Source organism: Ochotona curzoniae, unplaced genomic scaffold (genome assembly GCF_017591425.1).
Source record: "Ochotona curzoniae isolate NIBS_2020 unplaced genomic scaffold, NIBS_Ocur_1.0 contig_64, whole genome shotgun sequence".
In the NCBI taxonomy this organism is placed as follows: Eukaryota; Metazoa; Chordata; class Mammalia; order Lagomorpha; family Ochotonidae; genus Ochotona; species Ochotona curzoniae.
The window spans coordinates 29,294,263-29,438,441 of record NW_024466502.1 but is presented as its reverse complement, the minus strand read 5'-3'; positions in this window follow the sequence as shown (position 1 = coordinate 29,438,441).

The following is a 144,179-nucleotide window of genomic DNA, read 5'->3' as shown; positions in this document are numbered from 1 at the left end:
ATGCTAGAAACAAATTGTTCACATTTACCCAAAGCAATCTCATGAACAAAAAATCATGCAAAAGTGGACATGGGCTATAATAGTGTACAAAGCATCATGGACAAGGGCCCAACACAATAATGTAGTTTAAAAAAAAACATGAACAACCCACATATGATCTTCTATGAAGCCAAGCATGCCAAAGTGAGTAGATTCTACATGTAAGAAACCCAACGAAAAGAGATGTAACACCGAATACCATGAAACATGCTGTAAATATAAATTCAGATCATCAATGGTAACCCCTCCCCAATGCCACTCAGCAATTTGTACACAGTCCTTCCCAGAATTTAGCAAAGGCTTATAGCTTAGAGGAAACACTGCACCGATTTAGTTGAAATAATTAGATATGATCATTGCTCCAATTTTAGTATATGCGCTGCCGAAGTGAGCACTAGATATGATCATCAAAATATATACTTGGCTAAAAATAAGCTGAGCAATTTGACTATTAAAATTAACATATCAGATATATCCCAAGTCCAAAGTTGGAGAGTCACATCTTTGCTATTTTAAAATATATATAGGAAACTGCTTTAGAACACAAGTGAGGATAGAATATTTCATTGAGTTAAAATATTTCAAAGACTCTTTTATACCTTGGATGGCATATAATTTACCAACTTTATTAATTATATTCACAGCCCAGAACTATCTATTAAAATCTTATTTTTCACAAAAATTTGTCAAACAAAAAGATATAATTTTAAAATTTAAAATTTTTATTCTCTTTACTTAGGATTTGAAGATACACCAAATGGCAAGTTAGAAGAACAAGATTCTAATACATATTCTAATACTGAGTTTGAAAAAATAATTTGACATCTGATGTATGGGCCAATGCATTCTTGTTTTTATAAATGATATATAAAAGAAGGTGATGTATAAACTTCTTCCAGTAATGAGATTTTATTGCAATTATATAGACTATATTCTGCTTCAAACACTCTTATGAGTCAAGTTTAATATTTAATTAAATAGTCAATTAATGAAACCAGTCAATATTGTCAGAGATAATTGAACTGACACTGATATATATCTGTTTTAACTAAAATGAATTGCCACTGATATATATCTGTTTTAACTAAAATGAATTGCTCTTTATGTTGAATTTATTAAAAGCATTATATTAAACCTTTTAAAAGACAAGAGTATTTTGTGACATGATTGGTAATAGTCAGAAAATTAAATTTGAAATACAGAACAAGCACCAATTTCCTGGAATGAATAGCTCATGGAAATCTTCACGGACGTAATCTTGTTACTAGCACATCTTTAAAAATAATCTTGTCATAAGCATAGCCCTAAAAACATTTCCTTTTTTCATAAGCAGTTAAAATTTATGTCCATTAAGAATTATAACACAGAAATAATTAATTTCTGAAAATGTAAAGCATCTTTTTCTATGCAAGTCCAAAGAATTGTATTCAAGAATTGCTAATGAACAAGCAAAATTGCTGAGAGGGGCTGCCATATGGGCAGAAGTTGTTGAATGATTACTCTGCTCCAAATAATGGAACATAAATGAAGGAAGTCTAGTAACAAGACAATAGCATTCCAGAGAGGAAGCTTCTGAGAATGTACTAAGTCACATGAAAAAAGAGAGGTACTACTGTTGTACTTACTAATACATGAAAAGGAAATTATACAGACACTTAAAAGCTGAGCTGCTAAGAATATATTTCTAATCCTTCTTAATACTCCTTCCTTTCAAGTACAAGTTTTTTAGTATTTTCTTCATTTAAAATGTATTCAAAGATATCACAGCCAACTATCCTGTAGCACTTGGGGAATTTATCACTTTCTCTAATGTGACATCAAAGTTAATACTCATCTCCTTGCCTTAAGAAGTTTAAATGATTTGCAATAGTTATCTAAAATTGTTCCACTTTGGAAACTATGTTTTTATGTTTTTATATTCTTCCTTGTATAATTATAGGATTTTATAAATCTGGACAACAGGGGCCAACGTAGTTCCATACCTGGTCATTCATCCCCCTGCATTATCAGCATCCCATATGGATGCTAATTTTAATTAATTTATTTGAAATGCAGAGTCTTGGAGTGAGAAAAAGACAAATGAATTCCACCCACTGTTTCATAACACAAATGGGTGCGTTGGGTAGAGTTGTTCCAGGCTTAAGACAGCTTTACCCAGGTGTCAGACCTGAGTTGAAAAGACACAGTCTCATGAGTAACCCTGCACTGCCTTTCCAGGTAAAATAGTGTAGAGCTATCAGAAGCAATGCAGGTACAACTGGAACTCTTACACAGGATGCCGGCATTGCAATGTGCCCCAGGATTCTTCACTCTCATATTTCTACTAAAATCTATGTTTATATTGTCTTTCTTTACTTTGTCTTGCCTCACACTTTCAAAATCTTCACTGCCTACATGTGTTTTCATTCCTTTCCCTTTCAGTTAGGGCAGTTTCCCCATTTATCCTAAACAGCTAACTTACCCGTATTCCACAATAATTCACTACATATGTCACTCTTCCTATTTTATGCACGGTGACTTTGCTCATCTGTTTCTTCATCACATTATTTTATTTCTGTCTATTCAATTTTTTTCAGAATCGGCAATCAATATTAATATACACTGGCTTTGTCAATTAGATATAATCTAATTAAGTGGAGATATTGTCTATTGAGCTTAATGTTTTTTTATCTGTGTCATCAACAAAAGTACAGATTACATGCCTAAAGCTCAAGGAAGATTTGTTGAACGGAGATAAACGATTGGTGCATTCCTGTTAAGACAGTGTCCCTTCTCTCTCTAATGAATCGAATTCTAGTTTAGAATGAGGTTATAGTCATGTCAGAAAAGTGTCATTTTTAAAAAGATTTGTATATGTAATTTTAATATTATAATTTTATCAAATTCCATGTATGAATTCCTGATATACAGATTCAAATAGTGATTGTGTTTATGGAGTAAAAACTTAAAATTGCCCATATTTTCTTGCGATGTATCTTTATCCATGTCTCTTTCTTTGGAAGGGGGATTTACAGAGAAGGAGAGACACAGAGAAAGATCTTCCATCTGCTGGTTCACTCCCTCAGTGGTCACACTGGCTTGAGCTGAGCCAGTCCAAAGCTAGGAGCTAGACCCAAATACCTGGGCAACTTCCACTGTTTATGCCAGGACATTGGCAGGGACCTGAATGGGAACTGGAGTAACTGGGACATGAATTGAACCAATAACATGTGAGGATTGCAGGCAGTGGCTTTGTCAGTAATGCTACAACACCATCCGGAGACCTGTAGCTTTGTAAGGTATGTGATGTTATTAAGCAAACTTTGTTGAAGTTCCGAGCCTTATATATGAAGTACATGTCTTTTTTTATTTTCTTTATTGATTGGAGTCCCACCTGCATTAGATGATTCAGTACTTGAAATGTTACTTCAAGGCTAACATGCTGAGTCTCCCTGATTATGGACGAGAACCTATCACTTCTCTTGTGCTCCCTAGGTGATTTAACATAAACATACACATTTTTTTTTCTGGCTTTTTGAGAGTTCCATGCCCTTTCTAGTTTCCAGGACTCAGATGTACATTCTTGTTTTGGTTATTCTGTTTAAAATGTCAAAAGGACAGTTTTTCCCTCATGAAAAAATAAATAATATGTTTAAAGGAATTTCTCTATTTGATACCAAAATTTAAACATCTTGTACATTGTAGGATTATAAACATCTCAAACATTTTCTTTAAAATCCAAAGCATCTAGGATGGAGAAAACTTGTTTTGAACAAATAACTGCAGTTATGATTGGTTTTTATACCTTTATATTTAATAAATATAATAACCATTGTAGAAAAACAATGAACCACAAAGAAGGAATGCAAACAGGCTATTGCAACCAAACAGAAGGGATCACCAATGAAATGAGGCAACATTGATTTGAGTTCAGCTTAGCCAAATAGTTATGTTTAAAATATTGATTGATTGATTAGAAAGGCAGATATGCAAAGAGAAGGAGAGACAGAGAGAAAGGTCTTCCATCTGCTGGTTCACTCCTCAGGTGGTTGTAATGGACAAAACTGAGCTAAGCCAAAGCTAAGAGCCAGGAACTTCCTCCAGGTCTTCCACATGGGTTCAGGATAAGGATTTGGGCCATCCTCTACTGCTTTCCTAGGCTACAAGCAGCGAGATGGATTGGAAGTGGAGCATCCAGGACACAAACTATCACCCATGTGGGAATCTACATCATGCAAGGCAAAGATTTAACCACTGAGACTTTATGATGGACTCCAGCAAAATATTCTTTATATTAAATATTAGACAAACTTAAATGCATATTGATTTAAGTGATTAACATTCAGGGAAAAGTACATTGATTTTAATAAATACATTTGTTTTCTTCATTAACATTCACTGTGCAATATTTGACAAAAATAGATGTGTCCCAAGATGACCTTTCCTTTGGCAATTCATGAAATGATCATGAGCCGCTGAAACAAAATCCTAGCATGTGAGTATCTCTACATCTATGCTATCTTTGGTTTCTGCTGTGGTAAATTCTGACCAATGGATCAAGGGTTTTAGGATGAGGAAATTTAGTAAATTATAATTGTTGAATGTTCTTGATGTTGTATATTTAGTCTTAAGCATAATTTTGGGGCATCCAAAAAAGATAATTTCCTACAATTGATCTTTGACCAGACAGCTGGAGAGTAATAATATTTATCTGTGCTCCAGCTCTAGGCTTTATTTAGAAATAGGGATTTTTTAATAGCAAAAAGAAATAAAATATTATTTTAATTTTATTTACATAAAATGCACAAATTTTACATATTTCATCTTATAGATTTAGGAGCATAGGTCTTAGTTATTGGTATATTTAGGTTTTCTATGGTCTCATGATTCAGTTTTGGTAAATTCTGTGTATCCAGAAGTCTATCCACTTCTTCTAGATTTTCCAATTTGTTGACGTAGAATCCTTTATAGTAATTCTTGGTGATTCAATTTCTGTGGTGTTCATTGTTCCTGTTCCCATTTCATCTCTGATTTTATTGATTTGGGTGTTCTCCCTTTTCTTAGGTCATTGGGCTAAATGGTCATTTTGGCTCCTACTGTGAGCCAATCTTCATTCAACAGCATGTTTTTTTTTTTCAGATTTATTTATTTTTATTGCAAAGGCAGATATACAGAGAGGAGGATAGACAGAGAGGAAGATCTTCTGTGTGAAGATTCACTCTCTAAGTGGCCCCAAAGGCTGGAGCTGAGCCAGTCCAAAGCCAGGAGCCAGGAGCTTCTTCTGGGTCTCCCACGTGGGTGCAGGATCCCAAAGCTTTGGGCTGTCCTCGACTGCTTTCCCAGGCCACAATGCAAGGAGCTGGATGGGAAGTGGGGCCACCAGGATTAGAACCTGCTCTCATATGGGATCCTGGCACTTTCAAAGCGAGGACTTTAACCACTATGTTATCGCACTGGGCCTTCAACAGCATGTTATTTGGTCCATTTTATGCGTATTTCCCACAGTTCTTTCAGTTGTTGACTTCCAGGTTTGTTCTTAACAGTCTGAAAAGACACATGGCGTGGTTTATTCCTTCCATCCTTTCTTTTCCCTTTCCTTTCTTCCTTTCTCTCTCTCTCCCTTTTTTCCTTCCTTATATCTTTCCTTGGTACTTCCATTCTTCCTTCCTTCCTTGCCTCCTCTCTTTATTTCATTGTTTTTAATTTGTTGACGCATGCTTTATAGTCTAGGAAAATCCTAGATCTATCCTATAGTAGGCTCCATGAACTGATGAAAAAATCATGATTTTTGATTTTTGGAGAAAATGTTCTGTAGATATCAATTAGGTCTATTTTGTCCATAGTGTATATTAACTTTTGGTTCTTTGTTAATGTTTCTGTTTAATTAATCTGTCCAAGGCCAGGGCATATGTGGTTATGCCTTATTCAGTAATATGTTCCTACTAAAGTTCTATTTCTCTAATTAATCTATCTCTTAAGGGGAAAAATATTTCACAAGGAAAAAAAATACGTAAAGATCCAAGGCAACAGTTTCAAATATTAAATCCCCTTACAGCTACAAGATCCACCACCCCATAAACAGTCAAAAATAATTAAAAGCATATTTCTATAATATTAATAAAAGCATCTTTTAATTTCCCTAGCCAAAAATTGTAAAGGGTACAAAAACAGATGTAATTTCTATGCTCCAAGAAATTGCAAAAATAGCCTAGCCTTTAAGGTTACAGTAACCATATTTATTGCCATAGCAATTTCAGCTCATAGTCCCATCACTGTAACTAACTTTCAGTATATTTATCAAACCCTTTCCCAGACTGTGATCTTCATGTCTTGACCAGGTTCCCGGCAATAGTTAGGCACACAATAAGGTGTCTAAATAAACATGAGTTTTACTGTACTCCTGTATATATTATTCCCTAAGTCGTGATCAGTAATATTAACTCCCAAGCTCACATCAGTTACAAAAACAATCTCACAAAGGCAAAAGAAAAAAAAATGCTTCAATGGATTGCAGAATTCTTTTTTTAAAAGATTTATTTATTTTTATTGGAAAGGCAGATATACAGAGAGGAGGAGAGACAGAGTGACCACAACAGCCAGTGCTATCCCGATCCGAAGCCAGGATCCAGGAACCTCCTCTGGGTATCCCACATGGGTGCAGGGTCCCAAAGCTTTGGGCCATCCTCAACTGATTTCCCAGGCCACAAGCAGGTTGCTCGAATGGGAAATGGAGCTGCCAGGATTAGAACCGGCACCCATATGGGATCCCAGTGCGTTCAAGGCAGGAGATACTTACAACATAAACATGAATCAGATGAAATCTGAAGGTGTTCTTTGCGGATCATAGCAAATGCTTTTCAGTGAAGCATCTTTGGAGTGCCACGACGATTATTGAAAAATACCACAAACAACTATTATAGAAATCTCCCCAAATTAATGCAAAAAATCCCTACAAGCAAAAAAAAAAAAAAAAAAAAAAAACCAATTCAAAAGTCTGCAGAGATCAATAAGAGCAATAGAGTAGAATTCTGTAGGCTTCCAGCACAGCATGTCCACCTCCCTCCCGTGGCTCCAATACCAGACCTTCATGATTTGAAATATTTCATCAGAGTAGTCATTGTCAAGAAGACTGGCAATTCCTATTATACATTTTCTTCCACTTCTGAGATAGAGAATCTACCCTGGGTGAGAAGGACAGGTAGTGATTTAAGGGTGCTAAGCCCGTGACTCATGTCCCCTCACCATCTTGCACAGCTTTGACTTGTATGGTAAAGATTTCATTCCCATTTACTCCCAGGAATATTTTAGCTTAGGACATACACTATTTATTTTTCCAAATTAAATTTTTTTTTCTTGAATAAACCATTACAAAGTAGGAAACAAAATGTTTTAAATGTTCTTCAATTTGTTTCACCAAAGGTTATGACTCATGGTGTTACAAGCACTTTATTACAAATAGTTTTATTTTTTCATAGCATTTGATATTCTTTCTTTTATTTATTATTATGTATTTCAAGCTAAATGCTACCTTAAGTGCACTCTTAACATGTTATTTTACATTTCTTAGATGCCCAAGACTAAAGAGCAAGAAGAATATGAGGTAAAGAAACAGAACAAATGACATATGGAATGCATGATGTAGGAGGATTAAAGTTGTGTGATTAATGTCTAAGTAAAAATAAAATATTCTGTAGCCTTATATTCATAATGTAGCATTTATGATGTAAATAGTTTACCATAATAAATGTCAGATAACATCAGGTCTGTGTGGGATGGAGTTACACTTGGGTCTAAAATGAGGTATATCTCTTATAATGAGGGACAGTGAGAGATTCCGTATGTTCTTTGCTTTCAAATTAGTAGTTCCATCTGTTTAACTAGTTGTCAATTTCATCCAAAGATGCTTGTTGATCTGTGACAATTATGCAATGTGACAAACACCTTTCTTCTAGTATGATTGCTCCAAAATTCTGAATTTACAAAGTAGTTAACACAAAGTAATTATAAGGACAGAAATATAATATAGTAAAAAATTGCAAAGTTCAAGCCCAACTTCAGTTACTAATTCACACATAGATATTTATGCTAAATATTTCCTGAAGTCAGTTCTGGATACCTAAGCTGTTATGTTTTGTACAGAATAAAAAAAATGCTCAAAATTCTTTACAGTGTTAACTCTGTGACATCAGAATATTAAACCAAGAGTGAAGCCCTCATCTTCATAATGCTCATGTGACTTCTTAGTGAAGGATGCCCCCCAAATAGGCCTCATTTCTGTTTTGTCCTTCAGATATGTTATTCAAGCTAAGCTATGTCATTAAATTAAGGTTGGTCATTGAAGGTTACATACACCTTTACAGGAAAAATGCAATAAATTTTAAGTCTTCAATGTTAATTATAGTGCTTAAATATACAAAGTTTCTGAGTCATGCAAATATTAAATTGAACTGCACAAACTGAATTAACTGAACATATTGTTTAACATAATTAGGTCTATGAAATGCACATATTAAACCTATTAGTAGCAGGTAGTAGCTTCTGTTCTTTCTTCTTTGTGTTGCTTTCTTTCTAATTTTTATGTTTTTTTGTTTTGTAGACTTGTAAAAGATTCTGCATAGCTTTATAGAATTTCATATCCGCATATATCTTTAAGTGTTGTAAAAGTCATTGGTACAAGGTCTCAAAATCTTGTATGATAGGCCACTAAGTTCCCTTAACATTTGGAACATGCTAATAGTACAAAGATTTCACATCTTTGGTATATCTATCCTAGTCCAGCAAATGAGAGGCAACCTGGAAAGATAGTTTTGATGGATTCAATCCCTAACAGAGCAAATACTATGTGTTTCCAAATGTTAACTTTTAAAATGAGTGCTGCTTATTTATAGCATTATTGAGGTCAATAAAAATTCTATTGCATTAGCCACAGTTATGAACATTAATTGAAATCACCGAGTTGTCATCATAACTGTAATGCAAAATATATTCAACAAACTTTACTGTTGTTGAATTTTTGTTTCAGTATTTTTGTGTATATTAGTTATCACACATCTTGGTTAAAAAAAATGTTATTTTCATTTTGGAGACTTGTTTAGTTCACTAAATATAATGGCCTCCAATTGTATGTGTCTTGTAAAATGCACAATTTCCTGCATTTGGGGGGTTATGGTTGAGTAAGATTTGTTTGTGTGTATGTATTGATTCATCTAATGATCAGTTTGTCGATTTTGGGGCTAATTTCAAATCTTATCTCTTGTGACAATAGACGTGGGGCTACAAATAAATATGGGATAAGAATAACTCCTTTACATGTGGTTTGTTTCTTTTGGGCAAATTCCCAGGGGTGGGATGTCTAGTTCACAAGAGTGATGTATTTTTCTGATTTTGGAGGAAACTCCTCAATGTTTGTCATAAAGCTTGCACTAGTTGACTAACTCCCCCATCCTGCGCATCATCAAGAGCATCATGTCTTTAATTCTAGAGGATCTGCATTCTGACTGGGTGAAGTGAGACCTCGCTGTGGTTTGTGTGTTCGTCTCCCTGCTGCTTGTGAACCTGAATCTGAACATAATTTTGTGTACATGTGGGCCATTCGCATTTCATCCTTTGAAAACGTATTGCTCATGTTTTTTCCCCATTTTATATCATGACTGCTTGACTTCTTATTCTGTTTTGTCATTGTTGAAGGTCCTTTATATTCTGGATAGTAATCATTTAACAGATGTGCATTTTGTAAATACTACTGGCCATATCTTTATTTTGCTGAGCATTCCCTTTTCTGTGCAGACGAACCTTAGTGTCATGTAATCCCATGTGCCTGCTCTTGCCTTTGTTGCCTGAGCTACCAGGGCTTCATAAAAAAAAGTCTGTCTTTGTGTCTGTTACACAGTACTTACTTTATGCTGTGTAATGAAGTAATTTGCCGGCTTTAGGTCTGAGATTTTGAAAGGAAAAAGAATGCATCATATTTTGCTTTCTTTTTAGGTTTTAGTTTCGTTTAGTTGTTTGTTTCATTTTATTTTATTAGGAAGTCAGATATACAGAGAGGAGGAGAGACAGGGGATGATCTTCCACTGATTCACTCCCCAAGTGGCCAAAACTGCAGGAGCTGCATTGATCAGGAGCCAGGAGCTACTTCCTGGTCTTCCCTACCGGTGTGGCATCCCAAGGCTTTGGGCCATCCTCAAATGCTTTCCCAGGCCAAAAGCAGGGAGCTGGATGGGAAATGGGGCAACCAGGACATGAACCGGTGCCCATATGGGATTCTGGTGCATTTAAGGCAAAGACTTCAGCTAAAGCTACTCAGCCAGGGCCAAAGGTGCCATATTCTTATATGTGGGTTTAACAGCAACTTTTTCTTCTTCCTCTCTGTGTTCGCTCTTCACTCTAAACATGCATTGTGTTTCTTTAATTAAGCAATAATTTGTTTCTAGTAATTGATAATTAAAATTGGTTCCTACTATCCAGATGTTTTAATATTTCATATTTTCAACTATTTGTGATTCCCAGTTATAAATGTTTCATAAGTATATTTTAATATAAAATAATAATCATACTATTTTGGAAATGTACAATATTTAAGTAGAGGATGCTCTATTTAATTATCAAATAAGACTGTTTTCTCTATAATTTTTTTGTGATTTTTAAATACAGCCATTATTGGCAGAAAGACTTAGAAAACTTCTTCAGCATTTTGCTTGTAAGTTCCTACAATATTTCCATAAATTTCAATACCTCAGACAGAATAAAGCTTACTGAAATATAATGAAGATCTCATCATTTCCTTTCCTTTTTATAGAGACTTATTATTAGTGTACTTGGGATTTGGAAACATGAAACTTTCAGAAAGGAGTAGGAAGTGCAAGCATCACCTCATTGATCACAAATACATCCACATCTGGTGGCACCATGAGGATTCTGTGAGAATCACATCATGATTGCAAGTCACCTTGAAAATACAAAGAGATGTTAAATGGGAAAAGAAGGCTAATAGCATATTTTGTCAGTACTAAACCGCTTGCTTCTATGACAGCATTTATCAGTATTTCCTGTTAGCTCATCCGGAATTTCTTGTTTTGTTCCATCAGTTTTGTTCCTTTGAATTCTGGCTATATATATAACTCAAACTGTTTCCTGACCCATCAGCAAAGCAATTCAAACAGCAGCAGTAGAAATATTCATGTGAGTGATAAAGAAACTTTGATTGTTTTCTTAAAATTCTACAATTCAGTATGAAGTTTACAATATGTTGTGTAATTCTTTCTCCCAAATAAGTTTTCTAAAGTCAAAAAAAGCATATTTTCCTTTGATCTGCAAATGGAGAAATGGGAAAGGTTTTATCTTCTTCAACAGACCTCCCTCCCCCTCTCCCCTTGGAGAAATTAACATAGCAGTGGATTCGCTTCAGTTGGTTAACCTGCCTTTAATGCACAGAATCAGACATGGGAGCTTTTTGGTACTCATACTGAGTAGGGAGAAATGTTTTAGATATGTTAGATTCTCCTCAAGGGAAACCTTAAAGCATATGTCTAATTGCTGAAAATGAATTTAAAAAAGTAAATTGGCAAACACATTTCCACAGTTCAGTATCATGTATGTGCAATGCTTGTCTTCAAATTTGAAAGTGAACTAATAAAAATTGAATATCCTCTAAATCTTATTTCAGAAGTAAAATATTAAATGGAAAAATTACAATTGTTTATATGACACAATATTACAAGAGAAATTATTTTTAAATTGTATAAGTAAGTACTCATTTTTAATCAAAGTGTTTTATTTATTAAAAATCTAGTACATATAGAGCATATATCTGAAGAGATAGAATTCAAAGACAGAATTATATATGATCACTCTATTCACAGCTTGGGACTCTTGAATCCTACTCTGTGGTATAGCAAAACATTAAAATTCAGGATATGAATCCTGATCATATATCTGATTAGCAAACAGTAATTTTGTTGAAGATTCAACTCTAAATTTTTAAACAAACAGATTAGCATATCTTAATCAAGGTTATTTAGGGATAGCTAGGTGGATTAGTGATTGAGACACCTACGCCCTAACAGGCCGCCTGGGTTCCAGTCACAACTTATTCAGCTTTGTACTAACATGAATGTTGGTGGGCAGTGTGGTGTTTCAAGCAACTGAGTACACAGAGCTTGCCTTGGGTTGTCAGATCTTGGTTTCATGCCATTGCAACCAGGACCGTTGCACACAATCGCAGATGTACCAGTAGCTTGAAGATCTGGTTTTTTTCTCCCCTGTTCTCATTTTCATATAATATTAACAATAACAAGATAAGAAATAGACAGTTATATACAAAAACTTAGATCTTGAGGATATCCAAAACTTGCTTCCCAGAACATAGTTTTTGTTAGCGTGTCACTTGTGTGAAATTGTCATCATTTTTTACGCACTTACGTAGGACTAACGCTGCATCTAAGCTTGAGGTGCGGTTACTCACACATATGCCACATGTCGATTTATTGAGCAAGAGGAAAAACTAGTAATCGCATTCATCTTTCTTAAGGACCACAATAATAAGAGACTGAAAGGGGATAAACATTTCAATTAAATTTAAGGCGCACAGAGTGAGCAAATAAAATCAAAGACCTCAGAGGGAAATTAGATTTGATTTCACATATATCATATTACTCATATTACTTCAACTAAGCATGTCGTAGTATTTACAAACTACTTAACACTAAAAATGACTCATAATCTGATATTAGTAGGTCGCGGTACATCTCTATATTTTTACCTAAAACTATAATGAAAGTGTGAAAGCATACCCATATATGTGTACAGCTTAATATAAGTAAATGTAAGCATTTTGTGTAATTTTATAACAAAGAAGGCATATAATGATATTTTTAATATAGAGTTATACATACAGAACTGCCAGTATTATTTCTTTTTTTTTTTATCCAGGAGAAATATCTGTGGACATTTTTGAGAAGCATTATGTGAAACAGGCCTGCTAATTCCTTGCACTTATATGAAAATGATTGAAATTCATTTACCAGGCAGGCCAGGCACCATTGCCTAGTTTTGAAAGTCTTTGCCTTGTACAATGCCAGGATCCTGTATGGGCACTGGTTCTTATCCCGGTGGCCCCAGGTCCTATCCAGCTCCCTGGTGTGGCCTGGGAAAGCAGTCGAGAAGGGGCACAGTTCCAGCTGTTGTGGCTGCTTGGGAAGTGAATCATAGGATGGAAAATCTCTGCCTCTCCTCTCTGTATATCTGGCTTTGCAACAAAAATAAATAAATCTTCAAATAAATTAGCTTACCTTGAAACTGGGAAATTTGGTACTTACGGAGGAAACAAATGAATTAGAAGTAAAGATAATCATGTGTGATAATTTTGGCTCCTTCCTTGGTTTCAAAAGTACATTTTGGGAACAAACATTTGTTAATACTATTAAGATGCATACTCGTTAGGACCCCCGTATTTTGTATCTCTGTGTGTGGATTGGAGAGCCAACTTTACACTGTCACCCAGTTCCGGATTCTTTGTAATATACATCCTAAAAAGCACCAGATGGGGCCTTGTGACTGACATAGATTTTCTTTTTTGTTTTCTTAAAAACATTTATTTATTTTTGTTGCAAAGGTATATTTACAAAGAGCAGAAAATGCAGAGAGAAAGATCTTCCTTCACCAAGAAGTCCCAATGACCAGAGTTAAACTGATCCAAACTCAGAGCCTGAAGGTTCTACTGGGTTGCCTACGGAAGTGCAGGGTCCCAAGGCTTTCAGCCCATCCTCAACTGTTCTCCCAGGAAACAAACAGGGAACAGGAGGAGAAGTGGAGCAACTGGGACACAAACCAGTACTATTATGGAATCCCAGCATGTGTGAGGTGAGGATTTAGCCACTGAACCGTGGTGCCAGGCCCAGAGATTAAAATCTTGCCTCGTGTCTGCTAAGATATAGGGAGAGACTCAACCAAGGTATGAGAAATTGCTCTTTTTCGAATTCACATCAAATCCCCATATCGTGTCACATCTGTTAGACTGAAGCTCTCAAAAAGAAAAAAAAAAAACAAGAATAATATATATATATATATGTGTGTGTGTGTGTGTATGTATATTAAACACATGCTTTGTTTAGACATGGTTACATCCTACACGTACTGATATTAGGTAAATATATCAGTTCAAGCACCATTCTTCTTTACCAGCCAAGGATTTTAAAAATCAGATATTGTAGATTCTTATGTCTTCATCGATTATTATTCCAGTGCTTCAATTATTCCTTAAAAGATTTTATTTTTAAGAAAAAATGATTTAGGGGCCTGGCACAATGGCTCTGTGGCTGAATTCTCAGCTTGCATTTGCCAGGATCGCATATGGCTACCAGTTCTTGTTCTGGATGCTTTGCATTCATTCACATTCTTGCATGTGGCCTGGGAGGGCAATGCAGGATGGCCCAAAGCCTTGGATCCCTGAACCTGGGTGGGTGACCAAGAAAGGCTCCTGGGTCTTGATTTCAGATAGGCTCAGCTCTGCCCATTACAACCAGTTGTGGGGCAAACCAGCAGCACTGATTATATTTCTCTTGGTCTCCCCGTCTCTCTTAAATTTGATTTCCTTTTAAATAAAAAATAGGTGATTCTTTAAGAAAAAGAAACGAGGAGAAGAGAAAGAGGGGGAAAAATAAAGAAATAAAATGATTTAGATAAATAACAATTTAATTGGCTTTAGTTGTATCAGTATGGATTTTTTATATTACCATATCTTTTTTTGACTGAATATGATCATGCAGGAAGCTACTTCTCCAGTCTATTCTTTCTGTATTTGAATTTAAATGTTAACCCTGCAGTCTAAAGTCTCTATCATTATTGAATCATTATAAATAATCAACTTCTTCCTAACACCTGTGGCTACAGTCCCTATTAATCAACCTCAGTGCAAAGTACATGAATCTTAAAAAGTAATTGCTTAATGTTGTTCTTACATATTCTTATAATGAATATCCAACGCCTTAAAATACATATTTTAGCACAGTATTTAGTTTAACAACATTTTCTGTAATTTTAGATATTTTTCTTAAAAACTGTCTTCCAGGAGTACTTGAATAACACTGCAATTAAAGAAATCTAAAAATGAAGTATCAGAAGGGAATATATACTTGTGTCTCAAAGAGATAATCTAGTTTTGTGTGTGCATAAAAGAAATAATCTTCTGAAATACTGTTCTCAGAAATATTTCACCATTTTTATTTGAAAATCCATCTTGTCTGTAGTTCTCAGCGCAAATAGGACTTTTCATGCTTATTCCTTATTGTTTTAAAATTAATGACAGAGCAGGGAGGTTCATGTAAATTCATAACTGATATCTATAGTCACATCTGGGCTTTAAAACTTTTTACATTTTAAAGACAGTATTTTAGAATGTCAACACACCAACAGAAGTGTGGGAGTGATACTTAAAATTAATTTGTTTATTTATGCTTGGTTGCACTTAGACAGCAAAGAGGTGGCTATCAAAAAATAAAGATTCTTTATTTTGAGACAGTGAAGTTGATTTTTCCTTTAGTTTCCCTACTATAAATCCCATTAGTGTTAATTGAAGATTTGCATGTGCATTGAGGGAATAATATACCTCATTATTCTTGAGTAACAGCTACTGACTTTTAAAGGCCATTTAGAATGTGTGACATGAAACAAATAAATGCATACCACTTAGCTTTTTGAAAGCTGTTTTCATAAACTAGAATGCAAGACAAAGGTTTCACAGATGATTTGGGCTCTGAGGCACTTAGGGTTCTTTATTTTCTTGTTTTACACCTAGCAATTTGCATGAAAGCCACGGATATGGGGCCCGCTGGGGAAACTGGGTAGGGCTAGGCTGCTGTAGCATCCCCCAGTGAGAGTGGGGACTGGGAGCTGGCCAGGCCAGAACAAGCCATGCTGCAGCACACAATGGCAAAGGACAGGACAGGGGATGGGCTATGCCAGGCATGGTTAGAGGAAACATAGCATATGCAAGGCTAGATGGAGGCCTAATTAGAGAGCTAAGGGGTAAGGGGACGTCCAAGTTAGTTTCTGGTTTCCCCTGGCAAGTGTGAGAACTCTGATTCTTATGAAGGTCAGGGTTGCTGTAGAACAGGCTGCTCTGGATCTCAACACCTGCAGAACCATGCAAGAGGAGTATACCACATATAGCTGGGCTGTAGCACCTAATAGTAAGCTCTAATATGGGTGTGAGCTGCTCAGTCAAGGCCACTAATCCTGCCATGACAGGAGGTGGGCCAAGTCAGAAGAGGCCAAGCCCCCACTAGTGTGCCTGATCTGCCACTGAGTAGTGATCTGATAGAGGAGCTTAGAGAACTGTCTGTCAGGATGCAGTCCCTATAGTAAATGCAAGATTCCAAAACAGGGAGCAGCCCAGACCAGGGTAAGTTACATACAGTACCAACTGGCATGTGTGTGGGTCAGGTTTGGGAGTGGTCCAGGCTGGGCCAGTTCGTAGCACTCACTGGAGGATCTGAGAACCAGGAGAAGGTACAGGGCAGGCCAGACTGTGGTTCAGCACGAGCCAGTTCACATTAGAGCAGGGCTACAGGCTGTCTGGTCTTTTCTAGGCTGCAGCACCCACCAGCATGGACTGGTACTTGTCAATGAATGATGCGTTTAGGAAATCCATGCCAGACTGGGCTACAGCACCCACCAGCACATGTAAAACTCAAGGAGGTGGTGAAATTGGTAGAGGGGGCCAGCTGGGGCTCTCCTTCTGCTCCCATTGGAGAGCATGGGAGCTTGGACCAGAGGCAGACCAGGACGGGCAATGCTACAACACTCATGAACCTGCATATGAGTTGAGTTAGGGGGAGTGCCAGACTGGGCTAAGAGACTGTATCCACTGGTGATTGCATGAGCTAGTGTGAGTGTGTGCTGGTCAGCTTTGCTACAATACCAGTTGGCAAGTACTGGGATTAGGGGCAAGTCCAGTAATATAGACCACTAAACCACCTGGAAAGTGCAAGATCCAAGCGTGGGAGTGGGTCTACTAGGAAAACTGTGAGCACTCTTCTAATGGACTCCAACTGGTGAGCATGAGAAACAGGGCTGGTGGTGGTGAGTATGGCAGTGCATTAAGGACTGCAGAGAACAGCTGGTACAAAACAGAGGTTGAAGGGCAGAACAAATAGGAAAACTGTCTCAGCCAAACCTTGATAGACAATATCTGGGTGAATGGAGATTCTAAAGTGGACTGTGTCAGTCAGTGGGCCTCGGAAGGACTTCCTCATGTTCAGAGCATTGAAATCAACAACATCTCAGAACCATCCAAACCACTTGAGCAATACCTTTGGAGTATGCTCCATATCAGGGACCGTGGGATGACATTAGGTGCCTGTACGTCATCCCTCTTACTGAAGTGGTTAAGATGCAGGGTGCTGCTTCTACTCTTCTCCCTGTTTTCTCCCACATACAGGAAGAAGAAAGAGAAAGTTGGAAACAATGGTCTCATCCACCTACCCCTATTCCTCGGCCCTTTTACCCCTACTCAGTGGTCCACGTGGGCATGCATGCTTCTCAACTATGTAATTATCATCATAAATACAATTTTTAAAATTGGCTACAGTAAATAAATAAATAAAATTATTTAAAAATTATTGAAATCATCTGTCTCATCAACAATCCTGCCACACACAATAATTTTCCTGAGAAGGATCAGTAGTAGCAGTTGCAGTTGCATAAAAAAGGCTAGCCTATTCTCAATACTTCTACATCACAGACCCCATCTTTATTACATGTTAGGTCATTTATATTTAACCAACATGTTTGCTATCAAGACTGTTGCTATTTTCTCTTACTGGCTACTGAAGCAAAAATAGAAAAAAGGAAATTAAGCTTCAGATTTATAAAGAACATGAACATGAGCAGCTTACTCCAGAGATATAGAATTTCAGATTTGAAGAAAAAATGGTGCTGGACACAGTGGCCCTGGAGGTCAATCTCACATCAATCACGGATTTAGAAAAGTCCTACAGAAAACATAATTTCAGCCGAATTTACAGAGATGATCTGCTCGTTATTCTCATTCTATGCAGGGTGTCTTGAGAAATACCAGGGAGCAGACTCCTCCCCAACGCAGTGGATCTCTCTCACATATCTGATCCTCTTCTTTGTACATGCTGTTGAAAGGTCCAACTCATCTCTGGTGCTTCAAGATACAAATAACCTGGGAAAGATGTGTTGGAAAGCAGTCATCCGCAGGTTTATTCTAAATGAGAATGCATAAGCAAACTACATGCTTATAATAAAGTCATTGCTGCATAAGAAAAGTCACTTGGGGCATTAATGACATTCCCATGTGGTCCTAACAAGGTTCCAGTAGTGAGTATAAGATATCCTTCCACACTGGAGTCACTGACAAAGCGTGATAGTGGTGACAAAGGTACAGATTCTCATCCTGAATCGACATCCAGGCAACTTTATTCAATGTGACTTGTAACTCTCCAAATCCAAAATTCTGATTGCAGAACACTCATAATGTGCTTCCTTTCAGACACAGTATAATCGATTAATTCTTGTTTTTTAGAGGATTACAATGATATGCGAAGACACTATCAGGGCTTTAGCAGCACATAATATAGTATCTCTCCCAGAATCTCTATCCATTTATTACATTAAAAAGTATCAAATAACATGTTCTAGACACTGTATTGGGTTCTGGGGGCATTATTTACAAATGCATAATTTATATACACATTTATTTGCTCTAAACTATTTCAACCAACCTATTTGAAAGAGTTACACAGAGAGGAAGAGAGAGAGAGAGGGAGAATTTTACATTTGCTGATTCACGCCCTATGACAGCAATAACTTGGGCTGGACCAGGTTTGTGTACAAAGCTAGAATGTTAGTTATAGTCCCCCAGCTCAGCGACAATGTCTAGAACCGTTGGGACATGTTTTGATCCTTTCCTAGACACATTAGCAGGGAGCTCAATAGAAGTGAGGGAGCAAAGACTTGAACTAGACCCATGTAGGGTGATGCCCCAGGCAACAGCTTAAACCATTATACCATAAAGACAGGCTGCCTTCCTCTGTTTTCAATATTGGATTCATTCTCAATGGTCAGCAATGGTCATTCTAGTCTTTCTCATTTGAATTATTTTAACACAATTTCTTCAATCTCCTTTCCTTTATAGGGAGATTTGTGATTGTGTACTTCCACCACAATCAAAATTCAAGAAAATATCCTTAAGATCAAATGATTAGAAATTATAATTCCCTCTAACACTATAGTTATCTTCTGTATTTGAACACAGAAAAATGACAGTCTCCATGGATTAGAATACAGGATATTTGGGGTTCATCACACTGTGTAACAAACTCTCTTATTCATATATTCTTCAAAGATTATGGAAAAGAGATACATGAGCAAGTTAACAAAAATTTAGAAACTGTAAGACTCATTCTCAATTCCATATAGTGATACTAAGGTTGAAATTGAATGTTCTTCCTATATCTGACACTTGTCTTGGCAAATGAAGAAAGAATATAGTTCAAATGTTGAAAAAAAATCTTTCTGCCATTGTCTTAGATTGTGAAACCTGCTATAAACAATTGTACATATGGAATGGATTATAAAGAGCATAAACCAATTTCCATAGCTTTGAAAGCTGGAAGTCTAGTCTATTTAAATTCTGATGAGAGCTGTCTTCTAGATTTCAGATTTTTCTTGTGTATTATAGCTCAAGAGGAAAAAAAGAGAGAGAGAGAGAGAGAGAGAGAGAGCTGTCTGGATTTTCACATACAAGGGTCCCAACTTCACTGAATGAAGGATCTACTTCTGAATGTCACTATATATTGGTGGCTCTCTGGGGATTTTCCTGCCAGCAGTTCTTGAGACCACCAAGGGGGTGAGGTGACAGTGTTTTTGCCTGCAAGAAACAAAGGGGACAGTCTGGTAGGGCATGCCCGTTTATTGTAAAATGAGCACAACTTATGTAGAAGAGGAAAGGGACAGGCAGTCCCCCCACCCAACGATGGCACTGTAACTAGCTAGCAGGCATGTCTGTCTCTCCGCACACTCCAACCAAGGCACAAGTCATGTTCCTTATGCATGCCTGGAAACTGTGCCTCAGTCAGGGGCAGGTGGGCAGAGTCATGTATAGCACATAAGCACAATACATAAGCTGGAAGCTATACCTCAGGTCATATTCACCGTGTGGTTGGGAAATACGACGTGGGTCACATTTGACTTGAATTTGCTTATCAAGAATGTTCCAGAACAGCTCGTACAAGGACAGAGATGAAAGACTGAGGTTCAGTGCACAGTTCTTGCTGCATGCCCAGTGAACAGGCCTGGTTGAGGTCTCCATCAGCTGGAACTACTCTCAGGATGTTTCCCCAGGACACAGAGTGCTGTGTGACTTCCTACACGGGCTAAACAAGTAGGGATTCAGGGGTGATCCACCAGAGGTGGTTAAAGCTTCAATGCATGAATTTTGTGGAGATGAAAGTGAGGAGTTCAAGCAACCCCTACTGATCTGTAAATCCCTACTAACTGTAATACAAACAATAAGCAGGGGAAAAACATTCTGATTTCCTTTTTTTTTTTTTCATTTCTAACACTTGAAATGGCTTATGCATTACTTAAATTATGTTTTTTGCTCTATTTTATAAAACAACCAGGTTAAAAACACACACATATATTAATAAACTTCTAATTAAGAATTTTGATCTGTAAAGAATTATTCTGCAAAGCATTATTCCCCTCTCTCCATCCTTACAAGACACTCTTAAGATCCCAGTTGTGTCCATTCAGCCAATACTGTATTCATTGAGTTTATTTTTTAAACAAGATGCTACATTATATAAAAGATAAATAATAGTGTCCACAACAATCTGTTTGGCATCATTGTGGAAATCAGAACTGTAGCAAAGACAGCAAACAAGTGTGTATACCTTTATCATTTATGAAATAAAAAAGCAAGAAAGATAAATATGGAGTCTAAATTGTATTTTCATTTCTATTTAATTTTTTGTCCTTGGATCTCTCATCACAAAGACTATGTACACATCGAGTATCTTAAATTAAATTACACAGACATCAAATATTTGGAGAAATTAAAAATAATATATACAATGATTTATGGTAGCTTTATGCTATTTTGCTTCCTCAACATTTAGCATTTTCAGAAATGGTACATCCTTTGATTAACAATAGTACATATTATCTTAGAGATTAAAATGTGGGCTTTGGTAATAAGTAAAACTAGCCTAAATATAATTCCACCCAGTTTTAATAACATAATCTGATGTACTAAAGTTTGGAATAAAATCATTTTATAATAATTAGTAAAACCTCTTTGCTTGAAGGCACAATCTACTCATCATATTTCTAGTTCTCTAAATTCATCATATTCTAGTTATGAACCTATAGTTTGATGGGCTAATATGTTCTGTCACACTATTTTTGAAAGTACCATTATTTCGAAGCTGATAATGCAACTACCACTTAAGGTTACTTTTAGAAATATGGATATTGGGCCCAGCGAGCTAGGCTAGCAGGTAAAGTCCTTGCCTTGCATGCACAGGGATCCTATATGGGTGCCGGTTCTGATCTTGGTGGCCCCACTTCCCATCTAGCTCCCTGTGAGTTGTTTGGGAAAGCAGTCGAAGACAGTCCGAAGTCTTGGGACCCTTCCCCCTCGTGAAAGACCCGGAAGAAGCTCCTGGTTCCTGGCTTCAGTTTGGCTCAGCCGCCTCTCCTCCTCTCTGTATTTCTGCCTTTCCACTAAACATAAAAGAAATCTTTAAAAAAAAACGAAATATGGATATTTCATTCTGGCAAATTTAGAAAACATATTTGATATATCCAGAGAACAGTTTTCTACATGAGTATCTATGTTGTATAATGACTTCATGTATATTTAGTCTTTCAATAAGTCATAATAAATTTAATATATTTTTTGTCTTGAAATTTGTCATATAAAACACAAGAAAATTAAAAATAATACATTAAACTCAGTAGCATCCAAAAGTTCAGGGAATTATAAAAAGACACTAGCCACACATGATTAGAAGAAATTGGTATCAGGTTATTAGATACTAAACCTGACTTCCTGGCTCAATAATATATGTAAATTTGCACTTTTTTCCCTCACATTTTATATCAACAAAATTGCATAATAATACTACAGATTGTGATGAGTGACATTACTCCTATGAGTGATCTATAAAGTACATAACACAGAGAAAGAATGAATGGGTATTTTTATGTTATTAATTGTAATTTAACACCTACTGCTAGTATGCTGTGATTGAGCACTCTTATATAACCATATAGTATATTATAACATTTGCATTATTGTACTGTTTATCTCCTTCACAGAGAATGTTAAGAAAGCCAGACAGATGATGAGGAATGGAGGAATGATGCAAAATTGCTTTCCTCACCTTGGTAACTTTGAAGGTTCGATGATGACATGTATTGACCTCAGGGTATATGTTCAGAGTCTCCCGAGGGTTGATGTTCTTGGCCTTCCCTGGCATTCTTCTGACCCACCCAGCAGTCTCTCTAGCTCCGTGCAAAGTTTCCTCACCTTCCTGGCTGTGTTCCAAATACAACTGGAGAATTTCCCAGACAATTCACAGAAAAACATGCCGAACCTCAAGGTCAGAGATGCTGAAGAGCACGTTCTGAAGGGCAACGTGAGACAATGAAGTACAGAAATTTTTCATGTCTTAACCGAGAAGTTTAGCTGCAGGGGAACACCGCAGTAAATACAATAAAAAGGAAATTTTGCCCAGAGAAATGAATCGTACATAGATAACAAAATTAAATATCACAGGAATTATTTTTGTAGTTTATTTTTTAAACTTTCTTAATGATCTCTGTGGTTGCATAAATCAACCAAGGTCTGTCCTATACACATTTACAATGAGTGATTGACATATACAAACAAGTAAAACATCTTACTAATGTTCTTTTGATGACCAGTGAAATAGCTAGAACAGAGATCAATGCTTACAAAAAATTACAATTGAAAATTTAAGCCTTATGTAAAACTATCTACATACACATTCACATATATTCATGTAAATATGTGGAATTGTTCCTAGCTTCGTTCTGAGAAGATATCATTATGATCCTAATTGTGCCCATTCGACAATTATTGCATTTATTGATGTTATCTTCTAAGAGAGGTGAGATACATACAATAAAGTTCAGAACAACCTGTTTCATGTTATCATGCAAATCAAAATTATAAGGAAGATAGAAGATATGTATGTAAATATTTCTCACTTATAAAACAAGAATTATGTAGTTTCTATTAAAACAAAGCATTTGGACTGCCTACACACTGCACAAGCTAGAAACCTAAACTACTTTGTACTCAAAGATTAATGCCCTGAACCAAACAAAAAATAATCCCGTAATGACAAGGGCTCTCAGTGATAAATTAGACATTTTTTCTACTGTTCAGGAACAAATGGTATCAGGCACTGAAACTATAAGCCATCTTTATGGAGAATGCGAGATTTGGAGTGTTACCTTAGGATAAAGGGCACGTGGACTATGGTAAAGTAGCTGGACATTCAAGCACAGTAGATTCTACAATTACCCTTTATTTCCTGCTCAGATTACAGAACTGATTTTATTTGTTCTTATTTCCCCTGTCTCAAATGCTTTGTGATACACTGCTCTATGAAAACTGTATGTGGACTGGGAGAGTAAAAGTAAAAAAAAAACTCCACCACTTGCTTCATCATGGAACTAAACTGACTGACTCTAAATAAGCCTTTAGCGATGCAGCAGTATTTTTACAGGCAGCTTCTGCCGGTGAAACTTAAAAGAATATGTCATACCTTATCCACATTTGACGAACTCAGTTAACCTGATGTGAGTTTGCCTATCTCAGCTTCACTTTTTGACCGCCCTGCTATTTAACTCTCCTGTTAATCTGTTAGAGAAATTTTATTGAGAGCTGTCATTTTCTCACTTTATCTTCTATTGTTTGGGTTGTAATTATTCAGCTGATCTTAGCCACCTAACAGTTTTTTCTATTATTATTATTAATAAAACTTTCTTACATATTATGAATGCTTTATATGTCTCCTACTTATCTAAAAGCACTGTAAATTATTGATTTATATATAATAAAAGTAGGTAAATTTCTTGTAATATATATATATATACATTAAAATTTGGAGGAAGAAAAAGATTGTGAAATGACTTATGCAGAAAAGCTTGAGCTCTAATACATCACAATGTATTTCTACCAGCAACACACTTTTGCATCTCAGGAATGTTGCTATACAAACAGAATACTTAGAAACTGAAACTTTTCATCATCAAATTAGAAAGACCTTATTCAACCATGCTGTCATGAATTAATATCTATTCCCAGATGTTATTTTAATTATAAAATGTCCATATAGAAATATTGTATTAATAATAAGCAGCTAATGTATGTAAAAGCTCACGGATTCTAGAGTGTATTTCTGTATATGTTTCTGTTTTTTCTCTGATAGTAAAACTTGCCTCATCATAAAACAAAAATATATACACTGTACTACAGTAACCGATAATTTAAGTACAAAAAACTTGAAAGGTGGTGTTGTGCCGGATTTTGCGATCCCCAAACCCCATCAGGAGCCTGAAATTGGTGCTAATTCATAAAGGGCAGTTTATTCAGGTTAACCTAGGTCTCCCAGCCTAGGTTCCTGCAGCAGGAACAGCAGGGCAGAAAAAAAAAAATGAGTGAGGTTGAGCAGCACAGAGTTCTTACACATTTCAAGCCAATTCCATATAATGATACAGTCTTGATTGGCCAGTTTAACCGTTAAGTTTCAAAAAGAGCAAGTTGGCAGGCTTCTATTGGTGGATTTGAAGCAAGCAACTTCCAAAAGGTACAAGCTGGTGGGCTATAGGGCAGTGAACAACTTATCTAACAAGCACACCAGAGGTCTCCTTCCTGAGGAGTGCTCCGCCTGTGTGACCTGCCAGATGTCACGTAGACTGTCAGGCCTGGAGTTCACACAGCTCCCAGCCAAGCAAGCAAAGCAGAAATCACATAAGCAGGGAACACTTAGGTTCTTCAGGGTCATAATGGAACACACTTTTCTTGTATAGATATATATATATATATATACATATTTTCAATTTCTGAAGACAATCTATGACACTTTTGTTTTAAAGTTCATTCATAAAGTAAATGAATAATGCATTTTCTCATGATGGACGCCGGGACCACTGATGCTATGTCATTTGTAATGGGGCTGTCAGAACTGTGAAAAGAGAATTTATAAACAGAGAAATTGTCTTCTAAACCACAAATTTCATGGGAAAAAATTCTTGGTGCTGAATAAACATTATTTTCTCTCAATATTCTAGTGATCCAGTTTCTATATAAAAAACTCACTTCTTATGAGTTATTCACAGAAAAATAAATTTTCAAATTTGCCAATAATGTGCATGTACTTCAAGGGAATAAATCCCTTATGTAAAAAATCTAAAAATACTTGTCTCCCTACCTTCTCTCCCTCACTTACACCCTCGTACTTCCTTTCTTATTTTCCCTTTAATTGTTGCAGTAATATACTTTCAATTACTTTTCATCAATAGCTTACTTCTACATTAAATAAAAATGCAACAAGTTGCAAGTAGAAAAAAAATTCTCAAAAGCATATATGCATTTATAAACAATAAAATTTAAAGTTTCATTTTCACTTATATGCATTACATTTTTGTTCCCTATATATTAGTTATCACAAATCTGAGAAAATAAATATTTGCCTTTCTTTTGAATCAAATAGGTAGTAGAAACAAAAAAGCATTCATATATTCTGATTCAGCAAATTCTGGAGCTGCCTAGCAGCATTATTATCTATCCCTCTGTTCCAATTTGCTGAAGAAATACTCTTTGAAAACTCAAGGCAATGCTTTATAAGACACCATGTATCTGCACAATAAGAATCTATTGGAAAAAAAAATGTTCATGGACATATGTACATATGTACTCATGCCTACTTCAGTCTAACTATACTAGCTGTTTTCCCCTCAGCTACTTAAAAGGATGTCTTTTTTTTTTTAATTATCTCACTTCAGCAAAATTCTGCATGTTATCCAGTTTAACAAAGTTTTTAATCTGACTAGACTACAGTGCTAAGCATATCCTTAGTTACACAATAGTGAAATTAAAATTCCAGGAAAAGGCAAAGTACAGCATGGTGTCCCAGGGTTGAGGTTATTGCCCCGTGATATTTGAAGCTTGAGCAGTTAGTTTCCCAGTTAGGAGGAGTGTGTCTCAAATGTGGTAGAACCCTAAGATGTACCCAGGCCAACAGGGTGTGTATAGAGGGTAAGTCTTGCAGAAATCATTTCATCATTCATGTATATTTAGAAACAAATTATTTTGTTTCCTAAATTCTAGCACAAATGTACCTTACAGATGGACTGGATTTTCATAATAAGAAGTCTTGAAGATCGGTTGAAACCAAAGACGTTATAAGCTTAGTTATCACTTGAAGCAGAAAAAAAAATGAATTCTTACTCATTCTGCCAATGCAACCCACTTCCATCATGGACTGTAGATATGTTTATATTTTTTCCATTTATGTTACTGACTTCTGTCTTAGTAGCCATATATAATCAGATACACACATTCAAAGAAAGAAATGAAAAGGCTATGAAAAACACACATCCACACACACACACACACACACACCACATTCTTTGAAACTGAAAGCAATATGTCCTACTGTGCTCATCAACTTTTTAAAGGTCTTTGTATATATCCCATAATTAAATCCCCACAATATACAATAATGTAGGAATTATAACATTAATCACTGGTGACGTTTTTTTAAATGTTTTTTAAAGGCCATTTTTGTATTGTAACCATTTGTTTGGTAGCTATGATCATGAAATCCTTAAAAATGCATGTAGACATTTATGAAGCGGGAAGTGTGGGGGTTGGGATCACAACTCTTCTGCACACGAATCATCAGGCATGTTAACATGTTGCTGTCTCAGTTTTTTATGTGTTGGAAATGAAAAAGATATAAGATGTATACATATATATATACACACGTACATATATGTATATATATAATCAATAGAAACTGCATTGATTAATAAAAATAATTTAGGTAATCAACTAACTACAACTCAGTAGCTTAAAATACTAACAGTTTTTCATTGCTCCTGAGCCATTTGCTAATCTGGGAGGCACTGCAGTGTTGTGCTGAGTGTGGCTCACAGCGTCTGGTTTTATTTATATGTCCTCAAACAGCTCGGAAGTCAGCTGAGGGTGGCACGGTTTACACTGTCCTCAACTGGGACTTCTCACTTTGTTTCACATAATTTCTCATCATACGATCAATCTCTCTCTTTCCTTTGGGGTATTTTTGAGAAAATGTAGTGCATGAAGTGAATTGAGGCCTAGGATTAAATCTGGGACACTACCCCATACCCTGCATTCTGTTGTCAAAGAAAGCTGTTTTTGACAGCAAGGGTACAGAATAAATTTATTCTTTCAAGGAATAGAAAATCTTAATGCAGAGTGGCAGTGAAGAACGGAGGCAATTTTTGCAAAAACTCAACACTCCACAGCTTTATACACTTTAAGTAAAATAAATGATGATATGCGTAGAGTTCTTTTCAATCTTACAATCTCCCAGTACTCATATTTAACTTTTATGAAGAAGAGAAAGATGTATATAAGCAGAGACAGTAATGTGCTCATTGAAAGTTCTGTTAATTATGATTAGTTTTGAGGGTGGACATCCATCGCAGAAGTCACCATGCCACTTGAGAATCCCACATTCTTTATTTGAGTTTGTAGGTTTGACTCCTGCTTTGCTTCAAGGTCGCTTTCTGTGAATGCGCATACTGAGGCACTGCAAATATTGGCTACGGGCCTGGGTCTTTAGGATCTCTAAGCCTATGGCGTCAGCCTGGTTCCAACTGTATTTGTGGACTGCTGGTGAATAAACCAGAACATACATCTGCCTCTTCTCTTTTCTACTCTCTTATTCCATGTTTTTATTTGCATTTGTCAACTTAACAATAGATAACTGAAAGAATTTTTATAAAAATTACTCTGCTTCTAGAAAAGAAGCATCATGCCTCCGAGGCATTTGTTTACTAAAAATACAAATTGATTGCTGTAATTAATATGTTGAAATAAAGCACATGGTTCTTAATTTATTCCATTGTTTATATACTTGTTTCCTACAGTGTTGATACATAGAGGTCTTCAAAAGTATGAACTATAAATAAAATATGCATTGATTTAAAAATCACGTTGAGCCAAAACAAGCTTATCTTTTGACTCTGCTGTGTCACTAATTGAGGTTCTATAATTTGTGCGTGTACTCATGCTATTATGCTAATATCGTATGTTTTTTCCAGAGTAATGGCGGGGTTACATTATTTTTATTTATAGTTTGTTACTAATTTAGTACCATCCTGTTTTTATCAGCAGTGTTGTATTTAATTTGAAATAATTCAAGGGGAAGCCTCTGAATTTTCCCGTGTCACTGACCAAAAATGGTATTAGGCACGTTTTAAAATGAACCTACATAGATTCTGATAGAAGTACATGCGATCATATTTTCACATTTTTTTAACAGCATGTACTATTTTTTCATTTTACTTTTATTTCTGGTGTAATTTTAATGGCATAGGAAGAAAATTCAAATGAACAAATGACAAATCTCTAATTGTCATTACATGAAGTATATTCTGGTCAATATTGTCTTAGATTCTTCATTTAACCTTGGTAAATCTTCTGTTTGCCAGAGGCAGTGAGCGGCCACCATGCCCCCACACCAGCACACACCAGTCTGAGGAGGAGAGGCGGTTGGTGCCCATGGGGGCAGGGCCTGAAGATGCAGGCTTAAGTAGGAGAAAGGCTAGGGGCATAGCACTGGTGGGCACGTGGGGACCTGGGAGCTCACCTCCAGGCATGTGGAGCAAATCTGGGAATTTCCTTATGTGATTGGCCCTGGATGAGGTGAGGCGTTTCATGGAGAGCCCCAGGTCAGCACACTGCTCTGGTGTGCTGGTGGACCAGGCCTAAAGACTTCAACAGGTCTGAAACTTGGATGTCTGAAGGAGTAAGGCACCAGGCCAGCACATGTACCAGGAGCTTTGGACCCCAGTGGGCGGCAGAACACCAGACCAGCACACCACCCGCTGGACTTCTGAAGGCTGGGCTGGAGAACCCATGCACTCCTGGGCACAAGGATTGTAGATTGATTATGGAAAGGAGCAAGGGGATATGGGGAATGGAGGACCATTCTGGGAGTAACTTGCAGGTAAGGAATGACTCCTAAGGAACTCCTAATTATGAGGTCACTGTACTTGCAGGTAAGCGAGGGGACTAAGATCTGGTGTTTGGAGGGAAAAGATCGAAAGGCTTTTATTGTTTAGACCAATGCTCCAGCCCACATGGGAGAACTGAACTGGGCTTGTTAGCATGGAACACTGATGACCACCACACACCAGGCCACACTTTAGCTAGGGCTGGGATCCTGTCTGGCAGGGCAAGATCCCAGTACCTGACAGTGAGTGCTGGATTAGGAGATGGGTCGCATTTGGCTAAGCCATGATGCCAACCATTGTGCAACAGAACCAGGTCCCAGGGTGGATTTTGTGGGGGATATGTGGGCCCAACCCAGAATGACAAGTCCCGCTGGTTGTTATTAGTCAAGATTGTAAAAGGTTAAGATAGGTGTGATCATGAAACTTACCAACATTCACGGAACTAAGGCTGAAAACAGGTGTGGTGGTTCCAGGCTTGCATGAGCATCCTAACACAGGATGCAGGGTGGATTGGGTCACAACATTTACCAGCTCATACAAAGGCTGGGAGGAATGGGGAAGGCCATGCCAGGTCTAGCATCTGTTGGCATGCATGAGATCTGGGTCTGGGAGTGGACCAATTGGGGGAACTTGGGAAACTCTCCTAGTAGGTCATAGCACGTGGTCCAGCCCTGGGTGTTGGGCAGACTGGGCAAAGAAGCTCCTGCTGTGTGAGAGTTGGTATTGGAGAGGGAGGTTCAGGCAGGGCCAAGCAAAACTTAGCCCATTGGCAAGTGCAGAAACCAGAATGCAGTATAGGTCATGCAGTCTAGGTTGTCACACCTACTGATTTCATGAGCTATGGATAGAAGCAGATAGAGCAGGGCCAGATTCTTGCACCTGCCAAGGAGAAGACTTGGGGCCTGTCAGACCAGACCAGGATGCAGCATCTGAAGACACAGGCCGAGACAGGTGAGGGGCTATGCCAAGTCGGGTCAGAGCAACCACTGGCAAATGAGAGTTCAGTGGATGTGAAGAAGCCTAGTTGGGGAAATAAGGGGACACACTAGCTGCATTTTGGTTCCCACTAGTGAGAGCGGGAACCAGACTGGAGGTTGTGATCTGATATAGTCATGGCTGCAGTGTCTCTCAGCACAGGTGTGAGCTGCATCTGGGGTGTGCCAGACTGGGCTAGACTCTAGCACCCATTGGTGCTCATGAGAATCAGGGTGGATGTAGGACAAGCTGAGCTACATCTCTGCCCCTGCTGAGCCATGTGTGAGCTGTGTCTGGGTGAGGACTAGGCTTAGCTAGGCTATAGCACCCAACAGTAAGAACTGAAATGGGTGAGGGCTAGTCAGGAAAAACTACTGTTCTTGCTAGGTTAGAAGGTAGATTAAGTAGGTGTGAGCCATGGACCCACCAATGTGCGCAAAATCTGGCATTGGGAAAAGTGTTGTTGGAGGAGCTTGGGGAACTCTTCTGTGCGGACACAGTCCCTGCAGGTAAGCATAAGAACCAAGAAAAAGGACCAGTCCAGACCAGGTCAGGTTACAGTGCCCACCTGCTTACTTTTGGATTGGGTCTGGGGTGAGACATGCTGGGCCAGTTCATATTACCAACTGGCAAATCCTAGAACCAGAATGGTGTATCAGTCATGCCAGACAAGGCCACAAAACCAGCCATTTCACATTAGAACTGGAACTGGGGTCTTGCTGGGCTGGCTAGGCTGTAGCCCCCACCAGCTTGAACTGGAACTGGGGGATGGGCTTGGCTGGACCAGGCTATGGAACGCAGTGGCAAATGCTGAGGTGAGGTGGGCTGTGCGATACTGGGCTGCAGTGACCAACCAAAATAAGTGAAATCCAGGGAGTGGGGACAAATTAGGTAGCGGGGGCTCCCCCACTGGGCCACTATTCTCACTGGTGAATGTGATAGCTGGAATGGGGGCAGACCAGACTGGTTAGGGTTACAATACCTGTTGGCCTGCATGTAAGCTGAGTTGGGGAAAAGCCAGGCTGCGCAGACTGTACCTTCTGGTACATGCATAAGCTAGAGTGGATGAGGGTTTTTTTGGCTTTGCCACAGCATCAGCTAGCAGACGCTAACACTGGGGCAGGAGGAGGGGCAAACTCTTTCACGCTAAACTGCAGAATCACCTGCAGAGTACAAGCAATGGGATTGAGCCCATTAGGGAAATGTGGGCACATCTCTTACGGACTGCAACTCCCACTGGTGAGCATGGAAATCAGAACTAGGGACTGGCATGGGCTAGACAGAAAGTGGTATCTGCTGGCATCAGTGTGGTCTGGACAGTGGGGCTGGTTGTGTTCAACCAGGTGTCATTGCCCATTGGTGTGTAGGAGAGTGGAATGAGATGTGGGGCAGTCTGGGCCAGTCTGCTCTTTATGTTGGCAAGCACAGAAACCAGGGAAGTGAGCAGGTCTTGGTGGGGGTTATTGCAGTTCTCCCCAACTAAGATGCACTATTAACTGGTTTGCATGAGGGCCCAGTGTGTAGTGGGTGAAATCAGGCTGGAATTCAGCACCCATTAGTTTGTGTAGATGACAGGGCTGGAGACAGAACTGAGCTGGTGATTGAAACTAGCAGTGTGTACATAGGCCGATTTGGGTGACGGATTGTGCTGGGCTCTGTATTGGCATGCACACACAAGACTCAGTTATGGGCTCATCTCAGATGAGATTTCTTTGGGAATCCCCCCAATTAAACTTCTGAATTGAAAAGTCCAACCATGGAGAAAATTACAGGTGCCAGGCCTGAATGTGGAGTGCATATTTCAGATTGGCTTCCTAAGTGACCTAGACGGAGGAGTGGATAGCATATCCAGATGCACACAGAGGATGTGGCAGTGCATTGGAGATTACCAGGAGATTACCTGGCAGCATAACAGAAGACAGAATAAATTGATCAACTGCCCCGGCCAAGTGTTGGCAGTGAATACCTAGGCAAACAGACTCTGCGGAGCATACCTCATATCGGGGACCCTGGGATGGTTGAGAGGCTGGGTGTTCTTTTGTCCTTATCTCCCCTTTCCCCCGGATACAGGAAGGAAAAAAGAGAATGTGAAAACAATGGTCTCACCCACTTTCCTTCAGCACTCGACCCTTCACACCCTAATCAACTATGTAAAAATTATCAAAAATAAAATTTAATAAATCTTTCATTTGCAACACATGAGAATGAAGCTGTTAACACCAGATCATGAGTCATGTATTGCACAATAACCAAGGGATGTTGGTAAATACAATCGGTTTTTGATGTGGATTACAATGTAGCTTTATGTGTACCTGTACAGTTACAGATGTTATAGCATCACGTTTGTTTTAAAAAATAATACTGATTCTTTAACTCCAATGACATATTTTGCAGTAATTGTAATTATTCAAATGTGTCTTGTAAAATACATTTACTGCATTTGTCATTCAGAAGACATATCTTATTTATCAAACTCTAAAATTACTCTACATTTTACTTAAAATCTGATTTTGCTTCCAATGAGGATACATGCAATTTTATTATGTCTTTTAGCCTTGAAGAAAATAAAAGTGAGGATACTTCTCAATGCTCTGCTTTCTGGATTGGTTGTGTTGTTGTTGTTGTTTGAAAATTGAATTTTTCTTAGATGTAGGGATGAGAACATCTGTGTTTCCATTCTCTGCTTTCCTCAACACTCCTCCCCCCCTTAATTCTGTTTCATGATCTGAGTCTTCTCACTGGAAATCCCAGGGTCTTCGAATTGTTGGTTTATGTTTATGTGAACATCAATAGAATATTCTTCAGTGTTTTTTTTTTTTTTGCTAATTTTATAAGGCACTGAGGGACAATGCATCAGTGTTTGTTTCAGCCTTATGAATCAGCATCTCAAGGGCAGTATTTTAGTCAGCTACTTATGAAAATAGGTTACATCGGTTTTGTTGTTTTTCTTAGACTCAGTGACTGAGATTGTGCGGCCACATTTGTTAAGCTGTGAGATGAAACTTCAGTATGACTGTGGTGGAGCCTGTGCAGAAGAACAGGCGTTAAGTGAGCCCAGGACGCTGGCTAGGTGCTTAGACATGTACAGCAACTCCATGTACATGTTATCCTAATGAGAATTACCCCCCCAAGACACACTTCGAAACATCCAGTGACCATCCATTACTTCTATCTCCAGAATTTCACAATTCGATTGAGTTCCTCACATCGTAGGGCAACTAATTTATAACATACCAGTTTGGGGATATTTGGACCTCATCCTATAAAAATCACAGCAGGAAGGAACTTCAAATCATTTTTTTTCCCTAATACATGCTCCGAAGAATAGTCTGATCATGAAATATTGCTACAGGATAATAGAAACTATGGTGAGTTGGATCTTATTGAATATTAGGATCTAAACTTAGCTAAATTGACTTAGAAGTTTGTCAATAAGTTAATAACATGAGACCTCCAATCTTTATGCTTTAAACCTTGGATACCAAAATATTACTGAATATTCTTTTATATCATTAGCACATTTTGAAATGCAAAGTGAGTAACCGGAAACTCTTTGAAAATATTCTGATAAACAAAAATACCACTGTTCGTGAGATTGGGATTGTTCTTAATAAGTATTCTTTTTGATATGTTTGATAAAGGCATTTACTATTCTCAACCTTTATCAAATTTGTTTAATGAGTTAAACTTTCTATGATTCCATGTTGAAATTCAAGTGTATAATTGAATAATTAAAATAAAAATTTCTTAGAACAAAAAGACAGATACATAAATAAAAACATTTCATTCTCTTCTTAAAAAGTAATTTTTGACCTACATATAATGAGGTTATAGGTGATTTTTAAAATTTATGTTATGCAGCAACATCAATATAAATATGTATTTTTCATTGATAGAAGGTAACTTATAGCACAATTCCTATTTCTGCTAAAATATCTCCAATTAAATAAAACATGAGCTCTAAAGCTTTTCCTTTCATTTCTCCATGTGGATTTCAGAATGCTGGTCAATCTCTTAGAGCATACTACGAATTGATTGCTAGCTGATATTTTTTATGTACGCTGGTACTTTGAATTCTAAAAAAAAAAAATCTGAATTCCTGAATAAGTCAGAATATTAGAGAGCTCAGTATTTGAAATTAGAACCATTGAGCAAAATTTTTAATCCTTGTCAGGAAAGCAACATGGAGGTGTATCGATGCTCTACTGATGAATGATATGAAAAGAATAAGAAAAATACATAATTTAATTTCAGCATAAAATAAAAGACTAAATTGAGCATTTAAATTTGAATTGGCCAGACTACAGTGGAACTATTATTATTGTGTCCTAGTTGATAAGTATATGTTTTTTTCTGCCCAACAGCTATCTCATTTAGTATGCAAGAGACTGATCCGTTTTGTTTCTGTGACTCTGAATTATTATTATAGGTAATGGAAGTCTACGTGTCAAAATGTTTTTGTGTGTTTTTGATCCTTCTTGTTCATCCTCCCCTAACAAACGTGCAGAAGGAAGAAGCTTGGCTCTGAGGTGTATGCTCCTAGCAGGTAAGTGGGGGCAAGGAAGGTCCTCTGGGCGCTCTCCTGGGGTCACTAGGAGGCGGTAAGTGCTCCCACAGACCACAAGGTGATAATTGCATTGCCAGTTTGGAAGTCGTTGTGGCAGCAAAGAGAACAAATTGAAAAACAAATGTCATCTCTGAAACAAAGATGGAAATGTCAGGAGGAAAACCACATGTTCCACAGGATTGAATCCAAAGTCACTACTTGGCACTAGTGATTCATAAAAGAAACTGATTCGTGTGTGGACTCTTCCAATTTCTTATACTCTCAGAAACTATTCATGTAGGAGATCTCTTTGCCAGAAAAATATGGGGCTTAAATGATTCAAATATTTGAACTTCTTTAGTAAAAAAATTGTTAATACAGAAATGTAAGCTTGTCATAACAGATTTGTGAAATTATGTGTACTTTCATTTTTTGTTTTGTTTTGTTTTTACAAGGTCTAGGAATTAGAGTTTGTGCTAAAATATTCTGATTTCAGTTAGAACCTGTATTTGTTTCTGTGGACTTGGCAGATTCAACTCTTTAAAAAAAAGTTTCCCATGACAAATCAATGCAGAGCACCTGACATCTCTATGAATATAGTTATTCAACAACAACAAAAACAACAACAACAACAAAAAGCCAGCACACAAGCAAGCCAATGTCAATGTTGCACGTTGCAGACAAGTAGATACGCCCACTGCTTTTGATGTAGCACCCATATCAGAGTGCCTGTTCAGGCTTTGTCTATTCTATTTCTGATCCAATATCCTGTTAAAATGCTTGGAAGGTGAGTCTGGCACGACTGCATAGTGGTTAAAGTCCTCACTTTGAATGCAACAGGCTCTCATACGGACACTGGTTCCAATCTCTGTGGCCCCACTTCTCATCCAGCTACCTGCTTGTGGCCTGGGAAAGCAGTCGATGGCAGCCCAAAGCCTTGGGACCCTGCACCTGCATGGGAGACCCAGAAGAAGCCCCTGGCTCCTGGCTTCGGATTGGCTCAGCTCCAACCATTGCAGCCACTTGGGGAGTGAACCAGGGGATGAAAGATCTTCCTCTCTTTCTTCCTCTCTGTGAATCTGCCTTTCCAATAAAAATAAATACATCCAAAAACAAGTAAAATAAAATGCATGGGAGGCAACAAGAGTCGGTTAAGTATTGGGTCCCTGGGAGCCAGGAGAAGAAGGCTGGGCTTCTGTTTCGGCTTGGAGCAGCCTCAGCTGCTGTGTCATTTTGGTAGTGGCCCTCCTGCCCGTCACATGAACATGGAGTTGTGCAGAGGACAGGATGTACATACTTGTGTGTGTATGTCTGGAGTACATGTGTGATTATGTTTGCATGTGGTGTGCCTGAAGACACAGAAAAGTGGGTAAGCAAAATAAAACCATCTTTACATGGTAAGCACTTGCATTCCCACAAAAGTAGAAAACACACTTTTCATAGCGCTGCTTGCTTTTATCATTGTTGACTTTGAAATTATGTGTGGGGATGGGAAGGAATTGTGAAAAAAGCTCATCCATCAACAGTGTTTTCAGTTTCATAAGCTTTGAACATTTAATGTGAGTACTTTGTTGTTGTCACTTTTATTTCCTCACATCATTGGACAATTAGATCATTCGATGTTTTCTTAAAGTAATTATGAGCGCAAAAGTGTCTACCGTTGATTATGACAAATACGTGTCAAGCTGTGCACTGTCTAAAAGAGTGTTCAAATCTATCAATAGATCTTTTCATAATTTATTTTATCCTAACCACAGCCTGTTGTGGCAGAATTAAATTTGAGGTTGTTCAGTGCCAGAAAATTATCCAGGAGCTATCACAGATGAAGGTCAAAAGAAATTGTTTTTAAAAATAAGCTTGAAAAGAATCTTCTACTTCTGGTTTCTAAGTAGGTAAACATGGGAAAAGGTATTAAGCCTTTCACTGTAGTGTAAATCTAAAATATACTATATTGAAAGTTAACAAACCGTGAGAGGAGGAAAGGAGGGAGAATGGAAAGGGAGAAGAAAATGAGGGAGGAGAGAATATTACTGCGTTACCAGAATTTTATTTTAAAAAATCACATTGGATCTGATAAATACCAATTGAAATGAAATTAAAACATAGGTAAATACAGGTAAAATTTATGTATTGATACATTTATTCATTTAATATCTGACTCAATGGTTACTCGACATGAGTGCTTACTCAGGTGATGAGACCTCAAAGGTTTTAGAGTTTGATTCTGAAAAATAAAGTTTTCAGAAGCAAATATAATACAAAAATCTGCTTAAGGGTGGCATTGTGATGTAGCAAGTTGGGCCATTCCTTGGAACACCCAGTGTATCTCCTATCAGCCTTGGATCCAGCTCCATTCCAATGTTCACTATAGGAAGCGTCAATACATTGGTAAACAAAATTTGGGTCTGGGTCACCTACATGTGAATCCAGTTATGTTTCCATTTGTGTGTGTGCTTGTATGTTTATGTGTGTGGATATATGTGTATATATATACTCTGTGCATATAACATATGTAAACATATGTAGAATCGAATTGTCTGACAAAGTGAATAAACCCAAGACTATTCAGCATGCTACAACATGAGAGACTAAGATGAATGTGTGAAAATCCGGGATGTGAGAATTAGGCAGGAACTCGGGAGATGCAATTATGAGTTAACGCCAGAAGGGAGCAAGTGACCATTTACAGATATTTTAAATTGGAACTGTTATGATCAGATGTGGGTGTAGAAAAAAGGAATTAACATAAAAAATTCCATTGCAGTCATGGGGAGAACTGAAATAAATAAAACTGGCTAAACTGCCACGGAATTTAGCAGAGAGGCCATGAGGCCAAGTTCAGTCAGAGTTTATTGCTCCAGATCACCATGATCAGCAAAGCACATGTTCATTTGTTCTAGCAAAGCACACATTTATTATATGGGGAGTTGGAGCTCAGTTTCAATCATTATAGATTTGAGGATTCTTATGGGAAAAGCACATAGAAGGAGATTGAAAGGCACTAATGCTAACATAATGAGATTCAGAGACGTGAACCCAGGGCCCGTCGCGTTGGCCTAGCAGCTAATGCGGCTAGTGTCCTCATCCTGAGCATGCCGGGATCCCAGATGGGTACCGGCTTGAGTCACGGCAGCCCCGTTTCTCATTCAGCTCCCTGCTTGTGACCTGGGAAAGTAGTCAAGGACAGCCCAAAGGCTTGGGAACCTGAACCAGAGTGAGAGACATGAAAGAGCTCCTGGCTCCAAGCTTCTGATGGGTGCAGCTCTGGCTGGTTTGGTCATTTTGGAGTAAATCAACGGATGGAAGATCTTGCTGTTTGTCTCTCCTCCTGTTTCTCTCTCTCTCTCTCTCTCTCTCTCTCTATATATATATATATATATATATATACACATATATATATGACTTTGCAATACAAATAAATAAATATTTTACAAATTAAAAAAATATTTTTAAAAAAAGGAGATGTGAACCCTTACTAGTCAAACTCTGGATTGGCTCTTGTAGTTCCGTGGCTGCTGGGAGAAATGGAAGTCAGCAACAATGAGCCAGTTCCAGCTCCCAGCTGTGTGCAGACTTGCCCAGGTGGAAGCTTCGGGCTTTTTCAGATGCTTCAGTGTATTGATTTTCTAATGTAAGGTACCAAAATTATCCAGTGCTTTCATTTGATTTGGACATAGAAAACTAGTCCTTTATTTCCCTCCTAACTAAAAAGATGCAGATTTCTTACTGCTTAGTGTAAAATGATACCAGGCATCTCATCATTCTCTTTATGATTAATATCTGTTTAAGTTTGCTTTTTCCATCAGCTAGCATTTGCGACTTCTTGTACTGGTCTGAGAAGACAAGAAAACTAGACGCATCAGAAAATTTGCATGCTCTTTGGGCAACCGTTGATGAAGCATTGACAGATGCTGAAAGAAAGGAAGCCTCAGATTTCTTCTTGGCACACGTGAGCACGGTACTAGTTATCTCAAGATGATGTCTAAGCTTGCCTAGTTGTGAGAATCGATCCCTACCTAGTATTTTGCATTTTAATAACATGTTGATTTTTTTCCCATAAAATAATGTCCTTAGTAAATCATTTGCCTATAAACCCACATCTTAGGTTTTACTTCCTGGTATCCATCCGAAGATGCTCTGATATCAGGAGTTTCTTAGCAATTTCTGTCTGCCTCTATAGGGAGCTGACAGAAAATACATACTGTTTCACAAGATGATTCAATTTTTTATCTTTGTGTAACTGAAACAAATATATATATTATATTATATTATATATTATATATATTATATAAGTATATATATATAAGTAAGTATATATATATATAAGTACTTATATAATATATATAAGTATATATATATAATATATATAATAAAAAGCACATGTTTTATATATACATATATGATAGATGTATGTTTTGTATATATATGCATATATACAAACATGCTTGCATGTGGAGGTTAATAATGATTAATCTAGTTCTACTGGTCACTACCTACTTAATTCCTTACCATAGGAGAAATCTAAATAAAACCAGGTTAAAAGCAAGCCAACATAACTAGTTATCATATATCTGACATGTCAACAAAATGAACGTGGCCTTAAGCATCGCTGAATTTGAGCATCAGTGATGCCTTCAGACATCTAGCTGTTCTTTCAAGCCTGATACAGTTTTGCTTCGGTTTTTGCTTAGACAGGCTCCCTAATAAGGGGGCAGGATGGATGCTGGAAGCCGTAAGCCTACAGTGTCCTCATAAATCTAGACTCTATGCTTGCTATTTTACAAAACGCAATTCCTTTTATGCTCTTTTTGTTGATGACCTGTTTTTTTTTTTTTTTATTGTCTCCAGAAGCTTTTAGGATTTTCTCTCTATCCCTGCTGCTCTGTCATCTCACAATGATTTGTCTTGTTACAAGTTCTTTTACAATTTATTGTGCCTGACTCTTGGTGGGCTTTTTTGTTGTTTTTTTTTTTTTTGGTCTGGAAACTCATATTATATAAGCCAGGTAACATTTTCAATTATTGGGCTGATGATAATCTGATTTCCATTTTTCATTCCTTATTTCTAAAATTCAAGCCACATTAGTCAAGTGCTCTTGAAATTTATTTTTCCAATTTCAATCTCAATTTGTGTTCTGTTTTCTGATTCATAGTTTGAAATTTAAATTGCACTGAAGTCCATCACACTTCATTTTCCAAATTTTGAAAAATGATTATTTATTTATATGAAATACAATGTGACAATGAAAGGGGGTCACAGCGAGATCTTCTTGTGATTTAAACTTCAAACGCCCACAAAGACAGCTGCAGTTGGGCCAGGCTGAATTCTAATGACATTTTTCTTATGATCCAATATCTTTTCCAGAAGAAATTAGTGCTTTTGCCACAATAATTCATTATCCAATCTCTTTTGAGGGATATTTTCTTTTAAACTGTCTTAGATTTGAATTTTTTTCTCTTTTAACTTTTCTTTCCATGATTCCATTTTATCTGCCTTATATATTTTATGTTAAAAACCACAACAGGTGATCCTTGGGTGTTCAGACTTATTTACATTTCAGGCTCAATGAGGCATCCCAGATCCTGCAACATAAACAGAACGTGGAGGTGATCACGACATGAATTTGGAAGCCAGCTATTTGAGTGTGAAAAGGTGACAGGCCAGTATCTGCCAATCTTTTCTTTTCTAATCAGTATGTTTCCCAATTTGTAACTCATTATTTTCTTCTCTAGGTTTATGCCTATGAGCTTCTGCTTGAAAATCAATGTGGAAAAGAAGCAAGTGGGTTTCAGCACAAAAATATTAGGTAATTTTACCTCAATGCTCGCTTTAGGTTTTCCAGAATTAGGAGTCTCACTTTTCACAATGTCCACATAACCACCCTTCCATAAAGAGTGAATCATGTTTGAATTATCTGCCATATGGAGTTACCCCCAAACTTAATAACTTAAGAAAAATAATAATGATCATTTATTCTCTTCCATACTTTTTCTGTAACCAAATTTCATATATTTTAAAACAAATAAATACATTTCATTATTTATAATCTGAAATTCAGGAAGAATTTGGGTGTGCAGTTTTGATTCCTGGTCTTTCCCTGTGGTTGTAATCTGAGTCCTGGCAGCCTGCAGCCATTTGAAGGCTAAATAGTAATGGAATACCTGATATCCAAAATTGCTAGTTCAGGTAGTTGACAGATTGAAACTGATTACTGATAAAAGTTTTTAGGCACGCTGGAGTACCCTCACAACAGTGTTTAAAGTATCCCAGATCAATTGTTCTAAGAGGTCAAGAGCAGACTAGAATGTCTGGTAACATCTAGCCTCACGATGCTCATACTGTTACTTCATAGTTGCCTATGGACCACATGTGTGAAGTTCAAGTCAGGATGGGAAGCCACTGCACAAATCAGTAAACAGCAGAAGCAATCACTGCCAAGGTTGTTCACTGTAGCTTTTTGCATTACAGGTTGCTTGTATTCTTACCTCATATCCCCCATCATCAGCACACACACAGAGCCAGTGTGTATGTTTTTATCTGCTTGCTTATACAGTGCAGTAAGACTAGTATGTAAGTAAACACACGCATAGACATAAATACTCATTATGAGACATATAATGGACTCTGGCTTAAAATTTGGTAGAATCAATGTTAAAATAACATTTCTCTGCCTCTTATATGCTTTAACGAGTGAATATTATAGCCATGCTGACATCTTTCACATTTAGTAAATTTCTTTTTACCCATCATCAGTGTAAAATAACCTACTGAGTGAAATATACATACAAAGATGTTTTCCCGATTTTCTGATTTTGTGCCTGTAAATGCAAAATATGTCTATGTATGCATACAGTTTCCTTGTGAAATTTATGTCAGTATATGCAAAGCATCTTATCTAGTTTCCTTGTGAAAATTGTTTATTGCTGCTAAAAAAGTCCTCCAAAAAAGAAATATTACAGCATCCATGTGCATGTCATATTTTGTGTTATATGTACATTTATATGAATATGTAATATATATGTGTGTATGCACACATATATTTATATATACATACATACATACATACATACATTCTTTCCTAATATCCTACTCAGATGAATCTGCAATGTTCCATTTTATGTCTTATTATTCTCTCCAGTTAATGGCAGTTTCTCAGACATCCCTTGGTTTCAATTGAATTGACAGTTTTAAGCAGCACTGCTGAGGAAGTCCTTAGACTGAATAGCTCTCAATTTTGTAGCAATTTTTTCAGGGTTTTTGTGTGTGTGTTCATCAGGTGTTTAGGAGGTGAATCATTGGATAAACTGCTGTTCCTCTCACAAGACATGAGGGTGTAAATTATCCCAGGGACTCCTTCCAAGAGACATTTCCCCAATCATCTGACCAAGATAGAACTCCCCACTCCTGACCACTGCAAAGGTGACTACAATATCATTATGCAACACTCTTTGGAAACAAGTCCCTAAGCAAAACCCATGCTCAAGGTGTGGAGATGCCACTGCAATCTGTACATCTTTGATCAGGAGCTCTCGGAGTTGACTCCTTTGTCCTTTTGGCTTGTCACCTTTTGATTTGCTTTCACAATTTTTCCATACTGTCTGGCAATTGAATGTCTCCAGGGAGGCTAATGTTTCCTATCCCTAACTTAGAATCTTCCATTTTTAACAGGTTCTGATTCTTTCTATCGGAAACCATGCTCTGTACTCAATGTGTTCAGGTGACTATTGTGGCCCAGCTACCTCTGTGATCTCTCAACAGAGGAGATGAGGGATGTCAGGAAGGTATACGTACCCACACACGCATACATCCTTGTCATTACAGTTGCTTCCATCCATCTGTGTTTAAGTTGCTCTGTACTCTTTCTTGGGGTGTTCGGTCGTAAGGAATCAGAACACAGACCTTGAACACAGACTGCCCTTCGCTACGTTAATGGATATAACTCAGACAACATTGTGTGATGAATTCACAAATTGAACTCCAGGAGATGGTGGCTTTTTGCTTGCTTTCTTGATGTTATTTTTATATCAAGTTACTTTTATTCCTGATTTTCCTGTATTTTGTTACTCTTTGTTTCTCTATTCATTGTTATGGACATATTTGGTAATGATACAAATTAATTACTTTTAGCATTTTCAATGTAAAAAAAATGAAGTCATTAAATCGTATGTCCGCAAATTTAAGTTTAATGTCAATTGTACTGTCAGTTATGGTAATAACCTGAGTTGTTATCCTGACTGAGTTGTTTAAAAAGTAGTATCTTTCCCCTTGGTGAGCAGTTTTCAAATCCAACTAAGTAAAATATTTTAGAAGAGACTTTCACAATTTTCTAGTTTTGTTTGTTCTATTAGAAAAAATGACCTAAACATAACCTTGTTTCTAGAAAGTAAAAGAAGCAGTTGCTTTAATTACATTACTCTCAATGGAGAAAAAGAGTGAAATAGCATTATTATTCGTTTGCCTACATTCTATTCATTTTATCTGAAACGTGCAAAATATTTTGTCCTAAGACTTAAACAATGTCAAAATGTTTCAGCAGCACACACGAGATGTGTGTGTGTGTGCTTGTCAATTAGCTCTGAAATCAATACTGCTGATTATTTACTATTCACAGATTAAAACTATAAACCAAAGTATTATAGATATTTGAGATTAAAATGAGATTTTATTAATATTTGAAATAGCAACCTCGTTTAAATATGTTTGAAATTATTTGCATTAAAATTTGCATAATGGGGTTGTTCAAATGTAACAACATATGCGGGATAATTAACTTGTTTTATTGATTTTTTTGGAAGACAAGGCATAATGTTATGCTCCAAATATTTGCAGGTGCAAATATTTTAAAAACCGTAAGTACAAGAATTCGATCATATCAATCACTCTCAGCTGCAAGCAATTATTTGGTTAGTCCCTCATTTATAGAAGCTTCTAAAGAACTATAAGAATAGAAGCAGAAGAATGCAATGATAATGATGCGATGATAGAAAACATTCATCCAGGCTTTGTTTTGTAATGTCTTTACATGTGTAATTTTCTGTTAAAGATTTATTTATTTTAATTGGAAAGTCACATAAACAGAGAGGAGGAGAGACAGGAAGATCTTCCGACTGATGATTCACTCCCCAAGTGGCAGCAATGTCCAGAGCTGAGCTGAGCCGAACCCAGGATCCAGGAGCCTCTTCCGGGTCTCCCACACGGGTGCAGGGTCCCAAAGCTTTGGGCTGTCCTCGATTGCTTTCCCAGGCCACAGGCAGGGAGCTGGAAGGGAAGCGGGGCTACCAGGATTAGAACCATAAATCATATGGGATCCTGGTGTGTTCAAGGCGAAGGCTTTAGCTGTTAGGCTACTGCACAGGGCCCTATGTGAGTAGTTTTATTTGCTTTAAACAAACTATGTGCCTTTGTTAATGCTATAACTGTCACAACTGTCCTTTGCTCTGTTTCTAACTTTGCTATTTTCAATTGTTATTTAACATCCATTCTTAATCTCTTAGTAACATTATTGTTCAGAGCTATCAAATATAGCAAGAATTTCCTCTTTGAGGCATCACTAAAACAATTTCTTCTTTTAAAAAGAACTTATTCCGTATGTCTCAAACACCTTGTTAAGGTTTGTGTCCAAAATCCCCATGTAAAGGAAATTCCTTTGTGTATGTGGATGAATACGTGAAGGGTAAATGCTACTTGCCATGCCATCTTCATTCCAAATTGACATTCCTCGGCAATTCTCTTCAAATGTGCTGCCCAGATTCTCTTAATCACCTTTTCTTACACACACACAAAACCTTACATTATTTCTAGATGATAAATTGTTTGTGCTTATATGTTTGTGCCTATAGTTGCTTAAATTTCTCCCATAGATTTGCTATCTTATTTTTAGTGAATTATATGTGTGTATATAGATATATATATAGATATCTATATCTATATACACATATAGATATCTATATCTATATACACACATATAGTCACACATGAAGTCTTAGTGAAGTGTAATAAAACTTTAAACATTGATTTACGCTTAAGAACATGAAATGATGAAATGCAATAAGGAGCCTCCTTGTTGATGTAATTAATTATCTTTGCACACATAACAAGGTGCTGATAGCATAAGGGGGCTTTTTTGGGGGGGGGGGCAGCCTAATTCTTAAAATGTGGTATTTACTGAAATGTAAATGTTTGCAACTCAGATCCCTATGAAATATGTAAAACAATTCCAATCCTTTCCAGAAACAAAATTGGATAGTGAGGTTTTCAAACTAGCTGTGTTCTTACATGACTACTTGTTTTAATTTTCTTCTTCATGGAAGACAAACGACAACATGAGAAAATCTTTTGCCATCACAGCATGTTTAAAAACAGAAGATAACTTACACCATGTTCAACATTTATTCCTATAGCATGGACTTATCATTAATCTGAGGAAAACACTGTAGACTGATGCAGTATCATGCATTTACTTGTTAGGAATTATTACATGGAAAAAAGATCATGTGATAATGAGCTCAGTAATCCTTATCCTAATAATATAATAATTGATAATAATCCTTGTCCTAGTAATTAAATAATAAAAAAGTAGGATGTTACATTCAAAGAGTACAAAAACATATGTTTGTAAGTGTACATATGTATGTGAGTATCTATATTCATAGTGAAACCAAGTTTAAAAAAATCTAACAGTAATAGAAATATTACAATTTCCATGTTAATTCACATTTGAAAATAAATGGCAACTCACATCTATCACAGGTTTAGTGAAATACTAATCTTTATAAAGATCCACCTTATTTTCACATCAGAAGGCAGGCAGATGAACTGGATGCGATTTTAAAATTCAGAAATTAGCATTTCATAAAGACACTTCAAACTCCAGTAATCAGTTATGGAGCTATTCTGTGATCTTGTGAATTGTAGAGATAAAGCAAAGGTTGAGAGGTATCTGGTATTTTTGAGTTAGAGAATGGAAAAAGGAAAAGGTAGATATAGATATAGATATACATATACATATAGATGTGTGTGTGTGTGTGTGTGTGTGTGTGTGTAAGGCATGGAGCAGCCAAGAGAAATCAACTCCGTAGCCACAGTGAGACTTTATTACAATACCAGCATTAATTTTCAGAGGAGAAGGAGTGATGCATTTCTTAGTCTTTAGTAAAATAGTTAGCTTTACCATGGAGTTAATACAGCCCAGGTTTAAGGGCCTTTCACTTTCTTCACCCATTACTGGCAATGTTTTCATATGCTTTGGTAATATTATTAAAATTTAATATTTGGACCATATTTGGCAAGAATCATTATTTCTTTGTTTACCTCAGCTGCACAACACTACAAAAAAAAAAAAATCCTGACATTTTGTGGCTTTGAATAAGAAGAAAATGAGTTGGGAAGCATTGAGTCTGAAGGGCAAGGTCATGCTTACATGATTCACATTCACAGTCCTGTGTCCTCAGACTTTGGCTACCCTGTCCACCTGCAATTGCTTCCAGGTCCATCCTTTCTCTTTCCACACAGACAGCATGATGAGTGGCTTTGGAGGAAAAGGTGGAACATTGAGCTGTGCGTTATAGCACATCACAGTCAGTTGCCACATGAGAAATTTTCATTCTGCATTGAAGAATCTGGGATGTACACCTGCCAATGCTTCTTCTCCAGCGTCCTGCTGGTATACCTACCGGGCTTCAGGGCAGCAAGCGCCCTCCTGCTACCCACAGGACAGAGCAGGTGGATTCTTCCATTCTTCACTGAGCACTGACTGTTACAGACATCTACTCAGGGACCTTGGATGCAGATCTGTCTACTTTTTTTGTCTCATTTTTTTTTTCTCTCCATGTCACTTGACATTTTTTTTAAATAAAAAAGTGCAGCATACACAAACCAATATCCAAAATGTCAGAAACTAGTCAGAAATTAGCAAATGATTATTTATGACTATATTCTATGTTATTCATTTTGCAGAGTTTGAAATTTTTCATTTACTTATTTTTAATCCAAACAAATATACTCTTGAATGTTTTTGTTTTTGGATATAGGGACCCCAGGTTCTACGGCCTTCAAGTTCGGTAGGACCTGGATCCTCTACCCTAAAACAACATCCTCTGTGCTTTTCAGTTGAAGACTCCTCCCTGTAGGCATTTAGAAATATAAAAGGTAAGGAAACTAAATTTCTTTCAATACTGATTATAGATCTACATAATAGAAAGTTGTCACAGCAACTGACATATAACATGCTATATACTCATTGATGTTCCCCAGTATAAATTATAAAATTAGTAACTTAAAAGTATATATCATGGTTTCTTTGGACAAAGACCTTAAACACATTATTATAGAAGTTTAACAGAAACCATCATGCTGAAATGTACCATATCATAACTATATATACATTCTAACTATAATCTAATGTTTTATGGTCATAAATATAATTTTAGTTAAATGTAGACAAATACACAGTTAAAATTAGACCAAATGGATAATAATCCCTTTTCAATAATTTATTTTAATTAAAAAGTAAAACCATATGTATATTTATGAATAAATGGCATATTGTGCAATATGTAAATAAAGCTATTTAACATATACATTTCATCAAATGCTTATTTATCTTCTGGGTGATACTTGACATATACTCTCAGAAATGTTCAAGCATATAACATAGTTTCACTGTAGTCCCAGAGCTAAACACATTTCTTTAGTCAATTTTGTGACTTCTGTCCAATTAGACTTCCATATGCACACTCTCAATCTATTAATTCCAGCCTACACCCATTTTTTTTTGCCAAGAGTTTTCACAACTTTTCCCTTTTTTTATTAAAGCAAGAGCAATTTCATTATTCATCCTCTGTTTGTTATATTGCTTGGGGAATTCACAGAAACTCAGACTTGAGCCATGAGAATGAATGTTGTTAAGTGACATGACCTTTAAATTATTTCCCAATATTGACTATCAGAGAATAATAGTGCTTTCTATGATAAGGTACTTGTTTTACAGATGAAACTTTAAGAAAAGTAAACTTGATGAAATTTCCCATGGATATACTGTTTGTTCTTCTGGAGTTAGGCTTTGAACCCCAGAGCCAGAGAGCAGGGCCTTTGAAGACAACAGCAATCTGGAAGATATTCGCCCTCTCAGGCTATATATCACTCACTACTTTAATACATGTCTCCTTATTAACTCCACCATATCGTTCTTCCCAGTAAACCTCTCATACATTAGGGACACAAAATGTCAGCTACATACACTATCTTATTTTCTGTGTAGAGACAAGTTAACATTACTGAGTGAAATTCTGTTCTACTGCTTTCGGAAATCTTTGTCTTTACTGAGATCTTGCTTCCCAATGAGCAAGCTCAGTAAGTATCCCAAACTAGTTCTGTTCTGGGGAGAATGAGACTCCCAAAGAGCAAGAATTCTGTTGTCCTTGTCATAATTCTTCAGAATTACACTCTAACCTGTTTCACTTAACTACGCTCATATTTATCCCTTTGCCCCCGTGTTTCACCTAAAAAATTATTTTGATTTTAAATTTCATATTGCTATCTGTTTTCAAAAGGGCATATACTAACATTCAATTGATTTTTTAGTTTTCATTGCAAGCATGTATTTATTAATCCTAAATTAATTTCTTACTGCATATTATCATTACCAATGATGAGGCTGTTTCAGAGACTCCTCGGGATGTGAAATTCAGTCTTAACAAACAAACTTAATGCCCAAATAGCTCATGCTTCTTATTTAAATAAAAACCAGAATTATCGTTGAAAACAAAATTTACTGGAATTCTTAAATATGGCTATGGTTGAATCATAAATTTGTCATGGTGTAAGAATAAAATGCTAAAGACGAATACTAACATTTTTTACTCAACAAATATATTCTATGTTTACAACGTAAACACACTAAATCAACAAACCATTGTATAGTGAATATCAGATATAAAATGCATCATGTAAGCAATCAGAATTAAAAGATAAGTGAAAAATTATCAAAAAATGCTTTCAAATTCAAAGAACCTCCAATGTAGCAAATTGAATAAATATGTACTTAATAAACAAATTAGTTTTGAATGTGATGACAGACAACAGGGAAGTGATAGAAATGGCAATATTTAAAGAAAAGTATGAATGATGCAATATTTTTCTAGGAAGCTATTAAGTCCGTTAATAGATTAGTTTTCTAATTTTCTCTGGGAAGCTTAAATGGCACACTATTTTAAGAGTTAGAGCGGGCGAGGTTGCAGGAAAAGCTTTAGGAAGTATAGCTGTTCAATATCATGATATATTTATTCCCTCAATTAAGGACCTTAATTAAGGAAGCTATGACAAATAGGTGAATGGTCAGAGAATTAATCAGCAGCTGAATATTTATGGGCACAAGAGTCTCCCAAATGAATAGTCTACTGATGTGCTAATGTCCATTCTTCCTCAAGAAGACAGGATAATTTTTAAAATATTTTACGATTAAGTCTCTCTGTCTCTCTGGAATGGAATGGAAAAGTGTAGGCTATTTTCAGGGACTGAAGGTTGGGAAAGCATCAAGGACAGTAAAAATACTTATTTCCAGTAATTTTCTTTTTCACATATCTAGATCTTCGTACATGCAAGCAAAAAAAGGAAGATGCGAATGGCCCTTTCTTGTGCCTATTCTCACTCACTTTCCTAAGAAAACATGACCTCCCAGTGTTTCCACCCACATGTATGTCAACCGTGCCCCCTCATGTCAAAAGGGGGAGATAAAGAATATTTGTGTGCTTTTTCTCATGTAAAAAAAAAATCTTGTATTAAATACCTAGTTTCGGACTCTAGAATCCTCTAGAAGTTAGTGGTTATTGTATATACATTATGATTTCTGACACTCATTAGAGAGATCTGCATCAAATTTCTGGCTCCTTGCTTTGGTCTAGACCAGTCCTGGCCATTGTCTGTATTTGATACATGAAACCTCAGCTATAATATAAGCCTTTCTAGGAAAATGTGTTATTTGTCAATGCCTTTGCAGTACCCTATGTAGTTTTGTCATTTTGACAGTGAAAAGTGTCAAACAGATAAATTAATACCCCAAGGGCATTGCCATGCACTTCAAGAACTACCTGTTAATTGTTTTTCATTACCAAAAGTCCCACTACCTCTTTAAAAATTCTTAGGATCACTCTACCATTCCACCAAAAATAATGAAGTAGGTAAACAAGTGAAACTCATGTTTAAAATGAAAGCAAGCAAATTCTAATATTTGGCATAATTTTTCACCATCATTAATCTTTTTTCCATGTGCTTTAGGAATCCAAAAAAAAAAAATTTATCTGACTGCAATTCTTGCAAGATGACTTTCACTTTCTCAGTATTTAGTCATGCTCAGTTCTATAACAAAATGCATGAATGAACTCAGTATCCATTTGCTGAATATCTAATGCATTTAAATTAAATTGGCAACTCATTATACTGATTAAGACATAGAATTATTTTGTCATAAATTATAGGTACTCTGTATTTTCACATTAACTCTATTACCAGTAATAGAGTTTTAATGTGGTACTTAACAGTTTGATAAAAGAGAAATACTGTAGCCACCAGGAATATGTTGGACTTGAATAGAAAAAAAATGGGTTAATCAAGGGTGGCTGGGAAACAAAGATGTTGGTGACTGTATAGAATTATAGGAAAGACTATAATGATTCAGAAAATAGAAATAAAGTGAAAACCAGAAAAACAGAGGGAAATAAGTTATAGTTTGTCCTAGGAACATTGCGGCAACAGATGACCACTAAAAATATTAAAAATAATAAAGTAGAGTATGAGAGTATAAAAATATGACCTATACACAAAACACTGATATTTGAGAACATGAAATAATGAAATGTTTGAATTATTTGCTTAAATTTCAAAAGCCAGTTTTGCATGACCACAAATGGAAGGAAATACTGTGTTTTGAGTGATTTTAGAATGCCTATCCCGTAGCCTAAAATTATCAGTGGCCTAATACATTGGTGTTTCACGATCTTGCCTCCCTAGCTTCTGATGACTATTGTTAACATTTTAAGTTTCTACAAAATCACTTGTCTTCTTCCTTTGAACCCACATGAGTGAGTTCATTTTGTGTTTCTATGCTTGAATTATCTCCCTTAACATATTGACTTCAGACCCATCCACGTTATTGTATGACAAGATTTTATCATTTTTATGCTTGAGAAATATTATATTACTCATATGTGCCATATTTTCTTGATCTGTTCAGGAGTTGATAGACACTTAGATTATTTCCATTCTGGTTATTGTAAAAAGTACTGTAATAAACATTAGAGTGAAAATGTCTTTTTGATAGATGGATTTCATTTCCCTTGGGTACATGCCCAGTAGAGGAATTTCTAGTTCATATGGCAGTTCTAATTTTAGTTTGGTGGGGAAGCTTCTGTACTGTTTTCCACAATGATTGCATTAATTTATATTACACCCAATACCATCCAAGAGCTCCCTCTCCATGTGCTTTTCAAGACCTGCTTTTGTACACACACACTTATTATATAAACATATCATTATTCTATAGGCAATGCATAATATTCAAATAACATTTAATTTATATGAATAATATACAATACATAAACTTATTGTGCATATGCATGTATATACATATATGTGCATGTCTATTTATTTATTTATTAAAGTCAAAGAAACAGACTGAAACAAAAATCTTCCATCTTTCAGTTCACTCTCTGATAACAATACTTTCTGGCCTAAGCCAGGGCAAAGCTGGAAGTCAGAGCTTCGTCTGGGTCCCTCACATAGATGGAAAGGACCTAGGCACTAAGGGATCTCCTCCTGTTTTCCCACACACACTAGAAGGGGGCTGAATCACAAGTAGATTATCAAGGACACAGAGTTGAGCCTATAGGAGTCGCTGGCATCACAGATGGAGCTTCAGCCACTATCCCACAACCTCGGCCATATCTTGTATTTATGATTTAGTCAGTCTTATTAGAGTGAATTGATATCTCATTGTGGCTTTGATTTACATTTCACCAGCAGAAATGGTGTAGCATGTTTCTAAGTACCAATTTTCTATTTTTATATATTAACTTGGAGAAAGATCTGTTTCAAAACATTTTTGTAATCAGATTGCGTGTTACATTGTATTGAGTTACTTGAATTCTTTATGTATTCTGAATATTAATTATTTCCTATATATAGCTTGTAAATATTTCTACACCATTTTGTTGGCAATTTCCTAGTTTTTTTTGGCTAATTTTTTTTATTTATTGCAATAAGAGACAAAGAGAAATGGATAGAGATTTTCTGTTTGCTGGCTCACTTCTCAAATATCTGCAACCGCCTGCTCATGTTAGACAGTGGCTTAACCTGTAATGACACATTCCCACAATGTCACAGCAACCCTCCACCACACACACACACGCAAGCGTGCGCGCGCACACACACACCTAAAATCCTTGCAAGTAGAATAGCCATGTATACACAAGACAAACTTTACTAACCTTTAGGTGGATTACAGATGAAACATTTAACAAAAGAATGTTTGCAGTCCTAGTTTAGATGATCTAAACTATTACCTGGAGATCAGTTGGACCAAAAATATTTAATTTTCTGAATACATAATATAAACTTCAGAAAAATACCACAAGCAACTTGACTATTGTACAATGGGATTTCCAAGTGTTCATGGAAAAATATGATTGATCACTTTATCTTCTTGAGAAACTTTCATAAAATATCATTTTTAAAAGATTTTTTATTCATTTTGGAAGCTCAAGTTACAGAAGAGCAGGATGGGAGTGGCAAAGAGAGAGAAAAGTCTTCCAGTCTCTGGGGGTTTTCTTTTTTAAAAATTCTGTTCACCCACATGGCTGGCAGAGACCCAAATACAGAGAGTTTCTGCTGCTCTTTCCAGGACATTAGCAGAGAGTTCAACTCAGGTGGAGTAGCCATGACTCCATCCAGCACCCATTTTGGATGTGGGCACTGTAGATGGTAGCTTTATCTGCTGTGTCACAATACCAGCCCCTCTGTGAGGTACTATGAAATATGTTTTCTCATGTATTTTTTGGCAATGCCACAGTAAAGAGGTTAGGAACTTCTACGAGCAGTTTCCCCCCTTCTTTCTAATGCAGTATTATGCTTTTCTCTAACTGATTTTGGAGCAAATTGTCAAGGACTATTTATCTATGGAATTGCTAACCTATTAACTTGCACAGCTCTCAATTTTCTTTGGCTTGTAAAACTCATTCTTTCCTAGACTACCAACACTCAAGTGAGGAGAACACCTACAACTATAGTGTTTTCTTACACTAAGCACTCACAGTTCATTATGGGTTAAGCTATTTTGAGTAGATCTGGTGTAATGTTGCTCCCATGAGTAAAATTGCTTTAAAACATGGCTCTAAAAATAAATTGCAAAACAGAATTCTGAACTACACACCTTTCATTATTTGGAGATTCACAGTACAATGTAATGCAATTAGCACATGTCTCAAAAGATGAACAATGCACTTTATCAAATTACAGAGGCATTTCAAAGGATTAAAATAAGAGTCTCAGGACATCACACTAGTTTGTCTCTGCGGTTTTTCCCTCCCTCTTCTCCTTCCTACCTTCCTCACTTCCTCACTTCGTCCCTCCTTCTCACTCCATTCTCTCTGTCGGTCCCTCTTCTCTCTGTGTGTCATATTGAGTATGTCAAGTTTCTGTTACTGCTTACATCTAAACTGATACATTAAGAAAATCACTCTGAAAACAACCTCTGGACAAAAGGATCCCCAGCGCCTATAAAACTGTACTACATAATATAATGTAAGCAACAATAAAAAAAAAATAAAAAAAAAGGAATTATGTTTTGCAAGTTGCTAATATTCCCTCTGACAATTAATAGATGCATAACCTTGGCAAGGTTTTACAAATTTTCAGGTTTTATTTTTACTCATATGTAAGGCAAAGTTGGATAAACCAGGTGATTCTTTATATACTTGCTTTGGTTTTAAAAATGTGGAGTAAATATGTCAACAATGATTTTTATCGCATTGTAAATTAGCAATGTAAAACTGTACTGAAAAGCTTGCAAAGTATTTCTAAAGTTAGGTCCCAAATAAAATGCATAATAAAATGCATTTTTTCTGTTTTCATGAAAACAGCCTTGTTTGAAATAAAAATATTGAGAATTGCTAGAAAGTGAAAAAAAAATATAAATGGGAAAATAATGACTTTCTTCAAAAAAGACATTCTTTAAAAAATGATTCTAGCCATGAAACTCCATTCCTATACTTGATTTTTATTCAATTTTAAGACCTTGATGGCAGAAACGAGAATATAAATTATTGATGCTAGACTGAATAGAGATCTGTAGCTGGACCAGAATAGAATGATTTATATTTAATTGTGTTGATGTGAGTACACTTGGTTCTTTCTTCTATTTTGCTTTTAGTTCTTTTGCTTCTCTGTGCAAAGTTTTAATCTCACTACATATGACACACACATATAAGCAGTAACTGGTGGCATGTCTCATACATAAACAGATGTGTGGTGGTGGTGGTGGCAAAAACATTTATATTCATGTGATTATTACCCTCAATAACTGTGCATTTCTCCTATTAGCCTTAGCGAGGTATTCTCATCCAACTGTTCTGCACCATGTTCACATTAATATGCAAATGGAATTAGAATATAAAATTAAATGAGAATAAAATTCAGGGGCTAAGTGACATTTTGTCACAAGAGCTCAGAGAAGCACTATTTATGGTTTAATGGTAGAAGGCTAATATGCCATCTCAGGGAGGGGGCACACCCATCTCCACCACAGTGATTTCCTGAAGCACAGTGCAAAGCAGTGTGTGTGCAAGCCTCCAGCCTCCCTCACAGAGGTGGTCCCATCGCGGTAAACCTGCGCTCAATTGCTCACATTCATTACACACAGTGGCGGCCAGGATGTCTGCCTGGCACTGACTCACACAGGCCATCTATTCCTGTCAGAAATATGATATGTCACTGACAAAAGCTTAATTATGCCATTAATTAATAGGACAATTTTCAAAATGTCTTCAAATGCAGCTTGACACTCATTAGTGCCATTTATGAATAATTTCTCCCAGGAAATGTTACACTGAGGAGCACTTTCAAACGAAAGACAGTTTGAAATGGATGTTTCTGTGAAGCAAAATAAACACATGGTTAGGGACTTATTCTTTCATTTTCTCTCTCTCTCTCTCTCTCTCTCTCACTCTCTGATTTGACCCACTTCTTCAACTCTGGCAGAAGTATTTTAGAAGATTGAAGCTATTACTTCATTTTTTGTGCAACATACCAGTTTCTTTTATTTTGGGTTTACATTAACTGTCCAACACTTTTCATACCATTTTAGAACCTTAACTACTATTTCAAAGCAAAATCATGATATAAGCCTTAAAAAATAATGACAATGCATTAACTATACAGTATATTTGCAGCATCTGTCACAAGGAATAATACCTTTTATTATTCCTAATTTATCTGCATTCAAGTAATGTTATGTGTGACAGAGAGGAAAATCAAAACTGTGTATTACTTGTACATCGTGAGTTCATGATTTTTTTTTTTACTTATTCACTCTCATTCATTAAAATATGTTCACATGTCTTGTAGATCAGTATATGATCAAGACAAAACACTATAAACTAGAAACTGATAAATTTGTAGAAATTATTAAGTAATATAATCACAGCCACAGCCCCCTACCCAGAAAGCCTTCTGGACAATAATATAAGCATGAATAAAGCATTCAAAGCCCCATCACACTGTGCATAATGAATGCCTTCTATGTTATAGCTTGCTGTTAGGCTGCAGCCGTTCTGTGAAAACTGCACTACAGTAGGGCAGGCTGGATCAGATAGCGAGGTTAAACCCAAAACCATTTCTCCTGAAGGAGGACGGGAAGTGTTATGCATTTTCAATAAGGAGCTGCAATTGAAACACAAGAGTGGGTGACAGAAGGAGAACAAGACATTGTCTAGATTTAGAAGCTGTCAACGTGTCCAGATGAGACTGGGTTATTGGATGTTTCTTTTTATCTTGAGGTGAGCTGCAAGATAAGAAGTCAAGATCGCAACCTGGTAGCTATAAAGTTGTATCAAACCTTGAAGAGTGATTCTTGAAATTTTTATCAACTTTCCTTGGAAGATATTTCAAATAACCTATACTCGTTTTCTTAGCAGTGTAGTCTGTTCCTTTAAATTCCACATTCTTTCAAAGCCATTTGCATGTTCTGCCTCTTCCTCCTTTCTTTAAAACCTCTCAATTAGATTACAGCAAAGTATTTTCTGATTTTCTCAATACTTACCTTTCTACTCAAATTATTTCTATGAGTTCAGCAAGCAGTTTTTTAAAAAATTAAAGTTAAAAATTTTAGCACTACACAGCAGTGATAATTGAGTAAGTCAAAACCATGTATAGTCAAATTAAATCACCCTCTATGCATAATTAATAACAACATATAATTTTAGCAAATACACCATTTACCAGAAATTTAAAAATTCCATTTGATCATGATAACTAGAATTGCATGTATGTATTAACTCAAAGAGATTCGCTGTGTTCTAAACAATAACTTAAGCTGTGATGCTAGTAACACCAGAGAAGCCATCTGTTGTTTGCGGAAGAAATTCCCAACTCCTTGTCATTTTTCACAAGATTCATTGGTGTTTAACGTATTTTTAATAGATTTATTTCAAAGGCAAAGAGAAATTGAAAGGGAGAAAGATAAGAGAGAGAGAGAGAATCCCCCATGCAATGGGTCACTCATCAAATGTCCACACTAGCCATGACTTGCAGAAGCTATCAGGCAGGGACTCTATTCAAATGTCTCATGTGGATGACCAGATCCCACTTACTTGGGCCACCTTTCCTAGGAACATTAAGATCAACATCAGGCTTCCTTGCTAGGAACATTAACAAGGAGTTGGATTAGAAGGACAGCAGCTTGTATTAGAACCAGTACTCCAGTGTGGGACATTGGCATTCTAAGAGGTAGCTTAGCACTTTTTGACTCAATGGCAGTACTGTTGCTTAACTTATTATATTCAAGCACTAGGAGATATTTTTCATCCCCTTGTGTGTATGTGTGTGTGTGTTGGGGGTGTTTTGGTTCAATTTCTAGTGTACAAACACCAGTTCAATTTTCTAGCTTATATCTATTTGCTTTTCTAATTATTTGAATTTTTTCTTCCTATTATTTATCTTCAGAATCCAGCACAATTAAAAACAACAACAACAAAGCAAGCTTAGGACAGAATCTTCTTTTCTGTGCTCCATGTTATGTGTTTATTATTGTGTTGTTTTTCCTGTTATTCCTACTGGAAAGGCAGGGGATATGATCTGCTGTTAAATGGATGGCTTTGGAACCTAACACAGTGATAGCCATGTTAGAGTCTGGATTAATTTATTTGAATTACTCATGTAATAAATTGGTTTGCAAAAATACAATAACATATGGAGATACTTTAATGAGGGAAAATGCCTGACAAGAATCAATGTTATCTAATTTAGAGGACCTTGAGTTTTGTCACGGTCCAATTATTAAATAAAATAGCAACTGTGTAATCTTAAGTAAGTTTTTTAACCTCCTTATTCTTTTTTTTTTTTTGATAGAGAAGATAAAATTGAGGACACAAAAGGAGGGAGGAGATAAACTGGAGGAACAAGAAGACCTCACACACCTAGCAAACCAAATTTCCTTGCTTTGATTTTTATGGCTTCCTTTATCTCCAAAGTTAATATCAGCTTTGCTTTTAGGTAACGCCTTTTTTTTTTGTCCTTGAAATCTCAAGCTCAGAAACTAGCAAAAAGCACAGCTGAGAAACACTATGAGAAATGAATTAAATCACCTGATTCAGGATCCTTCATTTTCTTTACGTCAGTGTAAAGTGAAAGAGCGCAATTGACCCATTTGATTTCAGCTCAAATAGGGTTTCTGGTGAATAAACAAATGTGAATATTTCTTTGCAGAAAAGAACTCTGAAATGTCCTTGGAAAAAATGACCCTGACCAGATCAATTAAAATCAGTTCATTCTTGTGTCCATGAGGCTGATTTTCTGGAGACTTTCCTATTATCTGTCCAACTTTCTGAAACAATAACTGGAGATCTGTTGAGAGAGACTATCATTGTTTCGTGAAGTGCCACAGAACGCCACCGACAGTACTCAGCTGGGGAAGCCCCGGCTTGTTCAAAGCCAGGAGAGAAAATCTGAACGACCATTCTTAGTACTCCTGGTGTTGCTGTCTTCTCTAAGATTCCCTGGAGATTAGCTTTCTCCATGAAAGTATTGAATAGTCACTGAAATATCTGACTCATCTAAGTCTGACACCAGAAGCTGAACATGTGTGTTTGCTCAGCTAACCACATTGTTTCGTCTTTCTTACCCTTTGCAGTTGTTTCCTCTTTGCATATTAATAGTGCTGTCCCTTCCTTCGCTTTAATCTCTTCATAACATCTATGAATGCCACTTCATAGGCTTTCTCTGAAATCCTCAATGTTAAAATAATGTTATTAATTTAACTCAGATACTCATGATTTCAGCTGGCTATGAGCATTACCTTGACAGTTTAGACATCCAAGTGCCCCGCTGAGGTCCCTGGCTCTGGCTCCTGGCCCTAGGTCTCTGTAAGTGTCGACCCTAGAGCACAGTGTGTGGTAGTTTAGTTAATTGGATTGTTGTCACTCATATGCAAAGTCTGCATGTGTCCCGTGCTTCCTAGCTATGCCCATTTCCAATCATCTGAAGGTTTGGATGAATGGACCACAGACAAGAGAGCTCTCTGCCCCACTGCTTCTCTCTGTTTCTTTCCCCACTGCCTTTCCATCTCTCTCTCTTCATTTGTGCCTCTTGGCCTACCAAATTAAAAACAATGATAATAAGCAATGTAAACACTGAATTTAACCAAAAGAGTACTGAGAGAATTGGGCCTTACCTGCACAGAAGAGTAACTTTTATTGGATTTGTCCTTTGGTGTTTATTTAACAAACAACTGAGATGCTTGATAATTTTTCTGCTGTTTGTTGTATAACTTTTCTCATCTAGACCACAATTTGTATGGGATCCATCTTTCCCTGAAAAAGATTGTAACATTAAACAGCTCATCTCTTCATTAACTGGTTTACTAATGAGTCTTTCAAATTAAATTAGTGTGTAAAATCACTCTGTAAGTGCAAACTAAAAAGCCAAGCTAACCCCAAAATGCTCTCATTCAAATACAGTGTATCTGTAGGAAGTTCTCCCTATTGTCACACTGCATCTCATTGGGACTTCACAGACATTTTGTGCAATCATTGAAAGAAGATCATAAAATCATTACTAATTAAAAGAAAAATGAAAATAATTTCTACATTGGAAGGAATGCTGATAAGAAAGATAAGTAGCTTAAGAATATCTGGACTTAGAAGAGACTTGATGCTACAATAAATGATTACTAGATATTGCTATGTCTTAGGCATCAGGCATTAGGAATTAAAAAGGATAAGAAATAGCCAAATTTTATTGTACATATGTAAGTACCACACATTGAGATTAATTCTTTATAGACATTAGCTAATTCATCCTTGAAATGACCTTTAGGGGATTATTTTTATCCTTATTTTGCAGATACAGAAATAAGACCCAGAGTTTAAATTCCTTCAAGAAATCTTCACAGTATTCAAATGCTAGATGTGGGGCTCTTAAGCAGGGCTTCCTAAATCCACCGTCCATGCATGCAGCCACCAAATCACTCACTATATTATGTTCTTCCTTAAAATAGCGACGGGTCTTTTCATTACTAATTCTATTTTAAATCATTCCTTTAAATGTCTAATAACAAAATCAAAGAAAGTTTTGTAGGTTTGGCTAGAGTCTAGGTTTTACACCAATACCAGTATTCCTTTGACCATTCTGTGCGCACCTCAGCTCGAAATCAACGACGGACTCAGAGTGAACTCAGCTGGTTCAGTGGCCGTGTGTCCACTAAGCCAGGCACAGCATCCTGAGCACTTCGCCTCCTCTATGACTTTCCTGCAGCTATTCTGTATTTCATTTTGCAAAGTTCCTAATTATCATATTGCTTTATTCTGGGCAGTGGAAAAAAAGGCAACACTTCATACAAAAGGTCCACAATACACAGTTTCCATGTCCATACCTTACATAAGTCCAGTATTTTTGTAGAATAGTAGTTTTCTGGTTCCCTCGATTTTATTATACTAACCACTGTCCACTTAGTCCTCAAGCATTTGGCTTTGTGGTAAGTTCCATTTATTTTTCTCTAGCATATGATATTTCATAACAGATTGTTTGTGACAGTTTTTTTTTTAACTTTAGAAGATGACAGAAACTTGGTGTTTGTGTCATGATTTGACAAGTGTGTAACTTTGTAATGTGAACATTTGAGGAGTAGAATTCCGTTGCTGTCTCTGTCCCTTGATTAATTTTATTTTTATCTGTCTTTCCTATGCAATGCCCTGTCTGAAGTATAATAGAGAAGATCACTTAGAAGAGTAAGTACTGGGCCCACTGCAGTAGCCTAGTGGCTAAATTCCTAACCTTAAAATAGTCAGGATCCCATACGGGTGCCAGGTTCTAATCCCAGTAGTCCTGCTTCCCATCCCATTGTGGCCTGAGAAATTAGTCAAGGTTAGCTCAAAGCCTTGGGACCCTGAATCTGCCTGGAGACCCAGAGGAGGCTCCTGGCTGCTGGCTTTGGATAGGCTCAGTTTTGGCCATTGTGGCCACTTGAGCAGTGAATCAATGGGTGGAAGATCTTACTTTGTGTTTCTCTTCCTCTCTGTATTTCTGACTTTCCAATAGATGTAAATAAATATTTTTTTAAAAAAGACAAGGAAAGTGAGGTACAGAAAATCACAGCATATCCTATGAGCATATTTCTCAGAGACTATCTCCATAAATACATGGAAAATAAAACCTTCCAACCTACAGTTAAAGGCTAAATTCTCTGTGGTTTTTATTTTATAGGTTGTAGTCAATGTTTTCCTGCTGCACTTTACTCTGTAGCAGCTATTTTTCTATGGCAAATTGCTGCAGTTTGATTTACATTAATGCTATGTAAATGACACCTAAGCATTTTGATTTTAATCTTCCGTGAGTAACGCATATAAGTTGATAAACTGGGATATAATTTTACTAACACTTGTACATATTATTCATAATTACTAAGGAAAAAAGCAAGAACAAAAAATTTTCAATTCAAATCTAATATGCCTTAGTGTTCATCAGACACCTGTAACATATAATTGGCATGTTTAAAAGCCAAGATAGAATAGATATTTTGAATCATATTAGTGGAATTTCAATGTAATATTGCTATCTTTTATTTAATATGAAATTTCTTGGGCTAGCTAAGGAACTAATGAAATACAATATTTGCATGATTTTGATTGCAGTTTCTTTTATTCTAAATACTTTCTTTTCTCTTGTCAAATTCATCACTGGTTAATTCATTACTGCATGGTGGCATCATTTTTCCCAAGAGACTTTTGTGTTTCCTTTTTGTCACCCATGTGTTGTTCACTCAGTGGCATGTACTTTTTCATGCTGCTGTAATTTGTTGTTGCTGTTATGCTGGTGGTGGCTATTGTTCTAATTCATACCAGTTGTTGACCTTGTTTCATGGCTTCTCATTTATGGAAATGTATAGTGATGGGTCTACCATAGCCAGATGTCAGGGTATAATGCAACATGCATTCCTGCTTCCAAACAAAAGATGGACTCCCAATGAAACTGTTGAAAAAGTGTAGATAATGGAATGCCGGACTACCTGACACTGTCTGTACCAGCAATGTAGGGACACACCTAAATAAGAGACTGATGGAATTATGACTCCTCATGAAGGACTGTATTATTGCAGAAACGTGGGGAAAACCTGTCAGGGGGTGGGAGAATTGGGGGAATCCTAAATAAAATGAAATTAAGAAGAAAAAAAAAGAAATACAATAGTTACCTATGTGGAAGAGAGTACTAGAGAGTGTTTTTAATACGTTGGTAGTATCAGCAATGCTGCATGTGTCCTGTGACCTTGACTGGGTTCCTGGATATGTTTAATTTGCTCAGATTCAGAAGATTAGCTGACCTCCCCAGAGAGACATAGTGCTATAGTAAATAGAACAGCTATAGAATATCTGTGTTTGGTGTAAAGTTACCAAAGAGAGTAAAAAAGGGGATTTCTGGAGCTCTAAATGTAGGAGAAATGTGGACACACAGGAAGAATATTATTAAATTTTTAATTTTTTTTCCTAGTGGACAGAAAGTTAGATCCTGTGATGTTAAAGTTTGTTCTCATCTTGATCTCTCCAAATCCCATATGGTCATAGATTCTATTCCCAATAGCCTTACTTTCCATCTAGCTTTCTGTTTGTGCCGTGGAAATGCAGTCGAGGGTGGACCAAAGCTCCTGGAAGAAGCTCCTGGCTCCTGGCTTCGGATTAACTTAGCTCTAACTGTTGTGGCCCTTGGGGAATGATTCAACAGAAGATCTTCCTTTCTGTCCCTCCTCCTCTCTGCATATTTGATTTTCTGATAAAAAACAAGCATTTTTGAAAAATCCTAATATTATAGAATTTTGTGATTTCATGTGATCTGCTGAGATCGGTTCCTCATGCCTGCAGAAATGCCACTGAAGAATTCAAGAAGGAAATGCTTGTTTTCCTCACTACTTTGCAAACGCAGGCAAACATGAAGTAGAGAAAAGAAAGATCTCTACCAGTGCTCAAAGAGGAGTAGAATTAGTTAGGGTGGCTGCTAGGCAAAGGTGAGGAGGAGGGAATGTACTACACAGAAATATGTCCTCTAAAAAACATACTCAGGCATTATGGGGTTCAGTGCATCACTGTGGAGTGAGCATGCCCCTCCAGAAGCAGCTGCTAGTTTGGAGTGTTGTCCAACAAGAGCCAATACATAGGATTTTGTAAGCACAGCATGCAGTGTGTTGGAGATGATGTCTTGACTTGCAAGACCACAATGCTGGTTCCCCGTCTCAGTCTTTCTCTCTCTCCTCCCCCCTCCCAATAATATATAGGTAAATAAATAAATAGATAAGTTCAAATAAAAAATGTAGAAAGATGACAAGGTTATCCATTACAATCAACCTGATTGATTATTAGGTGAATTAAAAGTGGAATAGTGTAATAATTTTTTCACTTTTAAACTTAATGTAAATAGCATAGGTTACTTCCATCATTAGACAACAGAGAGGGATTGCTTGAGTATTGTGTCATTCTGTATAGTACTATATATATACATATATATAGTAGATAAAATTATCTACATACCATTGTGTGTACAATTATCTACATACCATTGTACACAATGGTATGTAGATAATTTTAAGGAATTTTGATATCCATGAGACCTGAAGGGTTGGTGAAATTTTGACTCTCTTGCTTTTATTTTAATTCTTTGGGAATTGTATTCTTAACCTGCAAAGGAAAACTGCTTGTTCTGGAGCTTGATTGACTTACAAGAGGATTCCATGGATAGAGCATCTGTAATTACAGGACAATCTACATGTATTCAAGCTACATCAGTAAAAATGACTTTCATTGTATAGAGGAAACATTGAATTTTTAAATTAAGAAATAAGATTAAGAAAATACACTGTCTTCAGGAGAGGTAAACACATTATGTTCTTGACCTTGAGAGCTTTAGGATAAAGGCTGTTTACTGAAGGACAAACATAGAAAGGATCCATGGCAACAAAGATGATTTTTCTAAGGGAACATAACCTATCCAGAGACCTAACAAAATTCAAGTGACCACAGGGGGCTGTTCAGTCTGAGACAGATTCCTACAACAAGGGAAGCAGAACTGAAGTCAGTCAAAAGGCCAGAGATCCAATCAGAGAGATGTCAGTTTGAAAAATAGTGAGGAAAAGTAGCATATGAGAGCTGTGCTTCTGAAACTCCTTGGCATTTGCCTGAGCAAAAGCTTAACAGCTTCAGCACAGTTACTGTTTTGTTTCTGACACAACGGGAGGATTATGATAGAGGAAGCAGGGGCCATCTTGGCAGTGAGAGGGGTGGCATCCACTGCAGTTGTAAAGGATGATGCTTTCTTCATTTCTTCAGAGCAAACTGAATGTACTGAGAAAGATGAGTCCTGCGTTAAATGAAAACTTTTGTTTAAGTTTAGCTTTGACGAAAAGCAAAATTCTAGGAAAAAATGAATGGGAAAGCAAGTGTAGGAATAAAAAGTACTGAGAGTGCTTAGTCACCAATGAGGAGAGTAGAAAACCAGGACTGCTGGAGAAAACCAGCAAGTGTAACGAGTGGAGTGAACCGATGGCGGTTTGCTTCTCCAGCATGGAGAAAGAAGCTGCAGCATATAACAGGAGAAGGCAGCGGGAGTAAATCAAACACAGATGTGAAAGTTCAAAATAATCAACCTGAAGTGAAGTGGATGAAGCAGGGAGGGAGACCAGGACACATTGTGCAACATGTTACGCCATTACTGGAACTCTCACATCCCAGTTTTGACTTCCATCCGGCATCCACTAATGCTCCTGGGATGCAGGAAATGGTTTGGATTTTTGTCACCTCCCTCCTCCTCCTCCCTCCTCCTCCTCTTCTCCTCCTCCCTTCCCCTCCTTTTGCTCCTCCTCCTCTTTTCCCTCCTCCTCCTCTTTGTCTTCCTTCTCCCACCCCTCCCCATCATTTTCCTCTTCCTCGTCATTTTCCTCCTCCTCTTCGTCATCGTCGTCTTCTTCTTTTTAATAAAACATGGTTTATCTTTATGGATGAAATGACCTACATTTCTTACATTTTCATGTTCAAAATATATTCTCCTTTTCTTCTTTAAAAGAGTTTATTTTCTCTTTGTATGTGTCAGAAACTCTCTTCCAGCTTTGAGATTATTCTTACATATTTTCTAATTCTTGTCCCCCTTTTCTGGACGGGAGAAGGAAGTCCTCATGCATGTGAAGTTCCGTGTGCTAATCATGGGAGGAGAGACATTCATGCGTTTTCCATTTTAGGTTGAGTGGAAAGAGTCCTGTCATTTTGAGCTAATTTGCATAGTTAATATCTGGATGTTTTGATATCTGAGGGAGATAATTTACCCCAGAGAAAAGCTCTAAGAAGTTGCAGCCAAGGATAACGAATCTGGATGTAGAGACTTAGAAGGCGAACAGGGTAGTCAAGGAAAGCTACATAATTTAGGTAACTGCTTGTTCAACAATTAATAAGAATTTAACTAAAAGAGTACACTGTGTCCACTGAGGGACGTTACCGCGTACGGTCCCTGTGTGAGTGTATGTCGTTCTCTGGTGAAGCTGGGTCTAAGTGCAAGGAGCTGCCGCACAGCTGTCCACTATTCCACATCCAGACCTTCACAGCATCCGGAACACTAGAGCTTAGTATTAGATCTGAGATTCTCTGGTTCAATCTCATCTGATATCATTCGGCTTCCCACTTGTCAGTGTCCAGGACAGTTTCTTGCTGCGTTGGCATGAGTTGGGGGAAATGTTTAGATTCTGCGGTTCTTTTAAACTTTCCATAAATTTCTTGTGTCCAGTTTCAAATAAATCTCTTAAATTTGCCGCTTAAGCCGAAATAGCTGAGATGTTGAAAATTCAAACCAAGACAATGTTATATTATTCTCCATTCTTCGGCTTAAATCATTGATCTACACTGATATGGCTTTTGTATGTGGTAGGAAGTATGGATTTAACTTCATTTTTGTTCAGGTTTACATTCGCTTTTTCCAGCACACTTTATTGAAGATATTTTCTTTGTTCAATAAGTGTTCTAAACATTTTTTGTCAGAATTTTTTTGGTTGTATGTATTTGGATTTATTTCTAGTTTTTGTGCTTATTTTTTTCTATTAATTCATGTGTTGAATGTTCTGTCATGATCAAAGCCTTGGGACCCAGTGCCTGCATAAGAGACTGGGAGGAATTCCTGGCTTCTGGCTTCAGATTGCCTCAGCTCTGGCTGCTGTGGCAACTTGGGGAGGGAACAAGCAAATAGAACATCTTTTCCTTTCTCTTATTTCTGTAGAACTGCTTTTCCAATAAAAATAAACATATCTTTAAAGCAACAACAAAAAAAAAAAGAAAAAAAGAAAAGAAAGTGGACATCCTTCTCTTCTTTCAGAACTGAGAGGAAATCATTTCAAATTTTCCCCATTCAGTATGACACTTACAATTGGGCTTGCCATAATTTATAATGTTGAGCATATTTCTTCTGTGATTACTATCTGCAGGAGAGAGTTAAGCAGAAGGACTTCTGAATCTTGTCAAATATTTTGTTTTATAAAATCTTGACTCATCATCTATTGGGATGATCATAGGGTTTTTATTCTTAATGCTGTTGATACAATTTTTAAGTATGTTTTGATTTGTGTATAAAGAGCAATAGTATAATTTTAGGGATATATGCCACTTAGTCATGATTTATGATATTTTCAATGTGGTGTTAACGTTTGTTTCCTAGTATCTTGCAGTAGTTTATAGAGAATGGATAGGTTGTACACGCTCTGGCTGTATCTCAAACAGTTACCACATGGGATGCAAAAGCAATAGGCCAAGCTCCAGTCCCTCACAAAAATCTCTTATGTTTTATATCCAGTTCTCATTCTTAGCTGTTGGCCTAGCTTCATTAACAAAATGGGAGAAATTAGGAGAAAGTTTGAAGCTATTCCTGGTTGCACACATATTCCAAAAGGTTTATGTGTATGTGTATACATATGTATGTACATATAGATACACACACATACATATATGCATAAATACGTATATATACATATATATATCTTGCCCTCTTTTTTGTCACTATACAAGTTATAGTCATATAAATATCTAAGCTCAAATTGTTCCCTTATAAGTTCAATTTCAGGTACATATGTCTAACTGAAGCATATCGCTGGAAAATTTGTATTCTTCCGTTTGCAATCTCTTCTGTAATCTACATCAAATCATTTTGTCTACAGACAGACATTTCTTTCATTAAGGAAAATTCTCTGTTAATTACTGGCAAACATTTAACCATAAATGTAGCATAAATATAAACATTATAAATATGACATTTAGTTTCATTTATTTATTACATATTGAATGGTCATAATAAGGGTATCTTTCAGAATTAACCTTGGGGAATGGAAATAGTGCCTGCAACTGAAGAAAGGTGAAACTTTTTTCTTTAATATTTATTTCTTTATTTGAAAGAGGAAGAAGAAATTTTTCATCCATTGTTTACGCTCCAAATGGCTGTAATGACTACAGTTGATGCAACACCAGGAGCTTCTTTCTGAACTCCTATGTGGGTATAGGAACAAAAGCACCGGGCCATCCTTGCTGCATTTTCATATGTACAAACACAGGGCTGTATTGCAACAGGAATAGCCAGAACTCCAACCAGTGCCAATATCAGCACCATGGGCAGTGGCTTTACTCACTAAAACCACATCTCTGGCTCCTAAGGAACAACTAGCTTGTATTTTATTACAAAAACGTAAGCTCTCCAATCTCAGGCATATTATTCAGTGATTCATCTGGCTTCATGAAAGGTTGGCATTCAGAAAACAAACATAAAAATGCTGACACTCTGGCTATTTCTAATATTGTAAATAAAATAATACGGTAGTCTTGAATCTTCCGCAAGCATTCATGAAACTGCAGCAAAACAAATGGTTGGATTATCATGAGAAAAAAAGAAAGACCCTTTACTATTTTTAAAAATAGATATTTTTATTGGAAAGGCAGACTTACAGAGAGAACGTGAGATGGAGAAACAAAGATCACCCATTTCCTGGTTAGCTCCCCGGATTGCTGCAATAGCCATTGCTGAGACAAATTGCAGCCAGTAGCCAAGACGTTCTGCCAGGACTAACGTGTGGGTGAAAGGGCCCAAAGACTTGAAACATTCTTCATTGGATTCACAGTCCATAAATAGGAATGTGGACTGAGGGGTGACTAGCCTGTTGAACTACTGCCCAATCCCCATCTTTTATTTTACTGATATGAATCCCATTTCTCTATTGCTTTTTCCTTGGAAGAAAACTTTTTTTTTCAAATGTTTTTTATTAATTAATCCAAATTACAATTTTCCAGTCTAACTGTATCAACACATTAGAACAATTTATATTACTGTAGAATTTAAAGATATTTTTAAAAGTTACTAATCAAAGGTCTGGCATGATGGCTCAATGGCTAAACCTTCCCCTTTCCTGTGCCAGGAACCCATATGGGCTCCAGCTCCTGTCCTGACTGCTCCATTTCCCATTCAGCACCCTGATTGCTGTCTAGCAAAGCAACAAATAATGGCCTACATCCTTGGGATTCTGCACCCACGTGGGAGACCTAGAGGGAACTCCTGGCTCCTGCCTTCAGATGGGCTCAGCTCCAACCACTGGAGCCACATGAGGTGGGAACCAATGGAAGAATCTCTCTCTCTCTCTCTCTCTCTCTCTCTGTGTGTGTGTGTTTCTCTGTAGTTCTACCCCCATCTTTATTTTAAAAAGTTCTAAATAAAATAGCTAAGTCTTAGATTTACAGTTCAGTAGTGAAAACCAATATTATAAACTTTCGCATCACCCTTTCCTTCAGTTTGAGGTTGTTCATTGACTCAGTTTATGGAAAAGCACTAAACATTTTAACCTCTTATTCACGACTCCAGTTTTCCTGTTTTAAGAGCTGAGTCTTAAAATTCATCCCATTGATTTCTACATTCATATTTGAAGATACCCTTTGGAGTTAAGACTGAAATTATCAGTAGAACATTGATAGTAATGTATCTACATATATATCCCTGACTATCCTTTTTTTTTTTATTATTTCAAATTCACCAAGTGCTTAACATCTTTACTGAAGAAACAATTGGTGAACCAGTATTTAGGTATAGTGGATTAAGCTGCTGTCTGCAGGGCCTGGTAACAAATATAAGCATAGGTTCAAGACCCAGCTGCTCCACTTCCAAATCAGCTTGCTGACCATGTACCTGGAGCAGTGCTGGGAGATGACTCAAGTGTTTGGTCTCCTACACTGGATCCAGAAAAGGCTGCAACCAGGAGATGGAAGATCTCTCTCTGTCTCTCTCTGTCTCTTTGCAACTCTGTCTTACAAATTAATAAAATCAAAATTTTTAACAAAAGGAAAATTTGCTACCCAGAAATTAATATGTGCTAAAGTGAATCGGTTACTTCCCCTTTCAGTGCACTCTTCCCACTATTTTCTATTTTGTACTGACCACATTCTTTGAATTGTTCACAGACTTCACAATTTACTTTGTCACTTCTAATGTCTTGAACCCAGCATTTCCACAAATCACTTTGTCTTTTTTTCTATTTGTGTTTTATACTTATTGCTTCTAATTACCTGAACTGAACACCTGGTTTAAACCCCATGATTCCTTAACTGGGTCTCTGTAATTGCATCCCAGAAGATTCAATGTGTCTTAAAAATTATTCTCCTCACAGTAGCTGCAATTTTATTGCTGTCTTCAAAAACAAAGATTTATTAGATCTGTGCTGAAAACCATCTGTTTGGAGCCCAGCGCGATAGCATAGTGGTTAAACTCCTGGCCTTGCATGCCAGGGATCCCATGTGGGCACCGGTTCTAATCCTGGCAGCTCCACTTTCCATCTAGCTCTATGCTTGTGGCCTGGGAAAGCAGTCGAGGACGGCCCAACTCCTTGGGACCCTGTACCTACATGGTAGACCCAGAAGAAGCTCCTGCCTAGCTCCAGCCATTGCGGTTACTTGGGGAGTGAACCATCAGAGGAAAGATATTCCTCTCTGTCTCTCCTTCTCTCTGTATATCTGCCTTTGCAATAAAAATAAAAAAAAAATAAATCTTTTTGAAAAAAATTTGAGAGTGATAATGCAGTTAAAAAAAAAAAACAGTAAAATCAATTGGTGCAGACTGCCAAGGCAGTGAAAGTTGACTTGGTACACTATAATTTATTAACTGCTTGAAAAGGTTTTTTTTTCCTTGAAATAGGAAAAGATAGGCCATCTTTGTAGTATAAGACAATAAAGAAGCAAAAAGATCAATGTGGACACCATCCTTGACATATCCAACAGAGCCCGGGGATGTGCCCGCTTGGCAGACAGCTGCTCAGTGTCACAGGGCTTTGAGTGTTCTACCATCTTAGCCTGGATTCACAGAAGCAGATTCTGATACGGGGATTTATGGTTGAAGTGACATACTACAAGACTATGGTGAGAGGTTGTCGGGAATGAGGAAGAAGTGAGGACAGAGTGGACTAACGGCAAGGTTGTGGTCTCAGTGTGATATCCACAGGAGAATCTCATTCCTCGTTGTTCTCTTGCACTGTCAAGAGAGCTGGCTTTCATATTCCCTGGAAGAGAAACAATCCGGCACTTCCAGCTCTCTCCATTTATGGGATTTGCTTAGACAGTGCTTCAAAGTTCAAGGCTGGACTTCACAATGAGACATAGGCGTGCACTGTTGGAAGCAAACCGTTGCTTTATTTGCAGTTTCTGGGGTTTCAGTTATACGCAGTTAACCATGGTCTAAAAATACTAATATGAACATTCTAAATTGAACATTCAATTGCATGCTCTTCCTAGGATTGATGGAATCTCATTCCATCTAGCTGTATTTGGCTTGGAGCATGAGTCATTGCTTGGTTTAGATAATCCACTCAGCTTGGGGTTGGTTACTTCACACTGGTTGCAGTTTTCTGTCCATTGTGACAGTATCACAGTGACTACATTCAGTTAAAGTTTGTTTTAGTTAAGAATGGCCTTCACATCAAAAGAATGACGATGATGGCAACCCATGTGTGGTAGACAGAAATTTTGGAGCACTTCCTCTAGGTACAAGGGTGACTTATTAGAATGTATTTCGAGAGAAGATCGTATCCACAGAGCTATCATTACAGTCTATTGTTGTCAGTGCTCTATTTGACTTCTACTTCTTACCATTCGTCTGTTACTACCCCTAATTTATGAAGAGAATGCCATTATATGTAGTCACATACAGAAAAAATAATTATATATATGTATATATATATGTATATATATATGCGTGAGCACACTTATATGCACATGTATGTATGTAGTGCTTTAGACGTTCTGTTATCAGGGATCTATTGCACATATATTGAAACAGCTTTTTGTGAATCAGAGGAGACTACTATGTACTTTGTCTTGCATTATTTATTTATTTATTTATTTATTTAGAAAGTCACATTTACAGAGAGAAAAAGACAGGTTCAGGAAGAGAGGAGAGAGACATTCTCTGTTGATTCACTCCTCAGAAGGCCCCAATAGCTAGGGATACGTTGGTCTGAAACTGGGGTGCACAAGCCTCTTTCCAGATCTCACAAGGAATTGAATTATCCTCCCATGATTTTCCAGGCCATTCACAAGGGGGCTGGAATAGAATTGTAATAGCTGGGACACAAACCAGTGCCTACATGGAATGCCAGTGCTGCAGGCAGAGGATTAGCTTGCTGTGCCATCAAGGCACTCTGGCCTCACTGTCTTAAACTGAGATGTAACAGACACAGAGAAATGACCTGGCACGGAGGTTTAGTGGCTGAATCTTCAGCTTGCAAGCTTAGTGATCCCATGTGGGCACTGGTTCCTGTCCTGGCAGCGCCACTTCCCATCCTGCCTCCAGCTTGTGGCATGGGAAAGCAACAGAGGACTGCTCAAAGCCTTGGGACACTGCATATGCTTGGGCAACCCAGAATAAGTTCCTGGCTCCTGGCTTCGGATGAGCTCATTTCCAGCTGTTGTTGTCATGTGTTGAGTGAACCAGCAGAGAGATCTTTTTCTGTCTCTCTTTCTGTCTGCTTCTCTCAATAAATCTGCATTTTCAATAACAATAATGCAGAAAAGGGATTGTGGTAGTTTCCAAGTTAGGTATTTCCGTGTCGCTACCTTTCACCCTCACTTATCAAGATAAATCTAGCTCTCTAGCTTTTTCTAAATTTCAGATCTGTCTCAACACATAACCACCTTTCTGCAAAACTTGTTGACTTAAGACAAAAAAGAGAGAAAAATTACAGTTTATTTACATCATGAACAGCTGTCAGGTGATTTTTTTTAAACCAAATGACAAGAAGGCTATAACTCTATCCCACATTCTTTCAATAAGCTTTAAAGAGTTCAAAACAGTATATGTTTAGGAATCTATATCATCTATTTGATAGAACATACTTCTTCCTACAAGAAAACACACTATTATATGATGAATGAAAAATTTCCAGTAACTACTTTGACTGGAAATGTAACATGATGGTGAATTATTAACATTTATTATAACAGTGAGTAGCTCTGGGATGGGAAGACCATCTCATTTCCTTTGCTTATGTTCCGAGCTATAAAAATGGGAATGATAAAGACTGTTTATCTATTTCACAAAGCCATATTTAATAAGTATACATTTATTTTCATACCTAGTTACACATTATCTAAAACTTAAGAAGTGTTATGAGCCATTAGTCATGCAACATTCTTTTGGATAGGTATGACCCAAACATATCTACATTGGTGTGATAATCTTATATTCCAGACTAAATTCAAATAGCTTGAAAAGATACATTAGTAAACTCACAAGAAAGAATTATAATTACATAATGGATCAAATCTTCACTTTATATCCAAAAGTGATGAAACAATTTCATAAGGCTATTTTTAAACAATTCACTTTCTGAGAATGACTATGTTTGCTGTTTACTTTGGTGTTCTATCTGGAATGCATTAAAATATTTATATTTATTTATTTATTCATTCATTTATTTATAACACATGTAGATTTTAAGAAGCCTAGTTGTTGACTTTCCAAAATGATCAACATTTTGATACCTCCAAGTACTTTTGCACACTAACTGTATCGAGGCGGTAGCTTCCTCTCCAGGTGCATGTGAAGAATTGCAGCTGTATATTTGAAAGAGACATCATTTGCTTCCTTTTTTCCACGAGCACTACAGGAGTAAGTCCACAGACAGCTATACCCATAATCACAAGTTAAGCACTTCATCTTCTACAATGTATTATTTGAAGTACAACATTTTTCAATTTCATTCAGGATAAACTGATAAAAAATTTCTATGTTGGCCTTAAATTCGGAAATCCTACCCAGCTGAATAATTTTATCTTCACTCTGCAGCACATTCGATACCTCAGGGTATATTCTAGCTTTATCTTTTTTGCCAGGAGTATTTATGCATTAAACTAGGGCTAGAGATTTTTTTTTTAGCCAACTTGATCTTTATTATGCTGGTGCACACATTACTACTTAGACAGAGATTAACAAGCCAGTGAAAGTGCTCTCTGGGGATGCCAAATCCACTGTATTGAAGGGGTCAAATGCATTATCCATTTCACATTCTATAGGCTAAAAACAACTAATTCATGTTCCATATCCCCCACAACTGTTGTAATGTATAATGCCAGGCATATTGTGCATTATGTTACTATTTTGTTCTGTACAATATGAAAAATTATACAGTGAAGAGCTCAGTAGAATTCAATTATTTGTGAGTACCTATTGTGTGCTTTTTCAAAAAAGCACCTGCATTCTATCATAGTTTATATTTTTTTCTTTTGAGTGGAAGAAAGCAACAGCCGGTTATCACAATGTGTTTAATGATAGAGTGCTTTGCAAACAAAAATCAAAGTTAAGTATTAAAAGTGAATAACTAGACAAGAAATACAGAAAAAAATAGCAGTAAAATGTGAGAAGTGGAACTGGCTTCGGGTTGCGGCTGCAGTGTCCCCAGTTATTATAGTTGCATTTCCAATTCTGCTTCCTACTAATGTTCTTAGAAAGGCGAAAGATGATGACATAGGCGATTGGGAGCCTGCCAGTCATGAGAGAGAACTGATGGAGTCCTGAGCTTTTAGCGTCCTCCTGGCCCAGCTCTGGCTCTCCTTAAGGACTTCAGAGAGTGAGTCAGGAAACAGAAGATTCTCTCTCACATCAGCATTTAGTAAAATAAATAAATAACTCTTTCAAAAAGTTTCTAAGAGCCTGCATTCTATATTACAGTGAATGGCGAAAATGTACATGTCTCACGCCAGGATTAAAGAGTGAATATCTACTCTCAGCACTTAGAGTTAATAAAACACTGCGCATTTTATTAAATGCATAATGTTAATTTGAATAAAAGTCATTTTGTTTAGAATGAAAAATCAATTCATCTAAAATTGAGAGTTGCATAATTACCAGTCTGTATCAATCATAGAAATAAGTAATTAGGAAAACTGAAATAAGCACAACACTATAATTTACAAGATACAACAGGGGTGAAGGACAAAGATCGTGAATAATATACTAGAAATGTGACAGAAAAGTATAAAAAAAATTGCAAAAATAAGGCAAAAAATCTAAGTTCATCATGATTGTCAATTAGCTAATCCTTGCATTTCAAGAGCTTAGATTCCATGTGGGTACTGGTTTGAATCCCAGCTGTTTCACTTCTCATCTAGCTCCATGCTTGTAGACCATAAAAGCAGTGGAATATGGCCCAAGTCCATGGAACGCTGCACTAAAGTGGGAGACCCAGAGGAGACTCCTGGCTCCTGACTTTCAGATCAGGAACCACTGTAGACATTTGGAAAGTGAACCAGCAGATGGAAGATCTTTTTCTTTCTGTCTCTCCTTTCTATAAATCTGATCTGCCTTGCTAATAAAAATAAAATCCTAGAAATAACAAATAAATATTAAAATTATAAATAGCAGGATTAGGTAGCATAAATTCCAACTGAAAACTTTAAGTATTCTTACTGTTAGTTCTTACCAACTGCTTTATATATTAAAATCAATCCCAAGCATAATCCAGAACTTCTGTCTGGAAATTGACATTGATTTCAAAATGTGTTTGAAAAAGCATGAAACCTGAAGAGGCAACATACCTTTGAAAAAGATCACAGTCAAAGGATGATAATCCTAATGTAGGGGATTCATTTATTTCATTAATTTTGCTTATTTGAAAGAGACAGAGAGAAAGTGTGTGTGTGAGTGTGTATTTGTGTGTGTGTGAGAGAGAGAGAGAGAGAGAGAAAGAAAAAGAGAGAGAGAGAGTTCCATGGACTTGGGCCATATTCCACAGTTTTCATTTTAAAAAAACAAGAAGAAGTATTATGTTGGTGTTTTGGCGAAACATGTGAAGGTGTTGCTTAGGACATTGGCACCCCCACATCAACGCAGATTCAAGATGGCGATTTTGATTCTGACTAACTCCCTGCTATTACACCTAGGGAAGTGGTGAAATACAGTCCAGGTCCTGGGTCCCTGTCACTCATGCGTGACACCCAGATGGCATTCCTGACTCCTGGCCTTAGTGTGACTCAGGCATTTGAGGAGTGAACAGGCAGATGGAAAATCCCTCTTCTGTGTGTGTGTATGTGTCTTTCTGTTGCTCTTATATTCTCTATCATTCTATCTTTCAAGTTTGTAAACAAATAGCATTTTTAAGAAAACATTAAAAGGCAATTAAAGTGACACTATAGAAAAATAAAATAATACCTTGAATACACAAGTGTAGAAATGGATTAACTCAGAAAGATATGGCCATAATTTAGAGCATTGATCTCTCCTATTTAACATGAAATAAAGAAATAAAAGATTGATTAATGATTACTTTTTATAGAAACAATAGTGATTTTCAATATTTCTAAGTCATTGATACATTATCCAAGTTGATTATTGAATTCTTAATGGGAAGAAAAGCAAGACTATTCCTATTCTTTTCATGTTAAGATCAGATCACTTTCCTCAATATTTTTGTCCATTCAAAAATGCATACAAGATTAATCAGGCAGTATATGTCTCCTGAATGTTTTTTAAAACATTATATCTATATCTATATCTATATCTATATCTATATCTATATCTATATCTATATCTATATCAATGCTTAATGCCTAGTTTTTAAACTGCCTACATGGACACAACGTGAATTGAGAACCATGTTATGTATATTTTCATGTTATGTATATTTCAAAGTTTTTTCAAGGTTTATTTATTTGCCTTGGAAAGGAAGATTTACAGACAGAAGGAAAGATAAAATATTTCTGTCCATTGGTTCACTACCTAGTGACAGCAATAGCCAGGACTGTGTTGATTCAAAGCCAAAAACCAGAAACTTTCTTCAGGTCCCCCAAGAGGGTATGGAATCCTGAGACCTTACCCACCTTCCACTGCTTTCCCAAGCCACATTCAGGGAAATGGATGGGGAGTGGACCACTCTGTACACAAACCCACACACATAGGCAACGCCAGCATTTGCAGGTGAAGCAATGGTCAGTTGAATCATCACATTGGCCCTGTGAAAATTTTATAATAAATCTAATGTCAGCTATAAAAAAAGAATGTAAAAAACTATAAGCATTTAATATTTCTGAATCTGTGTAATAATTTATTCAAGATTGTAGAGTTCACCAGTAATAGACTCAGACTCAATCTTAAGTGTTATCAGCCTCTTTTCTTAGGATCCAATTATGGGTTGTGTAACTACGGAAACTTTATTATATAATTATATTATAGTTATGAACTATAAGCCATAGTTCCAGTAATAAGCTTATATAACATGATATCTCTTTTGAATAATGCTTCAGTAATTAGGAGCTGAGCAAAAGTGGCAGATACAGTTACTATGAGCCTTGCTCTAAATGACTATCCCTGTGACCTTGAGAAAATCATTAGGCACATTATCTAACTTGAATATACACACCTTATTCCAGATATTGTCTATTCTGAAACAGAAACTATAGCTGTAATGTCTGGGCTGAAAGTGGAAGAAATTACCATTTCCAATCTCATTTCATACTTTTCAACTTCTTATTCTATCTTCTAATTGCAATATAAAAAATTTATGTTTTAATTCCAACACTTATCAGCCATTGACATTAAGCAGAGATGACAAAAACTCTGTCCATTTTTGAAATGCTGTGCCTACAATAAAATGTAACCAGCTTTAATTTCAATAATTTAGCTTAACTCCCGCTGTTCCTATTTCCAACAGGATTTACACAAAGTACATGCTTGTGAAGTTAACCTCAATAATCAAATTGGATGAAATGATTTTCACTTTTATTCATTTCCATTTAATAAAATGAACCACAATATAATTCAATTATTTTCATATCTCTTCAAATCAAGCTCTTACAATATTAAATGATATGAATGCCTGAGCTGAAAACCTTATATATCAGCAAAAAATAAAATTACTGTAGAGGAAACTAAAAAATTGTGAACCCCACTCATAATGATAACGTTTTTAGTTCCCACGTGCTCATGGACACAACATGAATTGAGAATCGTTTACCATCATTCTTAATTAAATAGATCTATTAATTTGTAAGAATGATTTATTTCTGAAGAGCTACGCATCCAAGACTTACCAAGTGTTTGCCTTAAATCAAATGTTTTGTAGTTTCCATGTATGCATAACTATAAAATATATACTTAAAGTACAAAACTATTTCACCTTTATTGTTCAAAAGGTTAAGTGAAAGTAGTTATGACAATGGAGATTATTTAAGATTTTCTGTATTTCATAGCTGGTTTTATAAAATTCTAAATGTATAAAACTTAGCATTAGAGGAGTTAATGAATTAAATCCTACCACAGAGAAAACTGACAAGAACCAATCATTGTACACCCCTGTTGTGGGCTAAGGAGTTGATTAGCCCTTCTTGGGCTGGGCAGGAACAGGAACTGGGCTTATAGCTAAAATCACCTAGCTTAATAGGACTCATCTGTATCTAATATCCTGGCTAAATTAGAACGTTGTGGGGAAGAGAATATAAGGAGAGGTGAAGGAGCAATTAAGCGAGACTTCGCAGAGACTTCTGCCATCACTGGTCTCCTGTCCGTGCTTCATCCCCAGACCCTCTCCCTGTCCACATTACTGGCTCTGCTGGCTGGAGCACACCCCGCATTTTTTTTTTTTTTCTTAAAATGCCATGAACGAGGCTCAGTGCAATAGCCTAGTCGCTAGAGTTCTCACCTTGCTCATCCGGGTCCTGTATGGATGAAGGTTCTAATCCAGGCGCCCCTGCTTCCAATACAGCTTTCTGATTGTGGCCTGGGAATGCAGTTAAGGGTGGCCCCTGGCCATGTGCCCCTGCACACACCTGGGAGACCCAGAAGAGGCTCCTGGCTATTGGCTTTGGAATAGCTTAGCTCTGGCCATTGTAGTCACTTGGAGAGTGAATCAATTGACAGAAGATCTTCCTCTCTGTCTCTTCACCTCTCTGTATATCTTACTTTACAATAAAAATAAAATAAATCTTTTTAAAAATGCCATGGACAGATAGATGGCTTGTACCTGTTCTTACAATAAACCTGACCAGGATTTAGTGAGCACGTAGCCAGCAGATAAGAGGTAGGACAAAGTACAAATTTACCAAAAGTATTTCACTGAAATAGATTTATTGGAAGCGTTTGACCATTTGCCAGCCATAATAAAGGAAAACAACACAGAGAAACAAACTGGATCAACATTAATTTACTAATCAAAGGCAGACATAAGGACAAGGTAATAATTCAGAAGTCTCCTAAAAGTGCATATTTTGAGGTTCAATTATTGTTTATAGCTCTTGAGAACGCTATAATTTCTGGCTACAATTTGTTGAATTCTTCTTTGGCTGAGAGTGAAGCTAGTGATTATAAAATATTCTGAAATATGTCATTTGAAAAAACAGAAAAAAATTGGAAAAGAAGGAAGGATGGGTAGAGTGGTAGGGATGGGGTGGTATCATGACACTCTTCAATCTGTGTGCATGACATTTGTTCACTGTATATAAACTTAAAAACATTTTAAAAGTTCATATTTTGAAAAAAAGAAAGTAGAGGTAGATCCGAAGATGAACAGAAGACAAATAAATGATTCTTCAAAATATTTAGAATGTTATTCGAATCTTCGTGTAATAAATAACAATTTATTTGTTTAGAAAGCAAGCAATATTTTAGGTAATGTTGGTGACCATCAGGTAGTACAGAGGTGCCTGCTGATCAAGACTCATTTCCAGGACAAAGTGCATCCCCTTTGTCCTGCATCCTTCCTGCATAGAGAGTACATGAGAATGCCTGCTCTTGGGCAGTACCCTATGTGAAGACCTGCACACAGAGCAGAAATCAAGAATTTCGCTCAAAACAAAAACAGGACAGAGAGAGAGAGAAATTTTTCCCTGGTGGGATATGAGCCTGGATGAGGAGGCAGGGCAGGGTTAGTGATTCACTGGGTCGTGTGAGGACTGTGTATTGAAGAGAAAGAAAACAGTTATGAAAGGATGTTAAAATAAACATGAAGTCAGTAATATTTCCTCCTAAAAAAAATCCTCCCCCCCTTTTTTCCAAACAGGAGTTTCTCACAAAAAGGACAACAAAGAAATACCATTTTTTGTCAGATTTGTTCTAATACAGATTTTGATCAAACTTTGCTTTACAGCTTTGTCAAACATAATGTTGAGGATAATATACTACTATTGTATTAATGATCTATGGTAATTTATAACATGAACTTTATGTGAGAAAAATGAATTAGTTTTAAAAATTGTTTTGCAGCATAATTAGTGCATGAATGTGTTGATTAGCTAATTTTAAAAAAAAATGTTTTAATGTGCTTTAAAACTCTTCAGAGAATGAATTATAAAGGAAAGTAAAACGTCTAATAAAAACTCTTTGAACCCTGGTTGAAAGACTAAAATCAGCCACTTACTAAACCATATGCAGCCTTTTCCTCCCAAAACTTCTTACTGACACAGTAACAGTAAGACAGGCAGGATTACCAGTCATTCAGATTTGCTCCAAAGGAAAACAAACAAATGAAGTAACAGAAGAGAAAACAGAAATTTAAAATGATTAATGTATGAAGCCAAGTATGGTATTTGCACGCTTTGATAGACAGTTCAGTTACTTTTATGATGCTTTTTTATGTTATGTTTTAAGAATTATTTATGCTATTTTATTTGAAAAGTAGAATTACAGAGAAGGGGAGAAAGAGAGAGAAAAAGAGAAAATCATACATCCACTGTTTCACACCCCAAATGGTGTCAACAGCTGGAGCTGAGCTGATCTGAAGCCAGGAGCCAAGAACTTTCTCTGGGTCTTCTAGGGGGTTGCTCGGTCTCAAGGCTCTGGGACACCCTCTGCTATTGTCCCTGGCCACAAATAAGGGAGCAGGATCCAAAGTGGAGCAGCCAGGACTAGAAACCTGTGCCCTTATGGAATGTTTGTGCTACAAAGCAGAGGACTAGGCCACCATGCCATCTCCTAGAATTTTTTATTTTAAGAAAATATTAGAAGCTACAATGAGCAAATCAGATAATTGCAAAAACTGAATATTGTCTATGTATGCATATATTGAGATATGTACTAAACAATGTAAAGCATATGTGTGAAGAAATTATCTACCTTAATTTTGAGAACCTAACATGGGCCTTCCTGTATTGTATTCTATACATGTAGTTTATATAAAATAGAAAATATGCATGTAGTTTGGAAAAGAAGTAACACACACATATATGTGTGTTTGAATAGTTCAGATCTATAAAACAACATGGTTAAAAAAAAATAAAATTGCTAGCATGCTGAAAGAATAATTTGATGATCTGACAATTTCAACCATAGATGAGCAGAAGATGGGGGTGGCATGAAAGAGTGGTGATGTATAATAAAAACACAAAATCCTGAGTTAATCATTGAAGCATACTGTTCTCTAGGAAAAGCTATTCAATGGCTGACAAGTTAAACAAATGCACTTAAGATGTAAAACAGCTTAATTAAACATCAAGAAAATCATTGCCCTGTTGCTTAAAAGATGGGAAAAAATATGGTTCATCGTTTTTAACTCAACATAAGACTTGTAGTATCATTATGAAATGCTTTTTTAATTGGTGTACATTTAGACTGTACTTCTAAATTATTTCATCTTATGAAGATGTGATTTTCTGTTCTAGCAACGACTCCCATAATGGGGGCTGTGGAAAAGCATAACCAGCTTTCCTCTGGGGAGTATAAAATGTGAAGAGTAATTGTGCCCGGGACTGCTAATGAGAGCACTAGTTAATAATCCAAACAATGCTGTTATTGGCTATTTGTCTACTATGGGTCACTGAGTCCTTTTAGGAAATTCTGGAGTTTAGCACCATTGAGAGCCATGTAAGCCAGAACTGGATCAGATAAATGAAGAAGTTTCCCATAAAGAAATAAGGCATAATCTTTTTTAGTTTCTCTTGCTGGTAGGCAGACTTATTCCTCATAAAGGTGATCTTGAATATATATTCTATTTATTCAAACAAAGAATAACACAGATGGAGAGTTAGAGTTTTCCCAACCCCTGGTTCATACCCAAATGGCCCCAATAGTCAGTCCCATTGATCTGATTGTGCTTTATACTCTGTACTTCAAATAGTTGACAGCATTAGCCAGTGCAATATATCCTAATACTTAAATGTTTAGAAGTGCTGAAACATCATTGAAATGTTTTAGAGAGTTATGCAATTTCTTTCTCATTTTCAATTCAAAATGATATAGGAATAAGAAGAAAATAGAAGAAGCATTAAGTCATCTTACTAAAAGGAAACTGCAGTTGTGCATGTCTATCCTACATTGCTTTGAATAGTCCTTCTTTCTGATAACATTTCTTTGGAAACAATGACACTTATTAAATGCATGAGTGTTAATTTCGAGGGCTTTTTAAATGATACTTTAAAATCGGATTTTATAATTTGATCTCATCTGCTCGTCTATAAACATTTTTGAAAATGGTTAAGAACATCTTATTTAGATCATCGTGTACTAAAACTAGATGGTAATAAAATGTTTCACTAGGACCCGGCGCGGTGGCCCAGTGGTTAAGGTCCTCGCCTTGCACGCCCCGGATCCCATATGGGCGCCGGTTCTATCCCGGCAGCCCCGCTTCCCATCCAGCTCCCTGCCTGTGGCCTGGGAAAGCAGTTGAGGACGGTCCAAGGCTTTGGGACCCTGCACCCGCGTGGGAGACCCGGAAGAGGCTCCTGGCTTAGGGTCGGCATAGCATAGGCAGTTGCGCTCACTTGGGGAGTGAATCATCGGATGGAAGATCTTCCTCTCTGTCTCTCCTCTCTGTATATCCGCCTTTCCAATAAAAAAAAATAATAAAAATAAATCTTTAAAAAAAAATAAAATGTTTCACTATATTTTAAATAAGCACATTTATAGTTGTATAAATTTTAAAACTCATACAATTGTGTTAATATTATTATTAAATAACATACTGAATAGGTTGCAAATCCTATTAATTTTATAAGTTATCATGAGAATAGTATAATTATTTTTTCATTTATCAATTATAAAATCCTATTTTAATATTATTCTAACACAGGAACTATTATTGTAAAAGATAAGCTAAACTTTGCATTGTGAATTTTTAAAAATGAAATTTTAAAATAGGAATAAGAGTAAAGAAACTTAACAAATGCTTTCATATTCTTGTTAAAATGTGATATCCGTTGATCCATTGATTGTTCATTACACAGAAATTCAGAGACATCCAGATGACATATTATCAAGGGTTCCTAATCTAATTTATAAATACACAACACCACAAGAAATTGTAAACTGTATTATCTTGCCATGAAAATTATAAATGTTAATATTTAATTTTTTTTAAATAAAACACAGTGGGCCTGGCGGCGTGGCCTAGAAGCTAAAGTAAAAACAAAATCAATGTTTTCTTTCAAACTGACATCTGTTGACTGGTCACTTCAGGTTTTGCAATGGAGGGAGTGCAGTAGTGAAGGGCACTCATTAGATTCAGTTTTAGGGAAGAGTAGAAGAACAGAAATCAATGACTTTCAAACACTGAGTGTAGCTTCCATTCGAGTCTCTTGCTTTCGTTTCTCTTCCAAAAGAGACTGTCTTTGGTTTTAAATCACCCTTTGGAAACATTTTCCACATTTTGGAATCCTATAATTTATGTAGAATGACACCAGTATAAGCAAACTAATTGCTTGAACTCGTTAGCCCTTATGTTAAAACACATCTTAGTTGCTCAATCTTTCTCCCCTTCCCTCCTCCCTAATTCATACTTTCGTATCAGGTTTCCAGAAGATACTGACATTCTTGTATTTATTTGACATAAAGACCTTCTGCCTTTGAGGAGAAGAGAATTAACCCTTGATGTTCTCAGTTGTCTAAATCATGATTTTCTATGTCAAAACCACAATTCCAATTGCTGATTCTTCCTGGAAGGATGGCTTTGTGGCTTTGCTTAAGACAGCAGATTATTCAAACTATCTGAAACTGATAAAAAGTTCATGATCAGTGACGAAGATTCAGAGAACTCCCCTCAAAATAAAAACAAAAGGTGACTCTATAAGCTCTAGAATAAAATCTACTATCACTGTTAAGTCCTTCCAACCATTCTAATTCAAATGAAATATTATTCAGAGAATAACGTCGATTCATTCCTTATCTCTCAATTCAAATTCACAGAATTCCATAGCATCACCTGTGTCTCCTTCATATCATGCATTTAATACTGATTCAGTCATTGAAATGAGGTAGCCTTCCTCTACACATCAACAAGTCAGTAGCCCTCGCTGTCGTCTGTTCTACTTTAATATTGAAAAGCACAGTTTCTGCGACAGAAGTTATAGAAATGGGCTTTATGAGTTTTTCTAACTTATCTTTATTTTCCATATTTTCCCTAATGATAGGATCATTCCTAATTGAGAAATGTCTTTTTTTGTCAGCTGTCTTAACATATCTTATGTGTTCAATTTTAAGAGAGCAACAAATTTGTAAAATATATTGGCTAAGCTTTGATTTTTCATTTTTTTATTTCTAGACTTTATTTTAACCACATACTTTTATTCATTGACTTCTCAATGACAATAAAAGTTAATGTTATTTTGTGTTTACCTGTAATTATATTAATTAGCCTTGAAGTTAAAAAAAAACAGTTATGTCAACTTGACTGTTACATCAATAATAATGTCGATTGTCTTTTCTTAAGCTTATGTTAGAGATACTTTTGTCTTTTTCTAGTATTGAATATTGTTATTTAATCCTACAAATTCATTTTCACTCTAAGTTACTCTTTAAGGCCTTTTTAATTGTAGTTGGATATCATTTAAATACTTTCAAGGTTTAATTAAAACCCTTCTGAGATTCTGAGGGCTTAGCAAAAAGTGTTTGCTGGTTTTTTGTTTTTGCTTTCAAAGCATTGCTAACTTAGGGAAGCATTAGGACTAACGTGACAGCAACAGAAGATAGTTGATATAAAATTTGAGATGTGGTCCAAATGTACAATGAAAACTCCCTACAAATTTATCAATAAAGCAATAATATTCAGAGTCAATTTACATGTTATTTGGAAAATATGTACAAATTCTTATGTTAGAATTTTTGAAAGCAAGGGAAAAAGTTCACACTTTTCAGGTTAATATTTCAATATCAGTAAAATAATTTCTAAATTTTTTGAAATGCCAGAAATATATTCTCTTTCAGCAAATAAATTTTAAAGAGGAAAGAAAAAATGTTTACATGAAAAATAAAAGCCTGAATAGTAACAATGTAATAATAGCAACAATTAAAAAATTGCTCAAGGCCGGCAAATGGTGTGGTGAGCGAATCCTTTCTCTGCCCAAAAGCACCTACATGCTATAGAGGGACTAGTTCATGTCCCACTGATCGACTTTCAATACAGCTCTCTGCTGTAGTCTTGGAAGGCAGTGGAGCATAGCCCGAGGCCTTGGGCACCTGCACCCACATGAGAAGCCAGGAAAAAGCTCCTGACCCTTGCTTTGTACCAGTTCCTTTCCTCCCACTGCATTCTTTTAGGGAGTGATCCAGTAATTAGAAGAGCTGTCTCTCTGTCTCTCCCTTTCTCTGTAAAAATCTGCTTTTCAAATAAAAACCAACATATCTTAGAAATAATATTCCATTCCTTGTTCAGCATTTCTTAAACAAAAATACATTGTTTGAATAGCTTTTAGAACAAAGGAAAGATGAGATAAGTTACATCTGTCTGGAGCTAGAGAAGTCTTCTTTGGAGAATCATCTTATGGTCCTATGCAAAAAGGAAGAGATCACTCACATCTGAGTTTGAGCACTGTACTAATCAGAGAGTAAGCTCTTTGTAAATATTAATGCTCTTTTCCATTATTAAGCATAAATCCATGCAAGTAGGGAAATACATGGATGGCAAGGATCTCACAGAGCTCTTACAGTAAGTCTCTAATTTAAACTTCAGTTCCTACAGAATGAAGGTGATTAGCAGCTCTAGTGGGTAAAACACAGATTGTGAGTAGTTATTAAAACATGAGTAGTATGATGTAGATATTTAAAACAAAGTTTGGTTGATTGACTTCTGTATGTTATGATACAGTCAGCTGATAATGCACTTAGTAAAAACAAATAAAAACTAAATTACTCTAAATCCAGTAAGAATTTGGCAAAGAAGGGAAAATGTGAACATTGAAGTCATTTCAGCTTTGACATAATTTGGCAATTTACTAAATTTCAGTTTATCATTCAATAGGTCATATTCTTAGAAGACAAAAACAAAACAAAGCAAGTGCTCATCCCACATGTTTGGAAGGGAAGCATAACATAAATCTTCAATCTCAATTAAGAATGAGCAAACTTAAGTTGAATTACAAAGAAATGTATGCTTTCTAAATTGCCCCCCCCCAAAAAAAAACCTCAAATCTTGGTTTTTAGAAAAATAGGAGAAAATATATTCAGAAAATTGAGGCAAATTTGCATTTCCATGCATTTTCACTATTATTCATGTAACATATTTTGCCAAGAGGAAAAACAAGAAGCAAAATGCAGTAATAAACTCAAGAATAATAGTGCCTGCAGGTAAGTCAGATGCCTGGCACAATTTCATTTTGAGAACTCTAATAACATCTCTATGTGCAACTCTAATTCTTTTTATGAAGATATTTCAATTAATTGATATTTAGGTATTACAGAAAAAGGATGGAACCTGAAGCAATGGCTCAGGGTTACAATCCTCACCTTGCAAGTGTCAGGTTTCCATATGGGCTCCAGTTTGTGTCCCTGCTGCTCCACTTCCTATCCAGCAATCTGCTTATGACCCAAGGAAACAGAAGGGGATGGCCTAAAGCCTTGGCATCTTGGGAACCTGCACCCACATGCGAAACCCAGAAGAAGCTCCTGGGTCCTGGCTTTGGATTATCTCAGCTCTGGCCATTGTAGCCACTTGAGAGGCGAAATGGTGACTAGAAGATCTATTACTCTGTCTTTCTTTTCTCTGTATATTTGCTCCCCCCCCAAAAAAAAAATTACATTTTTAAAAAATGATGCGGGTATTCCTACCCAGTCACTGAATATGCATAAATAAGAATCCATGATTAAGAATCATTAGGACAAAAGGACAGCAAGAGCATATACATGAAGACAAGATATTTGAAAACTACTAAGCAAAGAACAATAGACAACTTTCAAAAATCATGATTAGTTATTTTGGTAAAACAAAGCAAACGTGTTTGTTAGCAAATATAGAAAATGACACATACGTTTGTCTGCTAACAGGAATTGAACTGTCTTTGATTCATGAAATATGAGAACAGTTCATTTGGTGGTTCTGTTTCTCATTTGTATACATTACAACAGGTGTTTCTGAGTGAGGAAAAAATCATCAGGCCTGCCAGGGAATCACAATACTTTCCAGCATTTTGTCCTTGTCAATGGAAGTTCTGCTCTTTCTAGTCCTGGCAGTCAATAATTTCCCTGTAATATCTCATCTCCTTTCAGAGAGATAACTGATAGCTGGAGAGTTCCAAGGAAGAATCACAATGCAAGTATTGCTCAAAACTGAGAAGTAAATCTCTTTATTTCTTATTCACGTAGAAGTATCAGGTGACACAGTGATGACTGAGAAGGCAAATTCTCAATAACCTGTTGCTCAAGCAGAAAGTAGGGATGTCCCAGTGAAATGAAAATCACCTTTTGGCACTTAAAAGTTTATGTACAAAGTGGTATTTCCTAGAAAGTTATTTGACCCATCAGACAACACCAACAGAAACAAGTGATTGCCCTGTGAGATAAGATAACCCTAGTAAGTCAAAGTACAACAAAGGGCCTGAAGTTAAGTTTCTTTTGCAAATACAGAGCACAAAATTTGATCATCATTTGTAAGGTAAATAAAAAGAATGTGAGTAACTGCAAAAATTATTATCAAAAAAGTAATTAGGACCCAGATCAAAGGTGATGGGCAATAATCCATCATACAATAAAATGTTCACACATACAACTAGGACAATAATGCAGATGATAAAAAATGAAATATCAGAATGGATAAGACATAGAGATATTTAACAGGAATGCTGAGGCTTTTATTATGGACAACTTTTTAAAAAAATTATCCCTAAACAAACAAAAAAATCATCTCAAAAACAGGAAACCATAAACTGACTTTATGAAAATTACGTGACTGAAATACAAATAAAACATAGCACATGTAGTGTTAAATAGACTCCTAGGGAAGTGGAAATGGTGAAGAACTGCAGTGGTGAATTTAAGGAAATATGAATGAAATTAACATAATCTGGAGAATAGAGGAAAGGACTATAAAAAAATGAACAATGTTTCTAAAATATGTTGAACAGTAATGAAATATTCTGTTTTTATAGCTTAAGAGTCCCAGGAAGTGAGATACAAGAAATTGAAGTTAACTTGTTCAGGACAACCTGCTGGAAATTTCCTAAGTTCACTGAATTAAATATACATGCATTGGATAATACAGAAATGATGCAGGCATTTCACTGGAGTTTATGAACAACTGTAAAGTAAGTGCATAAAATATGCTCAACACCATTACTACTATAGAAATGCAAATTAAAAACCCAAGATATATCCTAAAAGATATAAAAACATATCTTGACATAAAGATATAAAGAGCTAAAATTGAGAAAAAAAGTGACAACACCAAAATCTGGAGAGAAAATGGAAGAAATGGATGATAGATTGCTAGTGGGCATGTAAAATGATAGATACTCTGGAAAATAGTTTTTAAATTTCTGGTAAGAGTTAAGATCCCTGTATATTTTAGTGTATTTATCCTGTATCTCTGAAAAACTGCATCACCCCAATCCTGTCCTTTCATGTGTATGTTGATTTTATTGGTATGAGCCACAGCTAAGACAATGGAGGCCGCTCTAAGCAAGTGAATGTCTGAGCAAACTAAACCACACCCAAAGCAATGAAAAGGAAGACAAATGCTCTGAAAGAAACAGAAATGAAACTCCAGGGAGTTACACTGGACGGAAAATTTCCAAAATGACGGCATACTATATTCTACTATTACAATATTTTATGAACTTCGTTTTATTATTTGTTTCAATTTTAATTTTATTTGAAAAAGATTATTTCTGTTGGTTCATTCTCCTCAAGCCCATGATGGTGGGGAAGCAGAGTAGGCTGAAGCCAGGAGCTTGGTTTTGAAAACTGGTTTCCTGTAAAAGTAGCAGGAGCCCAACTCCTCCAAGTTTTACACTGTATCTCTCGAGTGCCTCTCAGGATGAACCAGGAGTTGAAAGCAAACCAGGGTTCCAATCCAGGTTGTCTGACATGCAGTGGTGTGTATTAGCAACTCTGCCATGTTAACAAAATGGCAAGCCATTCTAATGACAAGAATAAAAGAGGGGAATACAAAATAGATTATTTTACAGGTTTTATGGCATAGTAATGAGTATGGAATTAGAAAGGGGAGTTGATTATCCAGGAGTGGAATATCACTATGATAAGATGACTGCTTTGTATATTAGCTCTGGTGGTAAGTATGAGTCTAAGGGTGGAACACTTTGTGCAATTAAATACACACAAATTAGGACTTAAACAACTACAACAAATATCAGTGAAGTTAATAGTACCCATAACATTGGTTTGATGTTGTGTCATAATTCTACAAGGAGCTTTCTTGGCGAAACTGAAAATAGTTAGCCAAGGCCTCATTTCTTACAATTGCATGCAAATTGACATTATCATTTTCTTTCAATTAATAAATCTGTGAAAGCAGAATTAGTTTGACATCAGATCTATTGTATATTAGTTCAATTTCTGAAGATGGAAAACATATAAAAACAAAATGACTACATCATCTGGAATAATAGATGTTTAAAGTTTGTGATTTGGGCAGCCAGGGCTGTGGTACAACAGGTTAAACTACCAGTGTAATGCCAGTATCTCATACCTAAATATTGAATTTAGTCTGATTATTCCACTTCTGATGTAGCTGTCTGCTAATATGCTGAGGATAGCAGCAGTAGATATGAAATAAGTTTGTGCCATTTACGTATGTGACCTGACTGGAGTTCAAGCTTCTGATTTAATATGTAATCAGGTAGATGGATAATTTCTTTCTCTATTTCCCAATTTTCTCGAGCCACTCTACCTTTCAAAAATATAAATAAAATGAATCTTTAAGAAAATAATGTGTGTGTGTGGGGGGGGGGTGGGAAGACACAGTGGCCTAGCTGCTAAAGTCTTCGCCTTACATGTACCAGGATCCCATATGGGCACCAGTTCCGGTCCTGGCCACCCCAATTCCCATCCAGTCAGGGAAAATGGAGACAAGCTCCTGACTCCTTGTTTCTCGCTCTAGATCAGCTCAGCTCTGACCATTGTGACTGATTCGGGAGTGAATCAGCAGACAGAAGACCTTCCTATCTATATATCTGACTTTACAATAAAAAATAAATAAATCTTTAACATTATATATTGTAAAGCTTGCAGTAATATCTAACATCCCTTTTGTGTTATTCTGTGCTAATATGTGTGTTTTGTTTTAGGATTTGCTCCTGCTATCGCTTCATTTTGCTTGTGTTGATTTATTATACTTCTACATTCAAAATGAGGGTAAGCGTAATTTATATGAGCAATTAAAATGGAAAACATTTATTCTCAAATCAGAAGAGAACTTTAATTGAAAAATTAATAGTTGCATTTATGTATATTTTTTTTCTACTTTATTTTTAAATTTTTCTTTTCAAAGCCAAGTAACATAAAGGAGATGGAGTTTGGGGCTATTCTACAGAAGAATTAAAGGAAATATGCGCACTCCTCTCAAACAGGCATTTTTTTGGCAACAGTGGGTTTTTATCAGTCATTTACTTTGGGAATACTTATATAAAGGATTTTGAGCAGTATGATAAGCAAAATATTTGAAAGTAGGCTTGGAAATGCTTTTTAAATGAAAGTTTCTTCTTAGCTGCCCTTGGAAAAAGATGAGGGCATATCATTAAAAAGTAATTCAGCCCAGTCATTGCTCTGGGTTCAGAGACGGTATGATCAAAATGCAGTGTTTTGAGGGGTAAATATGCTATCATATGAATAAAGCTTAAGACTAATGCAGCTTAACTAATTGTGTCAGCTACTTTACACTTTAAATTTACTTTGTTCAAAGGGCAGATTTAAATAATAGCATAGCTGAATTCTCTGCGATTTTACATTAGGTCAAGTAGTTTATGCCACAATTAAAATGTGAGTAGTAGATATTAGAGAACCAAGTAGCAGAGTTGGTTTTCTCATGATAACGGAGAATTTAAAATGCAAGGAGATATCAAGCAGTTCATGGAAATAGAATACAAAAATAAACAAAGTTTGTGCTTTCACAAAAATCTCTATCAAAGACCAAGACCTGGGCCCGCCGCAATAGAGTAGTGGTTAAAGTCCTCTGCTTGCACGCACCGGGATCCCATATGGGAACCGATTCTAATCCCAACAGCCCTGCTCCCCATCCAGCTGCCTGCCTGTGGCCTGGGGAAGCAGTTGAGGATGGCACAAAGCCCTGGGACCCTGCATCCATGAGGGAGACCCAGAAGAGCTCCTGGCTTCAGATTGGCTCAGCTTCAGCTGTTGCGGTCACTTGGGGAGTGAATCAAAGGAAGATCTTCCTCTCTGTCTCTCCTCCTCTCTGTATATCTGCCTTTCAATAAAAATAAATAAATCTTTAAAAAAAAAAAGACAAGACGCTTTGTACTGTGACAATATCAAATAATTAGCCCACTTCTAAAGAACTGAGAGTATTGAGAATTTTCGTATGTAAAGGCATTTCCTTGTTGCATTTTTAGCTAAATATAAATGGGTGCCTTTTAAAGATTTATGTTTTTAATTTTTGTTACAAAGTCAGATATACAGAGGAGAGGCAGAGAGGAAGATCTTTAGTTTGTTATTTCATACTACATATTGCTTCAACTGCCAGAGCTATGCTGATTCTAAGCCAGAAGCCTGGGACTTCCTCTGAGTCTCTCACTCAGAGGTGCAGCGTCCCAAGGCTTTGGGCTGTCCTCAGCTGCTTTCCCAGGCCACAAGCAGGGAGCTGGATCGGAAGCAGGGCTGGCGGGATTAGACCTGGTGCCCAACTGTAAGTAATTACCAAGGTTGTCTTGCACCTAGGCAAGTGTCTGACAGCTAGCAGACATTCTGGGGTGGTTAATGACAAATTTATGTCAACTATAAAAGTATGCAGTCATAATTGCTTATTATTTTTATTATTTAAATATGTGGAGAAAGGGGAGAATTCTGACACACCATCCAATTCCCAGACAGGAGTGCTGCAGATTGTCCAAGGAAGGGGACTGGGGACACATTAGAGTGGGTGTTGCTGAAGGCATGTTTGACAGGGGATGGGTAACTTGTGAGGTCCTCCACGGACAAGGTCTCTGTACTCGCAGGTAGATGAGGGAGTTGAGACAGAGTGGATTAGAAGAGAGAAACTGAATGGCATGTCTGGATCACACTTGGGCACCTGCTCACACAGGAGACCTGCCATCACCTGGTACATGCAAATGCTGGGTCTGGGAGGCATGCCTGGCTGAGCTAGGCCATAGTGCCCACCCATGAATATTGGATCATAGGGTGGGCAACTTCAGGTTGGGCAACAGCATCCACCATAATGTGAGAAAATCAGAACTTGGGGCGGTTTTTGTAGGGGGATTGCGGAGTCACCTCTGTGGCACTGCAACATCTGCTAGTTTACATGGGTTGCTGGGGGTGTTGCCAGGCTGAGCCAGGCTACTACACCACAGAACTCACCTGACAGGCACAAGAAACTGAGACCTGTGATTGTGAATAGACCAGATCGGGAGGCTTTCAGTATCTATCAATATGCATGCAGGATTTATTTTGTGGAAGGCTGGACTAGACTTTAATATTTGCTGGTGCTTGTGAAAGGCCAGAATGAGTATGGGACAGAATAGGCTAGGCCTCGTCAGCTGCCAGGACACATGAAATCTGGGTCTAGGGGTAGGCAAGGCTGGGTAAGCTGTAGTACCTATCAGTGAGAGCTGGGATGAGTGAGAGCCAGTTGGGTTAGGCTACAGTATCTGCTGGTTAGTGCCAAGACTGGGTACTAGCCAAGTCAGTCTGGGTAGCAATACCTACACACATAAGCAGTATCTGTTGCTGGGAACAGGTCTCATAGGGGAACTTGGGGAATTTTGTTGCTAGGCTGCCATTCTCAGAGTTGGGTGTTGGCTAGGTAAGACTAGGTTGTGGCACCCAATTGGCTGGATCTGGGCGCAGGTCTGGTAGAATAGGGGCAGAGCACACAGTGCTATGAGATCCATGATAGAGTCTGCACTAGTTAACCATAACATTCGCCAGTTCACATGAGGGCTAGACTGAGAATATCCCAGGCTGGGTTAGACTGTTGTACCTGCGAGCAAAAGCTGGACTGGCAGCAGGCTGGGCTTTAGGACCAGAACCAAATGCTTAGACTAGTTTCTGGCCTTCTCATACTTAGCTACAGTACCTGTTGGCACACTCAAAACACAAGACTGACAGTGAGCCCAATAGAGGGATATACAGGATTTCCCTGCTGTGCCACTACTGCCATTCATAAGCATGAGAGCTAGAATTAGGAGCAGGCCAGGTTAGGCTAGGTTACCACACCAGCTGGCTTGAGATTGGAGCCAGAATGGACCATATAGCATCAGCTAGGAACTACCAGGACCGGGGGAGAGTAGTATCAGGTAGGACTGTGGTATCCCTGGCAGACACAAGATCTGATGCTTGGAACAAGCCTGGCAGGAGAACTGTGGACATTATCCTAATGGGCTCTACATATTACTGCTGAGCAAAAGAACCAGGGCTGAAGGCAAGCAGTTGCACAAAACAGCAGTACCTGTCAAAATATGTGAAGACTACGTCAGGGGACAAGTCTGGCTGATATAAGCCCCAGCACACAAGGGTCTTTGGCGGGCTGGCTGAACTGGCCACAGAATTCACACACCTTGATTGCTGTGAGATATGGAATTGGGGTAGAAGTGACCAGACATCTTGCATCAAACAATATGTACTTTGGCTGGGGCAGCGACAGACTAAACCTGACCTTGTGATGGCCAGTGTATATAAGAGTCAAGTCTTGAGGTTGCTTCATTTATCTTGAGTTCTCTTGGTGGACTCCCCAACTAGACTGTTGGAGTCAGAGCCCGGATACAGAGAAAATCAAAATACATGTGATCCAAACTTGGAGTGCCTGTATATCTGTATCGAGACTGGGCCTCCGTAGTTACTGATACTCAGGTGGTGGTCAGCATGCATAGATATACACAGAGACATGGCGACCAGCTCATTTAGGTCATCAGAGGACTTGGACTGCATTGCAGCAGGGTGAAAAGCAGAGTAGGTTGAACAGTTCTTCTAGCTAAGTTTGCAACATGTCTATACAGTCAGATGAATTTTATACATTAATAGACCTTGGAAAGTTGTTCTCAACCCTAGAACAATGAAGCTGACACAGCACTCTTGCAACATTCTTCCATACATCAGGTTTTCTAAGGCATCATCCAACGACTTCTCCCCATCCCTGGGTACATATATAATTTGACATTAAGGAATGGGCTCCTCTGTCTCTTCCCCTGAAAAGATAAGAGAAAAAAAAAAGCCTAAAACATATGCCCGACCCATCTTTCTCCATGCTTGAACCCACCCATCCTAATCAGAGACCCACATGGGCGTGCCTGCCTCTCAACTAAGTATTAAAAAGAAAAGAACGAAAATATAAAATAAAAAAGAGTAAGAAAAATACAAACCATAAAAATCCAAATTAAGACTGTAAACTGGGTATCTAATCACTTCCAATCAAAAATCTTAAAAATCTGTTCAATAAAAAGAGTAAACACAGGAAAGTCATGGTGGAAAGCTATCTTGTGGAATTTTTCTACTATAGCTTTGGCTAATTTACTGGTGCACATATGTGTTCCCGAACATACAAGATGAGGGCTTTAGCCACTAGGCTAACGCTAGGCCCTACACAATGTTATTGATGATGTCTGATAGGACATCCAATTGGAAACAACTGCAATGTGAAGAATTAATCAACATAAACCATCCACATTTGGCATTAAAAATGTCAGTAAAGAAAAACAATTTTTTTTCTTTCAATTGTGTGTACCCATATGATAACACACTAAATATGGCTCGTCATATTTAGGTCAGATTCTTCATTGGCATGCTTCTTTGGGTAAATCATTTACCATTCTTAAGATTTAAGGTCTTAAAGTTTAAAATGTAAAATTACCATAAGAGAATTGTGAATGTTCAATAAGGCTATTATGTTATCAGCCCTGCATGACTTCATACAATGGACAAATGTAAAGCAGAGAAAACATGAAATGTAACCACTATTTATTGTTCTCACTAAATTCTTGCTTTAGGAAATTGGTTTGTCAGCCTAAATTAGAATCTCTGATTCATAGGGTGTTGTATGAAGATTGAGTCCTAGCATGTAGTTTAATTTCTGTAGATAGTACCACTAGCTATTCCTTTAAGATGTGCTCATTACATGATGAAATACTTAGACTATATTGTAAACTAAAACAAATTTTGAAATGTATTATTCAATTACATGTTGACTATGTATATTTTAAATCAGCTTTAAAACTTGAAAAGTTTTGAATTTAAATATTGCCTAGGGCCAATGGCAATAAATATTTTCTAAGACAATAAATCCCAGAAATTAGAAAAAAAAGTGTCATTACATTTAGTATTATAGATTTGGGCAATGCTAAATCATAAATGTATTGCAAAGAAGCAGATAGGAACATGTTTCTTAGTAATAAAAAGGAAACAATATAAAACAACACTTACATTACAATAGCAAGTTCGTCAACCTTAATTACAGTGAAATAAATAAGGCAAGCTACACATAGAGCAAGCAGGTGTTTTGTCTCACCGATTTGGAGGTTTCCAGCACAGCTTTGGGAGGCACAGCTGGTGTGGCATCTGGTGAGGCCACAGGATGTCAATGGCAAACACTGTGCAGAGCAATGATGGTGAACCAAGATGCAGAGAGAGAAGGTGCACCCATCCCTGCTTGCATAGCCAACCTTCTCAGGAAATCTGTCCTCAGCTGTCTCACCCTATAGCTATTCCCACTTCGTTTACTTCCTAAACACTATGGTTGGATTAGGTTCCATTCTTTTTGCATAATTAAATTTTAACTTTGAGACTTAAATCATATACAAAATTTAGGGGGTGGGCTACTGTCTGCTAAAATTGTAGTAAAGTAAATAATCCTTATTAGTAAAAAAAAAAAAAAAACATAAAAAAGGTGGGAATTGTAAGATTGAATGTCAGGGTAATTTCCTTTTTTTAAAAACGATTTATTTATTTTTATTGCAAAATCAGATATACAGAGAAGAGGAGAGACCTTCCATCCATTGATTCACTCCCCAAGGGGCCTCAATAACCAGAGCTGCACTGATCCGAAACCAGAAGCCAGGAGCCTCACCTCGGTCTCCCACACGGGTACAGGGTCTCAAGGCTCTGGGTCATCCTTGACTGCTTTGCCAGAGCATAAGCAGGGAGCTGGATGGGAAGTGGGATTGCTGGGATTAGAACCAGCACCCATATGGGATCCTGGTGCATACAAGGTGAGAACTTTAGCCAATAGGCCACTGCACCAGGCCTGCCAGAGTAATTTCCATTGGTAAAAAATGAGACAATTTTTGTTCTTCAGTAGCCTCATGACACCATGTTAGTTCTTCCTGTTTTTTTGTTGAATATATATATATATGAATCTAACATTATGTTAGTTCTTTTACAAAGAGGTCAAGAAAAAGTGTATATACTTACAAAATTTAAAAAACTGAAATTTGTCCTTGAAAGTTTTGTAAAACTATTGAGGTAATAACAGAGTAAGAACAAACTGAAGAAATGCTAAGTTTCTTACAGTCAATATTCTCAAATTTTCCTTATGCAAACAATTTTTTAAAATATGTATTTATTTTTTATTGGAAAGGCAAATATGCAGAGAGGAGGAAAGACAGAGAGGAAGATCTTGCACTCCCCAATTGGCCAGAAAGGCTGGAGCTAAGCCGGTCTGGGTATCCCACGCAGGTGCAGGGTCCCAAGGATTTAGGCCATCCTTAACTGCATTCCCAGGCCACAAGCAGAAAGCTGGATGGGAAGTGACACTGCTGCAGTCATAACCTTAATCCATATGGGATCCTGGTGCGTTCAAGGCAAGGACATTAGCCACTAGACTAACATGCTGGGCCCTGCAAACAATTTTCATATTGCTTTTTAGCCTTGTAATTTTTCATTTTCACACTTAAATTTCTCCCTATTTCGCTGCCTCCCTCCCCTGTAATACAAATAACTATAAGTAAAAAAAACAAACTTTTTGCTGCTGCAATAGTTTATTCATCATTTTGAGATGACTTCATCTCATAATAAAGTGTCTGAAATCAAGACATGCCTCTGCTTTGGTAGGCAATAGATAGGGCACAAATGCTTGTGTCTGAGAATCCATTGCACAAGACTTAGCTGGAGTTCTTGGCTTTGGTCTGGTTCAGCCTCATATATCACAGGCAGTTAAAGAGTGAAAAACAGTATAGAAGATATTTCTGCCTCTCAGTCTCTCCTGCCCCATCTCGCTTCCTTTCAAGCAAAACAGATAAATAAGCTAAAAATAACCATAATTAAGCAGTCTGCATTTAGTGCTTATGCCATGTAAGCTTCATTGGGGTATAGCTAGAAATAAGCACATGTTCCTTTAAGTCAATAAGACTGATAGAGAGAATAATATATATTAAAATGAAAGGTTAGAAAGAATATTATTTCTGGACTCAATTCTCTGTACTCAAATTCACATGATAGGCCTTTAAGAAGTGCATGGATGTGCACATTATGAAAAATGATACACTTAGAACAATGCTTAAATTTTGACTTCTGCTGAAGGATTATTCTACTTTTTTAAGTTTTATTTTTATTGTACATATACAGAGAGGGCAGAGACAGAGAGGAAGATCTTCCATCCGATGATAAACTCCCAAGTGACCGCAAGGGCTAGCTAGTGTTGCGCCGATCCGAAGCCAGGAGCCAGAAACTTCTTCCAGGTATCCCACACGGGTGCAAGGTCCCAAGGCTTTGGGCCATCCTTGACTGCTTTCCCAGCCACAAGCAGGGAACTGGATGGGAAGTGGAGTTGCCGGGATTAGAACCGGTGACCATATGGGATCCTGGTGTGTTCAAGGTGAGGACTTTAGCCACCAGGCTACACTGCCTGGCACAGGATTATACTATTGTAACAAAATGAAGAGGAAGTAGTTTGGGGGAGATGGGAGGTGGAAGGGCAATCCCCGTGCCTGTGGAACTACATATATATTTTCATATATATATAATTTCTTATATTTTTATAAATATATCTCCATAAAAGTATATAATCTCTATATATATACATATGTATAAGAAAATTACTTATACATTTCTTAATTTTTTACTAAAATAAATTTATCTCTTTATATTTTCTGCAACTTTTTAAAAGAAAAGTTAAAGGAAAATGAGAGGTCCTAGTAGGACATTCTATTACTAAAGACAATGGCCATACAAACTACAAATGCATCTTAGTGCAAATTTTAGTGAAATTTATATAGTTCCCAGGAGCTTCTGTTTTGTCTGAATTAGAGCTTATTTTTTTAAAGATTTATTTTTATTATTTTTTTATTGGAAAGGCGGATATACAGAGAGGAGAGACAGAGAGGAAGATCTTCCATCCGATGATTCACTCCCCAAGTGAGCGCAACGGGCCGATACTATGCTGATCCGAAGCCAGGAGCCTCTTCCGGGTCTCCCACGCGGGTGCAGGTTCCCAAAGCTTTGGGCCGTCCTCGACTGCTTTCCCAGGCCACAGGCAGGGAGCTGGAAGGGAAGCGGGGCTGCCGGGATTAGCACCGGCGCCCATATGGGATCCCGGGCGTGCAAGGCGAGGACCCCTAACCACTTGCACCACCGCGCCGGGCCCTAGAGCTTATTTTTTATCACAATTTCAGAAACACAGAAGAGAAATAAAATACAGTGATATCTAGAATTGTTAGACTAGATCTCAGATTCATTCCAGTTTTATTCTATGTAGCACAGGTTAGTCTCCCTTCCAACAAAATGGTCCATGCATCTTCTCTAGCGAGAAGAAAACAGAGAAAACAGAGCAAAACTCATTTTCCCCAAAGAATACTTTCCTGTTCTTCTATCACCTCACAGTGGCAATAAACATAAACTTACATTTTAATCATGCAATGCATGATTCTGAAGACAGCTTACAGAAAGAAAAATCATTTTTAAGTCAAGATTATGTTGTTTCAAGTTAAGCCACCATTTGCCATGCCTGCATCCCCTATGGTTACTGGATCCATTACTGGTTGCTCCACAACCAAGGCAGCTGTTTGAGACAGGCCAAAGAAATCCCTGGGCTCCTAAACGCTTGTGTAAAATCTGGATAAACTTCTAGGTTCCTGCTTTTGGCCTAGCCCTGCCTCAGGTATTGCAACCATTTGAAGAGTGAATCAGTAGACAGAATAATTTTCTCTTCCTTTCTCTTTTTCTCTCTCTTTTCCATGCTCTGTAATTCTTTGAAATAAAAAGACTTAGTTAAAAAACAATTTCATAATAAAGACACCTGTAACTCCCACATAGAATTAGGACATAGGTTTATAACTATGGTAACTCATTAGAAATGCCTAGCACATTGCTTCTGGTTTTTAAATTTGTCATGATTAATCTTATTCCTAATCATCTTTTTAATACCGGCCTAAAATGTTCATTGGAATTTTCTTTTTCATACCTTTTTATCCATAAGCTAATATAGAAGATAGATAGGCAAATCCTCCAAACCGTGGAGAGCAAACTATTTGCTCAATCATTGGCATTCTTCAGTGTGGCAGACGAACCCCATAATGCAGTTATTTAAATCTAGTAGTTTGGATGGGAATGAATGGTCTCTATGGATAGCTATCACTTCGATTACATCAATCTTAAGTTTATATAATTAGAGTAGGATTTATGGTATGAAAAGAAATAGGAGAATTTAGTCATATAGTCCCGTCTTCAAAATATCTTTTACTGACTTTTCATGTTACACTAAAATTCCCAGAAGATTTTCACAAGGCATTGATAATAATTTGTTTTTAAGTTATTGTCCTTCCTGAATTTATGGAAATGCCTGGTGTTTCAATTTGAGACAGGTTTTCGATTCTTATACAAGTGTTTTAATTAAAAAATTAGATAAAATTTTGGCAGAATATACTTACAATGAACTAATAATAACAATAGGGACTGAGGTATTTGTTTTGTATAAGATCAGGTCTGGGCCCGGCGCGGTGGCGCAAGTGGTTAAAGGTCCTCGCCTTGCACGCCCGGGATCCCATATGGGCGCCGGTTCTAATCCCGGCAGCCCCGCTTCCCTTCCAGCTCCCTGCCTGTGGCCTGGGAAGGCAGTCGAGGACAGCCCAAAGCTTTGGGAACCTGCACCCGCGTGGGAGACCCGGAAGAGGCTCCTGGCTTCGGATCGGCATAGTATCGGCCCGTTGCGCTCACTTGGGGAGTGAATCATCGGACGGAAGACCTTCCTCTCTGTCTCTCCTCTCTGTATATCTGCCTTTCCAATGAAAAAATAATAAAAATAAATCTTTAAAAAAAAAAAAGATCAGGTCACAGCGTATATATTTGATTTAAGGAGTCTGTCTTTGGTCCTGTGGAACAAAAGCTTCATTTCAATGTATGGATTGGTTAGGAGAAAAGAATGACTATCAATGTGTTAGCAAGATACATTTCATACCTAGAACTTGGTAACTTAAAGCGATTTTCTTAACATTTGTGCTGTTAATATTAAAGAAGTCACTATGGTATTTATAGCATAAGTAACAAGATGGAAAATTTCAGATGTGTTAGAGTGTAGTAGAAGACTAAACAAATAAATAAATAAAAAGATTAATTTACCTCCGAACATATTGTCCTAACAGTGAATTATAAACATTAGTTAAAATCTGGGACCATGAGTGAATGTTCCAGCATATTTTGTTTAAAATTCAAAATGAGTTGCCACATTATCAGTGGAATGAATCTGAAGGTCAAGAGAACATTTGGCTTGTAGAAATAAATTTCTGTTGTTTCTGTGCATGACTGCTATTTGAAACCCTGAATCCAATTTGGAGCTCCTACAGGGAAAGCACAAAGTGAAAGAGGAGAATTACTTGTGTGGAAACTTGAGAAATTTCCATTGTTTAATCAATAGAGAGAATGAATCTGAAGAAAGGAGAACGTTTTACCATGCAAAGGGGTAGAATGCGCTGATGACTTGAACTGCTCAGAACTGTGGGATTCTGTAGTGTAGTGTATAGTATAGTGTAGTTAGAAGAGCATTCACATTTCTTTATCAACTTAAGGAATTAGAAATTGCTTATCATCTGATGGGAATGGAACTTGCTGATATGACAGGGATTAAAAACCATATAAGAATGGACTAGAGAATGAATTGCTTATAGGTAATTTGAGACATGTCCTATTTTATTTTATATATATAAACAGTCCCTTTTTTTCAAATAACATGCGAGGGATGATATGTCCAGTGGCAGGTGTAGGATGGAGGGCAGGTGGTGGTAATGGTGGTAGTTGTGGTTGTGGTGGTGTGTGTGTGTGTGTGTTTCTTTTTTAGGAGACATTTTAAAGTATTTATCATTCAATAATAAAGTTTAATAGTTAAAGTTAGTCAAAATCATTGAAAAATTAAGGGAAAATCTAGGCCATGAAAATGTAAAGAAGGATATAGGGTCCGATTTAAGTCAAACTCTAGGTAGAGGGACTAACATTAAGTTGAAGAAGCACTTGCGTTTCCTAATATAACAATACAAAATGAGGGTAGAGTGGATTTCCTGGTATTTTCTCAGCTAGACTCAGTCCATTCTGGTTCCTGAACTACATGAGCAGAGCTCCAGTGCTATGAACCAAGAACAAACTCATCTGTCAATGTGAGAATACTGAATATACTATCTGACTCTGCTATTTTGCCTCCTTATGGGGGAAAAAAGTCGGTTTGTTGCCAATGTTTTCAATTACACCTTGCAATTCTGTTACTTTGAGAACAGAAGGGTTGTATTACTATCCATCAAATTGGTAGGAAGATATGATTCAAATTGGCCTCCTCAATCAAATCTGTGAAGAAAATAAACTATGGGTCAGGCAGAAGAAAGCTGATATGTGCAAACACTCACGAGATGGATTATGATTGGAAGAAGTTGCACTAGAGCAATACGGGAAGTGAAACTTCTCATGCTCGTTGTACTTCTCACTTCATGAAGCGTTCTGATTTCTTGAGGCTCCAGCATGACCTTGGTTTCTTTCATTCTACCAGCAAGAGTTTCTTTCTTCTGTACCTTCTTCTCATGCAAGGGACTGCAGCGGAAACATGCCATATGAGATGGATGACTCTGGAAGTAGGGAAAAGATAACAGGAGGTTTCTGAGTTTGAGGCATCAGGGAAAACTCAGTGAAGGGATGATCTGGCCTCGTAAAGGGGCAGTCCAATATCCCGTTCTTTTCAGCTTCCTTTTCCCTTTACCTTCCACAAAAATTTGAAATACAATGAATTGGTTTTAATAAATATAGACTTTTGCTTTAATAAATATAGATTTATATATATATATATAGGTTTTAATACATATAAAACTATTTTAAGGATTTTTTTCTATTATTTTCTAGTTAAACTTTATCTTGTGCTTCACAAGATATGTTTCCTATATTTATTATTCGTGTTATTTCAAAAGAAATTCAGGCAGGCAGACACAAAGAGACAGAGATTCACTGCCTGAATGTGACCAGTAGCCGTGCTGGGGTCAGGTCAAAGTCAGTGGCACAGAAATTAATCTGGATCTCCCTTGAAGCAAGTAACCTTGAATTATTAATGGACATATTAGTTACTCTTTCTCTTTCATGTTTAGCATTATGTTGGACAAAATTTCTTATTGTTCACTAAAAATGACAACTTCCTAGTAGCTTTTGTTTTATTTTGGTGTATGTGTCTGTTTAACAGATTAGTGGCCCACTCCAATTTTGCTAACACTAGAACTAGGATGCCTAATTATATTCTCAAGAATGAGCTAGCTATATACATCGTTATCTGAGTTATTCTCCTTCCCTGGACTGTAATGGCTTCTTAGGTAAAGTAGCACATTATCCCTGCATGACACGTTGAAGGACTTGTTTTTCTAATGATCACCAATTTACTGCAAGTTACTACATTAATGAGTGTAGGGAAATGGGTTGTTTCCCTGATCATTGATACCAACAAGAGATTTGCTCCAGTGTGCAAGGTTTTATTAGTGACTTTTGTTCATAAAACCATACTATTTGTATTTCTTCTGGTGCATTTCTTGCTTGAAACATACTTTTATTACTATTTTTATTTCTTATTTATTTTTGGAAGTAACAACTTTGGCAATATTGTCGCAATAGCCTGGAAGAATTCTAATGCTGCAGGACAGTTTGAAGGACACTATTTTTCTCCTACTCCTTTAAAAAAAAATTAGAAAAAAAAAAGAACCTCAGAAAAACTCATTGCCTTAGGCAGTTTCTTTCTGCTTTTCACTTCCCTTAGCCATTGGAATGTATTAGCTTTCTCTTATTAGTTTTATTATAAGGAATCATGAAAAAAAAATAAAGAGGATGTTTGTAGAAGATTCAGAATGTACCGTCTGAAACCACCTGCTATGTGAGGCATTCTTAAACTCCTAGAGGGTATTTGTAATTTGATGGGGTTAGGTTTTAGGAGACACATCTCTCTTCCACTGCACAAGCCAAGTTTGTCTCTTAGAAACGCTATTGAACGGTATACTTGTATTTAAGGTACTGTCAGTAATAGTGGTGAAACACAATGTTTAATCACTCTACACTTTGTAGCTAACAATTTTCATGTATATATCTTTACTAAGCAATTTTAAGCTATTGTGGAGACCTAGAAGATGTCAGTCATTTTGTCATTTGAATAAATTAATAAAAGAATCTGTTTTGAGGACCTAAACTGAAAATATGAGGGTATCTAAATATATATGAACATTGTAATAAGTAGTTTGAACCTTGAGGAATATGGATTAAATATACGTAAATAATTAAATTGTTTTTTGTCATGTAATAGCAATGCCAATGAATAAATCTTTCCTTGTACTTCATTATTGATAAAAGCAATCACTCACACTCTATGGGTCCTTATAATTAAGTAGAATTATTCAAATGTCTGAGCATATCATTTATGCAACATGTATTTGTTTTTAGCAGCTGAAAATAAAACTTATTGTATCACAGATACATTGACAGTGTATTACGAATGTGTTTGCAATTGTAAAAGCTTTATATTACTCACTCTTAGTCATTATAACAAAATCTTGAGAAAACAGTTACACTTATCCTGATACTATAAAGCAAGAAAATTCAGCTATACACGAGATATAATATGTAAGATTGTAAGATATTTTTTTCCAATTGCTCTCTGGCTTCTTGCTGCTACTTAATGCATTCACTTTGACTCTATTCCACTAAACTCCGTGTCCAATTTATTGACAAAACTGTGACTCCCATAAATGAAAGCTACCTGTCAAATTCCTAGTACAGTTAGAACATTGCCTTTTACTCCAGGAGACATGATTGAATCCCTATGCCTGCAGACACTCTAGTGAGCTTGAGAGTTTTAAAAGCCAGCACAAAGTTAAGCCTTAGTGACAAGGATATGACAAAGCCTGGGAAACAGCATTATCTCCCATAGTAGACTGTGTTTAAGCAAGATGGAAGAAATTTTGGAAAGAGGGACTAAATGGTTAAAAAAAGTAATTTGTCTTGGTAATATGCTAAACCAAAATACAACGTATGAGACGAGCAAAACGTCTTGACTGGCTCACTAAGTTATAATACAGTACTGCAATGAGAACGTTTGAAAAGCAGAAGAAAATGAGAAGTTCCCTATCCTCAAGCCTTCATCAGTCCCCTCAGCTTGATCAACGTGCACTGAACACACTCCAGGTCAATAGTCTACTACTTTAGATGAATTCTACATGATTCTTATCTCTCTTAGAAATAGCTCTAGAAGGCTCAGCCATGCCGTGTCACATTCAGCATAGACAAACACCATTAATTCTTCTGACTCCATCGCAAGATCTGACATTACAGCCCTGCTCTCACAGTTGCTTACTCTGTTCTTTCTGAATTTTGGGCCTGTTGTCTACTATTTCCTTCTCTAGCACAGGAAGGGATAGCTAACCAAAAGTGGCAAATTTTATCTGTGGTTCAGATTTTCTGGTTCACTTTCATCTGGCTTTCCCTAGGTACTATTTATAGACCACGATACCAATTACCCTATCTGATAAAGATATCTTGTATAAATTAAAGACTATCACATTACTATCGAAAACTCTTTATTCCTGAGGTAGTACCACGTCCCTCCCTCCACCCCAACCCTCCCTCCACCCCAACCCTCCCTCCACCCCAACCCTCCCTCCACCCCAACCCTCCCTCCACCCCAACCGATTGCCCTGCCAACCTGTGGACGTCCGACTTTGGTTCCTGTTTTGATCTCTGATCATATTCCTCTTTAGCAAACCTACGTGTATAGTGTATAGGCTTCCCAGAGGGAGTTATTAAGAGAATCCCTGTAAATATCAACCAGAGGCCAGATGCTAAATATCACTGGATAAGAAAGTAGTCCATAAAACCTGGCAGTCTTAAGGGTATTCAAACCTTTAACAGACTCATGAAATATGGACTGCCAAAGATTTGCCACTCCTACGCAGTATTCCAATTCTTCTAAGTGCACAAAAAAAAAAAAAAAAAAAAAAGGAGAAGGAGAATACAAAACTATGTGATATTTGAGGGCTGTTACTGAAAGAATGGGAACAATTCATTTGATTTTCCCAAATCCATGTATAATACTAACCCAGATAACAGTCACACTTTCCCTGTTTGATCTAAAAGATGTATTTTTTTCTTTGTAGTCCGTCAGACTTGAACTAAAGAGATTCCCGACACATCAATGGTTTCCCCTGGGGAAAAAAAAAAAAAAGCCTTAGATATTAACAAATGTCTTTGTCTTCTAATTTCTGGCTGTACAGACTACAGGATACCTCTTTAAAATTGTCCAGAAAATTTTACAAGTGGCTTGTTACCTGGGCTTTGCCCTTATTTAGCACATGGGTTTGAAAAAAAAATATAACAACAATGGCTACATCAATAACAAGAACTAATTTTGATCTCTTCATATACAAGGAGATAACTAGAAAATTGGAAGAATAGCAGTATTTTATCATGTTTGGATTTCTTACTTTGGTCTAATAGCCATGCCCATAAATGTAGCCCCTAACGGAGAAGATAAAGAATTTGGGGGAATGTCGAGGAGTTTGTAAAGACCTGAAAGTCAAACCAACAATTCCTCCAGCTTTAGGACATCAAGACGCATACCAGCCACTTCCTTCCTATGTCCATGAGAAACCAAGGATAGCATCAAAAGTCCTCTTTTAAAGGGACCATCCTGCCTTAGGGCCAGCAATGTATTTTTCAAATTGGATTCAGTATCTTAGTTTCTGCTGCTTTGATAAAACAAAACAAAACAAAACTCCTCTTGTTTTAAGCTTGCTCGTTCTTGAATGACTTCTCACTTCTGACACCAAGTCCCTCCTGAGGCTGTGATGATCCTTGACTATCTGACATTATATGGATATTACAATTCAGTCAAAGTCAAACCCTCCTAAAAGGAGCAGAACACAAAATTAAGCACCCCATCCTTACATACTCGCCTGTGAAGATCTTTATTAAACCGCTTACAAAGCTTCTGACATTTGACAGTGCACATACACACTATTATAGCAGTAATTTCTTTAGGATTATTTTACTTAACTCAATTTTATTTTAAAATTTTATCTGGACTGGAGTTATCTAAGAAAAATGATTTAAAAGAAGTTTCAAAATTGATAGCTCATACAGAATTATTCAGATTTATAGTTATTTGCTAAACTTCTTTGAGAAACAAAACTATAACTTGGAAATCTGTTTTCCCAGTGATGAGACTACTTTGATGTACACAGTAGGTAGATACTAATGCTCCATATTGTTCATTAATCCACACATGGAGTGTAATAGTCTTATTCACAGACTACGATAGCATACATTTTCAAAGTAATATGGAAGAAGTCTTCTGAGTCTTCAGAGATGTCCTTCCAGTGTTGCCCCTGTAAGTTTTCTCACTGAGTTATATAACCACACATAACTGACAGTGAGGCAAAGACAAAAAGATAGAATGTATTCTCATAGACCACATGTCTGCAAATGAGTTCATTATTACAGATGAGATACAAGTACATATGGGGACACAATTCCATATTTCCCACACAATCTGTGAATTCATATCCTCCATGCTATCTAATGCTCCTGCAAGGGTGAAGACACATTTATCTTGGAGATTTACATCCTCTACTAAGGAAATACCGAGTTAGAAAAATCTTTTTCAGCAAACACAATTACAACTTGTATAGGTACATGCATTTACACACATGCGCATACACTAGCACTCAGCAGCGTCATAACACTATGCACACTACAAACATGAATATGGATGTGTGTAGAGTTGTCTATATATTAGATGATAGGTAGATAAAGACGCCATACAATGTCACTCAAGGACCTATGCAAAGTCATATTTTTAAATGAGCAACAATGCATTTGCTTTTTTTAATTCTATATTTTATAGAATATTTGATGCCAATAGATTTTTTTTGAACTAGCCAATAGATTATTCTTAAGACCTTAAGATACTTACAGATCCTTTTATTTCAGTCAGTAAAAGTGACTTCCATTTCTAAAACTTTTGTGAAGTACAAGTGGAAACAAGTGAGTCTCTATACTGGAGGAGGGTAACAGCAAGATGAAGTGAAATGTGTGAAGCAGAACTGTGAACATCTTGATCTTAACCTTGAGAGTAAACTAATGTCACGTTACAGTATGGTTTTCAAGTTCTAAATGTTCACAAACATACCACTTAATTACTGAGAAATGGTCAATTTATATATGTTTCTGAGGTTTTAAGAAAACCTCCCTGTAATTTAGATCTTATTTGGCAAGAACAACAATGTAACCTTCTTGTGCTCAGACAATGTTGTCATGGCACCTGCTTCAACTCCTGCTGTTGATAACCTTCAGGCACTATGTGAGGGCGACTTTTGTAGGGGAGCAAGACACTCTGTCTTTATGGGAGATAAAAAAATTCCTCTTCCATTTTATACCTTATTCCCTGCACAGCAAGAGGTATTTCCCTCTTTTCTGAAGTGTGTGGTTTTCTTTTATGCCTCTAACAGCCAAAGAACACCATGAAACACTTTCAGTAAGTGCCAAGGTCTGGATTACGGCATTTGAAATAGTGCTACCTGTGGGACATATAAATCATTTCTTTTTAGCTGCATCCAACTTACTTCGGTTCACTTTCAGTCTTTCCTTCAGGAAAAAAAAGAAAGTTTTCATGCTTTACTTCAATCATTTTTGATCTGTACTTTCGGTAGATAAAATAATCTGATTTCTGAAAAAAATAATAATATGACTTTAATCCATATTATAAACACATATTTAGGGATGTAACTTATTGTGGTAGAACGCAGTCTCTAAATCATTTATTTTGCATCATTAATATGCAGTGTTAGAAAAATATTAATATGCAGAAATATTTCATCTTCGGAGACAAACTTTGAATTAATAATACATTTTTTTCTATTGTAAAGACAATGAGACTTTATAACAGCCCAAATAAAGTCATATTCTAGAAATTTAAAAAATCTATGCACATGCATGCAATTTTTTTTTCTCAGCAACTCTGAAAAAAATGCTTTATTCTTATCCATGATAACCTGGATAACATGTTCTATTAATATTATTTTTCCTAATACTTTGAAAAATGACTTCTGTGCTTCTATTAAAATTCTAATCTTTCAAGTGTAGTAAAGATTATTATTCTCTGAAAATATCATTTCTAAATGACACCGGAGTTCCCTTTCACTGGGTTTCCTTTAGATGTCCCACACTCGAAAAACTTCTGTTTCCTCATTCTTCTTGAAAATTGTATCTTATGAAAACTGATCACATTTTCAAAGTCCAGACTCTTTAGACTGTATCTACTCACATGCAGGGAAAACTCAAAGCAAGAAGTTACAAGGCACACAAACAAGGTCTGTGTAAAAGCAGGAAATCTACCACAAGGGACCAGAGAAACCAGAGCAACACTGGAGAACCCTGGAGCTTGGTAAACACCCAGAGTTCCCCTTAAACACACAAGTATGCTAACTCAAATTCATGTAATCATGAAGACTTGACTCTAATCCTAGAAAATTTTGCTTCTTCTAGGCATTTCAACAAACCAGCATTCTCCTATCTAATCCGCAAAGCTTACCCTTACCCATTTGACCCAGGAGACAAATTACAGTCACGCTGTCTTTGAATTGTGCTTCAGACTTTCTCTTCTAAAAGGACTGGCCTCATCCATCAAGGAATATGATTGAGTGTAGTGGAAAAGGTACTGTACAATACAAAGCTGCCTTGTGTAGAAGAACAATTTAATATTTCTCATAAACTTCAAAAGAAGTAGATATTGGAATAAATCCTGTATTAATAGTAAAAAATTTAAAAAGCATTTATATGTATTGATCAAAATTAAAATAATACAGTATAGTATGCATATATACAGTATCCCTTGCATATAGTATCTCTTGGCATGGGTGGGGGCTGGTTCTGTGGAGTGTCAGACTGGGCTAGACTCCAGCACTCATGGTACTCATGAGAAACAGCATGGGTTTAGAACATGCCTGGCTAGGTCTCAGCCATTGGACCACGTGAGAGCTGTGTCTCGATGTAGATCAGATATGGCTGGGCTGTAACACCCAAAAGTGAGAACCAAAATGATTGTTGGCCAGTTGGGGAAGGCCATTGTTCCTGCCAGGATGAGAGGTGGACTAAGTGTACCTGGGGCCTGGGTTACTCAGGGCAAAGCCTTAGCCTGCTGTGAGAACTGGTCTTCCTCAGTGGAAAAGACAGAGTGTTGAATATTGGCCCACATTAACACAGAGGAAATGGCAGCCCATTGAGCACTGCAGGGAAAATCTGTACTACCCCAGCGGAAGGAAGACAGAACAAACTGGACAACGTCCATGCCAGATCATGACAGCAAATATCTGTTAACGTGGAGACGCTGAGGATGACTATGTCAGCCAATGGACATTGAAAGAGTTCCCTCATTCTTGCATGGGTGACATTTACTACATTTCAGACCTACCAAAACCACCTGTGGAGAACCCTCAAAGTATGTGCCAAACTGGGACCACGGCTTGATTTCCAGGGGCCATTCTACATCCCAGGATACTGGAGCGATTGGGAGGCTGGGTATTCCTTTCAGTTTGTCCTTGTCAGCCCAACCTGGAAAAAAAAATAGAACAAGGAGAGAGAAACTTTGGAAACAATGATCCCTTCTAATTTCCCATAACCCTTGATCCATCCCACACTGATTAGCTACATTAACATCATCTAAAAATAAAATGAACTTGAAAAAGAATGAAAAAAATAGTAATGAGAGGCAGAGGGGTTGGATTTGGCACTACCTATGAGAGGCACTGGGAAACCTGCGGCATAGTTTTCGACCGGTGAGATTCAGATGCTGTTTGATGGTAGTCTGTTGTCCTTTTGCTGCGTAAAATATTTAATTTAAAAAAAAAATTAATGAAAGAATCAATGAAGTCTAAATACAGAAGTTATTTCAGAGGGCCATGGCTGTGGTATTTTAGAAAAGCCACTGCTTGTGGTGTCAGCATTCCATATGGCCAGTAGTGTGAGTCCCAGCTGTTCAACTTTCAATCCTGCTTCCTGAGAAAGCAGGAGGTGATAGCCAGTTGCTTGGGGGTCCTTGACTCATACAGGAGACCTGGAAGAAACCTGGGTTTGCGAAAGCCCAGCTCTGGCCTTGGTACTCAGTTAGTGATTAAACCACCAGAAGGGAGACGTTTCTTTTCCTCTCTCTCCCTTTTTTTCCCCTGTAACTCTGCCTTTGTGATATATAGATACATCTTTTTGAAAAATGTATTCGTTTTCCTTTCTTAATGACTAATGTATCTCTAGCTGAACTCCTAAGTCTGTAAAGTGCCACCTTCCTCTTCTACTCTAAGTCAGGATTAATTATGCAGAGATCAGAAACTCCTCTGCGTCATTTTCTTTGACTACGTTCAAAAATAAATGTATAGGTCAACATGATGGCTCATCTGGTGAATCTGTTACCTGTAAGTGCTAAGATTGTTTGTGGGTAATTGTGTCCTGGATGCTGCACTTCTCATCCAGCTTTTTGCTATGTCTCGGGAAAGAAATGGAGGAAAGTCCAAAACCTTGGAACGCCGCACCCATGTGGGAAACTTGGAATAGGCTCTTGGCTTCTGGCTCCTACCTCCGTGCATCAGATTGTCTCAGCTCAAGCCATTGTGGCCATTTGGGGAATGAACCAGTAGGTGGAAGATTTTTCCTTCTGTGTTTCATCCTCTCTGTAAATCTGCCTTCCAATAAAAATAAACCAACATGTTTAAACATGCACAGGCAAATGCAAAAAAGCCCTCACTTGGCACACCTGTCTCATAAATCCCCTATCTGTGTGGTGATCCAAGGACTCAAGTTCCTGTTACTCTGCTCACCGAGCTGCCCATTGATGTGTCTGGGAATCAGTAGATGATGCCTCAAGTGTTGGAATTCCTGCCATCCATCTGGAAGGCCTCCATGAATTTACGTATGTGTCACTCTGCCCTTCAAACAAATGACCTAATTTTTAAAAATAATCATATAAAATAAACATGATTCCTGAGTATATACAAGGAACTGAAGATGTCCACTGCTTTCCTATTACTTTTTAGAGACTTATTGTAATTTCAATGCTGTCTTGCAACAAGCAGCAGAGAGCTAAAGCATCTTGTTGCTTGACAGTACAATATGAGTAAGTGACTACCTTGAGTATTCTGAGGGACTGCCAAGATACAATGACAGTAGATGTCTTTGCGTTGTTTTTGTAGTGCTCATGAGTGACTCCACCCCTTAACTTTTACATACTGTGACTGGCATAAGTTTTTTCTTTTTTTTCTATTTTCTTTTAAATCAACAGAAAGTCATTATCTGAATTTGAAACTAATTCCTTGATAAACTAAACCTTTTCTAGTTCTCATGTCACTATTGAGCTGGAAATTCAGGATTCAGGTGTCCTACCTCAAGCAACCGAGGGTTTGTTTTTCCTCTCAGGTTCCAGCTCTCTCTCTTTTCATTATTTAAGTTCCCTAGCCTAACCTAGTTCAACTTTGCTGTAGTCCCTTTATACATTGTCACAGCCACAACAAGTGCATGGCTGGTCCACACCATTTTGATAAAGAATAACAAGTAAACAAACTGTAAAGATATCATGACAATTTGTTTCTATAGCACATGGATAATAAAAGAAATGCAGCCATATATAAAACACACTTGTTTTATCACACAATTCTTTCCAGAAAAAATCTAAACATTGAATCAATACACCTTAGCATTTTTGAATCAATAAACATGAGCATATTTAAAAGAAATAATTTGACTTGTATTGGAAGCTAGAGAATTGAGCAATCCATAAAGCTTTTAAACTAGCTAAGCCATACATTAGAAACTATAATTTTGTACATAAAAGAATCTATTAGTGAAAAATACCCCTTGTACCTTAAGTCCCACCTAAACCATTAAAAAGAAATTCATTTAAGTGTTTCTCTACAGTAATTTATTTTTCAGAAAATGGTTTACTTTAAACAACTTTTTAAGGAAATAAGAAATTCGTATGAACTCACACTGTTTGCGAATGATATATTTTGTTTTTGTTCTTTTTAATTTTCCTTCATTGATTTACCTCCCTCACTAGGCACTTTTCCATTCAAGGCTTGAATTCAACATATTTTCATATTCATTTAATTGGGTAAACTTGGATTGCATGAGACCACTTTCTCACAGTGTTGGTACCCAGCATTCCAGTAGCTATTAAATAATGGCATACTTCTCAAAACAATTGGCACCTATCACATAGCACCCTTCTAGCCTTCTAGTCTTCTAAGGTTCCTGGAGAATTTTAAAGCTCTAATTCAATTATATTCCAATTTTGCACTTTACTTGGAGGCAAAGCAAGTCCATTAAATACTCTTCAATTATGACATGGCATGGGGTCATTTACAGTGATTGTTTTAATTTTGATAAATGCCATTCTGCTAGACAAAAATATCCAATATGTAATGGTTTGTGCAAAATGCATTGCTTTTCATTTAACAGTTTAAAGAAGGGGAAGAAAAGTTTTCCCTGTTAAAGCCAATGACCACTATTACAGGTACTCAGCTCTGCCATTGTAGCGTGAAAGTAGCAACAGCCAATAAATAAACAAATGAGCTTGGCTTTGTTCCAATAAGAGTTTATTTTAACACACAGGCAGCACACAATATTATGCTTGTGGGCTATGTTTTGTCAGTTTTGTACGGGGCAGTATGTTAGGGCTGATGGGGAAGCTATGTGATGATCTTCATAAGGATATTGTGATCTTGCCAGATTTCACCAATCCTGGAAAATCAATTTTTTATCTGTGATAGAGAAAGCTGGAAGAGAAAATCCATAGTAATTATTGCAAAAAAAAAAATCTGTAATGTTCTCTGTCCCTTTACTCCTAACTGATATTTATTAAGTGGTCCAATTGAATGAATGTCCATCTCTGGGGGTTTCAGACCAGCAGAACTATGTGACCACTGACGGGGTGAGGTGACAGGGTTCAGCAGCAGCAACAACCACCAGAGTAGATAGTCTGAACCACCTTGTGTGTTTACTGTATGCAAGCACAAACTTCAATAGACCGAGAAAGGAAAAGGCAGAAGGGTGTCTCCCGACAGTCCTGCCACACAACAATGACACTGTGATAGGCTAGAAGGCACATACATCTCTCCAGACCATCCAGTCATGCCACAGGCCACATAGCGACTCATGGCTGACAGGTAGGCTGTGGATCCCATACAGCAGGTAGGCTGTAAGGTAGCCTGGAATGCACCTTCTGTCTCTGAGTTACTTGTCAGGGAAGTCTGAGCAGAGCTTGTCCAAGGATAGACAAGGGAGACTGGAGGGCAGCACACTGCTCCTGCCTGTATAACAAGTGGTCAGGCCAGGAGGAGGTGGCTGTTTGCAGAAACCATTGTCAGGGGTTTCCTCCAGGTACATGGTGCTGTGCGCCTATGACCTCTCACATTGGCCAAGCAGGCAGAGGTCCAGGGGCAATTTCTCACATGTCTAGACGGACATTCATTGACATGAGAATTGAACAAGGAATCCACAAATAAAAGCAAAAATGATTATTGCACTGCTGTTTTGAGGTTCACACTTACTTGATTTCTTTCCCACCTTGAGCACATCCTTTTTTTCTCAGAAGGAAACAATCAAGAATGCAATTCAATACTGTATCTCATTAGAAGTCTGACAGACTTGTACAAGTCCTACTTCTTTTCCATTTCATGGATGTGGTTTCTTGAAACCCAGCCACTAAAACTCACTAAAATATGTTGCTTCTCTTTTAACTCAATATTTTAAAAAGGAATCAGAACCAGTTGACTACACTAAATGCTCTTATTTGTTATTTTTAAAAATCAGAAACATAGGCCTGGAGCAGAAGCCTCGTGGCTAAAATCCTCGTCTTGCACACATTAGGATCCTGTATGAGTGCCAGTTCATGTACCTGCGGCCCTGTTTTCCATCCAGCTCCCTGGGAAAGCAGTTGAGGATGGCCCAACGACTTGGGACCCTGTACCCATCTGGGACACCAGGAAGAGTTCCTGGCTCCTGGCTTCGGATTGGCTCAGCTCCAGCCGTCGCGGCCGCTTGGGGAGTGAATTGTCGACGGAAGATCTTTCTCTCTCTCTCCTCCTTTCTGTATATCTGACTTTGCAATAAAAAAGCAAGTAAATCTTTTTTTAAAAAAATACAATGTAGAGGAGTTTAACTCTCCTCTAAGATTTCCAAAAATCTAACTGTAACCCAATAGTCTCCTGAGCTGTTTTAACTGGATACTTCATCTTAGAGTCATTAGATGTAGGTGAAATAAGCATTAATGGATAATAAGAAAGTGTTAAGTTTAGTAGGGAATATAGAAGAAAAAATAAAGAAAATATACAAATAACAACCCTTAACTTAGAGTTAAGATGCAAATTCTAGTTTTGATTTCTTTCATGTAAGCCAGGCAGATGAGATGGTGCAGAGCAGCAGGGCTGGGGGCGTGGAAGGTTTGCACGTTTATGCTCGCTCTAGGATGCAAGCCCAATAATAGTTTGATTAAGCCATATATGGGCAAATAAATAAAGGACTTCTCTGGGTAAATACATTTCTGGAGACATCTATAAAAATAAAGAGATATCAATTTACTAAATATGGAAATAAAAGAAAGCAGTTCACACTGATGTTCAGGGTACTCACTAAAATACTTATTTCCGTTAGTTTCTATCTGCTTCTCACTATGGAAAGCTTCCTAAGGTTCCCAGTTTCCCTTAGTTATGACTCCTCTCTTCAATGGTCCCCATTCTATTCATTGTCTGCGTATCAGAGTGCGCTTGATCCTGTGTTCAGTATTGAATATTCATCTTTTATGGTTAAAAATGGAAATTCTAAGAAATTTGATTTTTTTATTCTCTTTGACAACATAAAGGTTTTCAAAGCAATTGATTAAGTCAATTTCATTTTTTGACATTAAAATAAAAATATTTTATATATACTTCTCTACAAACTTCTGCTCATACAGTAGAAGTTCTGAAAAAGGTATCAGGCAAATTGAAGGAATTGATCAAGAGTATATGAACTCAAATTTTACGAAAAAAAAAAGTGTTTTTTTAATCATGCTCATTGAATTAAGCATCATGCTTAGTTCTCAGATACAATATGTTATCAAATGTAATTTTATTCAGAAACGTGTATTTAGCATACTGCATGTTGGTATTTACAAAATATTCTCAAGCATATTTTTCCCCTTTCATATTGTACTTATTCTTTACAATATTAATGTATTTTTATTTCAGCAAATGTCTTAATTATAGGCCTAAATAAAGGAAATACTATGCTGGTTAGTCAGTCATTCAATTGGGGCTTGGATTAAGCACTCATAAATTTACTGAACAAATGAATTGCCAAACACTATGTATAGAGACATTTTAAGTAAAACCTACTGAGCTTAATGAGCCTAGAATGAAATGATGGAGATATCACAATTATTGTATGTGATCCGTAGCTCAATAAACACAGAGGCTGTGAATGTATTTGAACAACTTAACCTAAACGCTTATATTTACAAAAGCAATACCATTAAACATTCTTAATAAATTAATAGTAATAATCAGCCTTAAAAACAAATGATATATCTAAAATGCTCACCTTGAATGCACCAGGATCTCATATGGGCAACAATTCTAATCCCAGAAGCCCCATTTCCTATCCAGCTTCCTGTTATGGTCTGGGAAAGTAGCCAAGGATGGCCAACAGCCTTGGGACCCTGCATCCACTTGGGAGACCTGGAGGAAGTTCCTGGCTCTCAAATTCGGATCGGTGCAGAACCAGCCATTGCGGTCACTTGGGGAGTGAATCATTGGACGGATGATCTTCCTCTCTGTCTCTTCTCTCTGCATATTTAACTTTCCAACATAAACAAATGAAACTTCTTTAAAAAAGAATATCCTTTATTGTACAATATAGACAATATATTGACCGCATTTTGTAGTGGTAATATTGTACACTCAGTTAATTCATATTTAAATTGATAATATTTTTGTTATTATTTTGAGAAATTATTTCCCTATTTTTATTTGTAATTCTGTTAATTATGATTTATACTCCAAATTAATTTATACATAATCAATTATTTCTAATACTGCTTAAGAATGCTACAAAATAGGATGGTGGCAAACATAATAAACTAACAAATAAAACAATATAATAAATTTTCTGTACACTAGAAAACATTTTTCATGTTAGTACATTTAATTACAGTTAAAGAAAAAAATTCAATGTAAGGCTAATTAAAGACATTATAATTTTACTTCACAGATTTCTATATCATCTAAATAAATATAAATAAATGAGTTCTCTAAGTCTTAGAAGCAAACTACTTCATGTAAATATAAAGAGTTGTGAATCCATCAAAGTTAAATAATTTCAAAGACAATATTTTTGATTATCTATTAATTCTAATAATGTAATTTAATTAAGAATTATTTCTCATTATCCTTGGAAAAAGTGAATGCATTCAGAAAGTGCATGTAATAGATAAAGGTTCTAGAATGTTTGAATTACGAAGTGTTTTACTTTGAGAGTACAAGGTTGTGTTAAAAATAAAGATTAATCATGCCTATAGTAAAAGTTTCATTATAAGCAGTAGAAATAATTTTATTATCTAACAATCTCATTTTGATTATAATTTTCTAAATTTTTAAAGCGAATTGCAATTATACTGTGGTGCAAAATGTCATGATTATCAACTTAAATACTTTTTTAAAAGTAGGCAGCATGCTACTAATTAAAGGGAGAATACATTTTAGCTTTTTATTCTAAGTTGTGTGAAAACATTCATTTTGAAACACCAAAAAAAATGTAATTATTTAATTCAAGTAACAATATGGTCAATGCTTCACATTACCAAGTAAAAAGAGTATTGTATCATTTTAAAATGTTTTAAAATTAAGCACATATTATTTAAAGAGCATGCAGTTTACACAGGTTTGTGTATATGTTAAATGTGAAAGTATGTAAAACTTCATGTGACAATTTACATGACAGAAAACTAAACATGAACATATGAAGCTAGTCTCATTTGATTACTTTTGTATATTTTCCAACAACTTAGTCTGATATTCCTTTGCCAACCTAATTAAAACAGTTTATTTTTGAATGCACTTTTTTTTTTCAAATTGGCTTGACCCAAATAGAAACGTTTGGATCTAAGGAGGATACTTTTGAGATTGTAATAATTTCCGTTGATTAAGGTGAATTACCAGTGTAATCTTTATTTGATGCAATCAAGACTTCTGTGAGGAAATAACTATAGAGTAGATATAAGAGAAAATGAAACTCAAAAATCGTCATTGAACTGAACTTAATAAGTGTTAGGTAAAGTGGAATACTGCCTTGAGTATTTGTAAAATATATAACAGAGCCCAACAGCGTGACCTGGTGGCTAAAATCCTCACCCTGAAGGCGCTGGGATTCCATATGGGCTCTGCTTCTAATCCCAGCTGCTCCACTTCCCATCCAGGTCCCTGCTTGTGGCCTGGGAAAGCAGTCAGGGACGGCCTAAAGCCTTGGGACCCTGCACCCACATGGGAGACCCGGAAGAGATCCTGGCTCCTGACTTTGGATCAACGCAACACTGGCCATAGTGGCCACTTGGGGAGTGAATCAATGGATGGAAGATCTTCCTCTCAGTCTCTCCTCCTCTTTGTATGTCTGCCTTTCCAATAAAAATAAATAAATCTTGGGAAAAAAATAACATTTTGCTGGTTTTAGCTTTACTTTAAATGATAATAGATTACCTGAACACTTTCCCAAATATTAGCATACAATTTTAATTTTGAAACTTGAGAATGACATCAAAAATTGTTGTTTATATTGATCCTTGAGCCCTCTAAGATATCATTTCTTAATAAAATATTCTATTTTTGTGTTTTCAGGTCTATATTTTTCTAAATCAGGTTAGTAGGAATTATTTTGTTCATATTCCTATTTTCCTGTGTACAGCTTTTTAAATATGCTAATCAAAGTAGATAACAAGTAGTCCTTTTAAGGATGATGGTCAACAGATGTCAAGGGTATTGCTGGTTATTTCTCAGTGGCATTTTCCTTATGCCCACAGTACATCAAAGTTTTAATGCAAATCAAAAAGTAAATATATCAAACTAAACAAAGAATTCACTATAATCAGGAAATGGTAACCATTATGTTTACAATAAGAAAGATGTAACAATTTTTGGTGGCCAAATTGGTGGAGAACTTCTAAAATATCTAACATGATAAGCTAAAATCTGTTGTACAAAATATTTAAAGATGAGTAAACTCTGGCTATAATAATCATACAAATTTATTAGAAATGTAATATTTAAATACTATTAAAATTTTAGAAAATTCAAGCTATCATAGAACTCAACCAAACACCTTTTACTTTTGCTAACATTTGATGACTTTTCTTTCATATATATATGAATATATATATATTTAGCTAATTATATTATATTTAACTAATATATATATTTAACTAATTTATGTATATATATATACATATACTTAACTAATTTTTTAACTGGACATGCATGTTGCTACAGTGACATTTAATCTAAAATAACAGAAATGCAGCTGTCTTCAAAAAAGAAACAAAGATTCAGTCTACATTTTTTGATAAGAACGAAATGTTTTTCCCCTCCTGTTTAAAACAACTGATGTCCTTGTACCAGATCTAAACCCCATGAAAATACTTTGATGAACAATGAAATGAATAAATACAAGAATACAAGGGCAAACTGCATTGAAAAGAAAATGATGGGAATCAAATAATGCAATATAGACTCTGTTAATGGAAAGCGTATTATACTGCATTGGAATAGGTTACCAGTTGAAGAGCCAGAATCAAGTCTCAAGTCCACTTCCAGTCTAACACCACACTGCCTGACAAAGGAGGAAGCACAAAGTGGTCCTAGTTAGTGGGTTTCTGCCACCCATGAGGAAAACCCAACTGGAGTTCCTGACACCTGGTAGCGTCCTGACTGAGACCCTAATGTCATGCACGTTTGGGGAATGAATCAAAAGAATGATTCCCACTGTCTCTCTGCCTCCTTCTTCCTCCCCTCCCATTTCTTTGTTTATCTGTCTTCTAAATGAATAAACCTTTTAAAATAATTAATTAAGAACCAGCACTATTGCACAGTAGGATAAGCTTCCACTTTTGGCACCAGTTAGAATTTCTGGCCATGCCTTTTCCAACCCAGCACCCTGCTTATGGCCTTGGAGAGCAGCCTAGGATGGCTCAAGTCTTTGTGCCTCTGAATCCTATAAAAGACCTAGAGGAGGCTCCTGGTTCCTGAGTTTGGATCAGCTTAGCTGTTGTCACTGAGGCCAGTCAATCATTCAACAGAGGGCTGAGACATCTCTCTCCCTCTGTCCTTTTCACTGTAATGTTGCCGTTCAAATAAATTTAAAATATTTCTTTAAAGAATAATAGGTTAATGTAATTTATCTTTACATTATTTCTGTTGAATTAATACAATAATAAATGTAAAATAGTTTACCAACTTTTATACCTAAAATAAAACTTGAAGATTGCATCCAAACTTATTAATCACACTCCAATTAGTAGTGTATCATGTTGGACATTCTATTTTCATGTTCATTTGAATTTCATTAGAACAAATTCATTTATCTGAACGTCACAATTCAGATAATGCAGAATAGCAACAACAAAAATAACAACAAAAATGTGATATAATTTCTTTTTGGAGATTTAATTTATAGGGAGAGATGGTAACTTAATTTTCTGAGAGTAAGAGGTGTTTTAAATGTAGTTCAGGGTGTTACAATATAATAACATGCAATGCAATTAGGATGTAATATATATGGAACAGTTTAGCCATTAATACTTATTGAATTAATAATAATAAAAATGTGATATTAAAAGCAAAGCTCTTCATAATATAAAAGAATTTCTTCTGGGCCCCTTTCATCAGTTAAGATGATTATGGCTCACAAGGTTTTGCTTTTGCTTTGGGCTATCTGTAGGCACTTCCTTCACAGTGATTAAAATGGTAGTTTTTGGTGAATCCATTTAAGAGAAAGAGAATAATTATGAACATTAACAGTAAAGATCGTGGGGAAGACTACGTGCTTCATTGTGAATGCAGACAAGTATTGTGCTGCAGCTGCAATTCGCAATAAATAAATGTAACAGGTAATAGATAACAGAATATTCCTGGAGAAGACATGCAGGCTACCATCTGAAAACAATAAATATATTAAATAGGAAACACTGAAATAAGAGCTTTCATGATGCTGTTCTGCTTTGGATGGTTGTTAGGGCACCAACCTGAGTTGAATAGCCAGCCTTTCCCATCCCTGTCTCCTCTGTCCTGTTACACAGCACCATTCCCATTTGCTGATGACGTCCCCTCCTCTTCCTACTCGTACTTCATTGTGAACTCAAACAACGTCTTTTTAAAATTTTAGTTTTAAGATTTATTTATTTTATTTCATTGGAAAGGGAGATTTATCAGAATAAGGAGAGGCAGAGAGAGAAGATTTTCCATTTGCTGGATCATTCCAAAGTGATCTCTATAGCCAAAGCTGAGTTGATATGAAGCCAGGAGCCTCCCTCTGGGTCTACCATGCAGATACAGGGTCCCAAGGCTTTGGTCATCATCTACTGCTTCCCTAGGCCACAAACTGGGAGCTGGAAAGCAAGAGAAGTAAGCTGGGACACGAACTGGTGTCCGTCCACATGGGATCCAGGCACATGCAAGGCCAGGATTTAACCACCAGGCTATTGTTCTAGCAACAAGCAATAACTTTCTAAAAAAATAATAATAAGTAAATGAATGAATTTCTATAAGATCTTTTGTATTTTATCAACTGCAATAAATGCTTTTTATTATGATAAACTTCAAGTATTTAAACTTGTTCACAAAATCTTGTGATGAAAACACAAGCCTGGAACCTGGCTTAGGTTGGGCTCAGCTCTAGCTGTTGTGGGCACCAGGGCCGTGGAAAGGGGATAGAAGATCTTTCTGTTTCTCTCTCTTTCTGTATTTCTCCCTTTCTGATAAGAATAAATAAATCCTTAAAAAAAGAGAGATGATTGAAGTTTGGGAAAAGATGAATGTAAAAGAATATTTAAGTAGAGAATAGTTGAATACAGAAGTGTGATATGGTGGGAGGACAACAGTATATTCATTTGAGCTTGACAATACATTGAAAGAGAGAAAGGGTTAGGTGGGTGTGTATTTCCTATATTCTTTGGTCCCTGCATTAGCTCAGCATCACTTAGTAGTTGAAGACTGGATCTAACTACATTGTCACTTTGTCAAATGGATGTGACAAAGTAAAGTTGAGCTAGGAATCTGACAATACTTAAAAAGAGTCATTCTAGTGAATGATTGCTGTATGCACTCTATGTAAGAAAGATGATAGATGATCAACATGGAGAAAAGGTGGGAAATAGAGGAACATTTTATGACCGTATTGTGTTCCACAAGAATAAGATGTGGAATTAGAGAACCTAATAAAAAATTTACCACGATAATTAGTTCTGTAGATCCATGATAATCCTTCCAAATGTGTATCATCAATAAGACATTTATAAACAATATGAAAGTGTTGGGTTTAATGGTATTTTGAGGGGGTTGATGCTATGGCTTAGTGATTTAAGCAGACAGCCGTGTTCATGGCATTCCATGTCAGATCACTGGTTTGAGTTCCTGCCATTCTGCTTCTAATTTGTCTTCTTGAACATGTGCTGAAAAAAAATGGTGGATGAAAACTCAAGATTCTAGGCCATGACACACATGCAAAAGACATAGATGAAATTTCTTTTCCTTTTAAAGGTTTACTTATTCTTATTGGAGAATATGCCTACAGAGAAAAGAAGAGGAACAGAGAGAAAGATCCTCCAGCCAATGGGCCACTCCCCAAATGGCCACAAAGGCCAGGGATGAATCTGTCCAAAGCCAGGAGCTTCTTCTGATTCTTCCACATGAGTTCAGGGGCCCAAGGGCTTGGGGCATCCTCCATTGCCTAGCCAGGCCATGGTCAGGGAGCTGGATCAGAAGTACAGCAGTCAGGGACATCAACCAGTGCCCATAAAGGAGGCTGGCATTTACAGGTGGAGGATTAGCCAACAGAATGATTGCACCAGCCCCACAGATGAAATTTCTGCTTGGTAAAGTTCTGAATGCTGTGAGCATTTCGAATTCATCAGCAAATGTAAGATCCTTCTCCACTTCTCATGTCAACACAGCTTTAAAAAACACAATAACTTTGTGGGATGTCTCTTGCTAATTGTTTTTGAGAATCTGTCTGGATTAACAGTTATTTGATGAAGGTGAGTCATGAAAAAGAAAAAAATGTTGACAGTACTTGGAAGAAAGTTTAAAATCAGTTACGACAGAATACACTGTATATGGGAAAGAGAAATCAAAAGGATAAATAAATGAAAAGGATGCTCTGGTGAGATAATAAAATAAAATATATAAGCCAAAATTTGTATAAACACGACTATAGAAAACATGAATTTCCCATTTTTTAACAGATCTCAATGAAGAACCTGAAAAATATAAATTCGAGGATAGCACTTCTAAGTAAAAGGTCATGATTTACCAAATTGACAAGGAAATTTCTTCTTCCTGAAAATTAGTTCTTTAAGCTTAGAGACCATGAAGAGCTATGATTCATGTTGTGATGGTAGACTGGGTTTTGATTTATCTAAATTCCAACAATATGCGGTGAAAGTAATCCAGAAAAGTAAGCCACAGATCTTGAAGTAAGACTGAAAACAACTGTCATCTGGGGAAAAAAAATTTAAAATTTCAAGGAAAAAAATCACTTTACATCATAAATAAACACAAAATGGTAGTCTAATCAGCTACACTGGAAACCAGTATATGCTGCTCCTCAGAATTTATAGAAAGATGATATTTAAAAAATTATCATTTATCTATATCATGGATTTTTGTTAATGAAAGTGAATTTCTTTTGCTGAACTCAGTACTTAAAAAATAGATAAATTTGGGGCCCGGTAAAGTAGCCTAGTGGCTAAAGTTCTCATCTTGAAAGCTCCAGGATCCCTTATGATTGCCAAATTCCAGCAGCCCCGCCTCCCATCTAGCTCCCTGCTTGGGCCTGGGAAAGCAGTCCGGGATGTCCCAAGGCCTTGGGACCCTGCACCCAGACGGAAGACCCAGAAGAACTCCTGGCTCTGGCTTCAGACCGGTGCAGCACCAGCCATTAAGGTCATTTGAGTAGTGAATCATTGAACACAAGATCTTCCTCTCTGTCTCTCCTCCTTTCTCTATATATCTGACTTTGCAATAAAACTAAATACATCCTAGAAAAGATAACTTTGGTGTAAATTGTTCCAAATTCTGAGTCATCAGAGAAGGATATAAAAAGCAAAAATCAATGAAACTGACCATAAGTTTCACGTTACTTTAAAAATGTAAGTCTTCTGCTAAATAATAAAATATGCCTTCTTGTTGAATTAAATGCTAAAGAAATGATTCCTATCATACTAGAAAAAAAATTACAATGCTTTAGCCACGGCTGATTCTCTACCTGGTAACCTTGACGTTCTAGGTTCTTTCCATCCAGTTTTACTGTATATGACATCTCTTGTCATCCTATTTATGAAATGATGACAGCAGGCCTGGTGCTGTAGCCTAGTGGCTAAAGTCCTTTCCTTGCACTTGCCAGGATCCCATATTGGTGCCGGTTCTAGTCCCGGCAGTCCTGCTTCCTATCCAGCCCTCTGCTTACAACCTTGGAGAACGGTCGAGGACGAGCCAAAATCTTGGGATCCTGTACCTGTGTGGGAGACCTGGAAGAGGTCCCTGGGTCCTGGCTTCGGTTTGGATCAACTTCAGGTGATACGTTCACTTGGAGAATGAATCAACATATGGAAGATCTTCCTTTTTGCTTCTACTCTTCTCTGTATATCTGACTTCCCAATTAAAAGAAAAAAACTTTTAAAAAAAAACGATGGCAGCATCACTTATTTCTTCTATCAAAACTTGGAGAGAAAAGTGATGTCTCCTCATTGTGTTCCTTGAGATATGATGAGAATTTTCCACCAGCTTTCCCCAGAATCCCTAGTCTACATGATAGCATTTCCTACTTCTTTTTTTTAATTTTAATAACATTGTATTATGTGATACAGTTTTATAGGTGCTTGGATTTCCCCCGCTCCTCCCACAACCCTCCCCCCATGGTGCATAAACACCGTTCAAGTTCAGTTGAGATTCCTTCATTGCAAGCACATACCCAGCATTGAGTCCAGCATCTTATTGTCCTGGTAACTTTAACCGCTTCTTGGGGACGCCTTCCCTGGTCTGAAGGCAAAGCTAACAGAGTAAAATCCCGGTCAGTTAAAAGCCCCAACAAAACATCAGCAACAATATATAGTGTTATGGAATTGATTGACATAGTATTGAGTAAACAATACGTTAAAAATAATGCGAGTTCAATTTTTCGAAACACATGTGTTGAGACAGTATCCATGACAGGATTAAAAAAATTTAAAAATACAGGTTAAATTAAAGCAAACATGCGGTATCTAACCTTTTGGGATTCGCTCATATATCCAAAGCACCTGTTTCACGACAAACCAACATGCACCCCTATGTTCATAGCAGTACAATCAGTAATTGCAAAAACATGGAAGCAACCGAAATGCCCATCAGCAGAAGATTGGATAAGAAAGCTTTGGTTCATCTACTCCATGGAATACCACTCAGCTATTAAAAAAAAAAACAAAAAAACAAAATGCAGTTCTTTGTGGCTAAATGGGCCTAACTGGAAACTATAATGCTAAGGGAAATGAGCATTTCCTACTTCTAAGCCAAACATTCACTGGTGAGAAAACACAGTGGGTCCTTGGGACAGTGCTTCTCCTATGGGATTAACTTTGCCCACCAAGGAATGCTTGGCAATTCATGGGATATTTTTAATGGTTACACCAGCACTGCTGCCATCTAGTGGCCTTGACCATGGGATGTTGTCCAACGTTTTACCAAACAGATCAGTCCCAGCCATCCTCTCAACCTAGCCTAAAATGACAGCAGTGCCAGACTTGAACAAATTAAATTACACTAGTCAAAATGATGCCTTGAGGGAGAGTTGAAATCACTTTCTATTGGAACAGCATATGGGTGTAGGACAAATCAGAACCCTAAAAAAAAAAAAAAAAAAAAAAAAAACTCAAGAGTTTGTTTATGAACAAAACAAACAAATTACATCAGCTGGACAGCACAAGTAATGTTTACACCTGCCAGAAATTAGCATAGTCTGAGAGGCTCACATTTGACCTCTACAGTATCTCATTAAAAGAAACAATGATGACTGTCTTGATATTTTAGTTATGACTTAACTTGCTGAGTATGTCAAATAAACTACTCAAATACCTTCAGAAGAGTATGAGACATACGGCAATTTATTCATATTACAAGTACAGTGTTGGCAATTGGATTATAAGCCGCCTGGAAGGTTGGTTCACTTGGCTAGTACTCCAGCTCTAAGCACCAGAATCCCATGTGTACACAGGTTGTGAGCTGCATGTTCCACTTCCCATCCAGCTCCTTTCTTGTAACCTAGGAAAGTAGTGATGGACAGCCCAAAGCCTTAGAAACCTGCACTCACGTGGGAGACTGGGAGAAAGCTCCTGGTTCCTCGCTTCAGATCGGACCAACACTAGCTAATGTGACTACTTGGGCAGTGAGCCAGCAGATGGAACATCTTCATGTCTCTTGCTCTCCTTCAATCTAATCTGCCTTTCCAACAAAAAATAAATAAATATTTTTGAGAATTCTACCCCTGAACCACCCATAATAAATATTTTTGAAAGAAATCATTCTCTCCTCCTCTCTGTATAACTGATGTTTTAATAACTATCAATCTTCAGTAAAAAGGAAATAATTGTGGCTGATGGGTATTTTAGTTATGGCTACTTAGTTGATGAACGTATCAAATCAATAGTTTCAAATACCGTTAGAAAACTGTGAGGCATACAGTGAATTCTTCATAGTACTAACAAAGCGCTGGCAGTTGGGTTAGAAACAACGTTAATGTTGTTTCTCAGTTTATGCTATTCTTAATCATGGAAGACGGTGTCTATGCAGGTGTACGTGTGAACTGAAAACACAGTTTCCCTGTAAAGACCCCAATGCATAAACTTCCTGAGGGGATGAGCTATACTTATTTTTATACCATCTACAACTTAAAACATAATTTCTGCATTTTTTTGTACACAGGAACCTGGAGACAAGTTGTCTCCTGCAACCCATGCCGGAGACGTGGAAGCAGTCTCAGGCTCCTTTGGCCCAGCACAGTCCAACCCCTGTGGTCATGTGGACAGTGATGGAGTATCTCTCTCTCTTGTTCACTGCCTTTCCCCTTCTCTCTTCAACTCTGCCCTTGAAATAAACAAATATTTTAAATTGATTTCGAATAAAAATAGTTTCAATTCCGGATTTAATTCCTTCTATGTAATTCAGAAAAATACTACTTTACATTGAGGTTAAGGATAAATATTATGTAAATGTAACTTGAAATGATGTTTATCATATGAAGGCAGAGTTTATTTTTTTTTTTAGAGTTTAGTCTTTTCACTTCTTTCAAGGTTTAATTATATATAGCAAACACTCTAAAACTCTAAAGCCAGAGGAATACGATTTATGTAATACTCGAGAGAAAACTTTGACTGGGATGAGTTAAGTAATGCTGTTTGGATCCCAAAGCTAGGCTAATGAAGACAAAACTATGTCTCAGAACTGCTCCCTGCTAACCTCCAACACTCTGACCAACCTTTAGCTATCCCTTTGGGACCCCAAGAAGGCTGCAGGAAAATGAGAGAAGGAAAGTACAAATTAGCACATTTTACATTTCAGATTTCTTGAAGATGAATATGCACAGAGGAACACTCTTATTCCTTAATGATACCAATGATAGTAGGCTTGGCAGAACTAATGAAAGAACTACGATAAATTAGATGCAATATTGCCTACAAACTCAACCAGCAAATTTAGCAATCGCACGTCCCCAGATTACTATTAAGATAGAAAATTATTATTTTTACATGACAGGTAAATAACCATTTTCCTTTAATTAGACTAGATTAAGAGAAGCACAAATGCTTTGAAAATAGCAATGGAATGGAATAGTGTCTTTCATCAAGACCAGAACCATGTTAATGTCTTATGCTGTCTAGTTACCATGACAAATTGGTTGTGATACATGCACACTTTAATTATTAACAATGGAATCTTCTGAAATTGAAGTATTGCTCTTACTAGGAGCTATTACTGCTGAAATGAACCATTTAATAGTGACCATGGAATTGAAATATGGATTTAAATTGGTGATTAATAACAGTGCATTTCTGAAAATGTTAACACAGAAGTTCAATAAAAATGCTAACTAGGTCTCAAATTCTACAGACAATATATTGACATATATGTATTACTTATGTCAAAGCCTTTGTAAATTTAGACATGAGAATAAAAATAAAATACTTTTCAACTGTCATTCAAAGAATTGGTAAGTCATTTAAGTGGGTTTTCCTTTGTTTTCTTTCAGTTTGTACATCTATAACTTTTACACAAAATTTTCCTACATAACAACTTACTTAGGTTAATACACAGACATTAAAGGTTTAATGAGGCACACTGAATAATTCTGAAATAATTAACAAGGCCTGGTGCAATAGCGTAGTGATTAAAGTGCTTGTCTTGCACGTGCCGGGATCCCATAATGTCACTGGTTCTAATCCCAGTGGCTCTGCTTCCCATTCAGTTCCCTGCTTGTGGCCTGGGAAATCAGTAGAGGACCACCCAAAGCCTTGGGACCCTGTACCCGCGTGGGAGACTCGGAAGAGCTCCTGGCTCCTGGCTTCAGATTGGCACAGCTTCAGCTGTTGCAGTTACAAGGGGAATGAGTTATTGGACGGAAGATCTTCCTCTCTGTCTCTTCTCTCTGTATATCAATCTTTCCAATAAAAATAAATAAATCTTAAAAAAAAGAAATAATGAACATCAAGAATTTTGCTTATGTCTGGGTCACCTCTTTCAAGCCCTATTTAACAAGAAACTTCCACACACTCAATCTATTATTTTATTGATCTGTAAATAAGGAGCATAAGTTTGCACAGGTGTCACATAATAAACTAAATTTTGAAAAACTGACAGTATTAGGATACAAATTTACAGATCAATGAAACTTACATCTTTAAGCAATATGTGGTTTAGAATGCACTAATTCATATTTGATGAGAATTAATTATTTTCTTTTTAAAGCAAATAGTAAGATGGCATTTTTATCTATGTGTAAGTTGACCAACAGTATCCTAAATATAACAAGGGAGAAATAATGCATGTTTTAATTTTCTAAAATCAAAATAGAACTGAATGTCCACTGTGAGACTATATGTGCTCAAATTTTTGACCACAATACAGATAAAAAACATGTTTAGAGATTGGTATAGTTGTATGATGTATTAATCTCAGGAAGATAAATTACAAGAAAAAAAATTAGGAAGAGAAATGTAATTAGATGAAGTATAAGGTATATTTTATGAGGTGCATAGAGATAGAAGGGATATAAAGCAGGACAACAAAAGAAAGGCATGCTGGGTGGTTACTAACAGGCGCTTGAGTGGAGAGATGGGGACGCAGACTTACCATTCAGCTTTACACATTTTCAGGAAGCTAGAAATCTTTGCAGCTTCCTGCCTACGGTGAAAGACAACACATTGTGTGCTTTAAATTTTACAAAACATATAGATCTCTTGATAAATGTTCTATTGAAACATAATCATAATATAATAACTATGCCTTCTTTTATTTAGAGTTTTACATTCATTTATTTGACTCTAGACAAGTGGTTAATTTGATGGAAAGGTCCTGGCTACCAAACTGGTCTGTAAAATTTGTCATTTTTCATTTGTTTATTATTAGAAATACACAAGCACTTCACTTATAAGTCCACATATCAATGAACTTACTGTGTCTCACTGTCAAGTAACTGCATCCAGTATCAGAGTTGGAACTGTGAACAACACAGAGACAGACCGAGAGAGAGGGAGAGATCTTGCATTCACCGGTTCAGTTCCCTAACACCAGAAACGGGCCAGATTGGTGAACACGGTTTGCTATGACACACCAAAGTAAGGAGCAAGAAATAAATGTGGAATTTCCATGTGAGTGCCAGGGACTCAAACATATGAACCATAAACTGCTGGAAATACTGAGGAGATTCTTAACAAAACTGAAAAGAGAAACTATAAATATTTATTGCAATACAAAAAATTTCAAATATACTGAACAATCTCAAATAGAACATTAAGGAAAGCCTTCCAGAATATTACACAGCTGTAACTTTCAGAGGTTCATATATCAACATACACACTGACACACCAATACAAGAGCAAAAGAGAGAATCTAGGGCAAGGAAAAAAAAAAACAAGTGATTGCGAGAAAGTTTTAAAATATATATCAGAAAGAAAGAATATTTCTTGAACAAAGTGAGCTACAGAACTGGCTCAAATTCAGATATGTTAAAACTTAAATCTAAATCAGAGTTTGTTAAGGAAGTTATAAAACTAAAGCACGATTACAAAAATGAATTTTGTCAGCAGAACTGATTTTATTTTTTTCATTTCAGAGAATGAAATTTCAGAAAGAACAATCGTGGCATATGGAAAGCTATTTACTGCAGCTTTGGACATATTAATATTAAGGTATTTGTTAGGACATTCAAGTGGAAAGGTCAACTGGAGTAATGGATAGAAACCTGCAATTTTGAAGAGAATTCCTATGTGGCTATGAATTAGGGACCTCTTAATGAACAAAAGACATTTACATTTAGAAATCACTGTGAAATCATTTCAGGAGTGTACTAACTTGGATTATCCAGAGAAATCTAATTAATAGAATCCAGGTATAAAAATGAGCAGGTACATTTAGAAGTAGATAAGTATTACAAGTAATTGTAACACATGGACTGAGAATTCTTAGAAAGTTTGAGTCATGTGAGGTGAAGAATCAGGAAAGTTGGTACTATAGTTCCGGTCTGAATCTGAAAACCTGAGGTCAGGGAGTTCCATGGTGTACCATCTAAATTGAAGCTGAGTCTAAAGCCAGAAAACTAGGGTTCCAGTTAATGAAAGTCAGGCAAATACGTTGAATTCTCTACTGATTCTTCTCTCCACTAAGTTTTCAGGGGATTGGTTAAGGCTTATCCACATTGGGAAGGATTATCTGCTTCACACAATATTCTGTTTCCAGTGTTAAATTGATTCAGAAATATCCACTTAGATGTGTCTCATAATGTTTAAACAAATTTCTAAATATCCTAATGACCCAAAAGTTATTAATTATGTTAAGCAAAAAAGCATTTTCGAAAAAGTTCATAGGTTTAGTCCTGCAGTTATTACTGTTAACAATCCAAGCAAATGAAAAATAATACAAAGAGGATAATGAAAATTAATTTTCAATGAGGAATAGGATGGTAAGAGGTCATTGTGTCCTGTGAGTTAAAAAAAGGTAGTTACAAAAAGGAGAATGCAATCAAATCTGTCAAATGCCAGTAAGAATTTGAAATAAATATGAGATCTCTGCTTTCAAATTGTGATAAATGCCCTTGCTGATTTTAATAACTGCTTCAATGTAAAACATGTGGCATTAAGAACTTTATTTCCTTTCTATTTATATGGTTTTAATTTTCCTTTTAAACAGAACTGATAAACAGTAGTATGATTCACAGAACTTCTTCCATAATTCAGTGAAATATAGAATAAAAAAAGCATCAACTGTGAAGAGTAGAAGATACAGTGAAGGTTGAAGAGTGGATAGAAGATGTTGTACAATTTTACAAGAAAAGACTCCAGGGAGTGCAGACTGTCCTCATGGAGGCATGAAAGGTTTACTTGAAAATTGTGATGATGAAATTAAAGTACGTGTCCCGGCATGATAGCGTAATGGTTAAGGCTCGCCCTGGATGCACTGGGATCCCATACGGACACCGGTTCTAATCCCTCCAGCCCTGCTTCGCATCCAGCTCCTTGCTTGTGGCCTGAAAAGGCAGCTGAGGATGGCCCAATGCCTTGGGACCTTGCAGGCACATGGGAGACCCGGAAAGAAGTTCTGGCTCCTGGTTTCAGATCTGTGCAGCACCAGCCATTGCAGTCACTTGCGGAATGAATCACAGATGGAAGATCTCCCTCTCTGTTTCTCCTCCTCTTTGTAATCTCCCTTTCCAATAAAATAAAGTAAATCTTATAAAAAAATAAAGGAGATTAAAGTACGGCACACTAGTGTGTGGTCTCCATTACAGCATCATTCAGAGGTATGGAAGCAGCATGGGTAAGCTCTCAAAAAGATAACTTTAACTAAATATCTTTATTTCAATGAATATTATGCTTATGTCGATTCTTTGTAATGTTCACAATTTTCATTTTTTGAAAGCAGGTTAACAAGCATGGAGCTACAGGAGAGGATGGAAGGGGTAGAGAAGAGGAAAGAGAAAGTATTGCTATCTCTTTTCTAACAGAATTTCAACTATGAAGATAAATGAATTTGTAGAAAATGGCATTCAGATATTGCAGTTGTGTTTTACACAATCGATCCAGGTTGGCTTGGCTAAATAAAACAGATTGCCCCTGGATTTTCTGTCTCTGACGATAAAAGGATTTCCACAAATCTTTTGGTATTTGCAAACCCAGCCTAACTTTACTACTATTTCTCCAGGCAAGAGATGCGATGTTTTCCATTCTAAGCTGTGTGGTTTTCTCAATTTGCTCCAATGCTCCAATTTGCTCATTATCTGACTAACAGAGATGTGTCACTTTGCTGTCAGGTGTCACAGCAGTGTTAATCCATAATGCCCTCTTTAGGTCTCCAGTAAGTCTTTAAACCTGGCAGCGTATTTAAGGTCAGTAATTGTTGATGTCTACAAAACATGTAAGCATCAGTTTAGAGAGAAAACAAATGGAACTATTTCTATCAAACAGAGAAATGTCTAAGTAAGAAGAGTATTCATAGGCCCGGCGCGGTGGCGCAGTGGTTAAGTTCCTCGCCTTGCACGCCCAGGATCCCATATGGGCGCCAGTTCTATCCCAGCAGCCCTGCTTCCCTTTCAGCTCCCTGCCTGTGGCCCGGGAAAGCAGTCAAGGACGGCCCAAAGCTTTGGGACCCTGCACCCACGTGGGAGACCCGGAAGAGGCTCCTGGCTTTGGATCGGCATAGTATCGGCCCGTTGCGCTCACTTGGGGAGTGAATCATCGGAGGGAAGATCTTCCTCTCTGTCTCTCCTCTCTGTATATCCGCCTTTCCAATAAAAAAAAAAATAAAAATAAATCTTTAAAAAAAAAGAGTATTCAGTGTCCCACCTCTTAGGATGTTACTAATTAAATCAATTCAATCTGAAACTTCTATTTATTCCATATATCATAAATATTTAACCCAAAGTACTAATATTATAACATAATACACGTGCTGCCACCGATGACAGAAAATTAGAGCTATGATTACAGCTACCCTGTCTGATACCAGAGAAATCAGTCATCATGTAAACATTGTGTGTCCTTGACTTTGTGTTATAAGACTACGAAGCTGGAGAATAAGTTTTGGTCTTAACCCTCTCATGGCTTTTCTAGTTCTTCTCCTACAATCAGATCTTATGGACCAGTATTATTCTTAAGGGAATTTTTTTTTTTCTGAACTTGTGCTTGCATGGAAAATTGTTATCACCTAACAAGCAGATTAAAACTAATGATGCTGGTTTCCTAAATTACGCTTGACCTAATGTCAGCTTTTACAGATATTTGAATGGTAAATCAACAGAAGAAAAAAAATGTTTCTCTCTCTTTCAAGATTCTATCTTTCATTCACACACACACCACTACACAAAAGCATGCAAGCAGACTTTTTCTCTCTTTCCCATTGTGCCTTTCAAAACATAAAACTGGGTGCAACACCTTGGCTCAGTTGTTAAATCGTCATCTTGCATGCACCAGGACCCCATATGGGTGCCACTTCATGTCCAGGTTGCTCCACTTCCCATCCAGCTCCCTGCTTGCGGCGCAAGAAAGCAGTGGAGAATGGCCCAAATGCCCTCTGTCCTGCACAACATAAGAAACTCAGAAGTAACTTCTGGCTCCTGACTTTGGATCTGCCAGCAGCAGTTGCAGCCTCTTAGGGAGTGAACCAGCAGAGATAAGATCTTTCTGTTTCTCCTTCTCTCTGTAAATCTGCCTTTCCAATAAAAAATAAATAAATAAACTTTTAAGAAGGAAAAAAAATCACTACATATATATTTAAAATATAGATATATATATTGTTTTATATATATATAACAAAAACAAGAGAAGTTGACATTCCATAGGATGACCATATAATCATTTTTACACATATATATTTTGTTTTATTTATTTTATTTATTTGGGGGAGAGGCAGAGAGAAGGAAAAACAAAGAGAGAGCGATTAGACAAGGGTTGAACCCAAGACGTGGAACTAATTATGGGTTTCCCACATGGCTGGAATGAGCTAATTGTTTGAATAATCATCTGTTGCCTCCATGGGTGGAGTCTGAAGTAGAGAAGAGGTTCTGCTTTGAGATATAGGGATCAAAAATGGCGCCTTGACAGTTAGATCAAAATTTTGAATTGGATATTTTTATTAAAATAATTTGTTCTTTAATTTTTTTTAATCATAGAAAATACATCAACTTTGACACAGCAGACTTCTCATTTTTATTATTTTTCAAAGATTTTGTTTTTAATTATTTATTGAAAAGTCAGATATATAGACAGGAGGAGACAAAGGTAGAAAGAGTTTCTGGGTCCAGTGCGATGGCCCAATGTATTAAGTCCTAGCCTTGCACGCATGAGGATCCCACATGGGCACCGGTTCTAATCACTTGGCCCCATTTCCCATCCAGCTCCATGCTTGTGGCCTTGGAAAGCAGTCAAGGGCGGCCCAAAGCCTTGGCACCCTACACTCATGTGGACCCTGCACCCATGTGGAAACCCGGATGAAGCTTCTGACTCACGGCTATGGATCAGCTCTAGTCTGGCCATTGTGGTCACTTGGGGACTGATTCATGGGACAGGCTATCATCTGCTCTGTCTCTTCTCTATGTATATCTGATTTTCCAATTAAAAAAAAATCTTCAAAAAAAAAGAAAAGAAAGCAAGAAAGGAAGGAAGAAAGAGAGAGAAAGAAAGAAAGAGAGAGAAAGAAAGAGAAAGAAAGAGAGAAAGAGAAAGAAAGAAAGAAAGAAAGAAAGAAAGAAAGAAAGAAAGAAAGAAAGAAAGAAAGAAAGAAAGAAAGAAAGAGAGAAAGATCTTTCGTTTGCTGGTTTATTCTGCAAGTGGTCACAAAGGCCGGCACTGCTCTAATCGAAGCCAGGAGACAGGAACTTCTTTCCCAGACCCCCACACGGGTGCAGGGTCCCAAGTCGTTGGTCCGTCCTTGACTGTTTTCCCAGGCTCGAGGCAGGGAGCTGGATGGGAAGCAGAGCTGCCGGTTTTAGATCCAGGATCCATATGGGATCCTGAGGCTTGCAAGGTGAGGACTTTAACTGCTAGGCTACCATGCCAATACCTAAACAAAAAAATTTTTTAAGCGATAATTCTTTTCTCACTATACCTACTGGAAAATCTAACTGAGGATAAGTTGACCATAGTTGTACATGACTTAATATTCTCTATATTTTGTTGTATTAGCCTGTTTTTGGGTCTGCATGTCTGTATCATCCTGCTCTCATTACAAATTTTTTGAGTCTGTGTGTTGAGTTTGTGTTTGTGTGTTTATATATATTTTTGTGAACTCAAGAATTGCAATGCTCTCAGTGCTATTCCACTGTTTCTAGATTATTCCGGTTCCGGGTGGGTCTCAGGACGGGGCGTCTCATGCCTGGATTCCGGACGGCCGCCATGGGCACATGGTGAGCCGTCCTCCCCGGGCCTGCTGGGTTTCGGGGGCCGCTTCCTTCGGGGCGAGTAGACCGAGGGGGGGAGGCCTCCGGGACTGGGCAGGTCCGGCACCCAGCCACCGCCCTCATTGGGCGGTGAAGGGGATTTGGGAGGGGCGCGACCTTGGGCCTGGGAATTTTAAACCTCCAGCTGCCTCCCGGCAGCTGGTGGGTCTCAGGACGGGGCGTCTCATGCCTGGATTCCGGACGGCCGCCATGGGCACATGGTGAGCCGTCCTCCCCGGGCCTGCTGGGTTTCGGGGGCCGCTTCCTTCGGGGTGAGTAGACCGAGGGGGGGAGGCCTCCGGGACTGGGCAGGTCCGGCACCCAGCCACCGCCCTCATTGGGCGGTGAAGGGGATTTGGGAGGGGCGCGACCTTGGGCCTGGGAATTTTAAACCTCCAGCTGCCTCCCGGCAGCTGGTGGGTCTCAGGACGGGGCGTCTCATGCCTGGATTCCGGACGGCCGCCATGGGCACATGGTGAGCCGTCCTCCCCGGGCCTGCTGGGTTTCGGGGGCCGCTTCCTTCGGGGCGAGTAGACCGAGGGGGGGAGGCCTCCGGGACTGGGCAGGTCCGGCACCCAGCCACCGCCCTCATTGGGCGGTGAAGGGGATTTGGGAGGGGCGCGACCTTGGGCCTGGGAATTTTAAACCTCCAGCTGCCTCCCGGCAGCTGGTGGGTCTCAGGACGGGGCGTCTCATGCCTGGATTCCGGACGGCCGCCATGGGCACATGGTGAGCCGTCCTCCCCGGGCCTGCTGGGTTTCGGGGGCCGCTTCCTTCGGGGCGAGTAGACCGAGGGGGGGAGGCCTCCGGGACTGGGCAGGTCCGGCACCCAGCCACCGCCCTCATTGGGCGGTGAAGGGGATTTGGGAGGGGCGCGACCTTGGGCCTGGGAATTTTAAACCTCCAGCTGCCTCCCGGCAGCTGGTGGGTCTCAGGACGGGGCGTCTCATGCCTGGATTCCGGACGGCCGCCATGGGCACATGGTGAGCCGTCCTCCCCGGGCCTGCTGGGTTTCGGGGGCCGCTTCCTTCGGGGCGAGTAGACCGAGGGGGGGAGGCCTCCGGGACTGGGCAGGTCCGGCACCCAGCCACCGCCCTCATTGGGCGGTGAAGGGGATTTGGGAGGGGCGCGACCTTGGGCCTGGGAATTTTAAACCTCCAGCTGCCTCCCGGCAGCTGGTGGGTCTCAGGACGGGGCGTCTCATGCCTGGATTCCGGACGGCCGCCATGGGCACATGGTGAGCCGTCCTCCCCGGGCCTGCTGGGTTTCGGGGGCCGCTTCCTTCGGGGCGAGTAGTCCGAGGGGGGGAGGCCTCCGGGACTGGGCAGGTCCGGCACCCAGCCACCGCCCTCATTGGGCGGTGAAGGGGATTTGGGAGGGGCGCGACCTTGGGCCTGGGAATTTTAAACCTCCAGCTGCCTCCCGGCAGCTGGTGGGTCTCAGGACGGGGCCCACAAGTAAAACTAGAAACCAGGAGGGAGCAGAGGTCATGCCGAGCTAGGCTCTTGTACCTGCTGGTCTGTGGGAGCCTGGGACGCTGAGTCACAGTGTCTAAGGCAGAGTTCGGGACAGGGGAGGGGTTGTGCCAAGCTGAGTCAGAGCATCCATTGGCAGGCATGTGATCTATGCCTGGGAACGGACCCGGTTGGGGAGCAAAGGGGACAACCCTAGCTGGGCTGAGGTTCCCACCAAGAGGCGCGTGGCCTGGAAGGGGGCTGTGTTCTGTTCTGGAAACAGTTGTAGTCTCCCTTGGCACAAATGTGGACTGGGATTGGATGCACCGAACTGGGCCGGACCCCGACTCCCCCTGGTGTTCTGGAGGACCAGGGCAGATGTGGGATGGACTAGGCAGGGTCTCAAACCCCTACTGAGCCATGTGTGAGCCATACGTGGGTATGGACAAACCATGGCTGGGCTGGAACATCCAACAGCAAGCACCAGATTGGGTTGAAGGCCAGTCAGGAAAAGCCACAGTTCCTGCTATGACAGGAGGTGGACTGAGTAGGGTTGGCTCATGGACCCACTGGTAAGCGTGAAACCTGGCATTGGGAGAGGTTCTGATGGAGGAGCCTGGGCAACTCCTCTGGCAGGACACAGACCCAGCAGGTAAACGCAAGAAACATGATAGGAAACAGCCCAGAAAAGGCCATGGAAACCTACCCACTGGCATACAGTTGGCAGAGGTTGGGGCAAGACCAGGCTGAATCTGTCCACATCATCCACTGGCAAATCCAGGCACCAGTGTGGGTCGACCCAGGTTCGGTCGCAACAAAGACTAGTGCACATTATGGAATGCCGAGGTGAGGTTGCCTGTACCAGAAGGGACCGCAGTGCCCAACCAGCCTGAGAACAAGAAAGGAAGTGGGCAGAGCTGGCAGGGGAATAAGGGAGGGTTCCTTTGCTGGACAGCTACTTCCGCAGGAGAGCATGGGCTGGGATGGGGGCAGACCAGACTAGGCAGAGCTACCACACCTGTGCGCCTCATGTGGACTAGATCAGGGAAAAGCCAGGCTGGGCGGATTATTCCTACTGGTGCAAACAAAATTAAAGTGGGCGAGGTTTGTTTGGGCAGCATCAACTGGAATCTGGGAGTGGGGGAGGCCTGGGAGGGAAATAGTGGGCTCATCCCTCTTGGGTTACCACTTCCACGGGAGGACATAAAACTAGGACAGCGGCTGGGGTGGAATGGGATGTGGGACAGACTGGATTACTGCTACACTTACTGGCAAACCAGGGTAGGGGGTGGGCCTGGTTGGGGTTATTGTGGGTCGCTCCAACCTAGGCTACAGCTCCCGCTGGTTTATGTGAGGGCCAAGTATGTGCTGGGCAGAACCAGACTGGACTGCAACACCCATTGGCTCCAGTGGAAGACGGGAGTGAACACAGAACCAACCCAGGAATTGCAACCACCAGCTGATTGGAGCAATGGACGGTGCCAGGCCCTGTACTTGTTAGCACATACAAGAAGTTTCTTTGGAGATCTTCCTAGTCTGAATGCTGGACTCAGAACCATAACAAAGAAAAGAGCGAAGACAGACCGGGTCAACCAACCATCTAAGCTATGATGGACTATGTCGATCAGTGGATTTTTCAAAGACCTCATAGTGCTTGGAGCGGCAAGATTGACAGCGATTCATAACTGTTGCAATATCAAAACCACTTGAGCAAGGACCTCAGAGCATGCCCTACACCCGGGACTTGGGGAGGGTGGGAAATTGGGTGGGCCTTCTCCCTTAAAACCCCCCTTTTGAACATGAAGGTAACAATATGGAGAGCATATTGGTATTATCCACTTTCCTGTGGCCCTTGAACCTTCTTACCCTAATTAACTATGTAAAGAATGTCAAAATAAAATTTATTAAAAAAAATAAATAAATAAAAATAAAAAAGAAAATTTAAGACATTCAAAAAAAAAAAAAAAATAGATTATTCCGGTTCCTTGGACTCAATCTAGCTTCATCTAAGGTTTGTGATTATTTTCACTAGGTTTATAGGAATACTGTATTTCATTGAATATTATAACTGCATTTTGATAATATTAAATATTTCATTCTATGAACATGGAGCCCTTACTTATCATTGTCTTTCCTAATTGCTTTAATCAGTAATTTTTAAATGTTGGTGTATACATAATCACTTCTTTCATTAGAATGAATTTAAAATTCTTTTTATGATACTGCAAATTAAACTACTTTGCTAGTTCCTTTTTTCAGAGTTCATTCTTCATGCCTAATCTTCTGTGTTGACATTCTGTTGCACAACTTACTGAGTCTAATTATGCATTTGAACATTCTTCAGAGTATATATTTTAGGTTGCATCCATGACATTTAAAGACATCTATATATTTAAAACCATGACATTTGTTTCTGCTTTGACTTATTTCTTTTTTGTATACAATTTCCTTTGCTAGGATTTTAATTACTATGTTTAATGGAGAAAATCCTTATCTTTTTTTTCCCCAATGGTAAAAACTTCTGGATTTCTATTATTGATCATGAACACATTTGTACACATAACTATGTGGCCTTTGAGAATGACCGTTTTACTTAAGTGCTAGTTTAGTTTGTTGAGAGATTTCTTACTAAAGCTAGAGGGAGTTTTTCCTCAAGTGAAGTCTCAATCTGTTGACATGATTTTTATCCTTCATTCAGTAATGTAATGTATCTCCTTAACTGATTTCATTAATTGAAATATCTTGAACTTTAGAAGTAACACCACTTGATCATTTCATATTATTTCACAGATATAATTTCACTTATGTATTTGGTTTTAATTTGAGGGTTTTGGAGGGATTTATTTATTTTTATTTGTTAGCATTAGAGAAAAAAAAAGGAGAGATAGAGACAGAGAAATTTTCATCTCCTGTTCACTACCCAAATTTCCGCACCAAGAAAAATTGTGCTTTTCAGAATACAGGAGCCAGTATCTTGTGGTCTCCCCCATGAGTGTGGGGGCCCAAGAATGTTGCCATTCCAGCCAGAAATGCAGCTGCGAGGTATAGAACTCGGATTCTGATGCCACAGGTGGAGAACTAACCTGATGGGGCATGGCACCAGCACTTACGCAAACAGTTCTAAGTATGTAATGAAATCTTTCTTCCTGCCTTGTTCCTCTTTTCTTCCTCACATCACATGGTTTCATTGTTGTGTGTGTGTGTGTGTGTGTGCGTGAGAGAGAGAGAGAGAGAGAGGAATTGCACTCAATTTACTTTAGAAGCACAGGCTTCGTGCTGCTCTAAGTAGTTCTACGAGTTAGACTATTGATCAGCAAGCTCATAGACAAGCATTATAAAAATAAACAGATCACCTCTTTTCTCTGATTTGTAGCAGCAAATGTATAGACGACAATAACACAAAACAATTAAAAAGACCTTAGTATATATGAGTAAAAATGACACAACCTACTGTTGAATTCATTAGTTACTTGGCTAAACTTTTACATTTATAGCAATTAGAGATATTATATTATGCTTTTCTTTTATTATACAATAAATTCTCATTCTGGCCTTACAAAATGACTTGGCAGTGTAACCTCCTCTCATTTTTTTTTTTGAAGAAATGAGTCCGTCAAGCTTCTTAACTTTTCATGCTTTACCCTTGTTAGGGTGCTTGCTTTCCACCTGATTTTACTGAAACAATTGCGCATGATATGTTCCTGATTTCCACATCAACATTTATAGTGTCTCCTCTTTAAATTCTGATTTTATTTGCATCTTCACTGCTTTTCATAGGCTAGTTAAAGGTTTTTATTTTATGAAAATCCTCAAATTTCATTGAACTTTCTAATGTAGGCATTAACTGCATATTTTAAAATTGGTCTGAGATTTTATTTTACAATGAAATGTATTAATTTACTCCATCCTCAGGATCACAGAAAATGTATGGTAATTACCACAATGCAGTTCTCATCTTTTCATCTGTTGTTACTTTATAATACAAAGGGAAGGAAACTTTTGAGAGGCAGACTGCTAGTGACCGCTTACCACTGCTTTTTTTTTTTTTTTTTATAAAGTATCCACAATGGCTTTATTGGGCCATAGACAAAGTTAGTAAGGTAGAAATCAATGTAGATCTACCTATAGACTGGTTAGAGCAAATCACTTCAGTGATCAACACTCTCTCCTAGAATCTATTTAATAGAGAATTACAGTCCTTTATTTCTATCCTGACCTTTATTAATTATTTCTTCTATTAACATTGCATTTAATTTATTCAGTTTCTACCACTTTAAGTTTCTTTGTATCTCTTTTCCTTTTCATTTAAAATACTTGTTTATGCATTATTTTCCTATTTATTTACTTACTTGAAAGGCAGCATGTATATGATCCAGAGTGAAAATACAGAAAAATACTCCTTTGCTGTGTCATTCCCACGATGACTCCAACAATAGGAGCTGGGCCACCAAGAAGCCAAGAGTGGGGAATGAAGCTTAATTTGTCACAGAGTCTCAGGTGCCCAAACAATTGGGCCATCTCACATCGTTTTCCCTGGTGTATTAGCAAGAGGTGGATTAGAACAGGAGTAGCTGAGGCTCAAACAGGCACCTGCCTATGTTGACAGCTTTTCATTTCATCTTAAAGAAGACATATTACTGTAATGTTTTGTCTTTAAATGGTTTTGCTGCAATCTATGGAATCTGGTTGTTATAATTCCTGTTTCATTTGTCTAAAGACACCTTGTCACATTTTCCCATCAAACTGTTTTTTAAAACTTCTAGCTAACTTTTAACTTTTAATAGGTTCAATAAGGTTTATAGATGAAACCCCAAGAATATGACATTCCTTTTCTACCTCTCACACACTCTTTCCAACCTTTGTTGCTTAGTCCCCCCTTCCTTCGTTCTCTATTCTTTTCCTTTTAAAGATTTACTTATTTTTTTTTATTGGAAAGGCAGATTAGCAGAGAGAAGGAAACACAGAAAGATATTTCATCCTCTGGTTCACTCCTCAAATAGCTGCAAAAGCCAGAGCTGAGCTTTTCCAAAGCGAGGAGTCAGGAGCCACTTCTGGGTCTCAGGCATGTGCAAGGTCCCAATTTTTTGAGCCATTCTCTGCTGCTTTCCCAGGCCACAAGCAGGGAGCTGGATGGGATGTGGAGCAGCCAGGACATGAACTGGCACTGATAAGGAATGGCAGCACTTACAAGTTAAGCACTTAGGCATTGAACCATCATGCCAGACCTCATACTTATTTTCTTTAAAACAATGCACACATCCTAATAACACTGTTTAGGAGAGGTTAATACCACTAAACACAATGTAATATTGAATCCTGCTATTCATAGAAGAGTAGATGTCAAACCCTTCTTCAAAAGGTTAAAGGTAGTTTGAACGTAAATATATTAAATTGGAGAATGTTTGAGAAACAAAGTTAAACAGAAGAAGTGACTCTCAGAACATTCAGTATTTGTGTTTGTTTCCTTTGAATAGATGCCATAATGATAAAATGTTACATTGTTATTAATTCAATGTACTCTTTCATACTCATTTAAACAATGGGCAGATAGAGTAATTGACAATAATTTGTGTATTTTAATACTGTAATCTTGATATATATTCACTTGTAGTACTTTTAGAATTTCTCTTTGCTCATGATAGCAATTTCACTTCATTATGTACTAATAATATTGTTAGGTAACTTAGAAATCTTCTGTTTCATGAGTCTTAGCATTATGATGTTAGTACAAACCGAAAAGTACTTAGAATTTCCAAAATAAGCACACATAACTATTGAAATAGTTAATATGACATAAATTATAACCTCGAATTTAAAACAATGACTATAAATAATGATATAAAAGTTCAAATGAGAAGAAAGTAAACGGACTGGATGGCTACGGAAGAGTTTGTGAATGGATTACGGAGTTATGTTGCATAGTAAAGGACGTATTTGATTTCTCAAAGTGATGCTTTTATTGAAGCAAATGACACATTTATTAATGACATAGGTTTCCATTATCTGATTAGATGCTTGACTTACTGACCTGTTTCTTTACCTTTGTGACTTCATTTCCTACCTGGCTTGCATAATCTCACCATGTAATAAGGTGCTGATCCGAACAGTATTCACAAGGTCATATGAAGTCCTAGCTAAACCTAAATTACTGACATTTCTTCATTATTTTTTCAAGGCTTATTTTGTATTGCTTTTACTTTTTTCTTAGAGAAAATAATGGTAGTACTGGTAAGTATTTTTCTTCTATATTGCTGGATGCAGCAAATAAACTGTGACTGCTTATGTTATTTTAGGTTTGTATTAGATGAGAAAAACAGATAGGACTTTGGCTATGCCTTCTCTGACCTAGCAATGAATCTGACTCATTGACAATTTATAGCAACACATGCAGTTTAAAACTTTGCACAGTAACAGTCAACAGTCAAACGATTATAATTTAAACAGAATTAGATGCCACCAGAAAGCACATTTTACCAGAAAGGTAGAATTGATTGAAACAGAATGTTAGCCAGTTTTATCATTCATTTTATTACCGTTCCTGAGAAAATCAGTGGCAATAGTGCTTGTGAAGTTGGCATTCTGCTTCATGCTCTTCCCATAGAATTTAAATTCTCAGTTTAAACAACCAAAAATAAGGTCATAATTATTCTGTTTTCTTGTCCATTTGACTGTAATATAAATCAGTTTTAAGAATGTTTCTGTTTTGAAATTCACATCCTTCATAAAATATAAAAGTGTTCTTTCTTGTACTTTTAGGAATTTTCAGATATGCCTAATATTCATTTCAAAGGTAAAATATTATTTAAAATATGAGTTACATTACAAATAAGCTTGCAACTTTTGGTAATAAATCAACTGTCTCTAATAAGCAATGCAAGATGATAAAATAATGTAATGAGAAATGAGCCACATGGATTAAAAAATTAGCAAAGACATTGTTCACTAAAACAGTATTTATGTTGAGAATTATTTATACACTTAAACAAAAATACCATGGCTGAGAATGAAGACAGAGAAAACATTATGGTTTCCATGTTGAAAATTTGAGTTATAAATTATGAAGTCATATTTTAGCAGGGTATATTCCAAGAAGGATTTAATCTTTTTATCTGAATTGTGAATGTCAGTCATTGCAATAAATATTAAATGCTATCTCTGGAATCACACTGTGTTGAAAACATTTTACAATACCATGGTGACAGTAATAGGCATGGAAAATTAAAATTTGTAAGGGACTTCAGGTTCAGACTCACCACCATTTCTTGAAAAGAAATGATTTTTTTTCAAATTTTGAAATTATTTTATTTTGTCAAACTTCACATAGTTGATTAGGGCAAAAAGAGTCAAGGGCTACAGCATAGTGTGCAAGACCATTGTTTACATGTTATTATTACTGTTTTTTTTTCCCCCTGTGTCTGGGATAAGGAGGAAGAACAAAGGAGAAGCCCCACCCAGCCTCCTACCCATCCCAGGTCCTGAGATGGGGCAAGCTCTGAAGACACTGCTCAAGTAGTTTTGATGGTTCAACAGTTTTGAATTGCTGCTAACCTCACCATTCCAAGCATGATGAAATCTCTCCAGAATCCATTGGCTGACAGTCCACCTTAGAGTCTCCGTCCACCCAGATTATCACTGCCAACACTTGGCTGGGGTAGTTGAATGATTTTTTCTGAGCTCTGTCCTCTGTTGTAGTAGTAGGCATTCTCTGCAGGTTCCTATGGTCTGCCATATACTCCATGTGTACCTAGATATGGTACCCGCAGCTTCGTCAGAGCCTCTGAGGAGGCTCAACTTTGACACTTGGGCCAAAGTCAAGATAGTGAGCCATATAAAACCCGAAAGTAATTTAAGATGGTCCTATCCAGGCAACTATAGATGTAAATTAGAATTTGGCA